The sequence below is a fragment of the Durio zibethinus genome, chromosome 21, assembly GCF_047325235.1.
Source record: "Durio zibethinus cultivar Kanyao isolate XHJ-2024 chromosome 21, ASM4732523v1, whole genome shotgun sequence".
In the NCBI taxonomy this organism is placed as follows: Eukaryota; Viridiplantae; Streptophyta; class Magnoliopsida; order Malvales; family Malvaceae; genus Durio; species Durio zibethinus.
The window spans coordinates 6512511-6634588 of NC_143182.1; the positions used below are offsets into that span (position 1 = coordinate 6512511).

At 34.3% G+C, this 122078-nt stretch overlaps 11 protein-coding genes, 3 long non-coding RNA genes and 4 pseudogenes across 40 annotated transcripts; 12 read left to right on the plus strand and 6 right to left on the minus strand.

Moving 5' to 3' along the window:
• Nucleotides 1–5263: 5263 nt before the first annotated feature.
• On the minus strand, nt 5264–10930 carry LOC111305215 (type I inositol polyphosphate 5-phosphatase 4-like). Of its 4 annotated transcripts, none has more exons than XM_022902532.2 (13): nt 9732–10930; nt 9546–9633; nt 9062–9130; nt 8813–8900; nt 8616–8720; nt 7889–8516; nt 7607–7800; nt 7354–7462; nt 7082–7230; nt 6621–6921; nt 6427–6515; nt 5978–6050; nt 5264–5887 (listed from the first exon to the last, which is right to left on the minus strand). In XM_022902532.2, the coding sequence occupies exons 1-10, from the start codon at nt 9759–9761 to the stop codon at nt 6696–6698; spliced, it is 1686 nt and encodes a 561-aa protein (XP_022758267.2). In that variant the 5' UTR covers nt 9762–10930; the 3' UTR covers nt 5264–5887; nt 5978–6050; nt 6427–6515; nt 6621–6695. The 4 variants fall into 4 exon arrangements, with proteins under 4 accessions (XP_022758267.2, XP_089606400.1, XP_089606401.1 ...); XM_089750275.1 differs by having other exon boundaries at nt 5325–5887; nt 6427–6518; nt 9732–10519; XM_089750274.1 differs by having other exon boundaries at nt 5264–6050; nt 9732–10519.
• A 2269-nt stretch (nt 10931–13199) lies between these two features.
• Nucleotides 13200–19538, minus strand: LOC111305216 (uncharacterized). Of its 12 annotated transcripts, XR_016331571.1 has the most exons (11): nt 19120–19538; nt 18912–19025; nt 18536–18814; nt 18323–18436; nt 17994–18054; nt 17842–17914; nt 17606–17707; nt 15964–16075; nt 15768–15838; nt 14808–14960; nt 13200–13773 (listed from the first exon to the last, which is right to left on the minus strand). XR_016331571.1 is itself a non-coding variant. In XM_089750872.1 (7 exons), the coding sequence occupies exons 1-6, from the start codon at nt 19186–19188 to the stop codon at nt 17856–17858; spliced, it is 696 nt and encodes a 231-aa protein (XP_089606998.1). In that variant the 5' UTR covers nt 19189–19538; the 3' UTR covers nt 17443–17707; nt 17842–17855. The 12 variants fall into 12 exon arrangements, 2 of the variants coding, with proteins under 2 accessions (XP_089606998.1, XP_022758268.2); XR_016331573.1 differs by lacking the exon at nt 15768–15838; XR_016331570.1 differs by having other exon boundaries at nt 14808–15845.
• A 156-nt stretch (nt 19539–19694) lies between these two features.
• LOC149512812 (serine/threonine-protein kinase 52-like) lies at nt 19695–23499 on the minus strand. The gene is made up of 6 exons (XM_089750871.1): nt 22820–23499; nt 21562–21683; nt 21121–21329; nt 20863–21037; nt 20542–20676; nt 19695–20151 (listed from the first exon to the last, which is right to left on the minus strand). Exons 1-6 carry the CDS (start codon nt 23142–23144, stop codon nt 19948–19950), a joined length of 1170 nt encoding a protein of 389 aa, XP_089606997.1. The 5' UTR covers nt 23145–23499; the 3' UTR covers nt 19695–19947.
• Nucleotides 23500–24379: 880 nt separating this feature from the next.
• On the minus strand, nt 24380–30795 carry LOC111306429 (methylcrotonoyl-CoA carboxylase subunit alpha, mitochondrial-like; annotated as a pseudogene). The gene is made up of 11 exons (XR_016331577.1): nt 29788–30795; nt 29580–29711; nt 29204–29339; nt 28873–28971; nt 28735–28794; nt 28045–28137; nt 27870–27962; nt 26992–27122; nt 26325–26665; nt 26123–26206; nt 24380–25037 (listed from the first exon to the last, which is right to left on the minus strand). The product of XR_016331577.1 is annotated as a methylcrotonoyl-CoA carboxylase subunit alpha, mitochondrial-like (transcript).
• Nucleotides 30796–35994: 5199 nt separating this feature from the next.
• LOC111305219 (protein NETWORKED 1D-like) lies at nt 35995–43624 on the plus strand. The gene is made up of 5 exons (XM_022902535.2): nt 35995–36182; nt 36498–36589; nt 36703–36980; nt 37381–41627; nt 42219–43624. Exons 3-5 carry the CDS (start codon nt 36878–36880, stop codon nt 43422–43424), a joined length of 5556 nt encoding a protein of 1851 aa, XP_022758270.2. The 5' UTR covers nt 35995–36182; nt 36498–36589; nt 36703–36877; the 3' UTR covers nt 43425–43624.
• A 275-nt stretch (nt 43625–43899) lies between these two features.
• LOC149512813 (uncharacterized) lies at nt 43900–44288 on the plus strand. Its single transcript, XR_016331315.1, has 2 exons — nt 43900–44039; nt 44137–44288. It is a non-coding gene; the product is annotated as an uncharacterized LOC149512813 (long non-coding RNA).
• Nucleotides 44289–45027: 739 nt separating this feature from the next.
• Nucleotides 45028–50343, minus strand: LOC111306097 (sulfate transporter 3.1-like). Its single transcript, XM_022904001.2, has 12 exons — nt 49843–50343; nt 49530–49737; nt 48774–48945; nt 48315–48380; nt 47610–47723; nt 46901–47017; nt 46536–46662; nt 46154–46440; nt 45852–46042; nt 45645–45730; nt 45479–45555; nt 45028–45372 (listed from the first exon to the last, which is right to left on the minus strand). Exons 1-12 carry the CDS (start codon nt 50180–50182, stop codon nt 45187–45189), a joined length of 1971 nt encoding a protein of 656 aa, XP_022759736.2. The 5' UTR covers nt 50183–50343; the 3' UTR covers nt 45028–45186.
• Nucleotides 50344–57280: 6937 nt separating this feature from the next.
• Nucleotides 57281–64074, plus strand: LOC111305220 (serine/threonine-protein kinase Nek2-like). 6 transcript variants are annotated; one of them, XM_022902541.2, is made up of 16 exons: nt 57288–57487; nt 57614–57670; nt 58233–58366; nt 58593–58659; nt 59058–59123; nt 59292–59338; nt 59463–59508; nt 59603–59683; nt 59770–59812; nt 59944–59993; nt 60080–60161; nt 60278–60327; nt 61269–61342; nt 61527–61578; nt 62080–62532; nt 63144–64074. In XM_022902541.2, exons 3-16 carry the CDS (start codon nt 58281–58283, stop codon nt 63774–63776), a joined length of 1830 nt encoding a protein of 609 aa, XP_022758276.2. In that variant the 5' UTR covers nt 57288–57487; nt 57614–57670; nt 58233–58280; the 3' UTR covers nt 63777–64074. The 6 variants fall into 6 exon arrangements, with proteins under 6 accessions (XP_022758275.2, XP_089607098.1, XP_089607100.1 ...); XM_022902540.2 differs by lacking the exon at nt 57614–57670 and having other exon boundaries at nt 57281–57487; XM_089750972.1 differs by lacking the exons at nt 57614–57670; nt 61527–61578 and adding an exon at nt 61891–61978 and having other exon boundaries at nt 57281–57487.
• A 41-nt stretch (nt 64075–64115) lies between these two features.
• Nucleotides 64116–65910, plus strand: LOC149512814 (uncharacterized; annotated as a pseudogene). The gene is made up of 2 exons (XR_016331732.1): nt 64116–64502; nt 64839–65910. The product of XR_016331732.1 is annotated as an uncharacterized LOC149512814 (transcript).
• Nucleotides 65911–65921: 11 nt separating this feature from the next.
• LOC111306430 (uncharacterized) lies at nt 65922–67652 on the plus strand. The gene is made up of 2 exons (XR_016331660.1): nt 65922–67006; nt 67158–67652. It is a non-coding gene; the product is annotated as an uncharacterized LOC111306430 (long non-coding RNA).
• A 1437-nt stretch (nt 67653–69089) lies between these two features.
• On the plus strand, nt 69090–73462 carry LOC111305222 (VAN3-binding protein-like). The gene is made up of 7 exons (XM_022902546.2): nt 69090–69650; nt 69789–69893; nt 71658–72090; nt 72321–72551; nt 72640–72689; nt 72803–72860; nt 72951–73462. The coding sequence occupies exons 1-7, from the start codon at nt 69285–69287 to the stop codon at nt 73193–73195; spliced, it is 1488 nt and encodes a 495-aa protein (XP_022758281.2). The 5' UTR covers nt 69090–69284; the 3' UTR covers nt 73196–73462.
• A 769-nt stretch (nt 73463–74231) lies between these two features.
• Nucleotides 74232–75672, minus strand: LOC111305221 (protein LIFEGUARD 2-like). Its single transcript, XM_022902545.2, has 4 exons — nt 75291–75672; nt 75088–75201; nt 74708–74865; nt 74232–74603 (listed from the first exon to the last, which is right to left on the minus strand). Exons 1-4 carry the CDS (start codon nt 75541–75543, stop codon nt 74397–74399), a joined length of 732 nt encoding a protein of 243 aa, XP_022758280.1. The 5' UTR covers nt 75544–75672; the 3' UTR covers nt 74232–74396.
• A 2339-nt stretch (nt 75673–78011) lies between these two features.
• LOC111306098 (chlorophyllase-1 pseudogene) lies at nt 78012–79155 on the plus strand (annotated as a pseudogene). The gene is made up of 2 exons (XR_016331564.1): nt 78012–78276; nt 78396–79155. The product of XR_016331564.1 is annotated as a chlorophyllase-1 pseudogene (transcript).
• Nucleotides 79156–80064: 909 nt separating this feature from the next.
• Nucleotides 80065–83686, plus strand: LOC111306431 (uncharacterized). Its single transcript, XM_022904301.2, has 8 exons — nt 80065–80696; nt 80826–80975; nt 81260–81418; nt 81544–81633; nt 81844–81954; nt 82050–82307; nt 82425–82771; nt 82875–83686. The coding sequence occupies exons 1-8, from the start codon at nt 80198–80200 to the stop codon at nt 83484–83486; spliced, it is 2226 nt and encodes a 741-aa protein (XP_022760036.2). The 5' UTR covers nt 80065–80197; the 3' UTR covers nt 83487–83686.
• A 2342-nt stretch (nt 83687–86028) lies between these two features.
• Nucleotides 86029–92573, plus strand: LOC111305223 (protein TIFY 4B-like). Of its 2 annotated transcripts, none has more exons than XR_016331345.1 (9): nt 86029–86418; nt 86553–86695; nt 86836–87005; nt 88874–88964; nt 89061–89223; nt 89546–89611; nt 91435–91492; nt 91583–91800; nt 92268–92573. XR_016331345.1 is itself a non-coding variant. In XM_022902548.2 (9 exons), the coding sequence occupies exons 1-9, from the start codon at nt 86301–86303 to the stop codon at nt 92279–92281; spliced, it is 1035 nt and encodes a 344-aa protein (XP_022758283.2). In that variant the 5' UTR covers nt 86029–86300; the 3' UTR covers nt 92282–92573. The 2 variants fall into 2 exon arrangements, 1 of the variants encoding a protein (XP_022758283.2); XM_022902548.2 differs by having other exon boundaries at nt 91589–91800.
• Nucleotides 92574–96539: 3966 nt separating this feature from the next.
• Nucleotides 96540–101914, plus strand: LOC149512815 (ETO1-like protein 1; annotated as a pseudogene). Its single transcript, XR_016331661.1, has 5 exons — nt 96540–96957; nt 97050–98761; nt 99214–99515; nt 100252–100572; nt 100664–101914. The product of XR_016331661.1 is annotated as an ETO1-like protein 1 (transcript).
• A 9201-nt stretch (nt 101915–111115) lies between these two features.
• Nucleotides 111116–114568, plus strand: LOC111306099 (heat stress transcription factor A-7a-like). Of its 3 annotated transcripts, none has more exons than XM_089750588.1 (4): nt 111138–111824; nt 112699–113568; nt 113683–113887; nt 114003–114568. In XM_089750588.1, the coding sequence occupies exons 1-2, from the start codon at nt 111519–111521 to the stop codon at nt 113479–113481; spliced, it is 1089 nt and encodes a 362-aa protein (XP_089606714.1). In that variant the 5' UTR covers nt 111138–111518; the 3' UTR covers nt 113482–113568; nt 113683–113887; nt 114003–114568. The 3 variants fall into 3 exon arrangements, with proteins under 3 accessions (XP_022759739.2, XP_089606714.1, XP_089606713.1); XM_089750587.1 differs by having other exon boundaries at nt 111139–111824; nt 112699–113887; nt 114003–114096; nt 114241–114568; XM_022904004.2 differs by having other exon boundaries at nt 111116–111824; nt 112699–113887.
• Nucleotides 114569–116785: 2217 nt separating this feature from the next.
• LOC149512816 (uncharacterized) lies at nt 116786–117843 on the plus strand. The gene is made up of 2 exons (XR_016331408.1): nt 116786–116896; nt 117390–117843. It is a non-coding gene; the product is annotated as an uncharacterized LOC149512816 (long non-coding RNA).
• Nucleotides 117844–122078: the final 4235 nt, after the last annotated feature.

The window sequence follows — 122078 nt, forward strand, 5'->3', positions numbered from 1 at the left end:
TTAACCTGGATGGATTTTTTAATCTAAGTTAGGCTCATATAACCCAAACATGAATGTACAGTACTGAAAATAAATGCAAAGAGGCTATTAAACGTCCATTAATTTGGCCTGTTTCTGCATTTAGTGAAAGCTACTTTGGCAATTTCCCATGCACACATGCCTTGCTGCAAGGCTTTCACGCGTAGCATGGTTATGCACATCCCACATGCGCCATCCGCCCATGGACTTAGATTTCTTGCAAAAAAGTTCAAATTTGCGTCAATTCATACAATATCGTACGGTCCCAAAAGAATTCCCCTTCTGCCTTCTCCCCCTCCCTCCAGACCCCAGTCCCTCTCTCGTAGGCTGACGTCACGTGTTCTTCACTTGCCAGAGCGAAAACCCCTGCAGCCCTCAACAGCATTCGTAAACAACCGGTACGGGATGGCTCAGAGAGGTGTGCTTTTGCCTTTGCATTTGCTTTCTGTCCCTCCAAGGCTGACGTCAGAGCCATGGAGAGAAAGAGAAAAAAAACCAATAAAAATTTGAAACGTTGCTACCCTCAAGGGTGTCAGGTTTTGGGAGGTGCCATCCGTTGGCCATGTCCAGCCAAACTTAAGATGATGTTCCATAATTTATCAAATTTACCTAAAAAAGAAATACTTATATTTGAAACTAAAAGAAAAACAGAGAAGAAGAAAATGACAATTTAATGAGAATAAAATACTTTGCTGGATCTCTCTCTCAAATGAATTTACAAAGTTTTGCAGTATTGTAAAGGATTTAATGGAAAACTGCAAATGATGCTATCTTTCTTAGCAGAATAATCGCTGAGGGTTGGTCTCCTAAGCAGGCAGTTAGACTCTAGCCTTGCATGTGGATCCTCCTGAACAGATAAAAAGGGTTAGCTTATTTTATCTATAAATTTAATCAAAGTTTTCGTCTGTTAATGGGAAGCATGATTAGGATAACATTGACTACATGAGACAAGTTTAAGGAATGGTCAAAACTCTTTCCAAATGGCCCAATTGTGTCCAAGCCATGTTCAGTATTGTCCAGATTCTTTTAATTTATCCTAGCCATCGTTTTCATTTTGGGAGGCAGAATGGTGAATCAAGTGAAAAAAAGTAAGCCCTCAAAGCATAAATTAGGGAAATGATGAAATGCGTATGCACCAAGTCTTGGTGTTTTATTAGGCTGTCTTGGAGAATTGCAGATATTTTAGTAAAGTGAAAGGAACCCATTGGAACAATCGGGTTTGTTCTTTGGCTATAGCCCAAAAATTGATGTAGAAGATTTGTATTCCAATTGCCAAAATCATTCATCTGTACTATCAGAAAGCTAGCAGACCAATAAGCAATTTTACACCTAATCCAACGCTGCAACAGGCAATCATTGAAATCACATTGTTGGAAGTAACCCAATTGTCGGCAAAATGAAGTGGTGGGGATACATGAGTCTCATATATCCAAAGCTGTTAAAAGGCAGAAAGAGCTCTCCATGGCACTTACTTTCAGTTACTGCCCTGTGCCTTGGATAGCTACTAGGCAGAAGACAAACATGCAGGAATATACGGGGAAGTAGATTCATGGAATTTTTAACTTACGCTATCCGTTTCAGATCAAACAATTCTGGCATACAGAGGACATTGGACAATCATATACGTTCATTTTGCCCCCAGTGACCTTTTGTTATAGCCTTTTTTTTTTTTTTCTTTTTCTTGAGAAAGTAATTGGATTCATCAGTTTTGGTTATTTTATGAAAAAGATATATATGTTCTGATGATAAAATAGGATGTACGTACTAAAGTAAAAAGCTTTGGCTTAGACCAATGACAATGAATCGTCTTTCTACTGAATCGAAGTTTTGTGGTTCACTCCAATCAAGTTCATCATTCATTAACATAGCAATCAAATCTTGCATGATTTTGGTCCGCATTTGTATGTAAGTTAATAGCTAAAATAATAAAAAATTTCTTAAACTTTATCATTTTATTTAAATAAGCACTTTAATTTATATTTAAATAAGTTTTTAATCTTTAATTGTATTTAAATAAACTCTTAATATAAATAAATCTTTTTTTAAGTAAGGATTTATATGAATACAAATAAAAAAATAATAATTTATTTTATTACAATAAAAATTTAGAAACTTATTTAAATAAAATTAAATAATTCAAATACTCCTTTAATATTTTAGGCTAAGATAATTCTCCCCCGAAAGAATGCTTGGATTTTTGCTTACTAGTGCCAGCTGCTATAGTTATTCACTGTTTTGCTAGAGAGAAATGAATAAATATATGTACTACGAAAAAAAAGAAAGGTCACATCTTGGTTTTAGTCCTTAATTATACATTAATTTGATCAAATTGAAGCTTTGAATCTTTATGAATAATTAGATGTATTTTAATCACTAACAAAATTAAAAATATATTGATAAAGTTATTTTTACTTACAGGTTATATTTCGAAAGATATCAAAAATATTTAAAAAATTTTATATAAAATCTATTTGAATTATCACGTCAACTTAATCAAAACTTTAACGAATTAAAATATATTAAAATAAATTATCATTTCATGAGAAAAAACATACACGGAGACACAATCCTGTTACCACAATTTTTTTTTAAATTACAAATGATAAATCTTTTTACAAAACCTATACAACCACACATTTTTATTATATAGTTTTCAAACTTCGGATATTTCATTTTGAATCAGGGGTTGTTAAAATATGTGTATTTCCATATAACATATCTTGTATATTATTATGTTTATTACAGTTGGCCTATTCCTTAGATGTAACATATGAATCTTATATTCGCTATTGTATTTTGCATATAAAGGGTTCTAACCCTAGAAATGAAATCAGATTTTCTGCTCTAAATTTTATCAACGACAGTCAACTAGTCTAGGATTAAGTGGGATTTTGGGAAGACGAGCCTTCCCCTTCTCTTTCTTCTCGGCCTCCTCTTTTCTTTTTGGCTTGTTCACACAATCACACTTGTCTTGGATTACCTTACTCACCCATGTCCTTTAAAGGCAGATTGTTTGCTTTGTTAAACCCCTCCATCCCCACTTAGATTTTCTGTCCCCTTTTTTAGCTGCTAAGTACATCAACCAAAGTTAAAGATTCAATTAAACTTGGATTATATTGTGCTTTAATTTTTGGACCAAAGGCAGGGAAAGGTATATATAATTGTAATTCCTTTTGTATCAAATCTGTTGGACTAAAGCTTTAGCAATACACAATTTGGATTGATCTTAACAAAGTGTAAATTACTCATTTAAGCAATATGACAAGCCTAAACAAGAATAATTGTCACTAAAAAATGATTATTTTAATCAAGTGAATTAAATTTGTGCATCCAAATCAGTTTTTTTTTTTTTTTCTGTAAAAAATTAAATTTTCCAATTGATGAGAAGAGTTTTAATTACAGTTTTGACAATGATGACAACCGAATGTTGTCTATTTCATATGATTCAACACTCATGGCTGTATATATATAGGATGTCACCCAAGTTCAAGCTGGAAATTCCCCGTTTGAAAGCAACAAATGCTATAATCGTAACCTAGTATAAGATAAAAAATCCAGGTTTGCAAATCCAAATACTTAAATTCTGGACAAGAAAAAGCCTTTTCCTAAATGCTTTCCCCCTGACAACTAGGGGCCCCCTTCCCATGTTTTTTTCCTTTACACCCAATCCAAACAGGGCCCTCCCTTATCTACCTTGAGAACGATTTTATTGATAGAAGTCTTAGTTTAGACTTTTTCTAATTTCTTGATCGGCTAGAAAGAATTAAAAAAAAAAAATTGATTAGAAGAGAAAATTAACATAATTATGAAAATTTTATTTAAATCACTAAAAAAAATCCAGATGGCACTTGGCAGAATTTTATTGGACATGGGTTCTCATTAGAACCCACTTAAATTGGTCCCATCCCATGAAACTCTGCCATATTTATTCACGCTCCTTTTATAACGCGTTGAGAACACGATAAAACAATTTTCCGGATTGGATCCACGCGCACTTAATGCGCGTGCGACAAACAAGAACAAAGAAGGCATTGTGGGCTAAGGAAACCAGCGAGAGAGTGACATATCTTTCGGACAAAACCCGTTGCCGTACGCGCGGGTTGTCTTGAGTTCTTTTTTTTTTTTTTTTCAACCGCTATTTGGTTAAAAATTCCTTCCATTTTTTTTTCCTTTTAACCATCTGATGTAACATATGCAGTTGATTTGTTGCAGTCCCGCAGTCTTAAGGGTATTTCATGCTCTGACATCAATGGAAAATTTACATTCCGATTCCTTGTGTTCCTTTTTTTTTTTTTTTTAATACACAAACAACAATGCAGCCTATTTTGGCAACTGTAATTTTGAGGAGCACTTAGGGTCAAATAGTTCAATTTGATCGAATTTAATCATAAAATGCACTTTTCAATGATGGAAAATATTTCGATCCCAATTTCATATGAACCCTAAATCACTTAACTAAAAAAATAGAGTAGTCAAATCCAACTCTTGATCATGAATCTTATTTTTGTTTTAAGGTAAAGAATGTTCTATTCATTTCTTCGCTTAATTGTTAATCTATCAACTTTCAAGGAAAAAAAAAGAACTTTAAAATCTATTAATGTTTCTTTACTGTGTAAAATGCTAATTGAATTGAAATCAGTAGAAATAAAAAATCTTTAACCAGTTGACTTCTGAATGGTACGTTGATGTCTTAATCTTACAGTGCAAGATCACTTGGAGTTCCAATAAAAAGGGAAAAACATACACGGGACATGACTTATAAATGCAAAAACAGTATTGCGAAAGAAAAGAAATTATTACACCTTCAGTTTCATAAATGTCTTGCTTCTGACAGTTCCCAAAGGTTTGGTTTGGTCTATAAGTTACACCCAACCCACCGCTGCACCAAATAATTGGCAGTAACAAGTAGGGCTACCAAAGCAGAGAGCACCACATTGCTTCAAGTTTGGTCTAAACTAAAATTTGCACTGACGGTTGAAGAAGGCTTTCAATGCCTGGTGATGACACTAGCTGAAGCAGATGTTATTGAAATTTGAAACCATAAACTCGCCCTTTTATTTTTCTTGAATAAGTAGGTTTCAGGCTTTATTGGGATTCATCTACCTTTTGGAAAAGGCATGGCCTCATGGATTCGATAAATAAATAACAGTAAAGTGATTGTTATTTAACTCTCCTTTCTCTTTGCTTTTCTTTTACCGTCATGCCACAGTTTGAGATGTAGTAAAAAAAAGAATAACGGTGGAGATAGTCAAACAAACTAGTTTCTCTTCATCAGTTAAATTAATAGCAGCAACAGAAAAAGAAGGATCACATAAATCAAAACTTCTTCTCTTTTATCCACTAGTAATGAGTATCCATCACATCTCCAGGCTTTTATCTTCCAAGACTAGTACAAAAAGGAAAAAAATGACAATTGATTCCATTATTTCTCTCCTTGTTTTTTTCCTTCCCAAAAAACAAAAAAACCTCTACTTTCAATTTCTGCTGTAATTTACAACAGGGGATTCTGAGAGATGCAAACCGGTAGAAGACTAGGAACAATGGAAATTCTACACTCCAAAACTGATCCCACCCGGCCAAATCTCATGTAGAGACTTGAGGGAGAGCTTTTTAACAAATATGATGGTAAAGCAATCCATTATTAACCTGTAAATTTTAAAGAAAATGCTCTAGCCATGTCAATCAGTAAAGGTTTCAATGGAATTTGGACAAGAACAAACTAATTTGTCTTGTAAATTATTGAAAAGTCATGGATGCCTTTTTTATGTTGGATTTTTCAATTTTGCAGTTAGGAATTTAATTTGTGGTGAGGAAATCGTATGCTGTGAACTTCTGAAGTTGGGAATTATTGACAATATACTATTTGCACCTGTTGCAACAGGAAAAGTTATGTAAAGAATTAGACAAATGAATTAGGATGAGAAATTACATCCAAAACTATCAAAAGTTAAGGACCAACCTTCTTTTGGACTGCGGGCAGCAGTATGTCTTTGTCGCCACCATAGGTATAGTTTACATAGGGCAGTACCCACCTGTAAAATGGCGGACCAATCAATAGATAAGAATAAAAAACAAAGCAGCAGATTTTCTCAAAGTTAAAAACACTTTTAACAGGGAAAGAAGACATGATTTATAGCAAAACTTTCAGAAAATATTCCAAGTACCATTTTCTACAGGAGAGAAAGATTTAAGTCTAAAAGGCCTGCATGTTTACTTGGTATATGAGATATTAATACATGGTAGGGAGACTTGAAATCTATAGGTACATTTAAAAAAAAAAAAATCGGCCAAAGAAGTCCTCATGACATTAATAGCGTATCCTTTTCTTCCTACTAACAAGACAAATTAGGACCGAGTTTACTTTATCTTTATATTTTATTCTGGCCACAAATGAAAAAGTAAAATTACCTGACTGATTGAGGAGAGAAAGCACGGTTGGAATCCTGGGGGAATTGCATTTTCTTCATGAAACCTTTTACTACGTCGTATAAGATATCCTGCTACCAGCCCAAGAGAACTAGCTTTAATTGTAAGGTTAGCGGGAATCAGTTAGCAACAGCAAAAGGATTTATTCATTTAATTCCCTTGTATAGATGAATTACCTTATACAACCATGTACTTAATATTGTGTCATTTTCCGGAAGTGTAGCACGGAATAAGTATTGTTAAAAATTCTCTCAAAAGAAACTGAGTTCGGTATATCCATGTGACTTTGGCAATAGCTCTTCAACCTCAATCCTGGCGCTGGAACAACTCATGCTTTTCCTGATTCGGCTACGGTTAATAGACTCAACCTCTGCTGAAAATACACTATATACAGGCCTATGGTCTGAGAACTTTGACTCTCCACGAACATAAGATAACTGATAGAGGCCGCTTCCGTACCACAGTATACGATCACACCTTCACAAATATCAGCTTGCTTACTTGCTTGTTTTATGATTATCAGATCGATGGTTCTTTATAAAAGCAAAATCATGTGACAATTTCTTCTCATGGACATAAATTACATAATTCTAATTTCCCCAATTACTTAAAAGTACTAGGTGAATAGAGAGACTACCATGCAGGAGTTCTTCGCTTCTCCTTTGGACGCCTATCCTCCCCAGCGTATCTGTCAGAATTATTTGAATACTTGTATGTAGGAGGGAAATATATTTTGCCTTCACTCCATCCCTCAAAAACACGGCCTCGCCTCTGCTCTATCCTAAGCTGGAAAACCATCAATTTTTCAGATAGAGCAATTCTCATAGGAATTAATCGCAGCATAAAGCACCATGAAAAATGAACATGACATAAATATAAAGAATCAATTGAAAAAGGATAAGAACATGCCTGGTCCTTCTCTAACAGTGCCTTCCAATTGCGCATCTCAACCAGAGCCCTTGCAGCACGGTAGGATAGAGCAATCCGATAATTCAAATCCCCAAGCCATATAATACGACTGTGCCAAGGCATTCAAAACTCTAGAATTTTACAACAAAGCTAAGACAAAATCTCTAACAAGACTGGAATTTCTGGGACAATAATGTGGTATCTTAATCTGCCACGCATTAAAAGAGTCAAAATTTAACATATAAAGGCTTACTCATGCTCTAGAATCGTTTGGGGAGAATTCTCGTTTCCCATACCATTAACCCTGGGAAACCTTGTCTTTCTAAGGATCTCCATAACATCAGAATTTCTTCGCAGCTCATCACCCTCCTTTTGCCCAGAGGTTAAATGACTACAGATGAAGCAAAAGCTGGTTTGATGCAAAGACATGCTAATAGAAATGGAACCCTGGAAAACCCAAGAAATGAGTATGCCTCCCTATTCCTAGTTCAACAAAATCTCTCAAATCAGAGAAGTTTAATAGGAAAAAATGTACCTTGTTTCCAAGATAACCCATCAACCCTCTGCCAACACAGGACACTTTCATGTTGCGAACATCATCTCTAAGATCGCTCTTCACCCATACTGTTAGAAATATTCCAACCATTTGCTTGCTGGCAACCAAACAGTACCTCGAATGCCCCACCTGTCTATCGCTTTCCTCCAAGGCAAAAGATCCACCATAGGACATTGGAGAATATTGCATATACGGAGTGTTACCTGGTGAATCCCCAGGTCCATTCTCATCATCAGAGGAACCCCATCTCAAATTAGGGTCATAATCACTTGGTCTATGCCCAAAGATAACACGATCACAAACACTGAAGCGGCGGTCCAGCCGGGGCTGTGTCATTGCCATGTCACTATCCATTCTCATGCTACGGCTCAAGGATTGAAATGATCGGCGGTGAAAGAAAGATGAAGCTTTCTGCCTTGTTGATCCTTCAAAGTCTGCATCCAGTTCTACAAGCGGATCAGGTATTGGTGAAGGTGTGTGGAAACCACCACTGGTGCCGGGAAGACTATTGAGAGTCTTCCTAATGAGAGCTAGCCATTTCCTGGCCGGTCCATTGTCTTCAGTGCCCAAAACATTACCAGCGTTTAAAGGAACAATTTCTTGAAACCTAAAAGGTCAAATTAAGGGATCCAAGAGGCTGATATCATAAATCTTGTTTGTTTAAAAGAATTGAAAAGTAGAAGAAATCTGGATTAGTTTGGCATACCCGAGAACATAAATGTCAGCAGGAGGAGAGGTATGAAGCCAATCTTCAAGACTCAAATAACTAGGAGGAGATTTTCCAGCCACATTCCATGTAGCTACAAAAATCCTGCGCCATATGGAAACAAAAAACGCACTCAAAACCAAATCCTATTGAGAAGCAACTTAACACCAGAAAGCAATTAAGAATACAACACATACCTATAATTATGCACATCTGTAAATTGGGAGCCATCAAGATCAATTTTACTTCGTCGAACACGATCAGAATACCTCTTGCTCAATCTCTCTAGCATCCATGTAACAAATTAGAAGTTTGTGGAGCAGAAAATTGGAATGATTGAAACAATATTAGCATTTTAATATTGGTTTAATTGAAATTTCTGAAGAGGTGAGATAAAAGAGAGGTGTGGTCCAAAGCAATCAATATAGTGGCGTCTGATTCTGAACCTGTTCTACTTTTCTTGATAGTGCATGCCTCCCCCTCTGAGAAGTTGTGCCTCCAATCTTCATCAACACCTGAAAAAGAAAAACCATAAAGTTGTTAAAGCTGCGCTCTCTCTCCCTGTCTCAGCAGAGTTTCAATTTCACAGATTCAAACACCATAAAAAACAAACAATATGAATTTCGGAAAGAGGAAGAAAACAACTACCAGATCTTGAACTCAAATGACAAGTATCAAACCCCCCCCGCAGAAATTAAAAACTTAAATACATTTTTGTATAAAACAAAGAGTAAAATCATAGAAATAGAATAATGCAAGTGTCAGTGCTTAGAAGAATCTAAAATCAAGACAGTTTTCACTTTCAAAACAAATCCTATCTTTGTTCTTGGTATATACAAGGCTAAAGATTCCAAATCCAAGAACCAAATTTATAATCTAAAACTCATGCAAGAAGACAGAGTCAGAAGATTTAAAAGCCAATCAAATCACCTCCATAATCAACATCATCAGCATGAAAGTCCTCAGCTTTACTCTTGATATTGAACCACTTCTTGACCAATGTCTTGGGCCATGAAAGCTTCATCAGGGAAACACACTTAACTTTATCAGCAACCTCATACTTAAAATAAGCTAACACAAGAACCAAATGAGTTTCTGGCTTGTCTCAAAAAACACCTTGCTCTTCTTGATGCTCCCATCTCTCATTGTTTCACAGCTTTCATATAGCCTATCCAGATTTGTAAGCAATAATTACGATTTGGTGAGTTGGTTCTTTTGGCTCAACTATGACTTGATAATCTCAAGTGTTTCGCCCTTTGATAAAACGTAAACAAAGACAAATAGAAAAGTACAAAAAAAAAAAAAAAGAATCTTGAAAACAAGGCTTTTCAGAAAAACAAGAGGGAAAGTTCAAGTTTTGTGATGAAAATAATGGGAGAAAAGTGGGCTAATTTTGAATGATAGCTGAAGAGAAGAGAAGGGTGATCCTCTGTTCCCTGAGGTAATTAAGAGAAAACAAGTGAGGGAACAAAGGAAGTTCCAGTTTTTCACCTGCATTATTATTTCATTTTTAACAAGGTGAAAACCAAAAATACCCAGTTGGGCACTTTCCTTTGTCTTTGGTCTTTCACTTATATTTCTTTTTCTGCTGGAGAAGTCTAAGAGAGAAACAGAGGGAAAAAGAGAAGAAAAAAACTGAAGGAGAATTGAAACGGAAACGCACAGAGAGGGACAACAACTGAAGCGTGGAAGTAAGACTAAGAGATTCTGAGGTTAGAACAAGACAATGTAGGACACATAACAGAGAGAGAGAAAGAAAGAGAAGAGAAAAGAGGTTTTTTTTTTTTTCGTTTCCTTTGAGTTGGCTCTATTGAAACAAAGAACCTCGTTCAGGGACAGGGCAAAGTATCAAATTTGAAGAGAATAAAGTGCAAGAGAGCTTGGGTTTCTTCCCTCACTCTATTGTATTCTATGGAGCCTTTTTTACCGCTAAATACAAGGCCAACTAAGGGCAAACGGGAAATGGAGATATCATCCACCCATGACCCACCCACATCCAACCCCTACTCGGATCTCTTAATTTTATTCATTGTTTGAAATTTCCAAGCCCTATAATCAAATTTATTTCAACACTTAAATCCTAAATTTTTACTCATTTGACCAAAGTATTACTCCACCTTAAGTCAAATTGAATTATTAGTATACTTGGTTTCTTGAGAAATATGTTAAAAGGGGAAACTTTTCTTTTGTTGAGGGTCAATACTGTTGCTGAAGCGTGGGTTTTTGGGCGCTCAGACATCTATCCATCTATTATAGGTGTAGAGTGTAGGATTAGGGGTTTTGATAGAAGGAATTTTTGTGCCAAGGAAGGCTGTGACCCCAATGTGTGCAAATTGTTGGGGTGTTTTTAACTTTAGAAGCATTGAATTTGAATCTCCTCAAAACCTTCATCTTTGTTGCTTTTTAGTAGTCAATGTGTTAAGCCTGCTATCCAATTTGGAAGGCTCTTTTGACTCGATCTAGACTTGTGTCCATCAGAAACAAAGCAGTCTAAATTTGGTGCTAATTTTTTAGTTTCTTGGTAATTTTCATGTGCCACAAAAGCATAAAATCACGTTTCAAGCATAGATTAATGCGAATTTTTGGTGCTTGGAAAGCTCCTTCTTCCGAAAATATATTACTTTGTTCACTTGTAAATAGGATCTTGTTAGGCCATTGAGGGGTCCCTAAAACCTAGTTCAACTTGCTCGATGATGACCCACGCGATCTCCTAGGGTTTTGTGTAACCATCTACTGTTAAGCTTAAACAAAAGTAAATTCTTGGTTTAAGGCTTCAAACGATTTCTTTAATTGACTAATCTTTAAAACACATGCTACATGTGGGAGACTGTGTCCGGTTCATTAAGCAAAGCCCTCCATTTTCCATTTCTCAAAGCTCTTAACAATCACTTTATCTAGAATTAAAGTAAGCAAAATACTCCGAAGGAACCCTTACCTTGTTCTCCCCAAATGGGAATCCCTTGACGAACACCCATACAAAAATCCACTAGTCTAAGGCTAATAGGGAAGCTTCCACCATCGACATTGTTGTAGCCATTTGATCCTAGTTATAAGTTGTCGAAAACTTGTCCAAGTCATAGTTGTCGAGTCTAAAGGCTCTACCCATTTTGCAATGCAGGGGTTAGAGAGTGAGAGTTAGTGTATTTTAGCTTTTCCATTTTGTTCATCATTGCTATCTAATCAAGCGGAAGACTATCATCCATTTTGTGAAGATTTGTCCTTTGTTTGTTTGCTTCACCTTTGAAGATGTTTTAGGAAACTATTTAAGTATCATGCTTGGAAACAATAATGTTAAACCAGACAAAAAATAGTTCATGAAACCAATTGGAGTTCGGGAAACTTGGCCGGTCCAATTACGATTTTATTCTTATCTTTTGAAATTGAAATACACATGCCAAAGTTTATTTAAATAGAATTGAATATTTAATTTAATTAATTTATATATAGTCATATATAATAAATTTCAATTAACCTACACTGAATTTTAGTTTTTTTTTTATCCTTTAACGTTATATCATACTGTACGAATACTGTGTACTATGATATTTACGAATACCTAAAATTAAATGGGCTAACTACTTTAGGAAAAAACATAAAGGATAATATTTAGGTAATAATTGTTTAAAGTACCCACAAAGAAAAAAAAAGGAAAAAAATAAAGATGCCTGGTGAGTGTAGAAACATAAAATCATAAATATGACGGGTGCAACCGTGGAAGCTCTCCATGGCAACATATCCCCACAATATATAGTACAGTTGATGTAAACAGGGAAAAAGCTGTATCGAAAATTAAAGCGCAATGGGCCCATCCAAATTTCTTACATTTTTTGGTGCTAGTTTCATTTATAAATATATTTTTAAAAAATTTGTTGATTCTTATTTTATAATCCAAATCTTAGGTTAAAACAATAGATGAATAAAGGTTAATTAATGTTTAATTTATTAAGAAAATGATATATTTTAATAAATAAATAAATAAAATATAACAAAAATTTTAATTTGATAAAAAAATAATTTAAAAATTTTTATCAAGAGTATATATATATATAAATGTAGTTCATTATTTATAATTTTAAAATTCATCCTTTTATATAGAGCATAAATATTGATATAGATTAGTAATACTACTTGTATTTTTCAAATTTTTTTTATTTAAGTGAGAGACTGTAGTTTTGAGAAATTCGTAAAATTGTTGGATTTTTAAGGACCACCGTTTGTTATTTACTAGTAATTGTTCGAATGCCCATATATGTATTTAATTATGAAAAATAAGCTAGAATCTCATCAATTCTTAAAAGAAACCATAGTTTTCCATTTTCTTTTAACCTGCCAAAAGGCTAGTAACTTGGTACAGCCCGTTTGACCATAAATATTCAAACCCACCACCACATGAAGATGCAATCACCGATCATTGAATGAATATCAAAAACATTTGTTTCTTTTTTTTTTTTTTTTTTGCCCAAACATTTCTTTAATCACTTAATTAAACTGCTATAAATGGAAATTTTTATTTAAAACTTTAGATATTAATTTATAATAATTTTAATTAAAAATCCAACACTAAGTGAACAGACCCTATTACCATTTACAATTGAGAACCCTTGAATCTTAACATGTTTATTATTGAATTATATCTCACAATCTTAATCAAATTGTCCTGGAAAATGAAAAGAAAAAAAATAATTAAAACAAAAGAAAATGGCCATCCTTGATAATTAAATGGGACATCATACATATAGCAAACAGAGCAGGCAGTCAAAGGGTAATCTTTAATTTGTACTTTAGCCAAAGCATCTTCTCTTGTAGAACCTTTAGATTTTTTTCTTCTTCTCTTCTTTTCTGTTTCTTTTGCTTTTTTTTTTTTTTTTTTCTTTCCAGCTTTTAAAAACTGGCCAATCTATTAATCCACCTCTCTTTTACACCACAATGTTTTTCGTAACCAATTTTTTTTTATTAAGATGGCCAATTTTGTACGAACCTGCTTTTTCACATATTTGAAGGGTAAGCTTTCTTCTTATCTCATTTTCTTTAACCAATTGCCGAAAGACAGTCGTATCTCCAAACCACCTCCATTTTTCTTTTGTTCGTTGTGTGTGTGTACTTGAAAACTTGGTTGGTGATGTTAGCTTCTGATGTTAGACTCTGTCTCTCATTTCCCCTGCAAGGTTTCATACGTATCAAATACGTAGAGTTCATAGTATACATCATCGTGATTTTGTATTGTTCATCTAATATTAGACATTCATCATATACGAAAATTAAAAACAATTGATGTTACAAAAGTAAATTTAAATAGTATATTGTATACTATCATTACAATTTCTTTCTTTTTCTTTTTTTTTTTTTTGAAGATTTTTTTAATGTACTTTTTTTAAAATAAATTTATGAATGATTTAAGATTTTAGTCATAAAACACAATTGTGATGTGATAATGAGGGACTCTTAGATTGGAGCATGGCATTCAAGGGGAAAAAGTGCATTTGATCAATTGACGAAAAGAGTATTAGTATGGAGCCCAGTCCATGTGGTTTCAGAAGGGTTCCTTCTTAGAAAGTAGAAACATTAAGATAAACTACAAGGGACGTGAACCATCCAATAATATTGCCAGCTCCTCTTTTTACATATGCTCATGATCTTTGAATATCAATTCAATTTCAGATGCGTTCACATGGAGGAATGTAAGGATCAGATATTTTTAGTGCCAAAACAAGCGAGCACAGAAGAGGCAAAAATGGGGATGTTTTGAATTGAAGATAAGAAAATAATGAAAGCTTTTATCGTACACCCATACCCACAAGGGAAAATGAAAGAAATTGACTTGTTTCATATTGATGTGAAGCTTTTCACTTGAAGAAGGTAAAGAAAAGGGTGGTTTCACCCAATACGTTGGGCCTCAGCTACCTTCATTGACCTTAGACTAAGATCTTGTCATTGTCTATCTTTCTTTCTTTCTTTTTTTTTTTTATCCCCTATTTCCCTAGCCTTCCCCAACCCTGAATTTGATGTTGCACCCATCAAATCAGGAGGGCCACCTCCGTATCATCGCTTTGTGAACCAAACCCCCTCCATCTGGCATTCATATAAGCTTCCTTCCAGTTTTTATATCATACATTTTTCCACGTTATTTTCGAGACTGTATAATTTAAAGAGTTCATGTGGATCAGCTCTTGAAAGGGTCTTTGATCAACTTACATAAATTTTGAAGAAGTCGCTATCTTGCAGAAGCGGTTTTCCTACCTTTGCCATACTGAATATGGATGTGGTATTTACATGCCAGCTGAGTCATTTGTGTTAAACTTTTGCCTCTTACCTCGTCATCAAGAGATCAAGATTTCATTGCACGACCTGCTAAACAATCAAAATGCTTCCTAAACAACCTCAACTCCACAAAAAACAAAGGAAAAACACCAGCTGGATCCCAGATGGATATCTTTTTCCCTATTCAATATGGGATTCTTATATATAGATGTCACTTCAAATTTGTTGCTAACATGTAATATTCAATTGCTAAATTTGGCCATCCGGCATGTGGCAACCTCTTTGACTTTTGATGCATTCAAGTACATAAGAAAGATTGGTGTTTAAACTTCAACGAAGTTTGTAAATCAAGTTAAGCAAAGATGTTGCAGAAAAGAGAAAACCCTGTTCAGTACTGATAAAATAAGTTGAAGCAAATGGTAGTAGAAACTCAAAAGCAGTATTTCCTAAGCAAATCCCTTGCCAAGGAAGGTTAATGGGACTTAAAAAACCATAAAATAACTATTGGTATCACATAGCTTTCATTGTTAACTGATCCTTGTATGTTCAAGGTAAAAAGCGCAACTGTAGTGATGTTCTAAACTAGTTACTCTTAATTGCCACTGGTAACTCCATTATTACTGAATACCAACTAAGTGTAACATCATTCTACCAGCCTATAAGCATTAATAATAACTAGAAAAGAACTCCAAGAAGCGACTTTCGATTTTCCATTAAAATGACTGATTTCAACTTCAACCAAACGCATGCCATTATAAGTATTCACCAAAATACATCAATGCTTTCCTGTAAATGTTTAAAAACTTTGGTTGAAGTTTGTTGCAGTCAACATTATTTTGATGCACCTTCAAAATCTATATTTACAAAGGTACATATAGAGGATTTTTCTTGTACCTTTGTCAAGGCTTCCCTTCATGAACAATTCATTTGCTGCAGTCAACATTATTTTGATGCTCCTTCAAAATCTAACAACTAACAACTCAAGAACTCAATCCATTTTTGTGAAAGGAATTTCCAAGTGATTCACAAAAGGCACTCAAATCCACAGTTGCTAACAAATGGTTGGTTAAAGAGAAATTGACTAGTTTACCTTTTCTTTGCATTGGTACAGGCCAAAATATGCAGCAGAATGGATGTTAAGATGTTGCTTTCGGCAGATTTCATCAAAGCAGCGATCAGAGCTTGTGATCATAATCTTTTAACTGCATCCCCAGGCAAAACCAATTAAAGTACTATCACCTAACTAAGACTACAAAAATGTTAATGTCCTAATTATGGAAAACCAAAATTGACCACAAAAAAGAAACTAAATTAAAACGCAAACAATATCATGTCATGAGATTGATTGATCGAAAACAGCAGAGGCAGCCGGCAGCTCAATCTGCAAACGGCTTTAAAGAAGAAGGAAAAAAAAAAACTAAATTGCGTGACAAAGTTATGAAACCAAGCACGTCCATAACCAAAATTATCTAAAATTTGTTCATAGCTTCATTACAGATTCCATTTCGGCTTATTCCAAAAGCATTGCCCATCTTTTGAAACCTGCCCAAACCCAACTTCTAGAAATGTGTATTATCCCAAGTTTAAATTTGATGTTTACATACACCAAGTACAAAGTTGTTAGGCCACTGCAATTCGATCCAAAATTGAAAACAGCCTTAATCTCAATCAAACTGCTATTAGCTTTCATTTTTGCCGCCCAATCTTACCGTAATTAATTGAATTATCCGATATGGCTCATAATTGGCCTATCAACCAAACTGTTGCAAAAACATGGCCAATTGAAATATGAGTTTGGGGGGATATCTCAAAAGTTTTCGGTTCCTCTTTCACATTGAAATAGCCCACCCTAATGAATTATTAAATAGAGCTTGAAAAGACAGCCTATTGTTCTAATGATGTTTAGGAACGATGATGACAGAAAGTGAAAGACATAAATGCTTTGGAAAGCAAAGTACTAACCAAGTGTTACAGATTCAAAGAAATCGCACTTCACATGTTTCCCGTGGGCTTATAAGACCGCAAATTTTTGCAAATCAAGTTTGAAGAATCTTATATGAAAAAATATGATTTGATTGCAAAATTATAAACTTAAGAAATCGTTGTAGAAAACTAGTAGACTAGTAGTTACAACCTGTTCCTTTTAATTTCACTTCAAGCTAGTAAAGTTTTATGCTAGGATGAGTTTATAATTGCAAATCCAAATGAAGTTTTACAACTCGATATACTAGGACCGGACCATTGGTAGGAATCAATGGCGATAGAGTCCAAAGCACCAAATTCCACCATTCGTGAGCTCATAATAGGAGCTAAACAATTTAGGCCCACGACCACGACTTCAAGGAAAGGAAATCCTTCAGGTCTACCAAAATCTGGCCAAAAAAGTTTCTTTATAAGAACATTTTAGTGTCATCTTGCTTATATATATATAAATAGATAGATAGAAAGATCCACCATTTTACAATTTCAGCCTTAGATCTCAGCAGACCGTGACAAATAGCTTGTTGATTAGAATAATTATGCCTTTTATCACTTGAACGCAATCACAGTTATCCAACACTAAGGCAAGCTAATTGGAATTCAGCATTCTGAATTGAAAGACTGGGTCCAACCTACATGATCCCAAGTAAAATAAATCATGTACTTGTACACCATTATTAGGTTCAATGCTCCAAACGTGTGCATTACAATTGCAATATACAGAAAATTCACAATATAAAGATTTTAACCACCTTTTTCCATTGCATTAATCAATCTCAACAGATTTCTCGTAGTTTATAATCCAATGAAGGAGGCTCATCCAACCATGGTGCGTTTTCGGCCCCTTTGTCGCACTGCAGTTCATTGTGAAACAACAAGAACACAAGATATGATGAGATTAGGGATGGCATAGAGTATGGCAGGGGTGATGGGCCTACTAAACTTCAAAAAGTAGAGCTAAAAGAATGGATCAGACAAAGTAGTATACCTTGAGCTAGCTTGTTAAACGTGGAAGACCACTGCTTTGATGATTTCTTGTATGCAGCAAGTATACGATCCATCTACGCATCAAGTGAAGCACCCGTAAGATGATATGCTTCTACTCTCATTTGAATTTAAAAAAGGAACGAGACAACATACTATGAATTTTACTTTCTAGGTAAACTCGAACAAATTCTCGCTCAAATGACCCCTTTAGGATCTGCTTTAAATTCCACAATTTGTTGGGATTTAATAACCAGTTGGGTTACAAATTAATCATGGTATGCAAGCCAAATCAAAATTGACAGATTATTGCCAATAAATGCTGATTCTCTAAGCTACTCCTTATTTTTGCATATAATGATTCCACACATAATGTCTTCATTGTCAAACACAAACATGAGACCAGAAGAAAATGGCAGTTTTGAGTTGGTGACACTAACATCAAAACTAAAGCCAAAAAAAAAAGAGAAAACTTTGTTTCTTACCACATTCCCACACGAAGAATGCATTGAAATCAAGGCTCGTTCCAGCACATATAAGTCAACAGCTTTGTCTTCTGGAAGAGTTGATGTAAAGCTAAGACCAAAATCAATAAGGACCTAAACAAAGAAAAAAGGAAAGGCAATTGAGATTACGAAAGCTAATTGACCTTAACTAATACAGACCAAAAGCAGATTAAGGAAAATATAACAACTGACAAGCTGACTAGTTCCATTTCTGATTAACATGTTTGACGTGGTGAGGTCACCGTGAACAAGTCCACCGTCGTGCAGTTTGCCAATTGCGTCGCCAATCTGAGTGGCGATATCATCTAAACGTTCTTGGACGACGCCTGTTAACCCGAATTCAAGGAAAACATCTTTAACGGAAGGACCTTCCACGTACTCAAACGTCAGAGTATGGAGCAAAGGGTCGACAGCGAAAAGAACCGGAGTCGAAACGCCAAGTCGCCGAGCCTTTGTCATGGACCTAGCTTCCTGCACGAAACAAAACAAAGCACAATTTCATTGATTTTTATAGAATAGGCAAGGGAAAAAAGGGAGAATTTTGGTTTGGGAAAAAGGAAAAACGAACCGCGTTTAAACGCTTGAGAGTGAGTTTAGAATCAAGAGAAGGATGCCTGTATTTCTTGGAGAAACGCTCTTTGACGATGGACCTTTTTCCCACAAACACTGACTCGAAAACTCTCTGAAAAAGGGAAAACATTCAATTTAAAAAGAAATTGGAACAGCCTTTTGTTTTTCTTATCTGATAAAAAAGAGTGGCTTTTTTTCTAACTTACAGCTTCAGCTCCTTGCTTAACCAGAGTGAGGGAGCCATTTTCAGAATCAGTCTTCGAGGCCATCTCCATCGTGAAGGATTATGGTAACGGAATCCACTCAACGGATTCTTCAGTTTCCTGAAAAGTTGGAATGGAGCTTTAGCGGGCGGCTCTAGGGATGGAATCAGAAATTTGATGTTTTTTAGGGTTCTGAATATGTTTATTGGGCCCCAATTGATGGATAATCCATTGTTATAACAACCCGATAAAGATGGGTTGGGCTCGCAGAACCCCAAAGAGAGGGAAAACACAAGCTAACGGAACCCCTTAGTTTTGGTTAAAAGGGATTCTTCTACTCTTACATTACCATTGATGGATTTTACCAAATAAATAAATAAATAAATAACAAGAAACCCAAAAGAAAATGTCGCTTTAATGAGAAAAATTAGCATTCTTTTGTTGATAATGAAACATTTAACTATCTATTTCAATGTTTTCTTCTTTTAGGTTTGCACAAAAAACTTCTCAATGACCATGTAGGATTCTGCAGAGCACACAGTTCTTGAGATGATTCTCACTGTCATAGGACAAAGCTATTGGAAGAAATGCAACCATTAAAGCTTTAACTTTTATTGGAGACCATAATTTTGCCATTCATGCCACTAAAAAGAATTATATCCACCCTTACATACTAGTATGTTGTAATGCATTGGATTGAGGAATAGAACCAAGGGTTCTACATGGACGTTAACGGGGCTACTTCAAGTGCATAATAGAAATCAATGTTTCACGTTCTCTCTCAACTAAACTTATGTACCACAAAATAAATGAATGAGCTAAAATTTATTATCATGGGCCACGGGGGGTGAAACAAAAACAGCCAGAAGCTTGGTCATCAGGTATCATGCCACCTCCCCTGCTTGTGTCTACTGCCTCTAGCAATCTCACCACCTCATCCATGTCAGGACGTCTTTCAGGGTGCGCATCCCAACATTTTCGCATGATGCTTGCCAATGAACTTGGGCAACATCTAGGAATTTCTGGGCGTAAATTCTGCAAAGAAAATTTTCAAACATCAGGCATTACAACCAAACGTATCAGAGGAAAGAGTACAGATTCAAGTGCAAACATCCGCTGATGTGCCTACAGATACACATTGAAGTCCCATTTTTTACAATATATGAATGTGGTGTTTCAATTTATCCAGATAATTATGATACAAAGGATCTAAAAGCTAATTGAAAGGCTGCAAGGTATAAATCTATTCAAAAACAAGAACCAGACTATTTAAGCTAACCAGCTGACTGATGAGGTATGCAAGAGTTAAAAGATATATGAAATTTTGAAATATCATAACTATCACCTATATGGAGGCCAAGCCAAAAGATTGATGCTTCGAGTTAGATTAGTAAAAAATGTAAGATTTGAATTTTTAACTCATACCTGTCGTACTACGGCTGATGAAACTTCAGCAAAACTAAGATCAGCATAAGGCATGTCACAGCAGTATATTTCCCATAAGCATATGCCAAAGCTGTAGACATCGCATTTCCTATTGTAAGGTTTCCCATCAAGGACCTACATAAACCATTGCGTTAGATTTTTATTCTACAGAAAAGGGAACAGATACCAAGAAAAAAAAAAAAAGGAGCTTCAGGAATTTAGGTGACCTAATTGTTGTAGCAGTTGAGCATAAAAATTTGTATCATTACAATAATTATGGGATAAAATTATACAGTCAATGGCTATCCAAGGAGTGGATACCTCTGGAGCCATGTAACCAAGAGTGCCTGTTTCCCCAGTCATGTCTCTTGGGTTTTGAGCTTCAACTCGAGCAACACCAAAATCAGCAATTTTCAAAGTTCGATGAGCATCTAGCAACATATTTTCAGTCTTGACATCACGGTGTACAATTTTTTTGGAGTGAAGATAACTCAAACTGTAAAAGTCAAACGAAAAATATCCATTATTTTTCCAAAGTGAAAACATTGGAAATCCTAATATACCTAAAAAATTACTCACCCTCTAGAAAGGTCCAAAGCAATTTGAATCACAACCTTGAAGGCAAGTTTTTTCCTCCTATTTCTGATCAAAAAATTCTTTAACGTCCCACCCGGAAGGTACTCAACAACAACACAACATGCTCTGGAAGGAAGAGAATTATTATTCTCACTTATTCCATCTTTGATCGGGATCTTAAGATTAGAAGTTCCCATTGAAGCTCCAATAAACTGAAAGAGGTTATTCATTCGTGATTTGAATATTGAAATTCAAAATATTTAAAGAATTATGTCACGGTATTGCAAGCACAACAACAGTTACAATATTAGTAGTTCAGGAAAAACTATAAGCAGAACAATCTTCCAATTCTTAACTGCAACCAATATAACATGTATAATTAAATCTCTTTCCCACATGAAAGGAGCAGTATGCCTAACCTAACTAAATATAAATTGGTTTTACCTTTGTTACATTTGGGTGGTCAAGCTTATGCCAAACAGCAACCTCTTGCTGGAATGATGCTCGAAGGGCAGCGGCTTCAGCAGCTGTGGCAATCCCTTCCTCACCCCAATCCAATACCTTCACTACAAAATTAAGAACACTTTGTAGTTAGGATATCAGCGAGTTGAATGTTTTCTTAAGAACTTAACTATTGCAGCTAAGCAGATGTTTTACAATCAAATAGTGGCAGAATATAGGCAGCATGTCAAATAGAGACCATGAGTTGACATTACTGATTACTCGCCCCTCAACACATGTTAGAATCAAACACCAGAAAGTAAACACAATCATCAGACTATGCATTAAGCACACCTTTGAAAACACATATTTGCATTCAAAACAACCCAATTTCAGATTCACTAAAGTTAATTCAGAAATTTAAGTAATGCCATCTAAAGAACTCTGTAAAGAGAGTGAATTTGGAGCCCCAAGGCAACTCTGCATAAGCTGTTTATACCAAGCAAACATAAAGCAACATGAGGCAGTTGTTATTGACAGAAAGTTTCATGGCAGAAGCAATATTCATTGAAATCAAGATTAAAACTTTATAATTTCAAAATGAAAAGAAAGAGGTCCTATGTCATTATCACTTGCACACAGAAAATGAGCAAGTTATCATACAGCTTCATTGGACAGTTGCAGTCAGTATACATCATTGATATGCTGCATCTAGACAAATGAAAATTTCATAGTCTATCAAAGCTTTCTCCTTTTTTTTTTTTTTGCTGATAGTGAAGTTCCAAAAACATTCGCCTTTCATTACATCCTCATTTAAAGAACAAAACGCTTGAGGATGTCTTTTGACAAAAGTTATACCTCAAAGCGATGTAAACTTGTGGTCAAGTTAGTAGAATTGATGCTAGTCATGAGACATCCAGTGACTCACCTCAAGTTTCAAGCATAAACCTCCTATTACACAATGTATTATGTCTTACACATATGATCCTAGGCTTAATATCAGAACCTAAAGACATGAAATTGCTATAATATTATCATCTTCTACTAGCAAATTCACTTTCCAGGGGCACGTTTGAACAACTTAGCAATTATCATTGAACCAAACAAGCAAGTCAAAAGCAATATATACTACATCTTTATATCAGTATATACAGTTGAATAGAGAAAAAAATTCTCATCTCGGGCAAAAATAGCAGTCCAAGGTGAACAAGATAAAAGGATGGATTTCTGAATTTTGGCAACATATTTATAAAAGTGATACCTGCAACATCTTGGCTATCATAAACGCCACGGTAAACGGTGCCATAAGTCCCATGAGCTATAACGTGTCTTATATCAAGTTTAGCCAAATCAATTTCCCACTCTTCCTTCTTTGTCATAGATGAAATATGGCTGTCCCTAGACCAAGCCCTGCTCAAGTGCTTATCCAGTTGCAAATCCCAGCTCTTGAAATCTATCTTATCTGCTCTTAGAAACGTGTCCTTAATGTTGCTAAGGTTTCCTACAGACCCCAAAGCCTTTTCCTCTGTCGGGGTTGTCTCTGATTTTGCTACAGCTTCAGCTCCCTCACTGTTGCTTGATGCCATTTTTTTACGAGGAAAAAATAAAAACCCACGAAATAAAAACAATGGAATTACCAAACCAAAGAAAATGGATCAACAAAACATTGGTTTTGAAGCAGAAAAAGAGAAAAAAAAGTTTTTTATAAAGTACAAAGGACAGAAGAAAATATGTTGATTATTTGGGAAAATTTTTTTTTTTTGGGGGTTTTGTGGAGGAGGAAAGAAGAAAGATTTTATTTTATAAATAAAAAATTTGAAAAGAAAGGTTTAAAAAAAAAGAATTGGAAGTAGGGCTTTGGTTTAGGGTTGTAGCCTGAATTGGCTTTAAGAGGGCACGACTGTTTCAAAATAAGAAATTGACAAGAACAAGGAAGGATATGCTGTTGTTTTCCTGTCCACATCAACGCATTTACCGGTATTTTAAGATCTTCTGGTGGATCACAGATGGGAATGCCGGTTTTCCTTAACGATTTTACCATATTGCCCCCCTTGCTTTTCCATCGGGCCATAATTTTTTACACCATTTAGTTGTGTTTTCCATTACAAATTCTTGTTCTTCATTTTTGGTCATTGTAGTCGTTAAGATATTTTATCATTTAGTTTTAAGTACTCTGCACAAAATGGAAATTCACTCTTGTTTTTATCTAGAGAATCTGAAATTCATTTTATTGCCCTTTCCAAATTTTACAGAAAATATCTATCAAGGTCTTACTTAATTTATCCCTCTATCCAAATTAAGGTAACCAAAATTAAGAATTTCCATAAGGGTTTTTGATCAAATATAGAAGTAAATAATAGTAGCAATCTAAAAGCACAAAACTTGAAAAAGCAGCAATCAAAGGATGGGCGCAAGGGGTGTTTTGGGTAAAGCTAGTGCAGACACAGTAGTAAATCCGAATTACTACTCGCTAAATTTGGACAGAGCTCCCATCTTTAGAAAAGAAAGGCCAATAAGATATTGACTATTTACAATTACGCCCTTTAGGAATCAGAAAAAAGGCAAAAAATTCTCCCATTGACAACGATGAACAGGAAAATGACTATTGTTTACGACAACCCAAAAAAAAAAAAAAATTACTGGCAGTGACCTTAAGTTGATTCTTCTGTGCCATCCATGATATATTGCATTGGGGCATTTTTTTTGTTTTGCACATTTTGTGAATAGCATTAGCATATTCCAGCATCAAGAATTTTATATTTTTCAAAAACAGTCTCACACTTGGATTTCAGTTCCCACTGGAAATTAGAAGAAACAACCCTTTAAAAACTCCTCCGACCAATTCAAAGAAGAATATTTGTACTGGTATTATTTTTTGTTTCAAAAGAAGGAAAATTATTTATAAAAGAAAAAAAAGTGAGGCGATTAGCACCTTTGACTTTTCTGTTCATTTGACCAAATATAAATAGAAATGGCGTGTCGTTGTCCTTTGGGGCGTCCTTCGAAGAAAAAATTGGATGATGCGTGACATTTGCGTTTGCCGCCCACAGAATATTAAAGAAACCAATTTTTATTTGAAATTCGTCGACAAACTTTGAATACGCCTTGGTTTCTTTAATGAAATGTCACAATCGGAATCCTCCGTGTTGGCCAAGCTAGCTGTGATTTATAGAAGAATATTTGAATTAGTAGCATGATGATGGCCATAAAACTATACAACACTCTCACGCTATGATTTTCTTTGCCAACATAATGGCTTCTTGACTACTCTCTTTATTCACAGTTCACACTTGAGAACGCCACAAAACTTTGAATACGCCTAATTTTTATTTTTTTTTGAGTGAAGGTATGTCTGTGGAGGTGAAGAAGCAGTACCGATGTGACCTGGGTTGTCTCCGGGGTTCTGTAGCCCAGTCACACTTGAACAAAAACCCTTGCTGACCTTGGATAGCAACCCTAGATGTAGACCAATACGCGCACTGTAACATATTGCTCAACCAACGTCAAATCAAATCATTAATTAATTCCTGATTTTTTTAAAAATAATTTCATTCATTTTATAGTTCATCATAATCTACTTCAATATGATTAAAAATAAGAAAGACACCATCATAAAATAAATACAAGGAGGCAAACAGTAAGATTCGAATGTCCAAAGTGGGAAATCAGATTATAGCATGAGCGCCACAAATCACTATTTATGAAGCAGGATTATGCAATCCCACGTTACATTATGTCATCAGATTGGCTCAAAGCCATCCCGTTCTCTCTCTACTTCCTTTTCTATGTTTGTCAGTGACACAGAAGCTTACTAAACTTATTTTCTCTACCAGACGACGATATTATCATGGAAACCGCACTTCAAGATGAATTCTAATCACTCCTGACCAAGGATACAATTGTCATTTAAGTCATGTTCTATTAAACAATCTTATATTTGAATCTTTTTCAACTCTATTTTCAACATTGCTACTGAATGCAAATCAAATTATCAATTAATCCACAATATAGCAGTTTGATAAATTCTAATGCATTGACACAATATTTCTGCTAACTTGTGCAACCAAGTAATAAATCTTCAGATGGTGTTGAATCTAACAGAAAGCATATTTAACATAGTGATGCCCTTATACATTTTTACATAGGGGGTTGAATGATTTAGCCAAAAACCACAGGTTAGTTCAAGTTTTCACACACACTCACCATTGGATTGAAACAGTAGAATTATGAGTACTAATATTCAATATACTTTTTCTAGAAAGAAAAAAATCAATTGATTAGTAATGTAGATGACTTAAATAAAAAATTCAAGGATGAAACAAGATTATTAGAGAAGGCCAAACAAAAGACTTCATCAGACAGTAAGTAAGATGGCCAAGTACATGAAATCAAACGAAAATGAATATATATAAAAATATATACCAATCAAATCTAAGCTATTCAAGCTCAAGATGCAGGAATTCTACATAAATTTAAGCTCAGACAGGTCACAATATTGTATGAAGAATTATATGCAGCGGAGTTAAAACTATCCATGTCAAGAGCTGAATTCAAAATGACTAACCTTGAGTCTTAAAAGAACACTACCATCTGAAACTTGTAGACCAGAGCTGACTTTAAGTCCTTGAACAAAACCACCAGATGTTGCCTTCACCACATGCCGTCAAATAAAGCAACTTTCAATATAAGTTGGGTCACTAAATGTGTATTTTAGTCTAAGCGAATAGCAAAAATGAAATAATATTGGAGCTATTGTTGGTACAAACCTCCATCTTCATTGCTTCTAGCACCAATACAGGTTCTCCTTTCTTCCACCTTTGCTCCATCCTCCACCAGAACCTTGACCACTAAACCAGCCATGGGTGCCACCACAGTCACCAAGTTTCAGTATAATTAGGCATATCTCAGAGGGACAATGATGAAGTCTTTTGCACCAAGTTTAGAACTAAAATTCCTAAACAAGACTCTATACATGAAACTTTGACAAGCAATCCTTCAATTTGACTAGTGCTGCAGCACAGTTTTCTACCCATACTACAAGCTTTGCAATCATAGGATCATAATGCATGCTAACAACATCTCATTGTTCGCTTCAGTCAAACCTGAACTGTTAAATAGAAAACGATCAAAATAAGGAGAAAGGGAGAGGAAAAAATGTGGAATGAAACACGCAGTCTTACAGGTGGTGGTATCCTTAATTTAGGACATATGGCTATGAGATATACCAATTATCCCATTTTCTCTACTCTTTCCAAGAGCAAAAATGGATGGCAAACATCAAAGGTTAATCAGCACAAAGACACTATCTAACAATCTGACACAACTCCTCCAGTGTGGCTTTTTTCCTATTAGGACCATTCTCGAATGCTTAGGTTGAGTTAATTTTTTTTATAGCCAAGAAACTTGATCTTACATACAGCATAGGAACCTCACCTGTTGATAAACTGGTACAGGATGATAAAGATGAAGAACTCCAGTTGCAGGAAGAAACAGTTCGGGAATATTTTCAGCATAGCCTCAGGCTTCAAAAGCATGGCCCGTCAAAATTATGAGTAATCACAAATCTGTCAAAATGGTAACCCTAAATAGACTTCATAAATATCCATTAATGGGGCTCCCGAACTCAAGTTTAATAAAAGAAGGAAAAATAAATTGAAATTTTCATTAGAGGTCTGCACATTTCATGGCACTAGAGAATATTTCAGCATTTGAAAGAACCTCATCGCTGTTCAAACATTTAAACACCCTGGCCAAGTAATGATAATCTAAATTGAGACAACCATTAAACTATTCATTGGATCAAGGAGCCCTTTTAACATCCACTAACAGCTCAGTCACTTTTTTTAAAGTGGGGGTGGGGAGGGAAGGAATAGAGAAACCATGAAACATTGATCTTCCCATATTTCCAAAATTAATAAATTTGAAGATATTAATAGCAACAACTTTCTTTTTAGGATATACTTCTAATAAATTTTGCACCATCGCTTATGATCATGTAAGCATTGAGGCCTCCTTATACTAATATTGAAGAATAATAGCAATTACTACTATCCCATTAGCAAAAAGGATAATAATTCTAACCCTACAGTATTTCCCCAGTCAATTCCTCAATGATTATGAAAAGAGACAGATGGCAAACATAAAAAAATGCACATGCACAGGCAGACATGCATCTTACAATTTCAAATAGAACATCACAGGAATAACAATTTCAAAAGTCAAAGAAAAAGAAGGAAGGACCAAGAGGAGCAAAATCATATACATAGCTCTATTCAGTGGGTAAAAGATTGACATGATAAGGGCACCTGCACCTGACTTATAGCAAGATGCTACCCATTTGCAACACGAATTTGCCACTCCACAATATCTAGACCAACAATCATCTCAGTCACAGGATGCTCAATCTACGAATGAATATGGATGCTCCGTTAGGGTCTCATGAAGCTTGAGAAATCAAGATAGAAAGAAAATGAGTGATCAAAGCACCTGAAGTTGAGTGTTCATCTCCATAAAGTAAAATCAAACAGTTGTAGTATCAACTATAAACTCCACAGAGCCAGCATTGTGATAGCCAACTGCCTTTACATACCACATGGACCAGACATCAGTATTTATCAGTTACAGCAGTTAAAAGTTAAGATAAGCAGGATGCCCAAAACCTTTTGCATCATGAAAAGCAAGAGAACATAAGCAGGAATGAGAGAAAAGTAATAAATATGAGATGCAAATTCATGAGAGAAGCTATCAATGTTTAGGGTTTTTCTCTCTCCATTAAGCCACAAAAACAACAGCAAAAATCATTCATTGTCAAACTGGCAGGTAAAGAATTAGATAATCAAACACCTTGCTATGTAGCTATTTTTTGGCCAGACCTTGCTATGTTTCATGTTCTTTTCTATTACAATAACAGGATAAGTTTCAATCAAATATAGCTCAATATTGTGATAAAGTTCAATGTATAAACTTTTCCTGTTTAAAAATTACTTGGAGGCAATAGCTCCTCCTTGGCCCTATCTTGCCTTTGATGATCATTTTAATCGCATAAAATTTTCATTAAACTCAGAAATGCTGGCATTACAAAAAAAATCAAATCAAACAGAAATAACAGTCATCTAATAACAACAGTTGCAAACTGCATATCAATAACTATAAGCAAATGATTTTGAAAGACATCACCTTAGTAGTAGCTATGGCAACCTGAACCAAGTGGCAGCGAAATTCATCAGTAACACATGACTACATTAATGGAGTTTTAGTCAAAATTCGTGTAGATCAACAATACGAAGAAATAAAAAGTGTAGAAAACAGTATTACAGCAGGAGCTTCTTCAATTATCTTCTGGTGTATCCTTTGGACACTGCAATCTCTCTCATATAAATGCAGTACATTGCCAAAGTTATCACCAAATATCGACTAACATCAAGCAGGAGAGAAGCCTTTGGTCAATACATAAAACCCAATAGAAAACAAAATTCATTACAGGCATTCCCTAATCCAGCTTATTAAATCTGCTAGCATTTCATACAGTTTCTAGAATACCTGACAAGATCAGGTCACTAGTTTTTCCAAATACGGAGCTTAATAATTAAGTACAACCAAATAAAAAGCCAGAAGTTAATCAGGTTATTAATAGCTCTAATACTACATGAACTTCAATGTTTCTATGTTGTATCCTGTATATCTCCAACAAAATTGTGTTTATGCCAAAAGATACAGCAGCTTCGTGTTGTGCTTCCAAAAAGGAGTCAACAAAATCATTCTGACTGTTCAATTCTCATGCCCTAAAAATATAAACATGGTAAGAACCTCATCTGAATAAAACTAAATTTCCTGCAGTTCTATTGTTCTATCAACATCCTTGACATCGTAAACTCAATGATTCTAAACAAATTAAGCACATGGAAGAGAAGCAATGATAAAAAAAATGTGCCCACAATTCACACTATTCCTTAAGTTCAAAAAGAAGAAGAAAAGTCAAACAACAATGAAATGAACGAGAAAGGGAAACAAAATGGGAACACCTTTCCTCCGCCTCCATGAGTCGGCTTTATTAAGATAGAGTATCCAATTGTATCAGCTTCCAACCTCATAATTTCATATCTCGTTCACTGCCATGATATCCTACCGCCGCACCCATTATTCTCTTCAAGGCACTAACAGGCCCAATATAAACATCATTAATAAGCAGAAATGTTTCCAAATAATGGCGCAGCCTACTATCAATAGTACCTTTTATCATCCATGTCTCGGATTGCTGGAGGACCAATAAATGTAAGCCCCTTATCCTCAACAAGTTGAGCAAACTCGGAGCCCTCCCATAAGAAACCATAATCAGGAAGGATAGCCAAAATTATACTCCGCATTCATCACATAAAACATCGATACTATTTATTAATAATAATAATAATTAGTAATTTGGATGACGTAAAATATCATGGAGTTCGAGCAGCTCACCAGTGCACCGGCGCGAATCGCCGCCTCGACAACGGAAGAGCTGTTTAAGAAACTGAGCCGAGCGGGTTAGACAAATGTGAACCGCCTCGTCGGACGTGGAGAGAATCTTTATCGGCGTCGCTGTAAAAGGCGATGGTCTGAATTCCTAGACGCTTCGCTGTCTTCATGATTCTGCACGCTAATTCCAGCCTCGGTTCGCCAATAGGTTTTCTCAATGTGCTGCTGCAGCCGCGTCGTTTTGAAGTGAGAAGTAGAAGAATAGAGTAGTCTTAGTTGGAGAAGAACGGGCGTTCGGGCGTGGAGAAACTTTCGACGGAGGATTGATGCATCGTTTCGAATTAGGAACTTGGCAAAATTAATGGTAGCGGACTGGAAGTAGAGAGCTTGAGCATAACAAATTGCGGATAAGTTACTATTATTTTGGATTTCAAGCGATTTTTTCAATTAAAAAAAAAAAAAAAAGTGCTCCAGTCCAAAAGACTCGGAATTGCGGGTTTAGCGGGGCCGTTACGGGGCGCTTTGTAATCCTGATCTTCCAAAATCCAAATCTAAGTTGGGCCCTTTGATTGATTCCTTTTTCTTTTTTTTCTTAGGAATGGACTGGGCCTCGTTTATTTTCTATGAATCTTTAAATGGTTATTGAATGGACCGTGTTTGTTGTATTTGCTTTTTCTTTTTCACATTTGTGATTGCTGAGAAGTGACAACCGCAAAACGAAATTCAAAGCTATATTGGTATGTTGAGAAGCCATTTTATTCTTTGCCTATGAACCTACGATAGACTTAAGTTATTATTTTTTCGTTGTTACGTTTTATTAAAATAATTAGATATTAAGAAATGTAATTTAGAATCAATTAATAGTTTGGGTTATTAAATGTTTATTTTTTCCTTAGTTTGGAGTCAGTCAATTCTACAAGTATTTAATGCCTATGAGAATGAGATGTTGCTTAATTGATTTAGGATGCCATGTGATGATAGTAGAAGTCAACCTTGCAAGTTGGCTAAACTTATTAATTAAATAAAAAATTTAAAATTTAATTCAATTAATTCATATAATTAAAAATATTGTTAAAAAATTATTGTAATATTTAAATTTAACATTTGTAATATTTTTTATAGTTAAATTTTAATCTATTTTATAAAAAGAAATAAAAAGTTTAATATTAACTGACTATTTTGTACGGACAATTTTAGCCAAAATGATGCAAGAGGAAATTGAGAATGACCATATGAAAAAAAAAAAAAAAAAAGAAATTGAGAATGACTAGCCTTTAGTTTATGCAACAAATTGGTAGACAAGTAGGTGTTGTCTTTAATATAGCTCTTATTTATTTAACTCTTTCTAATTCCAGTAAGTATCATTCATTACAGTCCTAATTAAAGCTATTAATTAAAGAAATAGTTTATTTACTGAATTGAAATGAAGTTCACTCATAAATATTAAACACAATCTCTTTACAAAAAGAGTAATGCTCGACTTTTGATTCACGGATTATTCATAAATGACATGACTATTATAAAAAAATAAATTTATATATTTTTATGATTAGCCTTTTACATTTTTCTTCCAAAAACATTACCTTAAATAGGAGACAGTGAGGCCCGATATTTAATCTACCGCAAGTCTTAAGTCTCTTTCCATGCAAGCCTGTCATTGAAGAGGTTTTGCAGTGAAAGCAACAAAGCGAATTTAATTTATCTCCCAACAGCCCATAAAAAGCCGCAAATAAAAAAAAAAAAAAAAAGTGACTGGAACTGATAAAGGGGGAGAGAGTGTTTTAACAACCATTCACATGCCATTGGAAAACTGTGATGGCAGTTGGGAGAGGTGGGCCACTTGCTTCTCCTTCCTTCACACTTGCTTAAACTTTACCTGACATTTACATAATAGCAATCATATACAATCCAAGCTTTTAGAATCTTTGATGTTGTGGGTGGGATGTGAGTCATGTGCGCTTGCTTCGCTTGTTGCTATACAATCCGCTGACAGTCTCCACAGTCTCCATTCCGAATTCAACAATTCGATTTTGCATTTTCAGCCTTGCAGCTTTGAAGGGCCCATGGCTATCAGCTTTTTTCTTTCACTGCTTTCTATGCAATTTGTATGGGTTTGCTGAGATCTTAAGTAAAAGAGGGGGTGGCCCTGGATGTGGTCAATTGGTCATATGCATAATGACAGTTTTTGAAGATGGCTAAATTTGTCTTTATAAGTCCCCTTACCCTGGCTGCAAAGCTCCAAGCAGAAGGAGGCTCCGGTCTGGCTTTTTTTTTTTTGCCATTGTCTAAACTAGATGACAAATAATACATTGGTCACTGTTCTCTTAACTAGTTAAACACTAACGTTAATAACCTGGCAACCGACCCTTTCATTTTTGGGCTTAAGTCCTTCAACCATCACGCAGTTTGTGTCATTTTTACATCTAAAATAATTAATAAATGATTCAATGACACTTTAATTGAATAAGTGATCTGAAAATATAAATATTATTACAAAAAATTAGATCAAGAAAATAAGCATCACCCAGTAATTTAGTTTAAGTTAGGTTATGATTCTATTCATCCTTTAAGTGATGGGATAGTGAGAAGGGAAATTTGTCAAGATTGCCCATTCTAACTTAATTAAAGCTTTACCCATGCACTGAACTCAATTTAATGATTTGCTCAAAAACATGATTACTTTTTCTGTATATTCATAGGAAACAAAATTAAAAAAAAAAAAAAAAACCGTGCAATTGAAGATAATAATTTGCCCGTTTGTCATGATATTATCCTGAGACAAAGATACGGTCAAACGATAAAAAGCTTATGAATTCATACTAAAGCTGAAAGCATCACAACAATGTGCAATTAGTACTATTGGTGGCATCTATTACTTTGGCAATCCATAGCCTTGGGAGAATCTTTGCTTTGCTTTTTTAAAATTTCTTATCTGTAAGCAACAGATGGTGCTGTAGTCCACAGGCAAAGTTCACACATGTCAAAAGTTAATTATGTCTGACTATCCACGTATGCTAATCGAGTATTATGGTTATGTGAAAGAAGCTTCCTCTTGCTGTACAATATTAATAACCCTTCCACATGTTTTTTTTTCAATTATACTTAATGAAAAAAAAAAATACTCTTAACAAAGATAAAAATTCAATCTCACTTGAAAATTATCTAATTTGTATTTGGGTTAAACGGTCTTATATCCAATACAAATATATTTAATTTTATGAAATATTTGAAGAAAGAATTCCATTTTAATTAAAATTTTAAAAAATCTAAAAATGAATATGCTCGTACCATTGAAAAACTAATACATGATTCAATCTTATACCAAATTTAGCAACATAGCTACAAAAAAAAAAAATAGTTAGGTAAAGTGTGGCCTGCTCAAAATTTGATTCATCCATTGGGACTATGACCCTATTCAATTTTCATTTATTTAATTAATTTCAAAGGAAGAGATAGAAGCAAAGTTGAAGCATTTACCAAAGATGACCATTTAAAAGCTTAGAAGTCACCTCAGCTTTCTATCCATCTTTGTTCATTGTTGAAAACCCCTTTTCATAAAATTTGTCACCTAACGATCAAAGCCATCTCGAACCTGCTAATTGACCTTATTTGGAGGTGGTTGAGGGCAAACTTTTCAACTAATTTTGATACTGATTTATGCAATACACATATTTTTATTTTGGTATAAAGAAAATAGCATTTTAAAATAATAAAATAAAAAAATACAAATTTTAAATTTATTGAACATTACATTATAATTACATAAATCAATTAAATATTTGAATATATGTTTCACCTCAAATTTCTTTGAATTCTTATCTTATCTTCCCATCAATAATTTTGGACTCAAGATGTTGTTTTAAGTAGAATGAAAGTCATAGAATTATTCTCTTTCCCCATAATTAGACTTTTGAAAGCAAGGAAAATATCACAAAGTTGCTAATTTCTCTCCTGTTACATAAAAATAAAAAAGTGCTAAGTGTAAATTTCTGTTTCTTTATTCTATATATGATTATACCTTTAATAAATATATTTACTATAAATCATACTAATAAACAGAAACGGAATATTTAGCAAATTGATTGATTTCTAGTAAATATAAACCAAATGTTTTCCCTTATTGTATGTTGGATGGATGAGATTAATTATTATTTAATTATGATTATTATTATTATTATTATTTAGGCATATGCACCAATTATAGCACATAATTTAGTAAAAAGACACCTTTTTCAGACGTCCAACTTGTCGTTATAATTGAGCCATCTTCGCCGTCCAACAATCCTTTTCCATAGAATAGAAGTGGATCAATATCACCGCCATATAAGGTGCTGAATGCTGAATCAGATCTGATTGCAACTTAAATATTTTTATTTTAGGTTTTAATAACGACTGCCTTAGTCACATTATATAAATAAATCATAATATGGTGGTAAAAATCAATATCGGTCAGCAACAAATTTCATCTTAATCTCCATACGTTTTCACTAATAATAATATATTGATTGGTCTTTTTTTTTTTCTTAGTTTATAAACTCTATAATGATAAATAATATCAAGTTAATAATAAGTGGAGTAAGCTCGTTTGTCATGCGGAGGCCACCTTTCATGTGTAAATGCAAAACCAAATTAATAAACAATGGTCCACGCGAACGGCGTTAAATATTTCAGATACACAAAAATAATAATAATAATAATAATAATTTCAAAGTTTTATTTTATTTTTGCTAGATAACATGAACCTTTATTAAATATAAAAAATAATCCTTCGTGCCTTCCTATTAATTGAATTTAAGATAAATGATCATAAAATCTGAAATTATATTCAAGCAAACTCTATCTTCATATATTTGACAAAAATAAAAATATTTATTCAATAACAAACATCAAATATTCCATCGTATTAGGGAGACGATTCCAGGAATAAAAAATAAAGAATTCGTAATTCATTCAAAACAAACAACCGAAAAAAACATATAGTATAGACTATTATACTATAAGAGTACTAATTTTGATTTTGAAATTATATTGTAATACACGTGGTTATAATTGTCCAAAGGAATTTGCTGTAGTCATGTCATGTGACATAAGACGACCGTCCTCGGCCACCGCCCAAAGAACGAAAGAAGTAGCCAAATCCGACCCACTTTACTTTTTCCAAAGAACGACACCTGTCATACTTGCCTAACATTCAAGATTCCCCTCTCCACCACTCTCCTCATGTACCAAAACCACCCTTTCACTTTTCCATTCTCAATGAAACCAACCTATCACCTTCTGAAACGACGAGTACCGTACTAACCGACGGCTAGTACAGAGGTTTATGGGCTTCAAAATTCTCCAAATTTCATGCATACAATTATTAGCCCATCTCCATGTGGCTCCACGTAAGTTCATCATCCTAAAACCCTTTGGATTTTTGCAAAGTATTAAAATAATTCAACATTATTTCAGATTTTATATTATTTTTAATTATTATGATTGAAATTATAATTTTAACTCTTGATTAAATTGGAGAAACGAAAACCAAACTGCAGCCGTTAGTCTTAATTTTAGTTAAAAAAATATTATTGTCTGTAATTTCAATTACTTTTATTTAGTGCACAGATTTCAACATACAATTTTTTTAATATGAATCATAAATGAGAATCCAATCAAATCAAAGAATCAAAGCGGTTTTGACTTATGGGGCTGCACTCGTTAAAGTCAAATGTAGATAAACACGAGGAACAGCATTTTTGAAACCTTAACTCATAAGGGCAACCTCGTCATTTCATCTCCCCTAAAACGCTGCTGCCTCTTTCATGCTTGTTACAGCACTTAAAGCGAATATTAATACGAATAAATACCGGAAAAGATTTTATTTATATTTTTAATTTGGTGGTTTACTTTTTTAATGGTTTTTGTCCTTAGCCCATATTTTTTTGTTTTCTTTTCCTCTTTGACAGCCTACTCAAATAGCACCAAAACCCTGCATACGAAGGCAACCAAAAACAGCTGGTAGAGAGACACAAAGAAACAAAATAAAGGAGAGTTGCACCAGAAAAAGATCACTCAGACTCAGTAATGGGTTGAGGCAAGAAAAGGGCAAAACCCAAGCATCCATTTTTTTTCAATAATAGTTGCTAATAATCAAAACCCAGAAACCGTACTTTCTTTTTTTTTTTTTTATGGTAAGCTTTTTTTTTATTATTATTCTACATTTCTGTTTGATGAATTTAATAGCTTTGCATATCAGTTTTTTTAGTTCATGATTTTTTTATTTTTCTTTTAATTTTGTAAGCCTTTGCAGGTGATTTAATTGTTGAATTATGCTTAAGTTCATAAAATTTGGCTAATTTTATGCTGATCAGATGGTTGTTGTTGATGATTTCTATGCTATGTTGTTGACTGTGAATATGCAATTTCTCTTAAAGCATTTTTTGTTTTGATTGATCAGATTCTTACTTTTTCAAACACCTGTTTTGTTGATGTGTTTCTTTGATCAGGTAACTTGTAACAGTTTTGGAGACAACAGTTACCGGTTACTAGTTGCTTTTTTACTTGCATATTTGGACCGTAATTGGATTATCTTGATCAGGTAATTTTTGTGTCTTTTCTGCTTGATCTTTTCAGGTTCCTGATCATGTGATCAAGTTGTGTTTTTCCATCATGTCAAAACTGAATTGTGCGGTTTTCGTTTGTTGATATCAGGAATTAAGCACGAGGACTGAGAGATTTGAACTTTCATATTATTTCTCAACATTAAAAGTGGCTAGTTTGTAGTTATAAAAAACTGGTTCTGGGCTGATCCATCACCTCCTTTTCGTAATTAAGAGTTGTAATCCGTGGTCAGAATCAGGAAGTGGTGGTATTGAGGACTAAAGTCATGGCAACTGTGAAGCATGCGGATTCTAAAGGCATGTACTCATGGTGGTGGAACAGCCACATAAGCCCTAAAAATTCAAAATGGCTCCAGGAGAATCTCACAGGTACCTGATGATTGCTACAAAATGCAAAATGCATCCATACTATTGCCATCTTGCAGCTAGTCTATTGTTAGAAGACGTAATGATATGATGAGCTATAAACAGTGGAATGACAACAGTTAAAATACCCATGGAACCTTGGTTTAGAAGCTTGATAAGTTATTTGATCCTGTATCGAGCCACAAGTCAAGTGTGTAATCATCTTTGCTTGGTGGCTTTCATTAATCAAACCAAGTTTGAAAGAGATAAATTGATTAATGAAACCAATGAGATCTTGCCTCGTTGTAATGAGATTGCACTTTTTTTTTGGTGTCATAATTTTGTGCAATTGTGCAGCATTCAAAATTTCATTCTCTCTGTATAACTGTATTTTGACACAGCAAAATATCTTCTGCTTGAACAGATATGGATACTAAAGTCAAGCAAATGATCAAGCTCATTGAAGAAGATGCTGATTCCTTTGCTAGGCGAGCAGAGATGTATTACAAGAAACGCCCAGAGTTAATGAAATTGGTAGAAGAGTTTTATCGAGCATACCGTGCATTGGCTGAAAGATATGATCATGCAACTGGGGTGCTTCGTCAGGCTCATCGGACCATGGCGGAAGCATTTCCAAGCCAAGTTCCCATGGTATTTCCAGATGACTCACCAGGAGGTTCTGCTACCGAGGTTGATCCCCGTACACCTGAGATGCCACAACCTGTACGTGCGTTATTGGAGCCTGATGAGCTGCAGAAGGATGCTGTGGGACTCTCTTCACATGCTATCAAGAGGAATGGAGCATTCACTGAAGAATCTGAATCTGCAGGGATCAGAAAGGGTCTGAAACAGTTCAATGATTTGTTTGGTTCTGAAGAAGCTACAAACCATGTCAAGTATGCAGAAGGAAGGGCAAGAAAAGGCCTCAACTTTCGTGATATAGAGGACAAAGAACAAAGTCCGCAAAACAATGGGGACCCCGATCTCAGGGTTCGAGTCCCATCTGAGTCCGAACGAGTGAGTAAAGCTGAGATGGAAATATTAACCTTGAAGAATGCTCTTGCTAAATTACAAGCTGAAAAAGAAGCTGGCCTACTTGAGTACCAGCAGAGTTTGGAGAGATTGTCTAATCTAGAGAGAGAAGTCTCTCGTGCACAAGAAGATTCCCAGGGGCTTAATGAACGAGCAAGTCAAGCTGAAACTGAAGTTCAGATTTTGAAGGATGCCCTCACCAAATTAGAGGCTGAAAGAGAAGCTAATCTTGTTCGACACCAGCAGTGCTTGGAGAAGATAAATAATCTTGAGAATAATATTTCTCTTGCTCAAAAGGATGTTGGAGAACTGAATGAGCGAGCTGTTAAAGCAGAAACCAAAGCTCAAGCATTAAAGCAGGATCTTGCCAGAGTAGAAGCTGAAAAGGAGGATGCTTTTGCTCAATACAAGCAGTGTTCAGAGACAATAAGCAATCTGGAAGAAAAATTATTGAATGCTGAAGAAAGTGCCAGAAGGATGCTTGAACGAGCAGAGAAAGCTGAAAGTGAACTTGAAACTTTAAAGCAAGTAGTTGTTGAGCTAACCAAAGATAAGGAAGCAGCTGCTCTTCAGTACCAGCAGTGCTTAGAGACAATATCTAGCCTGGAAAACAAACTTGCTTGTGCCCAGGAGGAGGCTCAAAGGCTCAACAGTGAGATAGATGATGGAGCTGCGAAGTTAAAAGGTGCTGAAGAAAGGTGTAGTCTGTTGGAGAGAACCAATCAGAGTCTGCATACTGAATTGGAGTCTTTGATGCAGAAGATGGGGAATCAAAGTCTAGAACTAACAGAGAAGCAGAAGGAGTTGGGGAGACTTTGGACCTCCATACAAGAGGAACGCTTGAGATTTATGGAGGCTGAAACAGCATTTCAAACTCTGCAGCATTTGCACTCTCAATCTCAGGAAGAACTCAGAACTCTGGCCTCGGAGCTTCAGAATAGGGCTCAAATTTTACAGGACACTGAAACTCGTAAACGGGGTTTAGAGGATGAACTACAGAGTGTCAAGGAGGAGAACATGGGCCTGAACGAACTCAATTTAAGTTCAGCAGTGTCCATTAAGAATTTGCAAGATGAGATCTTAAGCTTAAGGGAGACTATAGCAAAACTTGAAGCAGAAGTTGAACTTAGAGTGGACCAAAGAAATGCTCTTCAGCAAGAAATTTACTGTTTGAAAGAGGAACTCAATGACTTCAACAAGAGACACCAGGATATGACAGGGCAGCTGGAGTCTGTTTGCTTAAATCCAGAAAACTTTGCATCATCTGTGAAGGAATTGCAGGATGAGAACACAAAGCTAAAAGCTGTCTGCGAAAGAGACACAGATGAAAAGCTGGCCCTCCTAGAGAAGTTGAAAATCATGGAAAAACTTACTGAAAAAAATGCCTTTTTAGAGAATTCACTCTCAGATTTGAATGTCGAGCTAGAAGGTGTTCGGGGGAGAGTAAAGACATTGGAAGAATCCGGTCAATCTCTTTTAAGTGAGAAATCCACCCTTGCTGCAGAGAAGGACACACTCATTTCTCATTTACAGATTGCAACTGAGAATCTGGAGAAGCTTTCAGAGAAGAATAACTTTCTGGAGAATTCTCTTTTTGATGCAAATGCCGAACTTGAAGGATTCACGGTAAATTTACGTAGGTTAGAAAATTCCTACCTGTTGCTTGGTAATGAGAAGTCTGGCCTGATAACTCAGAGAGAAGGTTTGATTTCTCAGTTGGATGTCAGTCAGAAAAGGCTGGAAGATTTAGAAAAAAGATATCAGAGATTAGAAGAAAAATATGTGGGTCTGGAGAAAGAGAGAGAATCAACGCTTCGTGAAGTAGAAGAGCTGCAAAAGTCACTAGCGGTTGAAAAGCAAGAACATGCTAGTTTTGTGCAGTTGAATGAAACCCGAGTAACTGTTATGGAATCTCAGATCCATTTTCTACAAGGGGAAAGTCTGTGTAGGAAGAAAGAATTTGAAGAGGAACTGGACAAAGCCATGAATGCTCAGGTAGAAATTTTCATCTTGCAGAAATGTGCACAAGATCTGGAAGAGAAGAATTGGTTCCTATTGCATGAGTGTAGGAAACTCTTGGAAGCCTCCAAATTATCAGAAAAACTTATCTCTGAATTGGAGCTTGGAAATTCCGAAAAGCAGATGGAGATAAAATCCTTATTTGATCAAATTGCCATCCTGAGGATGGGGCTTTATCAGATGTTGAGGACTCTTGAGATTGATGGCCTCCATGGTTATGATGATAAGATCAAACAAGACCAATCAGTTCTTGACCATGTATTTGGGAGACTCCAAGAGACGCAAAATGCACTTCTAAAGTCTCTGGATGAAAATCAGCAATTTGTAATTGAGAATTCAGTTCTTATTGCACTGCTTGGGCAACTGAAACTAGAGGCAGAAAATCTTGCTACAGAGAAGAATTCACTGCACCAGGAGTTGAAGCTACAGTCGGAGCAGTTTTCAGAGCTGAAAAACAGAGCTGAAAAACTTGCGGATATGAATGAAGAACTGAGATCACAAGTGATAGAGAGAGGCCAAAGAGAAGAAGTTTTGCAGACTGAAATAGGAAGTGTTCGTGGGAAACTGTTAGTATTACAAAGGGAATATCAGAGTTCACTGGAAGAGAACTGCAAGGTGCTAGATGAGAAAAGGTCTTTGATGAAGGAAGTTTTGGACTTGGGCAAGGTGAAACATATTCTTGAAGAGGAAAACTGTGCTGTCTTTGCTGAAGCAATATCTCAAAGTAACATTTCTCTTATTTTCAAGGATATTATTGCTGATAATTTTGAGGAAATAAAGCATCTCAGTGACAATCTGGATAGACTCAAATGTGTCAATAATGATCTTGAGGGAAAAGTGAGGATAATGGAGAGAAAGTTTGAAGATATGCAAATGGAAAACTCACATCTCAAAGATTCAAAGAAAAACTTGGAGAATGAACTGGTATCAGTTAGATCTGTTGGTGATCAGTTAAATGATGAAATTGCAAAGGGAAAGGATCTATTGTGCAAGAAGGAGATTGCACTTTTGGAAGCAGAACAAATGCTCAGTGCAAGTCAAGAGGATAGAGCCCAATTGCATAAAGTTTTGGAGGATCTGAAGACTAAATATGAGGAGGTCAAGCTGATAGGAGAAGATCAAAGGAAGCAAATACTGAAACTATCTGGAGACTATGATAATCAAAGGAAGGAGACTGAAAGCATTCGTCAGGCTAATCAGAAATTTGAGGTTGAATTTACGAAACTGAATGAGGAACTTGAAGAAAGGAAGCATAAGGAGGAGAGTTTGAGTGTTGAACTACAAAAGGGAAGAAATGAGGTTGAACTTTGGGAAACGCAGGCTGCTGCATTATTTGGTGAGCTACAGATTTCTGCTATCCGTGAAGCATTGCTTGAACAGAAGGCTCATGAGCTCAGTAAGGAATGTGAAGTCCTTGAAAGTAGAAGTAATTCCAAAGCTATGGAGGTAGAAGAGCTGGAAAGAAGTGTTAGAATCTTGGAACATGAGAATGGAGGACTTAAAGCTCAGTTGGCAGCATATGTTCCAGCCGTCATTTCTCTCATGGACAGTGTAACATCTTTGGAGAGTCGAACTCTCTTGCATTCTAAACATCCCACAGATTACAATGAAGAAGTAAAGGTAATGTCTGTTGGTTTGCTTCTGACTTTATGTCTGCATTTTTGGTTTATATACACAAGCATTGATGTTGTTGCTTCCCATTCTTTTAAATTCAGTTGTATTTTAATTCACTTTCTAATTTTTGACTGCAAATTTATGTCCCTAGTTCTCCGAGTTTGCATCTGTATACATTTACTAGCACGATCTTTTTCGAAACTTCTTGTTTCCGATGAGAAAGTTATTTAGTATTTTTGTTCAATTAATGTTTGGCACTGTTACTTCTATGAGCTTTTAGGGGCCATATTAGCTTTTAGCCTGTTACCCTATAGTAAATTTCATGTGCTTTTCAGCTACTTGTTTTCTGATCTCTGTGATAATGGAATATGTGGTTTCTGGTTTTGTTTTACTTCTGCAACGCCTAGATATTGCATATAGTATTACCAAGATGTTTTGCAATACTAAAAGCATGCCAGAACTTTGTTAAGTATAAGCTAGTTCTGTTTGGATCTTAATAGGTTGGATATAAACAGGACCTTGTCAGTAAATTATCTTTATGGATCTTGGATGGTTATCAGCTGTGATTCTTTGACTTACAGTTACCTTTTTTTCCAGGATGTTAATCTGGGGACTGAATTGTCTGCTGAAAACCATCAACAAACAAGTGAAGATCGAATTGCCTCAGTTCCAGATGGTTTTTCTGACTTGAAGGGTATCCATATGAGAATTAAAGCTATTGAAAAGGCAGTGCTGGAAATGGAAAAGCTTGCAACGCTGGAAAACTTAAATCTCAATTCCAAACTAGAGACTGCTATGAGACAGATTGAAGAGTTAAGATTTGGAAGCAACTCACGTCGAGAAAGTGTTAGAGCAAAAAGGCGCGTGAATGCTAGAAAAGAAGGGGGGGAACTTGGCCATGGGCTCAGTAACAATGTCAAAATGCAGAGACCAACACCTGAAATCTCTGAAGAGGACAATGAGATGATGACAAAAGACATTATGCTTGATCAGATATCTGAGTGCTCATCCTATGGGTTAAGCAGGAGAGAAACTGCAGAGGTTGATGATCAGATGCTTGAGTTGTGGGAGGCCACCGAACATGATGGTAACATCGACTTGAAAGTCAGCAAGGCCCAGAAGATGGTCACTGCACCAACTGACTACCAACAGATTGGAACAGTGAAGGCACACAAGGGCAAAAATCTCTCTACAGAATCTCTTGTGAAGGAGTTGGGTGTAGATAATGAGTGCTCTAAGGGATCTACAGAACCCAACCAAGAAGGAAGCAAGAGGAAAATTTTAGAAAGACTTGATTCTGATGCACAAAAGTTGGCAAACCTTCAAATAACTGTGCAGGATTTGATGAGGAAGGTGGAGATAACTGAGACGAGCAAGAAGGGGAAAGGTATTGAATATGGTACAGTGAAAGAGCAACTAGAAGAAGCTGAGGAAACCATCCTGAAACTATTTGATGTGAATCGCAAATTGATGACACATGTTGAAGACGTTTCCTGGTCTCTTGATGGGAAATCAGCCTTAGAATCAGATGAGAGTGGGAGTGTTAGGAGGCGGAGAGTATCAGAACAAGCTCGAAGAGGGTCTGAAAAGATTGGGCGGTTGCAGTTGGAGGTGCAGAAAATACAGTTTCTATTACTGAAGCTTGATGACGAAAAGGAAAGCAAAGGACGGACCAGAATCATGGAACGTAAAACTAGAGTTTTATTGCGGGACTATCTTTATGGTGGGGTAAGAACCAGCCAACAGAAGAGGAAGAAAGCGCCCTTTTGCTCATGCGTGCAACCCCCAACTAAAGGAGATTGAGGCAATTACTTATCACCGGCACATAATCAGTGTAGTTTACTAGTAATGAGACTTTAGCTGCATTGTCCATAAATCTGCCTTCCTAGTTTTGTGTTTCACATATTTATTTTCTTATAGAGGCTTTCTTTTTAGTTTATAGATCCTGCTGTATATTTCAGGCACCATCTAATCCAAAGAAGCTGCACTTTTATAGCCTAAAAGTTCCCTTCTTTATACGTTTACCTTGGCATAAATATGGATTTCAACGGAAATTATTTTCTTCGAGGTCAATAAATGTTGTTTTCCAATTTGTTAATCATTTGCATATTGCATTGGGAGCGGCTTAAGATTTTTCACTCTCAGCTCGTTTGCAGGGAAATTTTGGATATACAATGCTCAGAACTGTGGCCAAGTTGCTACATTTGCTGTGATCAAAAGATGGTAAGTAGGTCAGCTGGGTGTTGGAGGAGGACACAAGACAATTATAGAACACTTGCTGTGATCAAAAGATGGTAAGTAGGTCAGCTGGGTTTTGGAGGAGGACACAAGACAATTATAGAACACCCGCAATTGAATTCCCAAACTGAATGGAGAGTCTCATTCCATATGAAATCTTCACATCCTCCATTCATTTAGGTTTGTTGTATTTTTCTTAGGGCAATTGCAACTTGTTTCTCAACACTGAGAAGCCTTCCCTCAATGTTGATAAGCCCTGATGGTGGCCTTGACGCAGGGTCTTCTCTCACAAGGGAAAAAATTTAATCAAAAGTCTTCCTCGCAACCATGAAGAAAAACTTGAACCCTTCTTCCTCATTTGATGCTATTGAAAGACCTGCCAGTTGGGACTCACTTCCAATGAGATCAAATAATAATAAAAAAAAGAAATTCTTTTTTCTCACTGTAATGCGAACAAATAAAATACCCAGAAAAAGAAAAATTTTTCCTTATTGCTCAAAATCAATTCCTACATTTCAGGTCTGCTTCAAAGAAATGGAAAAGTAATGCGATTATTCAACTGAAAATATGAAACTCAATTCAGCTTCAACCCGATAATTAACAATGCTAAAAGGTGGGCAGCAATTTATCTATGAAACACACAATTAAAGCTATCTTCAAATTGGAATGGGTAAAAGATTTTCTTTTTAAAAGAAGAAAGTTGGAACCTGGGGTTGTGGAGTTCTAGCGCCAGAAACTAATCCACCAATCGATGATTTCTTCGTTTTCCTATTTCGTGGCAGGAGTCATCAGAAAGCGTGGGAGAATAACAGAACTCTTCAACTGTTTTCTTTTGGAATTGGATAATGCAGGATTGCAGTTAATAGTTAAGGTTAACAAGGGCTAGTTTCAGAAGATGTTTGATACTCGAGGAACTCAAGGAAAAAAAATTCGAGCTCAAGTGAAAGCAGAGTAAACTGTACGGTCTCTCTACTTTCTTCACTCTTACCATTTTACTAGTTGCCCAAGCTTTCCCCCAGGAAAGATAATAACTGTGGCTTCAAATCCAATCTAAGCAAAATGGAATAAAGCATTAACGGCTTGAGTTGGAAAACTTGAGACGGTCAATTGATGAACGAAGTTAAGCGTTTAGTGAGTTTAAATGACACTTTCAAATGTGAGCTCCAGCTTTAAATTTAAGCATTTTAATCATTTCATGTTGATTCAGCGATGCCTGACATGCTTTGCATCTTGATTCTCAGATGCACAAGTGAGTATTAATACATACTTGGCCTGTAATTATAAATAAAAAAAAATTATGTTTCTACTGCATCAGAATATATTAAGCTTAAACATTGTTCCATGGCTGCGATTCTTCTTTGGTGGACTCTGGTTTGCATGTATGAAGCTTGTAATTGCAGGCTTCAACAGCTTCTCCTACTGTCAAATATATCCATTCTTGACCTATGATTTCTAGGAACTTGGATTTGTTGAGTTTCTTCATCACTTCAGCTCCAGGGTTGGCCAATACAAGCTACAAAAGCATAAAGATAAATTAGAATACGGTCACCTTTTTGCCAGTGCCTGGAGTTAGATATTGACCATTTTACACAATGCAAAGTAATTGTAGGAGGAAATACCTTGAGTCCCCTTCTGTCAGTAGTTTTCTTGACCTCTTCAAGCATGCTCATCCCACTTGTGTCAATGTTACCAACAGCTGTGAACCATAAATGTAATCCTTGTGAGATTCTGTAAATTTATTTTTTATGTTAGAAATAATATGCTGCAATTCTTTGAATCACTCACCACTCATGTCAAGTATAACATATTGTAAGCTGGTTTCGCCTGTGGATTTCAGCTTGTCTTCCTCTTCATCAATCCACCTGGAGATCCTGATAACATTAGCAATCTCAACAATCAGCGTCAGTTTGTTTTGATCCATTGACAATGTCTGATAACTTTGAAATTGATTTGGTACTGTTTACGGTAGTATTAAGCAATCAATTCTGGTACCTTTCTCTTAAGTAGCTTGAGTTAGCGAAGTAAATTGGAGCATCTATCTCAAGTATAAGAACCCCAGGAACATTTTTTGCAGCTGGATATTGCTCAACATTTCTATAGATGGTGGAATTTGGAATGTTTCCAAGAACAAAGGTCCTTGGTCTCGCAACAAACAGCAGCACTCTGAGCACAGAAATTGCAACCTGCATTTTACACAAATGATTAATTAGGTAAGGGGTTAGAGAATTTTGTGTATGGATGAACAAACTAAGTTTATTTCAGCTGTGTTTGGCTGATATATATGATGATCATACCGCTATGACTAAGCCAACCTCCACGCTTGCAAAAACGACACCAATATATGCACCCATACACACCAAAAAATCAAATTTATCGACCTTGAATAGATAAATTGCAGCTTCATAATCAATGAGGCCAAGCATTGCAGCAATTATAATTGCAGACAACACTACGAGGGGAGTGTAATAGAACAATGGTGTTAGGAACAGCAATGTTAACATAACTGCAACGGCCATGATGACATTCGACATTGCTGTTTTACATCCCGCATTGAAGTTAACAGCTGATCGCGAAAATGGCCCTGAAATATATCAACAGCAATGGCACAATTAGCAAATTACAAAAGCAGCAGCAAAAACTTCAAATTTTAATAATAGTGAAAGGGTAATTATTTACCTGTTGTGAGATAGCAAGAAAAGCAAGAACCAATAACATTCATGGACCCAATAGCTACCATTTCTTTGTTCCCATCAATATGGTAGTGCTTAAACATTGCAAAACTTCTCCCCACTGCTATTCCTTCCTGTATTCACAACAACCAACAACTTCAATCAGTCTATATTTTGCCATTTCCCATAAGCAAGCAAAAAGAATATAGATAATCCATGGCCCAAGCTATTGTTTATTTGTCCTTAGCAAATAAAAGATACATTTTCTTTCTTGTTGTCTTTTTCCTTTGAAAAGAGGTGATTTTGGCAATGGTAAGACACACATGGAACCAAAAATGTGTAGAGCTAGAGATAAGTTAGAAGGCAGCTTACAGCAAGGGCAATGATGCCCGTGATCATTCCAGTTTTCACAGCCGTTGTCATATATCGCGAGGTAAATATCAAATCCCCAAAAGACAGTGGATTCAACCCTTTCTTCAGGTTTCCTATCTGCCAATGTCACACCACCACCACCAAACTTGCAACAAATCAGAACTCTTCATCTTTCATGACACACACATATAAATATATGTATATAATAAGAAATATTTTGATCATATCATTAACCAATGCCAAGAAACAAAGGAATTTAAGTCAATCGATGGTCAACCGCCCCTATTAGCAAGAGGCATGCTGGGATTGAGATCTATCCAATAGAGCAGCAGGCTGCAGTGGTATTATTGGTGGGGCCGGGCACACTAAACAATTATTCGGATTGGCCCAAGACAAAACTTATCTAAAAGGCCGAAATACATTTACTATGGATCATGGCCTAACATGACCCAACTTGTTTTGCTACAGATCATCACAGCTGTTTTTTCAGATTTGATTTATTAAAAAAATGAAATCGTGCCCTAATAATTGAATCAAAACCAACATTCTTTACCAAAAGATGATTTGTTTATATGTATAGCTATAAATGGCCTTTTTAATCTACAAAAGCTACGTCGTTTTTTTATTAAGGTAGATTGAAGTTCAGAAGTTGAAGAAAAACAGTCATATTTTAATGAATAAAAAAAGAGGAAGAAACCAAAGCGCATACCACTTGAACTCCGTGTTTTTCGGCATGGGTGAGATAAACGAGGAGACTTCCAAGGACGACTGATGTCAAAGGTGCCATTGCTGATATCCAAAAGAATTTGGGTCGTCTCTTGCTCTATTTGTCGTCAAATACATACTATTAGATTATCTTAAAACATATTATATTATTAATTCTAGCAAGTAATTAATAAGAAATTAAAGAACATGCTCTTCCCATATAATAAAGCTCAAAAGACCATCCCTCTAAACTCACAAGTCAAATTCAAAGAAATGGACGCCAATAAAGATTGAAGTAGAGTCATATATATTTAACATGCATGTTTACTCTATACTTTCTTTTGCCACAAATATATGAAGTGGAAGCAGATTTGGAAGCTAAATGGAGACTCGTGATGCATACTTATACTAAGGAGTTTTAAAAGGGAAAAAAAAGTTACAAAACAAAGATTATTATACACAACAACCCAATAAGAGAAAATTTTGTTTGCTTAATTATATGTAAATTTTAGCCCTTTTCTTGGAAATTAAGTTCATTCCTTATTTGAAGTTATTTTACTTCCTGAAAACTAAAAGTTTGACACCTGACATCATTGGTGCGGAAAACGATAATCTGAATTATCTTATTAATTTAACCATGCTAATTATGATAAATTAATATATAATGATTAATAAAGATTAGATCTAATTGTCGGTTAGATGTACTTACAAAGAATCTGGTGATGAGGAGGAAGAAGAGGAAGCCGACGCCCAAAACACCACTCTCCCATCGCCACTGTCAAATATTACATATTAGGGCTGTCAGACAATTAAATTGACCAAAGAAAACTAAAGCATGCAAACTTTTCATGGTAGTAGCTTGCTAGTATAGAAGATATAAAGAAAATTTGATGAAACAAAATTTTGCTACTTAGATTCTTCATTATCTGTAGTATATAATATTATTAGTTGACGTATATAGAAAAATACTGTATACAAATTAATAATATTTTTACTTTCATTTTTTTTTCAATTAAGATACTCAATGTAGGATTTATAAGTGGATAATGTTATATCCGGACATTTAATTCAATAACTAATGCATATTTTTTTAATCTTCCATTCCAATATCTAAAAAAAAGAAAAAAAGTGAATATGGGTAGTGAAAAAAAAAAAAAAAAAAGAAGACCTCATGAGTTTGGGTGAAGACAGAGCGCAAGACCGAGATAATGTCGGTAGAATGAGTAAAGTGATCAAGTCCTAAAATTCCCTTAAGCTGTTGCAAGATCACTACAGTGGCTGCCCCTGCCATGAATCCTACTATAGTCGCATGCGAAAGAAAATCCACAATAAACCCTAGTCTGCAAGAACAACAAGGAAAGTAAATTTAATTTACCGAGAAGAAGATGATAATTTACTATACTGTAAAAAATGGTTTCTTAATTTCTTTCTTTTTTATTTGTTTCAGGGGATTTTTCTATTGTAAATTAATTTTATCATGTAGGGTTGTACCATTATCCGACAATAAGTGACAATTGTCCCTTTGAAAGCAAGGGTTCAATCGCGTTCTGTACAGATTCTCTGATATATTAGTTTGATCTATTTTTTAAATTAAGGGTATGGAAATATTAGGGTCACGATTTTTTTTTTTTTTATTGATCTAAACACATATCCGCCCAGACAGCAGCAAAGGACAATAATTCAGCAGCAAGAAGACAAAGTACAACATGTTCTGTTATACTTTTTTTCGTCAATTTTAAGAACCTAACCAAAAGTGACAAGTCTCTAACTCTTTTTTTTTTTTTTTTAACTCAAATAACTTCTTCATGAAGCGTAATTTCAATAATTTTTTTTAACGTAACACAGAACCAGAAAAAGGGAAAACGAGAGGAAGAGAATAATTATATGTATATATGGCTGAATCTCTACCAATCAATTGATGTACCTTAAGATGCCTAACGAAGCTTGCAGAAGTCCGGCGAAAAAAGTTGCTGTGAAAGCAAGGTGAAGGTAAAGCGTGGGATTCTCGGTAGCATTCACTTCCTGCCCCAACATAGAAGCTATGAGAAGTGATGCAACAGCAACAGTCCCGACTGCCAAATCTCTTGAGCTCCCCATCATCGCATAAACCAGTGGTGGAATAAAGCTTGAATCTTCATTTCCCAACAAATTAAAAAAACGAAGTTTATTAGTACCTTTTTCAACAACAACAAAAAAAAAGATAAATCTGATTAAGTTATTAATATTTTAGAACTTACACAGGCCGAGAATGGGTGGCAAGTTAGCAAGCTTGGCATAGCTTATACCCTGAGGGATTGCAAGACTGGCGATGGTGATCCCAGCAATGAGGTCAGCTTTCAAGAACTGTAAGCTGTAACGAGGAGCCCATTCAAAAATAGGCAAGAAATATTGCAGGCCTAGTATAAATTTCCGAGAGGGTGATTTGTTCTTGAATTGCCTAAGTGGGTCATCTGGAAAAAACGTCTCCTTGAGAGAATTCTCGAACGACTTTAAAAATGGTTGTGGCGGAGGAATCTCCACACGATGTGCACATTGATGATCATTAATGGAAGGGTACATATAATCAGCGTTGCCCATGAAAAAGTATGCTATATTTGGTTTAAGTTTAGCACAAGATTTGGAGACTAAATGCAGGGCAAAATCGCCTTTTTGTAGTGATTAACAGGCAAAGTTAGAGGTGTGGAGGAGAGGATAGAAGCGAGAGGAGATGGTGGTGCTGTTAGTGAGAGCGAGGGGATGGGAAACGGAATGACCCCGGCCTTATTATTTATAGAAGGGAGATGAGGTAAGGGATTCTTTAACTTCGTTGAGTGGTGGGTTATGGGACCCGCTTGAACATTGAGTCCCTCTCTAAGCATCTTTGGCTGCCCACCCGTTGCATTTTTTATTTTTTGTGTTAAGAGCAGATTGAGGGAAGACAAAATCCTGGAAGTTACGTTTATCTATTTTTCAAATGACTATATTTATGGGCGACGTGGCAGTCCGTGCAACGTGTTAAACTCTCATTGGAGTATCCCAAGAAATGAGTCTTTGATTGACACGAAACCCATGGCAGTTAATTTCTGGTGGTTAAGTTTTGTAAACTGGTCTTATATATGAATCAAGGGAAAAAGATTTCAAAATCACAAAAAAAGTACATTTTCTTGACCCAGTTTTTGTTCAGATTTTTTTTGTTAAAAAACCTAACACTACGCCTAACTCGATTGTTATTTCAGGAGGAAAGGATTTGAGTCAGCGGTTAATGTTTTGGCCGTATGATATTGAAAGTATTTTAACTAAAAATTGAACAACTCCGGGCGTTTTATCTTTGAAAATTTTATTGCTCGCCGGGAATTGTGTGCAGCACACGCCTAACTTTTTGTCGAATCAAATACAATAAAACTCCATTCGAATAAGAAACCATAACCAATTTGTTGGTCTTAAACAATATTGACCACTTCTTGACCAATTTGTTGATCTTAAAGTTAATGGTTAGCAACGCAAGGTAGCAGAAAGCGCAAGTATTTTGTTTTGTCTGATAGGAGATCAAACCCAACACAGCTTTGATTAATTTGACCTTAGCCCCTTGTAATTATAAGGGTAATGCAAAAGTGACGTGCCCATTGACAATTTTGGCTTTTATTTTTTTATTTTTTTGGTTGGGGATACTTTTGGGCAAGGGGAAGCCTGCTCCTGACCACGATGAAAGTTACCTTCCACGATTAAAAATAAAATAAAATTCTTGAATGGAATCTACATCAAGATCCCTCTCACAACCATGAGATCGTAACTGTCTTTCTCTTTCCAATTATCTTGGCTGGTTTAAAGTTGATTGCCTAATCAACAATTAATGGGCTCAATCATTGAATCAATAGTATTTTTTATTTATGCACTTTTATTGTATTGTTAACCCATGCAAGTGTGATATATTTCATTGCTAATCAAAGCTTTATGAATTGTTTGCTCAAGGGTGGAATTATTATTTATGACCATAAAATATAGGGTCAAAATCTTTTATGACGCAAAAGGCTCTCGTGATATTAGGAATAATTTATCGCTAACTATTACTGAAATAGGAGGTAAAATAAGCTCCTATAAATAGGAAGTTTGAAACCCCACTTTACATAAAATATAACACTGCATATCTAAACCTCAATCTGCTTATGGCCTTAAATTACCAGCGGGATATTAAATTGGTACAGCGCAATTTTCTTTTGCCAGCATATGTCAACAAAGTGAACGTGACAATCTATTTAGATCTTAAATTGAGATTGGGTCGGTGATTTGCTCGTCATTTTCTCAGCAAGGAGTTTCCTTAGTCATTTATGTTATGAACCATATATGCTTTTACCACTGTTTATGCACTTGTGTACGTATATAAAGGAAAAAATTCTGCTGATCTTGTTCAAAAAAAAAAAAAGCCCTTATAATCATGGAAACGACACTGAAAGACAGGCACACTTATCATGCTAGTTCATGGCCATTAATCTAAATCATGAGACATTGGAATTCATTTCATATGCACCCCCGATTCCAACAAATTAATAAGTCCATTTCTCTAATGCACGAAACTGCGCTGATGTCAACCCCAGTGCTTATAATATCTATTTCTGCTGTAGCATAATCGTAGTGGGGAACTTGGCCTTCTCCAATCTCACGGGAGTCTGATACAAAGAGGAGGGTGATACAAATTTCAACCATTATCGAAAATATAGCTTAATTAAATTTGACATAAGAATAATTATATTTAAACATAAAAATTAAATATGAAAGGAGTGCTTTTAGTTAGAAAATTACATAATAATTATATGTTTAAGAGCAAATTGATAAATGATTTTAAATCAAATCTAAAATTGATATGATTATCAATACAAATTTGATTCGTCAATTCAAATTCTTAAATTTTATCTTCAATGACGAATTTTCAAATGACGTTGTGATATATATCTTTACTATGTTTGATAAAAGTTTTTGAGCATTTGGAAGACACAATAATAATAATAACTCAAATGGGCTACATTTCCAGACGGCAATGGAGGTACGAGAATCCTCCTTTTAGAGGCCTCAAGTTTGGTGGCCACAGAAAATGTGTGCCTACACTGGCCAATGGTCCGCTTGTAACTCAACGACGAAACAAAATCTTTTGACTAAATTATGGCCTTAAGTCCTGTTACTGTTGGGACTAGGAACATTTAACACTATTTAGATGACCCGTCGGCCTAATAATTGAGTCAGCAGTAGATGCATTTGGAGTAGGACCCCATCCAAATTTACGTGGGAGCACTGTTATTTGCATCATAATCACTTAATTATTGAGTTTTAAGTAATGATTTTGAGTATCGGGAAAATCTTAATCAATGCAGAGGTCAATAAAAGGGATTATTAATTATCAATAGAATGGAGAAGGAAGCATGAGAGACGGGAAGAGAGTTGGTGAATGGTGACCAGTGACCACCACTACTGAAGGTTGAATTTTCTTTTCTGAGAGGTTCAAAGATTTGGGAAAAATGAATGGTGCTGAATATGCTGATATCATGTAAAAAGGTGAAGAGATTGAATAGGAGACAAAAAAAAAAAAAAAAACCTTAATCCCGAAGTTAGAAAGAATTTCAAGGTTCAATTCTGTTATCATAGCCGAGTAGACTCATGGAGAAGTTAAAGGCACCTAATATATGGCCCCAGAATGATGTATTTAATATATTTACTATAATTACTTGGTTTATGGTTAGAAAAAAGCAGTACTGAATGAGAAATCTTCAACAATCTGTTTCTCAAGTAACGTTCTACAAATAAAAGGATCATTTTTCTTTCTTAGAAGGCAGGATTATATGTTAACTACTTATCCAATGTGAAGCATAGCTTTAAAAGCTGAGATTCATCCCTTCCAGGCTCAAGCTTTACATATACGTTCTCACATGTTTCAACTAATTTCAAAACAATTACTAGCAAAACTCAATTATTTCTAATGTCCTGTATTCCTAAAAGCTTTATTTGTCTAACCAAAAATGGCGTTAATTAGACACTGATAATACATGTGAAATTTGATATAAGCTCAGTAGCTTCCAATATGAATGGCCTATAAAGTTACAGCAAGGTGAGGTGACCATCTATGGCCATGGATCATCAAGAATAATTCAGAATAAAGAAGAGAAGCATCTAACAAAAGGAAAAGAAGTACGCATAATAGAGCTGCAAAATGGAATTTGAAAACGAAAGTGAAAGAAACTACCACTTCTTCGCTGATACTACTATAGCTTGCCAGATCACATTTCACATGTTCCTGTTACTCCTTTTTCCCATCACACAAAGCGTGTTAGCTAGCACTTATCCATGCCCTTCAACCTTTTTCTTGCCTGCTACAAAGGTACCTAATTTCGTGTCCACCTCCAATAAAAACAAAATTTTTTTCCCAACTTCTCTCCCACATCCCTCTCTCCTGGTTTGCTTTGCTCGAGTCCCAATTAAGACCTAACCTCTTGCCATTTTCCAGGTGACCCAGATTCATGAATATATATAAGCTTATATAATAATAATAATTATTATTATTATGGAAATATGGACTGCAATGTTCCTGTGGTCCAAACATGAAAAATGGCTCCAAAGAAACCCATTCCACTAACAACACACGACAACTATAGCTGCTTTTATTATTATGTGATCTATAAATGAATCGTTTTGACCCTACCTCAAGCTATGATTATCACTTCTTTAGCATTTATGGGACGGTTAAATTACATCTGTCTACTTCAAGAGCAACCACCAATGGCTAAGCTATCATAGATGTAGCTTCAAGTTGGGAATTGGCAAATGGGCAGCCTTACTTTTCACGAATCATGATAGTGTAGACTGGCAACACATTCAGGCAATGAAATGAAAACAAATCCAAATGAACCCAACATGAAGTTGCAAGTTATTGTTTTCCTAATTAGTCAACGGACTAATGTTTCCTGTTATCCATGGATCAAATTCCTCGGAAAAAAGTTTCAAAATTTAACAGATCAGTCACCAATATTGTGCAGAATTTGTACTCAACAAAACGCAGGTAATTAAAAACATTCTTTTTTTTTTTTTAATGAACACTTGGTAAGATTTTCTTCAGTTTTTGATGAATTGTTGTCACGACATATGTTTGCCAAAGGCGCAAGGAGTATCGATACAGTAGATATTGGCATTAGAATGCGCCCTTCCTAATCTAAATGGCAATTCGATCCAAATTAACGAACCTCCTTTTCAAGATTCCCGTGGTTAAATCTATGTTGGGATGTCCCATATTTTTCTCTTGTCAATTTCCTTCTTAATTTTGATGACCCCTTCTTTCCAAAATTCATTATTGATCTGTCTCTCTCATACAGAAAGTTCTCAGCAACCTTCACCAAGTTTTATAATTGATGGCTCTCAAACAATTAGTCAAAAAAAAAAAAAAAAAGACTAGATGGAAAGTTCAATGAACAAAACATGTCGAATAATTACATGATTATGTCACGGGTCGAGACATAAGTTTCGAACTCACGTGGCTTCGGGATCCCGGCATTCATCCTTTCGGCGTCCCAGATCAGTCTTCCTGTCACGGTTCACACTCTTGTGAGGTATTATCCGCTCTGGTCCCCCTGACCTCACGGTTTTGTCCTACAAAAAGTACCTCACAAGGCGGAGATGGTGTGAACCCTTTTATACCCCAGTGATCTTCTTATTATATTCGATGTGGGATTCAGGACTCTCCCTTAGGTCCGTGACATTCTCCCGCAATCAACCTCGTGACGCCCTCGTCACGGAAGTCGGTCACCCTGCCTACCTTCCTCGAGGTGCTTGACGTGGATCGAACGGTTTAGGACTGGCTCTGATACCACTTGTCACGGGTCGAGACTTAAGCTCCGAACCAGCGCGGCTCTGGACCCGGGCATTCACCCTTCCGGCGTCCCAAATCAGCCTTCCTACCATGGTTCACACCCTTGTGAGGTATTGTCCGCTCTGGCCCCTTTGACCTTACAATTTTATCCTACAAAAGGTACCTCACAAGATGGTATGAACCCTTTTATACTCCAGTGACCTTTCTATTATGTTCGATGTGGGATTCAGGACTCCCCCTTAGATCCGTAACAATTACATGTTCAAAGCAGATACCAAAAACTTCCTGAAATACACATATATATCTGAATAATTTGTTTTCTGCTATAAGATTATGGGAAAAGCCAGAAATGGCGAAAAGATAATGGTCAATTAAATGCAAATGAAGATAAGACTAAAGGAAACGACATATTTGATGGATTTGTTCATGCAACTGAAAAGGGAATGTGGGGTGTTAAGAGATTTGTTATCCTCTAAAATCTAAACTAAATGTAGAAGAAACATTACCTTTTTGTTGCAGACAATCTATATATGCTATCTTAGACTACTGAAAAGTTGGTCTATTACTTATATAGCATTATCTCAAGCTTACCACTATTATTTATTTGAATTTCCCTTTTGATATGCACCACCATTATCACCATTCACCACTTTGATAATTTTCTTTTTTGATGGGATTCCAACAACATTTTTGGGTGAAGAGTATTTTACATAATAATTTCTTAACTTTGGATATACTATAATTTTTTTTTAATTAGATATGGAATTGCACTTTTAAGATTATCTAAGAGAATATTAGACACGAGTGAAGTTTAAAACATCATTGACCACGTTGCAAAAAAATAATTTTTTTTTTTATAATGGATTATCTAGGATGTCTTCACTCTTAACCATTACAGGGAAGTCAAGATTTATACAGCTCAAGCCCAAAATAGCAATTCCCGAAATTGAAAGTCCGAAGAAAGCCCACATTCTTTGTTGCAAGGCAATGTATAATCATAATCGAAAACCCTAATCCTCCAGCCCATTTCTTTGGCCCACTTCTAAAAGAGTCACATTGAGTTGGGTATCATTATCAAGAAAAATCATGCTGTTATGTGTTGATGACTTCATGTACCTAAGACTTTGACATTGCAGCTTTAATGGCTTTTAATAAAAAAAACCAAAATTTAAATAAAAAGGTGGGACTGCCTAGCCAATAAAATCTTAAATTTAGCAAAATTTTGAAATGACAAAATTCAGATGTTTTTTCTTGTGGCTTTCTTTTTTAAGAAGAGTCTCACATCTGGTAGATTGGTACCAAAGACACTTACTTTCAAACAATTTAAAGGTTGGAAACTCATTATCAAGCATATCAATCTAATTGAATTCAACTACCTCATTAGGCCTACGACGTCAAATTGGGGCTGCAACTCTTTTGAAAAAAAAATAATAATGCAAAATGGAATAAAATAAAAATATTTTATTAATATTTTTATAAAATATAAATTAAAATTATAGTATTGGTTTTTTAAAAATTTATAAAGGAAGAAAATCTGAAGGAGTCCAAATGAAATCTTTGTAAGGTGGGGAGTCGATGTACAGGTGGGGTAGCGAAATCATTCTCACCGTCAGATTATCTTCCGCAAAACCTTTGAAAACGCTGCCGTTTTACTGCGATAACATCATAAACAAGCCCAAGGATGACCGCGTCGCAGAGAATCCAAAACTCTACCTCTACCGCACCCGTGCACTTCTTTTGTTCCTTTTTCTTTCTTGTCGCTTCCCGGAATCACCCCTCTCTCCCTCCCAAAAGGAAAAAAAAAAAAAATCCTTATAAAAACAAAATTCCTTGAAAAAGCCATTTGACCTTTCTCTCTCTTCTAAAACTGTATTTTGAATTTTAAATTCTTCACCGTCACCTCGTTTTTTTTTTCTTTTCTTCCCCCACACAGTTCGTTCATTCGCCGCTCTTTCACTCTCTCTCTTTCTCTCTCTCTCTTTCTCTCTCTCTATATTTCTCCCAAATTTATAATAAAATAATGTAATAAGAAACAGGTTGCCGCTGCTTTAAATTAGGTAAGAATCTTCCACGTTCCATTCGAAATTCAATTTTATCCTATCAAAAAAAAAAAAAAAAACCTGGTTTAGTTTAAGTATAGTGAAATGAAGGATTTCTTTCTTTTTTTATATTTTGCTTCAAAGGAGTTCAAAAAGATCCCGCTTGTTCTCTTTCAGCTGCCATTTTTCTTTTCGCTTCAGGTAGCTTCTCGTTTCTTGTTTTTCTCCTTGGATTTTCGTCGTCAATGGAAATACACAGAAGAAACTTTCTTTTTAAATTTCTTAATTTTAGTTCTTATAAAGAAGTAGAATAGAGGAAAGTGATGCATTTTACTCAGGCCAGTACTTGACAGCTGCTTAAATTAAATGCCACAAGAAACGTTTCGTTTTTTTTCTTTTTTTTTTTTTCTGAAAATTTAAAGTTTGAAGTTACATGATTTTTGAACTTTTCCGGAATATATTAATTTTGGCTGAGGATTTTGTAGAAATTAAAATGTTTCGTTGAACTTTCCGGTTTGAAGGTCGAGTCCTAACTAATTCTCTTCATCCCATCGAAAACGGCAAAAAATATTGGCGTATTTAGAGCGGTATTGGTTTAGAAGTCATTATATCTGATTTTTACTGTAGATCTCTGCACGCTTTTCTTTTTCTTTTCTCGTTGGGAAGACATTATTTTCTTTTGTTTTAATGTTAGTGTTTTTTCTTGTTTACGGTTAAATTGATAACTGATTTTGTCCGGCAAATTTACTTGTTGCTATAACAGTAGAAAACTCTTTGACCCCGCCTCAACAGTGGGGCAGAATCCTTCAATATGGAGCAGTATGAAATTCTAGAGCAGATTGGTAAAGGGTCTTTTGGTTCTGCTCTTCTTGTGAGGCATAAACATGAAAAGAAGAAGTGAGTTTACTTGGAACCTCTATTTCACTCTCTATCTTCAAATTTCAATGCTCGCTTATGCTCCTGCCTCATTGGTTGCTTTGTATGTGACTAAATGAATGTATTGGATTGTGCTATATTTGTTTCATTGGTTGTTTGCATATTTAATCTTCAATTGTGTGTGGTGAGGTGGTTTCTTTTTTGTTTATTATGTTAAGAATTGCCCACGTTCTTCTTTTCCTTCTAGGTATGTCCTGAAAAAGATTCGCCTTGCTCGCCAGACTGATAGGGCTCGTAGATCTGCCCATCAAGAGGTCAGTTTTTTTTAATATTCTCTTTTTTAATTTTCTACTAACAACAATGTGAAGAGAACTTTGATGACACGTTTGACTTTCTCTCATAAATATATGCATAAATAATTTCTCTCAATTTGGAGAAACTAAAAAGATTGGAGCAATTTTTGAAATGAAAGAAATGCTTGGCTCATAGGTAATATTGTAAGTAAGAACATCTATGATGGCAGGTGTTTAGATATGGTTCTTTATGAGTATTTGGATACTTGACACTTAATTATATTTATATCTAAAGACATTCTTGTTCACCTTCCTTTTTCTCTTTTTCCATGAGTGGCATCATTTATACTCCAAAATTATGATCCACGTTTTAAGAAATAGTTCTGGTGTTAAAATGCTCTTTTGTTCCAATGATGCAGATGGAGCTTATTTCTCAGGTGAAGAATCCATTTATTGTGGAATACAAAGATTCTTGGGTAGAAAGGGTGAGAAGATAGTATGTTCTTTTTCATTTTATCCTGCCTCATGCTTTCTTGTTTCATATTTTTCATGATATGTTTCCTCTGTCAAAGCTGTATAATCTTCAATCATCACCATAGGCATTGATAATAAAGTTTGTCTACTGAATGTTGTATCTTGTTTTCATTTTGCAGGGTTGCTATGTTTGCATAATAATAGGATACTGTGAAGGAGGAGATATGTAAGTTATGTTTAATATTTAAGTGGGTGTTTTGAAATTGTTTGGCAAATGGCAATTGATTAAGGCATGATTTTTTATTTTGGGTATTTCTTACATCTGCACATTGATATTGCTCATTATACAGGGCAGAAGCTATAAAAAGAGCCAATGGTGTGCATTTCTCTGAGGAGGTAGTAAAACTTTTGGCCAACTTTGCAAGGACTTAGCTATCTACGATACTTTAAAATATAATTTCTGTTTTTCTACTTAATAAATTATACACAGAAACTTTGCAAGTGGCTAGTTCAACTCCTAATGGCACTTGATTACTTGCATGCCAACCATATTCTTCATCGTGATGTCAAGGTCAGTGGCTGTTCTTGGTAAAGATGGGAAATTTAATGTATGCAAATTTCGGGCTTACAGCATTCTAAATTATAATTTTGTTTCAGTGCTCAAATATATTCTTGACAAAAGATCAAGACATACGTTTAGGTAATCAGTCCTTTTGCACCTAATTTTCATGATCTACTTTGTTGCTCCGTTTACCATGTGTCAATTTCACCTCTGTGTCCATCATTCTGTATTTTAAACATGGTGAGTTGCTAAGATGTGCACCTATGCAGGTGACTTTGGTCTTGCTAAGATGTTGACTTCTGATGACCTTGCTTCATCTGTGAGTGTCAGACTGATGGTATGGTTTTTACAGTTTCATGATTTGCTTTATTTTAATACTATATTTCTTCTTGGCTCTAAATACAGGTTGTAGGAACTCCTAGTTATATGTGCCCTGAGTTGCTTGCTGATATACCTTATGGTTCTAAGTCAGATCTTTGGTCTTTAGGTACCTTGCAACTATTGAAATTTGAGGGAAATCTGAGTTTGATCACTGTTCTCTCCCCTCCTCCAATCCCTTCTGTATTCAGCACACATCTAATGTAATACATGTTTTCACTTCAGGATGCTGCCTGTATGAAATGACTGCTCACAAACCTGCATTTAAAGCTTTTGTAAGTTGCTTATCTGCTGTTAACTAAGAACTTCACTTTTTGTTGCTTGGCATTATCACATTCACAGTTTGTAGTAATGTGGAATTTGATGAATTGGTAATTGGAAACTATTCTTTCATTCAATAATACTTGAGGGACTGAATGATGAACCTCTAGTTATTGAGTCCTATGAAATATGAAGTGGTTGTGCTTAGCATTCCTGTTCTCTCTCCATCATCATCCCTCATTAAAGTACTTATGGTGCTGCTATTTAATAGTTCCCATTAAGAACTCAGGCTGGATAGAGTTTCTAAAAGTTAGTCAACCGGGAGAGTCACTAATAGGCTAGGAAAGGAGCCTGAAGTCAACCAGCGGGGAAGAAGCCGAAGGGGGAGAACTAGACTCGAATTCAACAAAGCAAGCCATGTCGTGTCGTAATGGATGCATTGAATTTGCTTTTTTAAGGATATCTTTATGGTTCTCTACTTTGTCCCCAAACGCTCAACGCTGGATGAACCTTTGAGCAAACTGCTGGGATAATGCTTCATAGATGGGGGAGGTAGAAAAGATGATTATTCCAATCTTTAGACTCACTTGCAATTTGTGTCTTAATTGAAAATTTTCTGAAGGATCATTGGCTTACCATTAAATTTGTCATCTGTGTCCACGTACGTTGAAGAAGCAAATTGATCTGCAATGATGGATTCACAGTGATATGGATTATCTCCTTACACTCATCATTAATTAGCTCCTGATCTTAACATCCCAGTGTTAACCTAAATGGCTAATCATGCTGTTAGATGATAGAATCACATTTAAAAGATAAATGCTTATTTCGTATGCTATTTGTAGAACCAGGGACAATCCCATATCCATGGATGTTACATATCCCTTTAATGGTCATCCATCCTTTTGCATTTAGTGAACCTAACAGTTATGTTCTGTTTCTGTCTTCTCATCAGGATATGCGGGCTCTGATTAACAAAATAAATAGATCTATAGTGTCTCCTCTACCAACCATGTATTCTGGTGCATTGTGAGCCTTCTGTCCTCTTTATGCGTATAAGTTTCACATTCTAAATACAATTTGACTTTTTTAAATAATGTGGAATCTCATCATTTGTGGAAAATATTTGAGATCATTATGGTTATCTCTATTGATGCATCCAACCTTTATTAATAACATTGGTTTCTGGTCCGTTTCTTTTCCCTTGCCTCAGTCGGGGACTCATAAAAAGCATGCTACGGAAGAATCCAGAACTTAGACCCAGTGTTTGTTTCTTTCCTTTTCTTCTTTAATCTTTTACTGCTTTTACAGACACAATCACGAGGAGATATCCTCAAGAGGAATAACTTGTCTTAGGAAAAAAATAATTATGTGGACTTGTTTACTATTTTACTTGGAGTAGGTCAAGTTATCAATAATTGAGACTAGGCTGACAGACCTTGGTTTTAAAGAAGTTAGTGATGTTGAGCTTTTCTTTGTATGCAAGCATCTAAGGAAAATTTAAAACACTTGCTTGAATCAACATTTGATTTAGAGAAGAATTGATATTCTCTTAAATTTTGAACTTGTGGCCTCAGAGTTGAGATGCAAAAGATGTCAAAATTGGCCCAAAAAAAAAAACAAGAAGAAAAATTTGCATGTTCTATATGTCAGACATCTTTTTGGGTACATTGGCTTTCTTGATTGAAATATGATTTTGCCAAATTTACGTCCTTCAACTTCTTTTTCTATAAACTAAAGCACCTCAATAAATGGAAATGATTCAGGCTTCAGAGTTGCTCACTCATCCACATCTTCAGCCATATGTCCTCAAAATTCATCTGAAATTGAATAGCCCTAGGTGCAACAGTTTCCCAAGTCGGTGGTCTGATTCCAACTTCGTAAAGAAAACTAGATTTGTGGAGCAAGATGATATTCTTACTGACATAAGAAGGCGGTCATTCAGCAATGACAGGGCTTTGAACCCCAGTGTATCTGAAACTGAACAAGACTCCTGTTCAATTCAAAGGGAGCGAGAAATTCCAAGTTACTTGTTTGAAAAATTCACAGAATATTCTGTCGGTATTGACAATGAAGAGATTACAATTGACAAGTCAACAGCCACAAAGTTTCCCACTGTTGCTAAGACCCCAAGATTGACGCCAGCAAAAGTGTCTGTCACTCCAAGGCGACATATAACCCCAGCAAAGATATCCCAGACTGCTCAAAAACATGATTTGGTGAGTTACATATTTGTCTATATCTGTATTAAATGGAGGAATTGTTCTTAATTTCTTTGGCGCATTGAGGGTAACAAAAAAAATATCATCTCTCTAGTTCCCTATTTTTCAAATTTCTAAGCGGTTGAGGGTGAGACTTTCATACTAGTCTGACTCCTCGATTAGTCACACTAGCGGGAAAAAGCTTATAATCCTATAATGTTGGCCTTCTCTAAGATATTCACATATTGGACAGCTTTTGGTTGCCACCTAATTACGAGGTCTAGCCTAGGTGTCCTCTACTTTTGTTTTATACATTTCATGTTTAACATGTATTTATTTCATCTTTCTCTTAATTTTAAATTTGTGATTAACTCCTGAGCTACCTCATGTTCTTCCTTTTATCTAGTAGGATTTTCTATGTGTATGTGTGTTTAAAATCTAATCGGAATTTTGAAAACTGAGAAATCATTAAGTTCTATGAAGACTGTAACTAAACATAAGTGCAAACCCCCTTGGCTACATTCTTCTGTGTTGGACTTGAATATGAAAATTTTCTATGAACTGAGAACTAATGTTTCAATGGTTGGTTTATTTTGGAAGATGGTGAGTTCTGCTCCTTATATGTGCAGGTTTCAGTATCACATACGCCTGCAAGTCAATCATCCTACCCATCACGCAGAGTATCTCTTCCATTGCCAACAAGGACTGCAGCCTTGGTGACCCCCTATAGAGCCAATGTTGGTATGCTTCGCAGCGTGGACTCCCCGGATGTTTCTGTTAATGCCCCACGAATTGACAAAATTGCAGAATTCCCTTTAGCTTCTTCTGATGATCCTCTTTTACCCATTCGTGGAACCTCATCAACATCCGCCAAGTGCTCTTCTTCATCAATTGACAGTGTTGACCGTTCTATAACGAAGGACAAGTGTACAGTCCAGATCCTGGACAAAGTTGTCACAACATTGAATGTAAGCGATCATAGTCTTGGGGTTGCACAAGATGGTAGCGAAGGCTCGGAACATAATCGTGCTGCTGTCTCCACTCATTCGTCTTCTGAGTCACGACAGCGGCGCTTCGACACCTCATCCTACCAGCAGCGAGCAGAAGCATTAGAAGGACTTCTCGAGTTCAGTGCACGTCTCTTACAACAACAAAGGTATGACGAGCTTGGGGTGCTGTTGAAGCCATTTGGACCTGAGAAAGTGTCTCCTAGGGAAACTGCCATCTGGTTGGCTAAGAGCTTCAAGGAGACCCAAGCCTAAGCTAAAATACTAATGCTTCGTCATTGGTGCCACTTGTACATAAATGACGCTGTCCCTTTCCGTTTTCCTGGTTTTAGAATTGGTATGTCTTCTTACTCGAAGACAGTATGGTGATTTGTGATGTGGATTTGGATCTTTGCATTAACCCCTCCAAAAGTGTGCTGTGTGTTTGAAATATGCAACTTGTGGGAAAGAGGAAACGAAAATTTTCTGGAATTGTATGCTTTGTATAATCAGTCCCTTGGTCACCCGGAAAAGAAAATAAAAAGAATTAAAAAGCATGTTAATATCCTTGAAATTATTTGTTGTTCAGCTATGATTATCCTTTGACTGGATAATATGCTACTATTAGTTTATACCAGAAAAAAAAAAATCAAAATCCTGAATTGGGAAAATAGTCGGGATTTTGGGCTTCAAGTTTTCCATTTAAAACGAGGATCCCACGTTGAAGTGTCGGCTTCTTCACTTGCGGCAAATAAAAGAAAGATGGAAGGATCGGAAGTTCTGGAACTATACGAAATTCAATACTCGGATGTCATGCTACTATCATCACTGTCATGTTCGCATCGCATAGAGAAAATGATAATGGAAAACCTCAGCCCAACTGGCCCACGTCTCCTCGCTATTACAAACGTTCCCGACGCTTCCCTTCTCCGATGGAAACTCCTCCCTCTCGCTCGCAAGCTGGCTCTCCTTACAACAGAAGATCGCAAACGTATTCTCAGAGTAATTTCAACGAACGTTTTCTTTGCTTTGCTTTTTTCAATCATAGTTGCCTTCAATTTCCCTCTTCAATTTCCCTCTTCGTTACCGTGTGACTTTCTTTTTGTTCCTTGTCTCATTCTTTATTTCCATGTCTTTGCAACATTTTAAACTTGATGATTGGGAGCTTTTAATAACGTACAAAACTTTTTTTTTCTCAATTCCAGAGCAAAAGTTTATTAAACACTTCCTTTCTCCTATAAACCGTTCAATTATATGTCTTTTTTTTCTTGCAGTCCTTTTAATGTTGTTTATTGTTTTTTTCATTGTTCTTGTTTTCTTTGTTTAAGTTATGTTTAGGAGCACAACTTGGGGAGTGTTTAAGACTGGAATGTCTCCTCTTTCGCGATGCAGCTCAAATACGCTCAAGGTCTGAAAACCGTTGAAGCTAAACCAAGTCATAGGATTGGTAGCCATTTGAATTTGGAAAATGAAAATATGGGTAGAATCAGTGGTTTTGAAGATGATGGGTTTGATGATCTTGAGAATATGTTCAAGGCCCTAGGCTTTTGCATGATGGAGCTAAGGCTCTATCTTGCTTGAATATGTGATTGGGTCAATGGAGGCAATGAGCTTGAGCAAAGCTTACTGGAATTATGTGCAGCAAAAAGGCGCTCTATACATTATCATTCAATGGTAGATAAGCCTTGTTCTTAGAGAAGCTGGTCCAAGGAAGGGATCAAGTAAAAGAAATGCTAATAATAATCATGCAAGAAGCGGGCAGAAGTTATCGAAAGTCACTAACTTGGACACAAATGGTAATGAAGTTAGGTAATGTGAAATTCATCCCAACCTATGGCAACAGTGGCATTATGACTATGGTAACTTCACTGTTCTAACTCATCCCATGTTTCTTCTTTCCTCGCTACAAACAACAGCAAACAGTGAATTTTCCACTTCTATTAATCAAGAATTTTATTCACCAAGTGGGCATTCATACTTGCAGAATTTTCACCCTAACAAGAATAAAGTCCTCACGGTGAAGTCCTCCTCTGAAAGTTTCGTTGTTCAGGTTGGGGAATCAGAGGATATCTTATCCAAAGGCAAGCCACGGTAAACCCTTCACTGTGTGTGCAGACCAGCAGGGTTGGAAAATTTAAGCAGAGAAACTTTTGTTGTGTTTTTGCAGACAGCATGGAATAAAATTTTGTCAATCTCAGATTATGCTATGGAACATTACGACCCAGGTTGTCAGCCTTTGGAGCAAGCTAAGGAAAATAACTTTGCTGATCAGGACCAAAATGCACTAACTCAAGAAATTCAAAAAGTACTTCCACCACTTTCAGCATGATTGAACGATGAGATGACATTTGCAGAATTCTCACATGAAATTACCAGGCAGTATTATGGTGGCAGTGGTTTACAATCTAATAAATGGTTAGCTTATTTGATGCCTTTTCTCCGTGGAAACATAGGATGTTCAAGTTGGTTGGGCTTAAATTTCGTACTTTTACTCACATTCTGATGCATTTACTCTTGTTGTTCCCTCACAAATAATATGAGCCAAATGCAGTAATTCGCTCCCACTATATATGCTTCCTTCTGGCATTGACTTTCTAGCCCACATGTATTTTCTTTTCTATCATAGAAACACAGTTCTTGATTTGCTGTAGTGAATTAATGTTTTGGTTTTGCACTCTGGAATAGTGTCAATTAATATTGGTTTTATGCTCACACCATTCAGTTCATGTACAATTGTTAGCTATCTGTTAGATTAAGGCCACAATGGAATTACTAGGTCAGAAATATAGGATACAGTTAAAAGCATTAAGGGAAGGTTTTTGGCATTTTTAAGTGCTGAATCTTAGCATCCACTAGCATTTAAAAATAACCATTTCCGATCTGTTTAAATTGTTATCTTTCCTTCAATTATTGTAATTTCCTTTCAATCTTATGCTCATTTTTGTTAAATTATAGATTGTTAGTGGAGGTCCTTCACCTTCCGGGGAGACCTTTAGCAGTTGGAATTTGAAACTTTTAAGGTTTGAACCTTGGGAATGAGGAATGAGTTGTGAAATGGAAATGGATTACCTTTTATTATGTAGCTAAAGGCATTGTGGGTCTTTTATATTTTTAGAAGCTAAATTTGAATTTGATGATAAAACAACATTGTCATTGGTACTTCAAGCATGATGATTCAGTATTTTCAGTATGTATGAGAATTGGTTAGATTTCATTCAATTGGATAATGCACCTAAATTCTATGCGCCATGTGACTTTATGGTGGTGCTGTACTTGCTCATTTGCATATCATTTGTACTAAGTGCCAGCTTTGTTTCACTTGTTCAGCCTCAAAAATATCAGGTAGCAACATACTATCGGGCAGGAATTAGCAAAATTTGCTGAATCTGGCTGAAGGACAGCGAAAACCCGGACAGTAGGTGTTGGGACAGTTTGGAAGCGACGGTGGATTTAGCACAGTGAATGAATGAAATACAAAATATGTAATGGTTGCTATTATCTAATGGGTAAGTATTACTACCTCATGCAGATAGACTAACCTCAAATAGAATGTGACATCTCTCTCTCTCTCTCTCTCTCTCTGCTTTTGGACAGTGAAAAACTGGTTGTTCGTGGTTAAATGAGTTGTTTCTATTTACTTATTAATTCAATGAACAGATATGAGTGGAAGAGATTGGGCATTCTGAACCTAGGTGGAAGTTAATCTTAACGCCAAATCCAGGTGCAGGAATAAACAGGGAGCCTGTGTGCTTCTGCTTATTGGCTTTCGCTAGCTATAGAGTTGGACTTGTGTTAAACCTGTTGTTTGCTGGGTGCTGCAGTTTAATTGTATGATCCTGTAAGTTAAATTCTTGTGGTCCCTGGCTTTGGCTTGTATCCTCCTAAGCTAATGCCTGAAAGTGAAGAGTAAAGTAAATTACTTGATATCTCTTTTTGATTTCAAATGTTAAAGCTTGATGTTGCTTTACCTCATGTATTCACTTTAGCAAGAAGATCGAGAATTAAAGTTGGTGAGGGCAAAGTTTAGTTGATCTAAACTCTGTGGGTTTACCATCATTAAAGTAGTGTACTTGACAAAGAACTTGAATCCATAAAGTTTAAGAGAAACAAGTTTCATTTCAAGGAGAATTATTGATTGACCCTTTTTTGTTATACAGTAACTCGCGAGACAAAAGCATCTTGAATTTTATTTTTTTTTTTGAAATCCAACTTTTCTAAACCAGTTATTTCTTACTAATAGCACATTCATCGTTCATGGACACCCTTTTTGAAATAAATAATAAATGCTTGAATGAAATGTAAATTGGAAAAGAAATAATAAAATTATAACATATAAAAGGGACTCGTTCAAAATGTTTGATGCAAAGGGAAAAGGAAAGCAGGCATTGATCATTGAGAAAACGAAGCAAAGGGAATAAAGGGTGTGGTCTCGTTGGTCAGTGGTCACGTAGCAAGAAACAAAAGACTACAAAAAGAGAAAGCTGTTCCTCTCTTTGCTCAGAAAACAAAAACAAAAGAAAAAGGGGAAATATATGCCTTTGCAAGGAAACGAAGAAGAGTAGATGAGATCAAAAGAGGGATGATGACGTATCCAGGCACGCGCATTTTAGCACTGGCCTTTCTCCTGAGTCTTGAGTAGGCAGCTTTGTATTGTACCCAAAACTGTAGTAAAAAAAACAAAAAGAAGTGGTTCAAGGCTTGAATTTTGTCGTTTCATCGGGACATCTCAAAGCCCTGTCGGCCTTGGACATTAACAAGACCTTAGACAGCCATGGAACACGATCACTTCGGTCACCTCCAACGTTACTGGCCCTCCCCTGCCATTTCACGCAACATTGTCAGCCCTCAACTGCTTTGCATACGTTACACAATCTTGCTAGTATTTTCGTTTTGATTAGATTGTAGATGATGGATTACAATTAATCACCAGGCTGGTTTGAAACCCCTCCTACTCCTACATCACAATGTGGCCAGGGAATACATAATTTTTTGTTACTTATAAGCCTCTTCCGCAATGGGTAGATTTTTGTTACTCATAAGCTTCTTACAAGCTGGATCCTCCTCTTTCCTGAAAAACCCAATAACGGCTTTGACAATAACCCACGTATCCAAAGATTATTGTCCCGTCATAGCAACTTTCATCATTTTTACCCTTCGCTTCGCTTTTGCCACCAGGGACCGATGGATGACTGCTTTCTAGTCACATGCATCCTCCATTATTTTTGAACTAGGCAGTATCTTTAGGTCCTTCTTTTTGGAACTAGGCAGCCGTCTGGTTAAAACATTCAAAAAACTTCTATAATACATATAGATGAAATCACTCAATGACACGTGTCAGTAGATTGATATATCAGCATTCGTCTCCACCTCTACTTCTTTAGTCTCGACCGTAGCTGAACCACTTTGCCATAATTCAAATTGTATGGTAACATGAGTGGGGGGAATGCCAGTTGGTAGACAATGATTGATTTGGGTAATCACATTTTTGTCTTATTATTATATGTAGTTTTCAATTTTATTTTTTTATCCATTAATTTACTTGAAGCATTCTAGTATTGGTTGATTAGTGAATTTTATAGTATGACTGAATTTGACAAAAACTTTATGTAATAAGAAAAGGTGGTCCACTTACCAAGGGTAAGTGGCACCCAATACCCAAAAGCAAGCCAAAAACCTTCCTATCTATATAAATAAAACCCCCATAAATCATTCCATTGTTTTTCTCTTCTTTAAAGCTTGAAAACCAAAACCACAGCTCAATTCCGGCACTTTCAACTTTACTTCATGGAAGAGGCAAGTCCAAGGACGCGTCGTCGTCCGGAGCACATTTCCCAACTTTCCCTCTCTAGAACGCAGCTGCCAGAGAGCCCTAGAGGTCCAATGGAGTTCCTCTCGAGGTCATGGAGTGTTTCAGCTCTCGAAGTGTCCAAAGCCCTTGCTCCTCCTCCTCCTCCTCATCATCATCATCATTCAGTCAGTAGTAGTACGGCTGCCAAGTCTGCTAGCAGCTCTTCTTGCACTACCACTTCTATACCTGAAGATATAAATGGCGAGACTGAGGAGCTTGACAAGGCTGCTGTTGTTGCCAGTCAGTTCTCTTTCACTTCTGCTACTTCACAGCTCGTTCTTGAACGCATCATGTCACAATCGGTAAGTACTTCACGTAAGGGAAAAACAAAAAGAAAGTGCTTAACATTAGTTTCTTTCTATGTTCAAATAAGTGTTAGAAACGGAGGGTCTTTTCTTCTGCGTACATTGGTGATTGTTTTTACTGGTTTATATTTGTAGGAGGTGTCACCGTTAACATCAGGGAGGCTCTCACACAGCAGCGGACCTTTGATTAATGATAGCCCTCCAGTTTCTCCATCTGAGGAATTCGACGACGTCGTTAAGGTCGGTCTTGTATTCACGTTCCCTCTCCTTTTCTGTTGTATATATTTATATATAATATAATTGGTACTATAAGGTACTATTTTATATATTAGTGACCTTTTCGGTGGAAGAAAAGAAAAGAAAGAGAAAGAGCAAGGAAATGTTGAACAATACATTGAAGACATGCAGGAGACCAATATCTCAGCTTTCTCTGTCTCTGCTCTGCTACCCACACCATCACTTGTCCCTTTTTAATGCTAGTGATCTTGGATTTAGTATAAAATGGAATAGAGAATACAGAGCGGGAACTTTTGTCTTGTTCCAATAAAACCTTTTTATTTCCCTAACGATCTTCCAAGATATGTCTTATCTGCTAAAGGTGCCCGTTTTCTGGCCTTAAAAAGTACCTGCCAGCCTATTTTATCAAATTAAACAATGTGATTTCCAGCTGTTGGGCTAAGCATTAGCTTCGAACTGGTTTTTATGGCCCAAATTTGAACTTTGGGTTGAGATTGTAAATTTTTTTCTTTTACGGAAAAACTTCTCTTTTGAATGATGAAGTACGTATATTGGAGTGATAAGCTGATTTGAACAAGTTGTGGATTAAATAATATTTTGAAATTTGCTTAAATTTTTAAGACACCAGGGTACGGTGAACGAAAGGGTTGAGTACAGAAGTGGGAAATGATGCTTTCTTTCAGTTGGAAATGTCATAGTGACTCATGTCATTTATATCTGTTTACTTTTCTGTTTTTGGTCATTCAATCTTCCTTCAAAACTCAAAACATTTAGGGCTGAAGTAAACAATCTCTCACGCTTCCCTTCACCTGAAAGTAACACAGTAAACACCAACTACTTTAGCTTTCAGGTCACATCTGCAGGAGGAGCACATTTTCCAGTTCGTTGATTCTGCTCCACCATCTATGAGGCTGACGTATAAAAACCAGAAACTTTTCATTTTGCTCATAACTTTCTCAAGACAACAATCAATGACACCTGGTCTTAATCAACTGTTCATTAAGTCAAGACTACTTTCAGCATACCCTTATAAATTAATTCTACTATGATAACATATCCCTGTTTTTGATTTCCTACTATCTGTCTGTTTTTGATTTCCTACTATCTGTTTTGCAGCTTGGTGAATGGTACATATAAAAGTTTAGACTTTTTATTCACTAATTAATAAGCATAAATTAAGTAATTGCCTCACTCTTATTAAGGATATAAATGATATATTAGTATTCACAAGTTATTCAGATTCGATTAAAAAAAATTTAAATTTGGTTCAATTATTATCGAGTCGAACTCGAGTAACTCGACTCATCGATCGAGTCGAATTCGAATATTTTTTATACTCGATTCGAGTAACTTACGAGTCTAATAGAATTTTTATATTTAAATATATATTTATTATTTTAATTAATAAAATATCTCGAATTCGAGTTTGAATTCGAGTATAAATAATCGAACTCTTATCGAATATACGAATCGAATTTACTTTTATATATTAATTGAACGAGTTCGAATAGCTCGATTTCAATCATGAATCGAGCTCGAACTAAAAAAATAAAATTCGATCGAGTTCGAACTGAATTGCGAGTTGGGAGTCGAATTCGAACTCAAATTTTTTGCTATATCGACTCAATTCGATTACACCCATACTCCTGACCCATTGTTGATTATAATTAAGTTTCCTTCGTTGTTGCATTTACATACTTGTAGAACTGCAAATCCATATTCAAAAGGCGTACTAAAAAATTGGCTTCGTAATCACAATTCGTGCAGTATTTCCGTACCCACAACTCCATACAACCTTTATTCAATGGTAGCCGCGCAAGTGCTGGTAATGGAGTTAATACACCCAGCGGGGCTAAGACAGTGGGAAGATGGTTAAAAGATAGAAAAGAGAAAAAGAAAGAAGAAACTAGAGCTCACAATGCACAGCTTCACGCTGCTATCTCAGTTGCTGCAGTTGCCTCGGCCATAGCAGCCATTGCAGCTGCCACTGTGGCTTCTTCTTCCACATTGGGAAAAAATGAACAGTCGACGAAGACCAACATGGCTGTGGCGTCAGCAGCAACATTAGTAGCTGCGCAATGCGTGGAGGCTGCAGAAGCTATGGGAGCTGAACGTGACCATCTTGCTTCAGTTGTGAGCTCTGCTGTTAATGTTCGTTCACATGATGATATCCTGACTCTTACAGCTGCTGCAGCTACAGGTAAAGATTTCTAGCTGGCACCAGTCCAGGATCTTATCATATCGTTTCTGCATATACTTCTACGCCTTCAATTTTCGATTTTCATTCTATCTGTAGTATATTCTTAGGAGATAATCGTGCTTGTATAAGCATATACTTATAATTTATTGTAAGGAATTATCTCCATCGAACTTTCATTTGTATCCAAGATGAAAAAAACGAAAGATGATAATGGAGTTTCTTCTTTGCAGCTCTGCGTGGGGCAGCAACCCTAAAGGCAAGAGCACTAAAGGAAGTATGGAACATTGCACCAGTCCTTCCAGCTGAGAAAACAATCAGTGCTGGATTCTGTGCTAATGGCAATAATGGCCATTCAAACCGCAACTATAGTGGAGAACTTGCCCCTGGAGAGGATTTCCTTGCTGCCTGTAGTCAAGAGCTCCTTGCTAAGGGTAGTGAACTTCTCAAAAGAACTCGGAAAGGTATTAAGTCTGTTCATTTTTTTGCATAATTACACATTTTCTAGAGTATGAATACAAATCATATAGTTTAAAATTTGTCTATATGCAGGTGACCTTCACTGGAAAGTTGTATCTGTTTATATGAAAAAGACAGGCCAGGTAGCTATTGCTTTAGTCCAACACATCAGGAATGTTACCATTATATATGACCTGAATTTTATCCCACACAATTACACTAACATCATAAACATCTATGTTTTTAACTTTTGAAGGTGATTTTGAAGATGAAGAGCAAGCATGTCGCTGGGACATTCACCAAAAAGAAAAAGAGTAAGTTACGGTAGTACCATGACACTGTTGTCAATGTTGATGTAAGAAATTGTGGATTGCCTTAGAAATATATAATTTTTGGGGTTTCAGATGTGGTTTTGGAGGTGTGCAAGGACATGCCAGCATGGCCAGGGAGACATCTATTCGATAGTGGAGAGCAGCGTCTTTACTTTGGATTGAAAACTGAAACAAGAGGGATCGTCGAGTTTGAGTGCAGGAGTCAGAGAGAATACGATATGTGGACTCGAGGTGTCTCAAGGCTTCTGTCAATCGTCGCTGAAAGAAAGCACAAGAAACAAAACTCAACTACCTGGTCCCTTGGCGGCAATAATTAGCTCATCCGCTGCCAGACTTTAACTCGATTGCTTCTAGGGGCTCAATGCAAGCAATTGGACGGTCCATTCAGAGCGAGGCAAATATCTAATTCCCTCATGCATACTGAACATTTTTAGCTGGTGCAATCAAAATTCTGTGACTGACTAATTTTTGTATGGGGGAGAGGGTATATAACTAGTAGTTATTGATCTATCATAACAGTCGAACATGTTTAAGAATTAAGATTGGGCTATTTGCATGCTTTATTATAGGTATATTTTGCTTCAGCTCGTTGTTACCCATTTTAAATCGTTTCTATACAAAAGAATTAGTAAATTTCAAATAAGAAACAGCAAGGTTACCGAAAACTCAAAATTGTCCACAACTCACACGCACGGTCCCAATGAAAGAAATCATGGGAACAATAAAGAGCTTGATAGAGAAAGAAAATAGCTCCTACATTAAAAAACCATCCAACCCAAAAAAAGAAATGCAGATGACATGGTCATATTATCATCGAATAATAGAGGCTTGAAAGCCATAAATACAGTCAATATCAATTGAATCATTTCAATCACTATCTATTTCCTTCGTTTGCCTTGCACGTTTATTTCATAGGATAGATAATAGATTGTGATGAAGAGGAACGAAAAGACGAGTGAGCAATGCCAAACCACCGGCTAAGCCAAGAGTAGCAGTAGCGTATAAGGTTTTAAGGCAGAAAATCCTAGACTGGAAAAACCCTAATTAATATGAATAAAAATAAACTAACCACATTTTTATTTAATTAGATATTGCAGATCAACCTACATTTACACAAGGAAAATAAAGTCTGAAAGCGACCGTACCTGCTGCACTTTCCTCTCCATCGTCACTCGTTCCAAATGTGAATGATAGATATTCAAGGAAAACAACTGTAAACCCCATTCTCTTACAGTCAAAACAGAAACTGATCGAAAGCATGAACATTAAATTTAGATGTTCTAGATCCCTTGTAGTCATCACCACTGAATAGAAGGAAAGATTTTCCAGGAGGTGAGATAATGCACAGGGACATACGCAAGCAGAACAAAATCTTCCATTCAATCAACCATGATATGATTTCAGAGTGACAACACAGATTTTGGCCTTTTTTACAAGAAAAGAAAAATAAAAGGAAAAAGATGATAACAACAAGGTTTAGGTATTAATAAGAATTTCTTATAGGCAATGTGATCCCCTTTAACCATCTACAGCTCTAAAAACAGTAAGCAGTGAGAGGAAGAGATTAATTATGTCCAAATACAGAGATACAGCAGCCCAAATGTATTCATCATAAGAGTAGCGCTTGATCAAGTTGTCTGTGTCATATATGATATAGCCGCAGAATATGATGGAGGCCAAGCACCCATAAATCATCACTGATAATCTACCCAACGGGAAGAGAATCTGCACCCAATAAGACAAACATATTCCAGCAATGAGAAATCAATAATATGGAGATATATGAGGAAAAAAAAAACAGCTAAATAAACATGGCGAGATCGAAATACCTGGATCAGAGCAAAAACCATAAGAACAAGCACAGCACCAAACAAGAAAGGGCCAAGGAAGTTGAAATCATGGCCTCTCCTTGCAGCCCAGAAGGTGTACAGGGTGAGAGCCACAACCACCACAGCCGTCAGTATCACGGACTCCAAAATAACTTTCCCTGTTCACACACAAAATGCACGTAAATTTGGCTAATAGAATGCCACAATCAGTAGCATCTAGGTACAATATAAATGAAGCTAGAAAATTCTGTGAATATATATTTATTTTCACTTTGCATGGTTCAAGTTCTAGGGTTCTATCAAATAACTGCAAAAATAATCAATAAAAGTACCTTGCCCAAATTATAATTAAAAAAAAAAATTCAAAATCAATATCTTACCGCTGGTAAAAGCGCACGTTAATCCAACTGCAAACGCCAGAGAAACGGTAAAGACTCCAAGAAGAAGATAGTTCACTGGATGCCTCTGGTGATAGTAATACAATGGACAAAGAGCTGCAAATAGCAAACCGATTTTCTTTTTAGTCAACATTTAAGTCGCAAATTGCACACACCAAAAAAAATAAGAAAAAGAAGAAACGCACTAATGAAAGGCGTGATGATTAGGACTATGTAAAGAGCCAAGCCTGCCCCAGTGCTAACGAAGAAATGAGAAATCGGTCGGACAGCAACCACCATGGCGGCCACCGCGATTGTAGCCAACAATTGAAGGGCAACGATTGAGTAAATTTTCCGAATAAAAGCCCACCTCATCTCCGGCGGCTCTAACATCATTGGATACAAAGGCCTGGCTCCGGCCTCCGGGTCATTTTTGCGGTACGGCTGATTCCACATCATCCTACAAAATTCAAGAACTGAGAGTGGAAGGAATGGAGTTGGATTTTAGGATTTGAATTTTCTTGGGGAGAGGGGCTTGATTTTCAGTTGAGAAATGGAGGAAATTTAGGGGAAATTATAAAAGCTGCGGTTTTGGGTGATGCGAAAGTTCTTGATGGTTCTCGGAACTGCGTCCAACAACGGTGAAGGTTGAACGTGATGTTGACACGTGGAAGAATATCTAAAATTGAGCAAACGTGGATGGCTCGGAAATATTCTGGACTACCGAGAGGGCCTTTTTGTTTTGTTTTTTTTTTTATTATTTATTATTGTTGCCAAAGAAGGATGCAAATATGCAAAAAAAAAAAAAAAAAAGTGATCAACCAAAGTGGAAAAGCATATACTTTTGAGTATGGTTCCTTGCAAGCAATTGTTCTTTTCCTATAAAAAGTTTTCTAGCAAAGTTTTTTTTTAAGTTATATATTTTACTTAATTTAGTTATTATCCACCATGTGAAGATTAAATTAAAATTTTAAAAGGCAAGTTCGTGGTATTAAAAACATTAGGTAATGGTTTATGACCAACCAAAATAAAAAGATTGACATACTCTTAAAAATAATTAATAAGTTTTAGTAAATATTATAACATTTAGATGGTACTCTTAATTTAAATATCCACATGATTTCATTTTTTAAGTATTCACGTGACGTTGAATCGATCAAAATATATTGTTAATAGTTTTGTTGGTTTAATAAAATGATAAAAATAAAAATAAAAATAAGTTATAATTGAGATGGGTAAAAATTAAATTTTAATAATTTAAATTAAAATATTAAAATTTTAATAGTATTGGTACTGTTGGCAAAAGCATTTAAAATTTGGGCCCCACCCGTACTTAATTTAGCATCGTATATATGTAACTGAAATCTGACGCGTGAAGATTGCATTTCCACTCGGAGTTGTCCACCAATTAATATCTTTTTTTCCTTATTCGCTAAGCATTGATTAAATGCTTCTACGAAAATTTTGCTATTGACATTGTTTGACATTATTTATTCTGCCACTGACATTGTTTGACATATTTTGTTAGGAATATTTTATGATTCGAAAGATAAAATACATATTACCAATAAAGATAAATGTGAATAATTAAGGTTTAGAGTTTTAATATAAAATATTTAAATTTAAATTTTTATAATTTTTTATAAATAAATTATTTATAAATTTAAAAAATTTTAAAAAATTTATAAATCTCACATATAAATTAACAGTTTATTTTAATTTTGAAAATAAAATAATTTTTTTTTACCCTTAAACTTTATTCGAATAAAAAAATAGATATTTTATCTTAATAAATGAGTCCTCAACCAGATAGAAATAATCTGATCATTTCCAAGAAGACGGCACCAGCATTTCTCATATCAGAGAGCTTAATATTCCTTCGTTATTAATGAGAGGTATTGAAAAGGTAGTAAGTATAAGAGTTGAGTTAAAATTTAAATACTTAGTTTTTAATTGATTTTTACTAGATATAATATTAAAATTTTAAATAAATTTACTGTTTCATAATTTTTAATATTTAAAATAGAAAAATCGTAAAAAAATATAAAAAGTAAGGAAAATTAAATGTTTAAAAAAATAAATTTTAAAACATTCAAAAAAAAATGAAAGGAAAAATAACAAAATTTGTAAAATGCCCGATCTTTCTATTCAACACATCTATACGGTGGAAAAGCAATGGGTTTAAAAGGCCCATTTGCAATTTTAGATGTGTCATTATCTTACTAGTTATTTTTTTTGGGCCGTTTGTTTAAACCACAGGCGATATCCTATTGGACTTGCGTTTTCTTTCCCTGCGATTGTGGGTTGATTTATATGCCTAGTCTTTATCTGGATTTGCTCCTGTGAAATGTTACACCAGTCTTTTGCAATGCAATCTTCCATGCAAGAATAACAAAATTCTGCGTGGTCAAGAAGCTGATGATCAGTTTCCTTTCGATGGTGAGATTATCTTTTTAAATAAATTTTCTCTTACTTTTCATTATTTCATTATCTAAAGGGGTTATAATTTTGTTTCTTTTATAAAAGGAGCAAAAATTATTGGGAGATGGATATCAGAAAGGACAAGGAGAGGAAGATTGAAATTAGCCAAGAGATGCTTAAAAATCTTTCGAAAGATAAAAAAAATATATACACCAAATCTCCCATTCTCTCTAAATTAACAGTAATAACAAAAAGACAGAAAGAAAGAAAACATATGGCAACTTGTATACGTAAAGAGGAAAAGGTAGTGACAATTTTGATCCGTCGACGTTACTTTCATGGACTCATCACACGTTTTTATGCGGATGCGCATTCACCTCTAAGAATGGCCACCATTGTCGCAAACGGAGAGTAAAAGTCATTTTACCGAATAAAAATCTTTGCCCATTCACATAATAAACATGGAGCTACCTCCATCAATTTTCGTATCCCACACAGCGATAAAGAGTATGGCACAGCTGTTGGGAACTAAGCCTGTTTTATCAAACAGTACTGCCAGTTTTTATCCGGGGAAAATATCATCCAACAAGCATCTCAGTGGATTCATCAAGCCCTTACTCGCCTCCTAAGCCACTGCAGATTTTCACACCATCCGAGCACGGCATCTACCCCGTCATCTTGTTCTTCCATGGCTTCTACCTCTATAACTACTTCTACACTGACCTCCTTCGGCACATATCTTCTCATGGATTCATAATTGTAGCTCCTCAGGTACTTGATAAATTAATTAAATATTCCTTCTATACAGTTTTTGTCTTTGATCTCTTGTTATTTACTTTTTCAAATCTCTTGTCGTACTCTAGTTAATACTAACTGATTTGATTTTTCAGTTATTCAATATTATGCCTCCTAGTGAACCGGACGAGGTTGAATCTGCAGCAAAAGTGGCAGATTGGTTACCATCGGGCCTGCCATCCGTACTCCCTGGAAATGTTGAAGCAAACCTAGTGAAGCTTGCTCTTGTAGGCCACAGCAGAGGTGGGAAAACAGCATTTACACTAGCACTTGGACTTGCCAATACTAACCAAAACTTCTCTGTTCTAGTCGGTATTGACCCTGTTGCCGGCAATTCATTTTGCCAAATTAATCCCAAAATCCTGACCTATATCCCTTGTTCTTTCAATATATCAATCCCGGTCACCGTCATTGGTACCGGCCTAGGTCCTGAGTCCAAGGGCTGCATGCCGATGCCACCTTGTGCGCCTAAAGGAGTGAACCACGAGGAGTTTTTCAACGAGTGCAAGCCTCCATGCGCTCATTTTGTTGCCACAAACTATGGCCACATGGATGTGTTAGATGATGATCCATCGGGACTTGTTGGGAGATTTTCTGATTGTATGTGCGTAAATGGTAAAGGTCCTAGAGATCCCATGAGGAGATGCGTTGGTGGTATCGTTGTTGCATTTCTGAATAATTATTTTGAAGGAGAGAAAGTGGATTTCATGACCATCGCGAATGAACCTTATGTTTCTCCTGTGAAGCTTGATCAAGTTAAGTTCAATATTGAAGGCTGTGACTAAAAAGATCTTTTTTTTTTTTATTGGTTAGTGGTTGCAATCACAAATAAAAATGTCCATTACACACTTCATACATATCATAAATTATATCAATAGAGGAAAACAATAAAAAAAACAAACTAATTAAATAAACCAACATAAAATTAAATTAAACTTAAATGCAGGGAAACTTGAATTTGGGACTTAAAAAGTTTGAACTTCTCCACTGTCGAGACAAAACCTCATTTGTGACTAAAAAAGATCGATAAGCATTGTTTTTTGCTTTTTGACCTAATGACACAGAAATTTTAAAAAAGATATTAGTACTTTGGTTCAAATCAAGTCACCTCTCCTTCTTTTCATGCAATAAGGCATTATTTTTCTTTGAACCAAAAAAAGAAAAAATGATCTTTAAGCACTTAAGATTGTTCAATAAGTAAAGAACTTGGGAAAATATCAAGAATCGAAGAAAATTAACCATGGCAGGCCAAGTAACCTTGCATACGTAAAAAGAAATATAAAGGGGAAAATCAGGGAGGCCCACTGCCCATGGTCGTTGCTGCCTGCCCCATTCAAACCTCCGTCTCGGCTTCCTACATGTTTATGGCAAAATTAAATTTGAGTGCTTTTTCTGCGCAGAAGCAATCTGTTACAGGAAAAGAATTTAAAATGTCTGATAAAGTAGCATTACTCAGGGCCAGGGCTGGATTCTATATATTTCTAACAAAGAGAAGTTGATTTTGCTTTACAATTATTGCTTTCTTTACCGTACGTAATACCTTGCTTGTAAGTTGTAACATAGAAAATTAGACAAAGGCAACTTAATTTTGGCTAATGACATCTTCATTATCAGTAGTGTGCTTATTTCTAGGGAATAAGGGGATTTTCCTAATGTTTAAACATAACCCATTATTCAGTAAGCAAATAGTCTCCGAATTATTCCTTTCTTGCAATTGGAATGACCGCCAACATTCTTTTCTTTCGCTCTTGCATTTATCCCGTTTTTCCTAATTATTTTAATAGGTAGCAGTATTCTTTCCTGATAAGAGCATCAGTTTATAGGTTATGGAAATGATTTTAATGTACGTTTGTCAGTACTTCAGCTTCCACTCGGAAGAGGAAGTGGAAGAAAATAAATGGATTCTACAATTAGCATGGAAAAAGAACTGTTCAGGAGTGCCATGAAAGGTGAGTGGAATGTTGTTCTAAAGATATACAAGACCCATCCAGAGGTTCGTGTGGCCGAGATCATCAGATCAGGGGACACGGCATTGCACATTGCCGTCTCCAATGTCCAAGAAGACATTGTAGAAGAGCTGGTAGATTTGATTTCCATGCAGACTGAATACAAGAAGTCTCTGAAAATCAGAAACGACCAGGGGAATACTCCTCTGCACATTGCAGCTTCGCTAGGGAATGTGAAGATGTGCAAATGCATTGCGCAAGCAGACTCATCGTTATTGAAAGTTCATAACAATGATGGAGAAACCCCTCTATTCGTGGCCGCTCACCATGGCAAAAAGAATGCTTTCCTTTGCCTTCACTCTTACTGCCGAAAAGAAGAAGGCTATTCTTATTGCAGAAGGAAGGATGGTGAAAATGTTCTTCACTGTGCCATCTCTGGAGACTATTTTGGTAAGAAATCTCTGTTACTTTTTTAAGACTTAGCATAGTTGTTTCTATTGTAGAATTAGAAATGAGCTAATTGTATTAATTCAGTTCAGTTCCTCTAGTTTCTTTCCTAACGATTGTTTTGCTTCACAGATTTGGCATTTCAAATCGTTCATCTTTATAAAGATCTTATCAACAATGTAAACGAGAATGGAATATCACCCCTCCATCTCCTTGCTAGCAAGCCTACTGCCTTCAGAAGTGGTAGCCATATTGGTGGTTGCAGTCAGCTCATTTACTATTGTTAGTGCTACAGACGACTTTCATGATATGAAATAGTCATATTTTTCATGGTCAAAAGCGTAATAAATTCATTGTTTCATTTGCATTCAATTGCTCTTATTTTCTGATTTTTTTTTGTTTTCTTTTTTCCTTGATCTTCAAAATTGTCTTTTAACACACTTTTCTACCTAAGAAATGAAGCTTTAATTAACTCTTCAAGTTTTTCGGATGATATATTGCTACTAATTAGACAAAAAATGTAATTAACTGTCAGCCTTGTTGTAAAAATGGATTTTATTTGGTAGGTATATTTGTGGATCAGCTTAAGGTGGAATCATCTTTTCAACAATCTTCAAGCGATTTTCAATCCAAGAAGTTTAGGGAAAAGATGAAAGTTAGTTGTCCAGACAATTATCAAACATGCATGCACTTGTTTCACTTGCTAAAGCAGCTGGTTCAAGTAGGTATGTTAACGAATCATTTTTCTCTTTACTGGAGTAGGTTGATTTTATTTCAGTATTAATTCTAATTTTATCCTTTTGCAAAATATGTTTTTTTAACAATTTTTCAATTATATCACATTTTCCAGTGACAAAACGTTCACATAACAAAAGACAACGAGGAGATGCAATTGAAAATCCTGAAGAGCCTAATGTTACCTCTGAGGTAGGATCAAAAGGTGAGCAAGCCCATATTCTGCTCTTTTCCTCGTGGATCTTTGGAAGAGCATTCATTCGGTTCTCTTAGTCATTACTGGAAGAGAGCAAATACACAATGAATCTGATGCAAAAAAAAAAAGACGGGCATAATCTTTTACTTTTAATTTCAAAAGTTTATCCCTACACCTGCAGGCATCTCATGGAAGTAATCTCGTTTTTAATTTGTACAGGAGACAAAATACCCCATAGAGATGGATATCAATTCTTTCCTCCCAATTATGGCACCTTGATTGATTTTGTCAAGCTGTTATCGAAGGCAATGTTAGTTATACTAGGACTGGGTAAGTCTCTGGATCATCAGCTAGATCGGATTTGGGTCTTTCACTGGCTCATAATATCTCCTTGATATATCATTATAATGTTGTCTGTTTATAAGGATCAAGAAGAATAAGGAAGCTAAGGGAGAAGAAAGAGAAGCATACTTGGGCTGTCCAGCTCATGAATGTACTTCTAGAACATGCTTCTCTGTACCAGTATGAAGACAATGGCTGTAGGCCTCAGCTATCATTATATGATGCCGATGAGACAAAGCCGTATGAATTCACTGAAGGTGCTGATGTTAAAATGCCTACCTCTAGCGATGAGTCAGACACAGCTAAACAAAATGATCAAAGTAAGGAAAAAACTTTCGAAGGTAATTGATCTCTAGCTTCCCTCCAACACATTCATACACAAATCTAAAATATTACTTATAAAGTAATTTAGACTACATTGCCCGTGGGACTGCAAAAATTCACGGACTAGCATGCAGGAGAGAAGGAGAAAACCAAAGACTTGACAAAAAGAGAGACACCCATATTAATTGCAGCAAAGAGCGGAATCACTGAAATGGTGGAGCAAATCCTATATCTTTTTCCGGTGGCAATCCATGACATGAACTCAGACAAGAAGAACATAGTCTTGTTGGCGGTGGAGAACAGGCAACCGCACGTTTACAAGTTCTTGCTAAAGAAAAATATCATGAAAGATAGCGCCTTCCGAGCGGTGGATCAGAATGGAAATAGTGCATTGCACCTAGCCGCAATGCTAGGGGATCATAAGCCTTGGCTCATCCCTGGGGCTGCTTTACAAATGCAATGGGAAATCAAGTGGTATAAGGTATAAATATGATCACATAAACTTAGCATTTGGTAATAAAAATTATATCTAATTTATTGTATTACCAATGACACCATGAGCATTCTTTGTTAAATGAATGCAGTTTGTGAAGACCTCCATGCCGGTCCACTTCTTCGCTCGTTACAACAAGGACACCAAGACCCCAAAGGACATATTCACCGAGAGACACAAAGACCTCGTCGAAAAGGGTGGTGAATGGCTAACCAACACTTCCGAGTCATGCTCCGTCGTGGCTGCATTGATCGCAACCGTGGCCTTCGCCACATCAACAGCAGTTCCAGGCGGGGTCGAGTCAGAAAGTGGTAAACCCACTTTCGAAAACCATCCAGCGTTCGACGTCTTCGCATTCTCATCTCTAATTGCTCTCTGCTTCTCCGTCACTGCCCTAGTGATGTTCTTATCGATACTAACGTCCCGGTACCAAGAGAAAGATTTCGGCAAGGATTTGCCAAGAAAGCTTTTGCTTGGGTTAACGACGCTGTTTGTGTCAATAGCTTCGGTGTTGGTGTCTTTTTGCTCGGGCCATTTCTTTATTTTGAAAGACAAGTTGAAATACGCTGCGTTTCCAGTGTATGCGGTGACTTGCCTGCCCATCACGCTTTTTGCCATGGCGCAGTTTCCGCTTTACCTTGATCTTGCTTGGGCTCTCTTCAAGAAGGTGCCCCAGCGTAGCTACAAAGCTATTCATCTCTAGCCTCTTTCTTTTCTTTTCATTTATATATTTGCTTCTTTTCTTGCTCTTTTGCTCCTTTCTATTATCAGTTGAATATGTTCCTAGTGACTAGATACATGATGCATGATGTTGTTGGAATATTGCTATAAGCAGTTTTTTTTTTTTTAATAAATGAGTTAATTTGATTTACATAAATTAGAGATTTATAATCATTTTATGACATAACAAACAGTGTGTTTTATAAGTGATCTGTAGTTCAGTATGATGGATCAATTTTTTGTTTTTCATTTCTTTACCAGCTCTTGAATCGGTAGCTCAAAGTTTCAAGTGCCAAACATCCCAAAACAAACAGAAAGCAGTTCGACATGGATCATCTATGTATATATAAAGTAAAGAAATTCAACTTAAATATAAAATTTAGAATATCTAAGATTTAATTGATGGTGAATAGTACAACTAGACCAAATTAAAGTAATTGTTATTGTTCATCATGCTGCACGGTTTGGCATAGCAAGAGTTTGCATTAACTCTTGCTGTACTCTTTTTCAACTAGACCCGCGAGGGTCTAATGGAGTTTTCCTTTTTTTATTTTTTAAAATTGTGCAATTATTTGTTTTTATTTAAAATGATAAAAGCTTAATATAATAAACAAACAAATATGAAAGTAATAAAAAATTTTAAATTAATACATAAATAAATATATTATTTATATGCATAATTAATTGCATAAAATACAAACATAAGAATAAAAATATATACTTATATAAATAAATACATAAACAACCCAATAGATAATTTTCAAATAATTGAATAAATAAATAATGGAATATTAATCAATTTAATTATTGAATAAAATAATTAGATAAATGAAAAATACATGCATCATTAATTGCATAAATAAATCTTAAATAATTAAGTGAGCAAATATACTTTGTTAAGTTTCAATACGTGTAAATATTATTATCAAATTTTAACAAAAGTGTTATTTGATATTTTATTATCATTTTTAGTAATTTTAATAATTTTTAGTAATTTATAATTAAAAGTTTTATTTGATAAATTATTATTATTTTAATAAATTTAATTATTTATTAACTTTACAAGTATCAAATATATATCAAAAAATTTAGTTTAATATATTTAATGATACTTTGTGTTTAATGTCATTTTAATTTAAATATTTTGAACCTAATTTTATATCTATTAAATAAATAAATAATCGTAAATAAATAACTTCATAAAGATAATATCTATATAAATAACTAAATAAAAAAATTAATAAAATAAGTAAAAAGGCATTAATAGGTAAGAGTAAGCAATCTGTATGTTTGAATATGAAAAATTAAAATTTAATTTAATTTATCACTTTTAAAAAATAATTAAATTAATCTATTTATTTTAATAATTCAACCAACATAAAATAATCGATTTAATTGAAAAAAATTTCTTCACTTTTTTGTCACCAATTTAAAAAAAATAATTTTACAATAAAATTTTATTTAATAAAACTCATTATAATTTTACCACTAATATTTGATATTTTTAAAAATAAAAATAAAAAATTATATTTCTTTGCATTATATAACATTTTAAAATTTTATTAAAAAAAATATTAATTCAATCAATTCATTTATTAATTTTTTAAAATTAATTAAATTAATCAATTAAATCAATTAATTTAATTAATAATTATCAAAACCCATCTAAGCAAACCAATTTAATTAAATTTAGTCAATTTCAAACGATCAAATCAGTTGAAAACTATCTTTTCATCGGCCAAAAAATATAAGCTGAAACCTAATTATACTCACTATAAGGCAAGGTTGTCTAGGAAACGGTGGGCAAAAGCGGGTCTCGAAGTAATGGGGAGAGAAAGCAGACGAAGCCCACAGAAAAAGCGAAACGTGGCAGTCTCATTTAGAGGAAAGTGGGCCAGTGACTCTAGGTCCCTAGCAGCTAGTGCTACCTGCCGGAGCTTAAGGATGGTTAACATGCAGCGTGGTCCTCTTGTTTGGTTCCGGGTAGTGAAAGGCACGTGGGTTGTTTGACAAGTGGCGACAGAGGGCTGAACATTCCCCCGCTATATCATAGCTCTTGGATCCCTCCACTTTATCATCCGTACCACGATTTGGCTGCCCCATCACGTGATTCAACTTCCCCGTCGCTTCATTTGCCGTCCCCCTTCCCGCAGTTCCACTTTATTTTATCTCTTTTCAATTCAATCTGTCTATGCCCCCTGCCGTCTCTTTTCAATTCTATCAACCTTCTCTTCTACGTTGTTAATATTTTTAATTAATTTAATAAATAAATAAAGAATACTACCAATAATGCTCTACAGTTTTAACTTCGTAATTAAAAAATTTGGATGGAACAACAGCCATGATTCTTTTACCTATCGGCCCCGGACAAATCCACAATCGACATATCCTGCTTTAACCTTTTTTTAAGTGTTTTCCTTACAAAATGTAGTGGGTTAATATGGTAATTTGATGAAAGCGAGCGATTACATAGCGTCCCGGGTGGCAATAACATTATATAATGGAGAAAAATGAAAATAATAAATAAATTAGAAAAGGTTTAGGAAAAATGCTGAGACGCCGCGACCTAACCTTCTCTGAAATTCACGCACACTGTCTCTCTTACTCAGTTACTCACTCAATCTACACCGCCGAAGCACTTTCTTATTTACGAAATTAGTAATCATAGATATCTGTGGGGTGTAATAAAAATCCCATACTTACCCCTTTCTCCCGTCGATCGATCTCGCTGCGACTTGGAGAAGAAACTGAGAAATTTCCAAAGGCAGCAGATTACTTAAACCGGAAATTGGACGTCATGTCGCTGGGAGAAACGGTACCCCGGTCACCTTTAGACAAGCCCCTCAACCAACTCACTGAGGATGACATTTCTCAGGTCACTCGCGAAGATTGCCGCCGTTACCTCAAAGAAAAAGGTTTCTCTCTGCATTTTTTTTTGGTGTATGTTTTCTTTTCTTTTCTTTGTTTTTTTATTTTTTTTTATGTAAAAGTGCTTGCATGTTTTGGTTCTAATTTTTTAACTTTTTTTTTTCTTGTTCTTTGCTTGTAGGGATGCGGAGACCATCGTGGAACAAATCGCAAGCGATTCAGCAGGTAATCTCGCTGAAAACTCTTCTCGAAACGACATCGGATTGGGACGCCGTCGAAGCTTGCAAGAAACTTTACACTCCTTGCCCCGAAAACCCTCCTCGTGTGCGTGGAAAATTTTCAATAAATAAATCTTTTGATTTTATTTTTCTTTATTAAAGGCATGAAAAGTACCAGTTGTAGACATTCTTTTAGAAACTTCTGTTTTTTATTCAAACTAGTTGCATTAAATAAAATATTTGCAGGTCGCTTCTGATTCAACCGTTCTGCCGAACGAAACGACACATCATGACGGGATCTCTGTTCCAGTCAGCAAATATGTTCCTTCTCCCCGTCTAGATCCCTCGAAATCCGATTTTTCAGGAGACAACGCGGGTCGAACTGTCATCTCTGGAGATGACTCTGTTTCTCCAAGGTTTTTTTTTTTTTTTAAATTAATTTAGCTCTCTATTTTTTCCATTTTCTAAATAACCCCAGTTGTGTAATGGAACGAAAGCATTTGAGCTAAGTTCAATGCGTGTGAGGATTCTCCTATTCTTTAGGAATTTTGATCCAATATATTGTTGTTTAAGCTTGTTCGTTATTGATGGTTGCTATGGTTAGTCACGGTTTAAAATCAACGTTTCTATTCGAATGGAATCTAAATTTGCACATGTGCCCGAATATCTGTGTGATTATCTGTCATTTCTAAGGTCGAATGTGTGCTTGCAATTATTACCAAATCTTTTGGTCAACAATGACGGCATGCTAATCATAAGTTGTCTTTTGCCTTTTTCCTTGTATTAGACTTGCAATCTGGATTATCCTCTAGGGTTAATTCACCTAGTTATGCTCTAACCGTTAATTGGTGGATAATCGGATGGTGCCGGATCAGTATACTTGTGTTATGGGATACGTGGGAGGATTTGGTGATTACCTTAACTGTTGATTATTTAGTTTGTCGGAGTCATAGGAGAGTAACTCTATTAGAGTCTTGATACTATAATTGTCCTAATAGAGTAATTCAATAATTCATTGGTCTTGTTATTAAAATGGAAGGACATTGAAGGTCGGTATAAAAGAAATGTGGAGTAAGTTCCAAACGAGGGTTTTCTGTTAGTTAGAATGCTTGACTGCCGTCTCGTATGCGAATAAGATAACTAAGTTGGGATTAAAATTTTTCAGTTTTTATTAATGCCTCATTTCTGTTTCAGGCTAGCTTCCATTTGACTGCTTCAAAATTTATGGTCCTGCTTCTTGATGAGAAAACCAAATGTGGCTCCTATAAATAAATGAAGAGCTCATGATGGAGAAAGTAGGTGATGGAAATTTTGGAAAAGGAGAAAATTGGCTTTTATGAAGAATGTTTAGTTAACAATTTGATTAACTGAAATGTAAAGTAAGAAAGAAAGATACGATTTACATTCCAATGCAGGTTATGTGGTATAATACAGCACTTGGATTGGTGATTAGCTATTTGCTCTTGTCAGATGTGGGTTTGTTATCGATGTTCCTATGTGATCAATACCAACTGTAGAGGAACTAGATATTTCTTTCAGGAATATTCAAGTATGAAGTAGTTGAAATCTTGTAGTTCTGTAGTAAAATTTCTGGCTGTCTTAGATCCTCAGTTTATACCTTGTATCGCTATTGGTTAGAGTTTCATGTAGGTATGTAAGTGCAATTAAAATGTATGCTCTTCCCTGAATATTTCTACATATCTTTCACCATTTTAGCATGTAAAAACTATATACTTAATCAAAGCTTTACCTCCTAGTTCTGCATTTAACATTTCATTGGTAGTGATGATTTTACGGTCATTTATTTGTATACATAAAAATTCTTTAAAATTTTTTACCACCTCTCAAGTATCAAGATACCAGTTGATCAAATGAGTTTAGACTTTTAGCATTACACAGAGAAGGTGGTGGCTGTGAATGTTTTCTTCGTCACCTTTTGTAGTGAAGGCTTTTGAGGAGACTACACTTATTGCTTTGCTGGTTGAATTCCAGTACTTCTTTACTCTGATAACCAGCCTCATTTCATATTAGATTTTCTAATTAAAATCTTGTATCTTATTAGTTTGTTTCAGATTGTGTGGTTTTAAAAAAATGTAGTCATAGTTCATTGAAGTGCGACTAACTTACGAACAAGTTAGATCAACTTGATTTTGAGTGAAAATTTTGGGTCTCAATGTGGACTGATCTTGAGCATGTCTTCTAAGGAAGATATCATATTACTGATTTTCCCATGGTTGATAGTACTGATTGAAGTTCTAAGACTGAACAATTCTCAACTGTCCAGAACTGCAGATTTAGCAAAAGAGCCAGCAGGACAAATGACAATTTTTTACTGTGGGAAAGTGAATGTCTATGATGATATGCCTGGTTGTAAGGTCATATACCTTCCTATTTTCTTCATAGTTCAGATATCATATGGAGTATCACACTATAAAAAAGTGTTATCATATTGATTTACAATGGTTTTGCAGGCGGAAACAATCTTGCAGATTGCTGCAAGCCCAGTCTCATTGCCTTGGGAAACTCTAGCTGATCAGAGGACCACACCATGGTCCATTCCATGCCATTTACAGACTGCAGGTGTCAAAATAAGCCCATGCTCGCCAATGGTTATATTGCCATCACTGCAAACAGGTACGCTTTTAGGTTAGGTTAGGTGTTTCTAACTTTCACTTCATTTTTACATTAGATAGAGTCTCTTTCCTTCTCTGTTAAGTCCATTTGTAGTTTGCGTGAACCAGAGCGGTCAAAAGGAGACATAAGCAGAATTTAATCAGAACTTAAGTCTTTTGCTTGGATGAACCTGTTTTAGTTCATAATGAACCATGTTATATTCTAGTAATATCTATGAATGGTAAATGTACTGTCTTGATTTCAAAATGGGTATGATAAAGTGACTGGATAGCAGGATAATTCTCCACTGATTATTGATTTGCCACTTTCATTTTGTTTGCAGTAAAGGCGGCAGAAAACTGTCAGTTTCCTCGAGAAGAGAGCAATGTATCTCTTGAAGACAGCCATGGTATATGCTTCCTTCTAATCATCTCATAAAGTCTCTCCAGGTCCTTTAATGTTTAGGAGTGATGATGCATGCATATTAAATACTCTTCCTATATCTGCTTTACATCTGTGCTTAGCACCTCTCCTTGATTAATGTTTCAAGATGATGGATGTGCCCCTTGTCATCTTTTGGCCACAAATACTCATTAAGGTGTCTCCATTAAATCATAAATTTAAATAATTGAACTACAACGGGTGCAACTGCGATGCCGATCCTTGATTTAATGAATTATGATTGGAACTTACTTCTCCCTTGCCAGTAGTTCTCATGCTCATTATCACTTTTTCGTCTTTACTTCTTATCATCTCCATAATGAAGTTAATATAGCAGCGTGAGCCTCCAGGTGCCCCAATCACCTCCTTCTGCTGCCTTTTTTCCCTATTTTTTGCTGTATCAAATCCTTTCTGCTGGTTGTAACCTAGAACAACATTTTTGGTTAATCTTCTTTTTCTTGTTATATTGATTGCACATTAAGTGAAATAAATGAAACTTCAACTGACTTTGATCATGGGTAAGAAACAGAGGGGGATCCAAAGCATGAAGTAGAATGTCTATGGACACACCAAAAATTAAAAAATAAGAAAATTTAAAGAAAAAATTTCCCCTGGACTCAATTTTTCACTGGACACCTTTCTCATTGACAAAATTGTTTAATCCATCGACCTTTTTTTATATATTATAAGTGTACATCTCAAAAAAAATCATGCTTCCGCCACTGGTAAGAACTGGTGTTCTAATAAACTTGGTCCTGGAACAGATATGACGGCATCCAAACATGGTTTATTTGCTGGAATAACATATATCCTTCTTTACTTTAACAAATGAGAACTGCAGTTATAGATCCTCCATCTCTCCCTACCCCCTATCCCCTACGCCTCCCCACTGCCTCTTTCCTCCACGCCAACAATAAAAAGAGAAAGGAAAAAGGCTAGAAAAAGTTTGTCTATACAATTTATTAGAAATTACTTTTAAATTGCTTGTCTGCTTGATTAGACAATTCTGGTATTTGACGTACAGGTTTTTTAGGTTCACGGCCTTTATGATTATTGGGTAAAATACACAATTAGTCATGGTGTTTCTTAGGTGTTGCAGTTCCAGGATGGACTAACTGACCTTGATTCTGAACCATGACATGACAACTGTGATGGACCCTTGATAAAAATATCAAGAGATGTGTGCCTAATCTGAGAACTAACGTAGTGAAGAAAAAAAAAAATCATCATTTAGCAATTAGCATGCATTTTAAACTTTCTGTTGGTTTAGCTGGGTAAAGCCATTTGCGACATGAACCGTAGGTTTATTACAGATTGGACTTGGTAATATCACATTCTAATACAAATTGGCCAAACTGCAGAAGCAGAGTTTTCCTTTCTTGTGCTTTTTCTTCATTTGAAAACATATTTTTAGGCTCATGTTGAGACCTTTTTTATTCCAAAAGGGCAATAGGGTTACAAGTTTTTTTTTTAAAATTTTTGGATGCTCGTTTTATATCTGTTTGTGTGTAAACATTAATGTGATAAAACTGATACACCATAAAGCTAATTTTCATGGCATGAATAAAAGGATATGTGGTTTCTAGTTATTAAGGTAATTGATTGATCTAATGATTGATGAATGAAAAGAAACCAATATATGATCACAAAAATATACAAGATGATGGTGTCTTTGATGCAATGATGATATCAACTTTCTTTCTGCCTTTATTTGCTTTAAATATTCTTTTACGTTTTCTTTTTTTTTTTCTTTGCTAAGCAAATATATTCTTTAATGTAACTTGCTTCCAGATGGTCCTACTACCAGAAAAGCATTGGTGCAAAGATATCTTGAGAAGAGGAAAGACAGGTATCTTTCATGGAAAATATGTCATACATTAGAATCAAATAAGCGAACAATCTAGTTTGCTTTGCTGTTTGTTTCTCATACCCCTGTTAGGTGAAGGTATAAGAACAAGAGAAAGTTGGCATCGTCTTCATCTCCTACCTTGGACATCTACTTAAATCAAGTGGGAGATAAGTTCTCAAATGAGCAGTTGAAACAAAGTAAACCTCATTCTTCTCCCCGAGCACAAGAACCTTACACGCCTCTTCAGTGCAGCTCCATTGAAAATTTTCCAAAGATTGCCATTCTCACTACTCATTCTGATGCCAAAGGTGAAATGATTTATCTCTTTCATACCTTGCTTGTCTTTATGTGATATTGGGGTTTAAAACTAGGAAATCCAGGACAAATTTGATATGATTATTAATGTTCTCCATACACATTTTAGAAGTGCATGTACCCAGCCCAAATTTCATCATCGTACTGCCTATGTTACTATCTAGCCGAAGTATGTTAGATAGTTACCTATCATGATTTTTTGTTTTGGTTCTTACAGCAGGAAACAAAGCCTGCTTGTGGCATCTCTTATCGGAACAGTTTTCCTCGGGCTTTTATCATGAGTCTTAAATTAGTTCCACTAGTTCAGCCGTGTATAAACTTTCCCGTTAGTTCCAACATATTTCAACTGCCTGAACTAATGATTAGCAGAAATGCAACATATTTATACTGTCAACTGGCCCAATTTAAAGGACTGCTGTTACTAGGGCAAAGTAAATGAGATGTGATTGCCTTATTGCAGATGCATTCAAATGAGCTTGGATCAGCCATGAATTTGGTGGCTAGGGACTAAGCACGGAGCCCTTATCAAATATCCGGGTTAACCATGTTGACATGGATGGAGTGCTCACGGTGTAGTTTTCCTTGTAAGAGTTGGTAGCATAATATTTAACCTGTTGTATTCGTTATGGCCATTATCACTAAGCTAAATGAGGAATGCAGTTCAGCGTTGCTGATCTATATTTTTCTCTGTACGGTTTCATTGAGTGATTTGCAGTAAGCTATATGACCATATGGCAATTGAAAGAGAAGAGTTAACTTCTGTTTTCCCATGGTCATTTTAAGCACTAAGGCTTTTCTAGCTAGTAGCAATCCTTGTTATGATTTTTTTGTCTTAAAAATCATATGATTGAGCAAAAGTTTATTATTATGGGTCATTTCCTGACAAGGCAAAAAATAATCTATCAAGCTCAAGATGGGAGCTATACGTAGGGTTGATAGTCCGATTCAAGTTCAACGGGTTTTGATTTGATTCGATCTCATAAGATCGATTTTTTTTTTTTAAAATCGAATTTCAAATCAAATCAAGTATTATGAAAAAAAAATCGATGTCGAGTCGGATTTGGGATTTGAGTTTTAGATAAATTCGATATGATTCGATTTGATATTATATTAAATTTTATTTTTTAAATTATTTTTAAATTTTTTATTTATAAATAATTATATAATTATATATTAAAAAATAATATTTTATATTTTAAAAATAATATTTTTATTAATTTTAGGTCAGATCGGATATGATTTATGTAATATTGAGTTTTGGGTCAGATTTGGATATTAAAAAATATAAAAAATTAGATCGGATATGGATACAAGTTTTGTACTTATAAAATTGAATCGGGTTCGAAACATAAAAACTCGTCTCGATTCGATTCGTTGTTAATTTTAACTATACAGTCAAATATCGGGTAGGACGGTTTTAAAGCTGACAAAATTATCTAATTCGACTAGTTTGGATCCTATTAAATTTGATTTGAGCATAATGTATCTTCCCTTTTCATTGTAAATTTTAAATTAAATAAAAACAAAAAGTATAATGCAAATTATTAAAAGAAACGATTTGTGTTAATTTAAAAATGTTTTAATTATTTGAATAATTTGAAATCTACCTAATATTCATAGTATTACTCGTGTTGTTGGGGCGGGGGGGGGATATAATTTTTTTTTTGTCATCTCTATTCATTATTTTTTTTAATAAAATTGATTTAATTAAAAAAAAGATGAAATATAAAAAGCGAACAGAGTGGATATTTTAATTGGTTTTTTTTTATAAATTTGTTCAATAAAAAACTGAATGCAGAAAACAAAATGATCTAAAAAAAAAATTAAAAATGAGATAAAAAAACTCATAATGATGTCATATGACACTTCATATTGAGTTTAAAATATTAATTTATTAAATTAAAATAAAAATATTTTTATTAATGTAATATATATAGATATAAAATTAAATAAATAATAAAATATAAAATTTTATATATACATTAAATAATTCCAATAAAACATTCTAAATATATTTTTTATCTGATCTCATTTTTCTTTAAAAAATTCAAAGATATGTTATTTTAAAACAAAATGACAAATTATGTACTTAACCCTTTCAAAGTAAAATATTATAAAAATATATAAATATATATTTTTTAAAAATTTAAACAGAAAAAAAGATTAAAAAGAAAAAAATAATTTGATACATGACATACATTTGGTATCGATATTGACGAGACAAAAAAATTTAAAAATTTAAAAATATTTATTAAATATAAAATAAAATAAAATAACAAAAACTCGATATACATTAAGTATCAAATAGATCGCATAAAAAATTTAAATTTTGAAAAAATAAAAATAAAAATAATTGATGTAAAATGAATCCCATTTTAAAAAGTAAAATTTAGAAAAATATTTATTAAATATTAAAAAATTAACCCAAAAAAATCATACGTGACTTGAAATTTGATAATATACTGTTTATCTATGCGTCACCAAAATTTAAATATAGGGTTTCATCTTCAAAATGAACTAAATTTAAAATGACCCAACTCGAATATGAACTTACCTATCAAACCGCCACCCAATCTGATTTTGACAAAATTTATCATGTTTTGTTTGACAATATTACAAATGCTTGCTGTCGGTTTATGGGGGTCGTTAATAGTGTATATTCTTTTTTGGATGACGGCCACGAGGCCACGACCCACCATCATGCACTAACGTGATAAATAATTTATCCACGATGTCCCCACCACGAAGCCCCAGCCCACCTCAAAGCTTACTATGAATTTGAACCATAGCTTCCATTTCCTCCTCCCTCCTATTTATTCTCTGCCTTCATGTGCTTGAAAAAACAAAAGTGGGTCCGCTTTTGATTTGTGATGAACATAATTTTCCCTTCAACTAGTTCATATTGCACTATGATTTGATTAAAGCTAAGCTACCTGAGAGCTACCTAAGTCGGGCTCTGCTATTTTTTATTCTTTCCTTTTGAAATTAGTTACATGATATCCCCGAGTCCACTATCTCTATCTCATAACAAAAAGAGGCAAGAAGAGCGTTCTCCAAAATATGGAGCGGCGGCAAGGGATAGAAATTTGGTTGCCCTGTTCGGGCAAGGGCTATTGGCATGTGATCGTGGCCAAAGGGCTTGTCTTATCAATATATGCTTTGGTTTGAAATATGATACTTACGTGACAGAGTAATGCTTTGTAGTCACAAAGAATATCCAGCCACACCAAACCTAAGTACTACACTTGCTTATTCATCAATATATGATAGAGAAAACATCATTTTCAACAGTGGTAGTATTTAATTTGGTGTGAGGCCTAGAATAGACTACTGCTATTATTTTGATGATAATATACTAAATATTTGCTATTGAAAACCGTGCTTTAAACTTACCATGCTTTTGTTCAATTAATCAAATTATTAGTCTTTGTTTTTTTTTGTAAAGAAAAAGAAATTACTCTTTCTTTCTATCTGGATTGTGGTGAATGGGATGGGATGTAGGTTGGCTTCGGAGACCTAAATTAGTTTTGGTTTCACCATTTGTGAAGTCATTTCGCATGGTATTTTCTTTTCCCCCCTGGAATTTGAAGGCCCCTAAATACCGCCGCTTAGTGGTGAAAAAAATAATTTAAAATTAGTGTTTGGTTTAGTTAAGATTGATTTTTTTTATTTAATTCAAAACAAGTTGAAATATTAAATTTAGATTAAATTTTGAATTAGAATATAAAATATTAAATTATATATTTTTATTAATTTTTTTATATATTTTATTTTTTTATAAAATAAAAAATCATTTTATATATCTATTTAAATATATTAAAATTTTTATTAAAATAATATATATAAAATTTAAAAATAAATGAATCAAATCAAATTAATAAAATTTAATTTAGATCAAATTAATTAAAAAAGTCGATTTGAATTTAAATCAAATTTTAAAAATTTATAATATTATATATTATTTAAAAATATTAAATTAAATGCGATCGTTATTATTTTTATATTTATTAATATTATTATTATTATGTATTTGTAAAAGTCAGAGGAGAATGTGCATTTCCTTGTTTTTTTATATTTTATTTTTTTCGGAAGGCTAACTGGTTAAGCTCTAAAAGGCCAAGGGAAAGTCTTGGATGTAATCCACTCACACCCCTTCGCCACACGGCGCTGACCATGTGGTTCCAATTGGACTTCGTATCATGAATCAATCAGCAAAAATCCAAACTCCATGTTTCAACTCTCAATATATTTATTTTAGAAGGCATATAAAATCAAAATAAGACATCCATCTTTTTAATATTTTATCCAACAAACATCTCAATGGACTAAATATGTAATAAAAACTAGTATCCACAAGTTCACAAGAGACAAATATAAAATCTTTTTAACTGATGGAGCATTGGTGCTCTTGCGTCTTAATGGCTTTTTGACTTGTATTAGTGCATCTGTAACAAAAAGAACAATATCATTTTTTTGCTTCCAGTATGAGCAATATATACAGGAAGTTCTCCTTTTTCATAAGTATATACTTGATCTCCACTTACATATTACGATAATAATTCAATCCGCCACCAATGAGTTTTGTGAAGGAACCCATTCGGGCAAACATGACAATCTTCTCTACCACGATGTCGTTTCACCCACCAAATTGTCATCGATGCATCACATCTTTTTTTAATTAATTTTTTTATCACCGTCACGCACTCATCTCTCTCGTTGTTTTATATATATATATATTTAAGTTCCATCAACGATCCTTCTGGTCCTAAAGTGAGTGAGAAAAGAAAAAGGCAAAATCAATTAAACTTTCCCTTTTAACAAACAAAAGAAACGTTACAAAAACCATAGAAAAGTGGAAGCTCAGGTATTTCTTTTCCCTTTTGGGTTCCCCATTCGAACTTTGATCTCCCTCTGCCAACACCTCAGCTCAGCTTTTCTTCAAAATTTCAAAACCCAAAATCGAACTCTCTCTCTCTCTCTCTCTCTCTTTTTCTCTAATAAGAGTGTGTTTGTTAAGGTACTTTGGCTTTATTGTGAAAGGCTATAATGTGGGTTTGGTTACCTTTCAATGCTGTCAGTCCTCAGTCTTGGCAAGTTGAAAGAGGGAAGCTTTCCAAATTCTCTTCTCCACACACCACCTCCTCACCCATGTAAGGTTTTCTTTTCATTTTCTGAGTTTCTACTTTTTTATTTGCTTTTTTTTTTCTAATGAATTGAGATTTTTTTGGTATAATTGTTGTAGAGAATCATTTATCAAGGTTCCTGAGCCAGCGATAGTGCCATTCTTGAAACCCGTTGACTACGTAGAGGTTTTAGCTCAAATTCATGAAGAACTCGAGTCATGTTCTCTGCAAGAGAGGTCGAATCTTTATTTATTATAATTTCAGATCTTTAGTGGACTTGGAGAAACCAAATTGATGCGGAGAAGCCTCCGCTCTGCTTGGCAGAAGTCTGGCACTGTCCTTGGGAGGCTTGTATTTGGGGCATGGTTAAAGTATGAGAAGCAAGGGGAAGAACTTATTGCTGACTTGCTTGCAACTTGCAATAAATGTGCACTAGAGTTTGGGCCAATTGATGTTGTTTCTCAGCTTGCAATCGATGGGAATGGGAGTTCCCAGGAGATTGTTGTGATGAATGGGAATAAGAGCCTGAAAAACGTGAACTTTAGGATTGGAGATATTAAAATAGTTTGTGATAGGCAGAAAATTGCTTCTCTTTCAGCCCCATTTCATGCTATGCTTAATGGGTACTTCACTGAATCAGTTTGTGAGTACATAGATTTATCTGAAAACAATATCTCCCCATTGGGTATGAGGACAATTGGTGAGTTCAGCATGGCAGGCAGTTTGAGTGAAGTCCCCCCTGATCTTTTGTTGGAAATATTAGTTGTTGCAAACAAGTTTTGTTGTGAAAGACTGAAAGATGCTTGTGATAGGAAACTCGCATCTTTGGTTTGCACCAAAGATGATGCTGTGGAGCTCATGGAATATGCCATTGAAGAGAATTCCCCTGTCCTTGCTGCATCATGTTTGCAAGTTTTTCTACTATAACTGCCTTCCTGTTTTAATGATGAACGAGTGGTTGAAATATTTAGCCATGCCAATAGACAACAGAGATCAATCATGGTTGTAGAGGCCTCATTTTCACTGTATTGCTTGTTAAGTGAAGTAGCTATGAACCTTGATCCCCAATCTGATAAAACTGTTTGTTTCCTAGAACAATTGATTGAATCTGCTGAAACTGACCGGCAGAGACTGTTAGCCTTTCATCAGTTGGGATGTGTAAGGCTTCCGAGGAAAGAGTATGATGACGCTGAAAGTCTTTTTGAAGCAGTTGTAAGTTTAGGTCACGTTTATTCTATTGCAGGTTTGGCTAGACTGGGTTTCATTAAGGGTCATAAACTTTGGTCTTATGAGAAGCTCAGCTCTGTGATTTCTTCTGTTAACCCACTAGGATGGATGTATTAGGAAAGGTCATTATATTGTGAAGGTGAGAAGAGGTGGGAAGACCTCGTGAAAGCAACTGAACTGGACCCAACTCTTACCTACCCGACATGTGTTGGGCAGCTTCCCTAACGATGAAACAGAATGTTCAAGCTGCTTTTGCTGAGATCAACCAAGTACTTGGGTTTAAACTTGCATTAAAATGCTTGGAACTTCGATTTTGTCTTTATTTAGCTAGTGAGGATTACAAAGCAACCATTTGTGATGTTCAAGCAATTCTAACACTCGCCCCAGATTACAGAATGTTTGAGGGAAGGGTGGCAGCATCCCAGCTCCGTACCCTTGTACATAAGCATGTTGAAAACTGGACAACAGCAGATTGTTGGATGCAGTTGTATGATAGGTGTTCTTCTGTTGATGATATTGGATCTCTCTCTGTAATCCACCAAATGCTTGAATCTGACAGGGATAAAGGTGTTTTATACTTCCGACAATCATTACTTCTCCTCAGGTATGCACAGACTTCCTAACTTTATGGACCTTGTGACGTAAGTTCTTTTAGTTTTAACTGTCAACCTGCTGCCTTTTTCCCCTTTAAAGAAACCAAGCCTTATTTTTTTCTAATTCAGTTAAGTCTCTGTAATAAGTGCTTATCTTATGTAATGTCAGAACCTTGTAGTGTTTACTACTTGCTGACTAATTTCAGAAGAGATGCAATGACATAAGGATCAGCTCTCATCTCTCATTTATAGCATCCATTTTCTTCCCCATCTACCCCACTACCATGTATGCTTTTCCCTCCTTTTCTGTAGCTGTAGCATTCATTGCTTTTTGTCCATTGCCAAGTCACCACTCCACCCCAACCTCATCTTCGTTTTTTGGCCTACCCCCAAGATTTAGTTTGAATTGCGATGTGATCATGCTTATATGACTCACAATAATTTTGTTCCTTGACATGATCAGGTTGAATTGTCCTGATGCGGCTATGCGAAGTTTAGATTTAGCTCGTCAACATGCATCCAGTGAACATGAACGCCTGGTTTATGAGGGATGGATACTTTATGATACTGGTCACTGTGAAGAAGGGCTTCAAAAAGCAGAAGAGACTATCAAAATTAAGAGATCCTTTGAGGCCTTCTTCCTTAAAGCTTGTGCATTGGCTGACTCTAGTCTCGGTTTATCTTGTTCTTCAACAGTTATTTCACTGCTTGAAAATGCCCTGAAATGCCCCTCAGATAATCTGCAGAAAGGTCAGATAAGGTTCCGTTTGCCCTACCTTTTTCATTAGAAAATCTTCTGTCATACAGTTTCTTCCAGAGTGTACAACATTACTTTCATAAATATTTTGCCATAAAGCAACAAATTTTTAGTTTCTCCCCATCAAGTAGTTACATCTTTGCCAAAAAATCAGGTTGTAATTGTTGCAATGAATTGATGAGATTGGTAATACGTCTACTCTCCTATGTACTTTGGGCTATTTAAATTTCATTGATTTATTTTATTTATTTTTTATTTCAGAGTCTTAGTTTGGGTTGTACTGTGATAACTCTGTAACGCAACATTCGAAGAACATGAAGAGTCTCCTATTTGTACTATTGCAGGCTGATTCCAAGTTATGCTGGATATAATTTTTGGTGATACAATGAATAATGCAATTGCTCTAGATCGGTCATAATCAGATTCAGTCTTCAATTATTCCCAAAAGTGCCAATATTGGAAAATGCAAGAAGATTCTAAATGACACAATTTGAAACTGGTCAAATCCTAGGCTACTGTTTACTATTTTTGCGTTAAAATATAGTGAGGCAAGCATCATTGCTAATTTCTCCCAGTTTTTTCTAGGAACTACTTCTTTTGAATCGATTTTGTTTGACTTAATGTGCGAAATGGCTACCAAATTCTGAACTTGTGTTTCATCATGTTGCATGATTTTAATTTTGGTGTTAAAAGACAGGCGTAGGCAGGGCATTTGGGTTTTCAGCATGTCTGATCTTGGTTGAGCTCCTTTTTCTCAGGCTCTTAACAATCTTGGAAGTGTGTATGTTGACTGCGGGAAATTAGACTCAGCAGCCGATTGCTACATTAATGCCCTTAAAATCCAACACACGAGAGCCCATCAAGGCCTTGCACGCGTCCATTTTCTCAGAAATGACACGGCTGCAGCATACGAGGAGATGACTAAACTGATCGAAAAGGAAAAAAATAATGCATCCGCTTATGAGAAGAGATCTGAGTACTGCGACCCTAACCAGACAAAGGCAGATCTGGAGATGGTCACTCGAATAGATCCACTCCGGGTGTTTCCTTACCGATATCGAGCTGCAGGTCAGAATATTTTTTTCCCCTTGTTAAAATATTTTTACTAAAAAATTTTATTTTAGCTGATACTAAAGGCTGTGTTGCTTGTGTTGAACCGTGTTAATGGATAGTTCCAAGGTGAAGGAAGCTATTGCCGAATTATCTTGGGCTATTGCATTTAAAGCAGATCTTCACCTTCTACATCTGCGGGCGGCCTTCCATGAGCATGTTGGTGATGTTTTGGGTGCCCTCCGAGATTGTCGAGCGGCTCTCTCTGTAGACCCAAACCATCAAGAAGTTTTGGAACTACATAGCGGTTTAAGTAGCCATGAACCCTAAATCTCTTTTTTGTTTTTTTTTTTTTGGGTTAAAAATGTTAAAGAAAAAAAAAAAGAAATTATAACTTATAAAATGGTAATACCCAAAAAAAGCAGGGAGGGGGTGGGGAAGGATTTAACATCCATGTTCCCTTGCAAGTATTTTGGTAAGCAAATTTGTTCAATTCCAAATTACTCTTCCCCCATCAAGCTGAAACCCGCTTGTTCCGGGTCTGAATTTTTCAACAGCCGTCTGGTTTTGGGGGCGGCGATGTAGACGGCACATAGCTAAGTCACCAGTCTCTAGAGAGAGCCTGGCCTTGGGCAACATACACAAAGGATTAAACCTACTAAACTAACAAATGCCAAGGCATTTTTGAAAAGTGATGGCGTTAGAAAAGATGGTATCAAAATATTTACTCATATACTTAATAGAAAGCAAATAGATCAGCAAGCAATCCGCCTCTGCAGTAGCCGTCAAATAATTCTAGCAGCAATTGAAAGTCGAATATACGATGTCTGCTTGCCACCTATTAATTTTTTTTTTTAATTAAGCCGCAAGGGATTGAACTCTAACTGAATTAAGGATCTAATATTCTAGTTAATGAATATTTGGCTTAGTGGTAAGAAAGAGACTTTAAAATTTTGAAATTTTAAGTTTAAATTTCATTGTATGTAAGTTTGATTGTTAATTATATTATGGTTTATTAATCGATTATTCAGTAATCTAACTTAATTATAATATAATAATTGATTATATGAATATAATATTTAATAAATTATAACTTCAAAAGAAATCTAACATTTTACTAACAAATCACACTTATAATCACTTATTCAAATAGAACTAAAAATAAAAAGCAGTACATATTCATAGAACTAAAAATAAATTTCATATACTTTTTTAACATTGATAGATTTTTTTTTTTTTATAGAAAAAAGCTTTTGAGCTACTTCAACTCTATGATGTAACTTTATTCCTTTCATACATTTATTTTGTTTATTTCAATTTAACCATAATATGTAATTAAGAAATATTATTTTTAATTTTTTTAATTCTATGACTTTATGATAGATCTGTTCATAGATGAAACCGAATTCAAAATGAATCTAAACAAGATACTAATAAATTTCAAACTTGTTAAAGTTCAATTGAACTCAAAATTTAAATTTCATTTGCTGTCTAGGTCCAGTCTGTTTTTATTTTTTATTTTTTAAAAAAAGCTATCTAAATCTGCTTAGAATCATTTATATTTTAATTTTTTTCAAAAAAAAAATAAATTTTATAATAAATATTAAATATGATAAAATAAATAATGGATAAAATAAAAACCTAAAAATGATTTTATTAATTTAATTTGATGTTTGAATGGAATATATATAAACATAGAGCATTAATGTATATATATATATATATATATGTATATATAATTTAATTATCTATTTATTTTTATAAAATATAATTATAAATATATATTGATATATAACTACCAGTTCTGGACCCTAAATATATGTCTAAAGCCCAATTAATTTTTATTTGTGATTTCAATTTAAGTTCAACTTCATTTAATTAGCTTTTAATTTATTTTTTAGCCCTACCAAAATGAATTTTTTAATTCGTACAACTAATCCTATTTTTATACAAGTCTACTCTACATGTGACGAGAAATTTAGCTTAGTCAATTTAGGTTGGATTTGGATGTCATTAGAGTCACGTTTCAGTATGATTATTAGTAAGACGTTTGAGTAACAAATTGTGATGCGATTATGGTAAAAAATTCGTATTGGATTCTCATTTCACACCAGATACTATCTCTTTCAGTGAAAGTTTTTTTGTCCACTGCAGTTTTTTTTTTTTTCAATATTATCTTAACCTTTTCAATTCTTCATCCTCTTTTACCCTTAAAATTATAATAATAGATAAATATATTTTTACACTTATATATCTGTATTTGTGGATAAATATATTATTATTAATTTTTAACAAATTTATAAATTGATAAAAAATAATTTTATTAATTTTTAATTATTTGTTAAATTTATAAATATCAAATATATTATAAAATTTATTAATACAATTTTAATTTAATGTTTTTAATAATAATTTTTTTATTTTTATTATATTTCACCTCTTTATTATCGATGTTTAGTTAATCTTCAAAATATTATTCTTGAAATTTAATAAAAGATAATAACTTTAGATTAAAAATTCAGATATATGATTGAAATCAACATTGAATTCACTTATGCTTTCATTGTACGAGAGAAATAAATAAAAGCTTAAAGATTCAATTTGCAGATCATTAGTTTCGTCAAAAACAACAACAACAAGCAGCCTCTAGTTACAACATCTTTACACCACTCAACACTAGCATGCATGACACACTTTACTAAGCCTATACCCTTCATCCTCATTTTCAACCATACAATCCTCTAACCTCACCTCTAAAATCTTTTTTCATACTTTTCCAATATAAACCTCTTCCAACATCCATACCAACATCCTCACAACCAACACAATACTTCACCTTTATATCAAACCAACCAAAACAATCTTCCTTTGGCACAACTGAAAAATGGATTCATAGATTTCGAGAAAAACAACCAGTTGATCCAAAATATAAAAGAGTTGCAAAACAACCACTTTTTCAACCTTCAAAATCAAAACCAAGCTCAAGTTCTACACCAAAACCCTACACCCCAACAAGACCAAAAACCTGTACAACTCATGATCTCCCCCACACAAACCCTTCCAAAAATACTTCATCAAATGGCCTAAGACAATCTTCCTCAATTTTTCCTTGAAGATATTTTTTCTTATACCTTTGAGACTGAATCCTAGATAGAAACTGTCAAATTAAATGATTCAATTGATTCAAATGATACCGATGATTCAGATGAGGAAACACTTCCCCAGATCTTCATGATAGAACCAACAGTTGAAGTTTCAGATGATACTCCAGAAGTCCACAACCTTGATGTAATGGACACTGAACAACACTCTCCTCCACAACAATCACAAGTTTCTCTTTCAACATCAAAGTTTTTAGTTTTTTTCATTGATGATATTCCTTATTTAAAATGGCCCTCAAGGTTTCAAGAGTTCTTAGCATGGGGACTAGTTGAATTAAACTCGCATCCCAATGTTACGATGAACATAGTATTGATCATATTTGTTTTCAGGCAAGTTAGAACTCTAAAAAACTTTTGGGACAACATTGGTGAATACAAACAACTCCGATTTCTTTAATGTTCAACCATCACAGAAGCTATATCTCAATTTGTAGTAATCTTTTATGGATAAAAAACTCACAGATTGAAAAAAATCATAGAATAATTCTTTAAGCTAAAATGTTATTCCATCCATCCAAAAGACCTTGATAGACACTATCAATAATTCTTTCAGTATTTTTACATACTTGGTGGATTTGATGATATCAACTTAAAGCAATTTTTTTTCAACTCTATTTCAAAAGAACTTGCATAGCAAATAAGGACACGACTGAACCTTAGATCTCTTGATGTTAGAACTATGACCCTTAGAGATATTTACAAAATGATGTTGAAAGCTCTTGACAAAATTTGCAAAAAGCACAGATACATCAAAACCTTGGTGAACAACTTCAAGAAGTTAGAGAAACCACGCTCCTACTCCTCTTCAGGCTTTCAGATGAAATGTTCTTCTAAAAATCTCACATATTTTTGCAACAATAAGAAAAAGAAGCACTTTAGAAGATTTAGACCTTTCAAACCTTCAATTTTCTTCAGATCTAGAAATAAGAAGCTGTTCAGATATGCCGACAAGCCCAAAAGATTCCAAAGATTCAAGTTTGCAAGAAAGAAGAAAGATCCAAATATCAAAAGTTTAAAATATATTTTTGTGAAAAATCAAGATATTTCGTAAAGAATTACCCAAAGTCAGACAAAAGATCAGTCAAGATGATCCAAGACATTGCTAATATCTCTAGTATCAATCTTTCTGATGATGATTTAGAATCATTTTTTTCCCTTGATGATGAGCAGCATGAAAGATCTAAAAGAAGAAGATTGAGAACTAAAATTACTGGTAGTTGATAAATCCATAAAAGTAAAACTCTCTTTTGACTTTTCCTATCCAACTTCAATAATCAAGAATTAGAAATATATTTTCTTATCGTTATCTTGGCAAGCTTTCAGCTCTGATACCATTTCTATACATAGCAACAGGTAGTAGTGCCAAGGTTCTGGCAACTGATGGCTTCAGTTCCTGGCTCTCGAGGTGGTAGAGTCGTAACAATATTATCTGATACTATTTTTCAACAATGTACAGATCGGTTAACTTATCAAGGTAATACCAAATATAAGCATTTCATAGATCAAACATATAATCAAAGTATTCTAGTCGGTGTTCAAGACTCTGATGCCCTCTTAACTTAACGTCGAGTTGGTGGCCTGACTTTTATGGAGATGTCTTTCACTATGTAACTTACTATTAGATTGATCTTGGTTCAGTATAACTTTTTTTTGGTTGAAAAAAATGATCAATTATCTGTTTAACACTTAACAAAATTTTTTGATACAGAAGATCCATAATATTATGACAACTGCAGAGCATACTCAACTTGTATCATTGTAAACTATGGAATAGCTTGAAGAAAACATGAAGCTAAAGCTTTAACTATGAAAGAAAGAAGAAAGAATTACCAAAAGAGAAGAGAGGTTTTTAGCTAAATATATTTTTATAAAAAAAAGATTTTTTACAAGGAAAATTAAAACTTATGATCGATTTTCTTATGATTCTTTCTTGAAAAATGAGCATATATTTATACAAGAAAAAAGTAAATCAATAGTAACCTAAAAGGACAAAGCTAGGACAAAGCATGATTTTAACTTTTCAAGTGACTTGACATAAAGTTAAAGTAAGATGATTCATCATTATAACTCATCAGTAATTTTAGTTCTCAATTTTTTTTTCTAGATCTTCTTTTAGTTTGCTTTGTCATCTTTTTTTTGTACTTAAAAAATCTTTCTCTTTTAAGTTAAAGTTCTTATATGAAGTAGATTATATCCTAAAAAAAAAAAAAATCCAACAAATAGTTATTCCCCTTATAAATCCTTATACAGTTTTATCAAACTTTTCTCTTTCTTTTACTAGATTTTTAAAAACTCTTTTAAAACTAAAATACCAAGCTCCAAAAGAGTATGTTCAAGCCATAAATTTTGATCAATGTATTCTTTCAGTAAGACCTCAAGAGCACTTTGTTACTCTTCAGATCCCAAAAGAATTTTTTCAACAGTGGTCAAAACAATGATATACTCATATCCATTTTGATGCTGTCATAATAGCCTTAACCTTATACGATAAAAATGGTATTCTTGTATGTATCAGAATGATCTTGTTGGACACAAGATTCAAAGAATACAAGTATGCAGTCCTTGGTATAGTTGAGATAATACTTAATGCAGAAACTGTCTTCTTCACAAAATTTTTAAATTATAATGTCTTTTCATGATCTAACACTGTTAGATGCTTTAAAAGTTCAAGTCCAAATCATAGACACAGAGATGAAAGAACTTCAAGCAATCTTTCACTATCATATGACATATAAAATTTAAGATTATGCCATTAACGTACCTGTTTCACACTGTGGTGATACTATCTTTGTCAAAATGGAAGCAATAGATATGACTCCTAAACATGTTCACATTTCAAAATAAATCTCAAATGAATAACTTGCCACCTTTCTTCAAAAGATATGGGCAACAAGTTATCAAAAGATTTGAAAGCAAGATGAACCAATTCAACACTTTGATACAACCTACAAGATAAATCATGATGGTACTGTCACAATTGAGTTTGATCATAGCAAAAAAAATGATGTTCCTCCTCCAACAATCTTTCTAACACAATTCATGATGCAAAGATGTCAAGCTGATCTCCTTGATGTTTCAGTCAAACACTTTCAATCTAATGAAAATCTTATATATGCATATAGATTTTCATAAAGACATTGTTATAGGAACATAAATTACAAATGCAAAGAATGCTAGATAGATGTATACAAAAGCTTCTTGGATGATGATGATGATGATATTCCAAATAAGTAAAAGAAAAAAAAATCTTTTGAGCAAAAGCTCAAAGAAAGATATAAGAATAGAGACCCTGAAGTTGATATCCTTGGTGAACCCCCAAGAAAGTTTGATTACTATGTCATCTATCTTAAGAAATAAAAATAGCTCCCTTAAACTTACCCAAACCAAACCACAGAAAAATTAGATTCCACTCAAGATTCCACCAAACCTTTACCTCAAATTTCGAAGATTACAACTTTTCAAGTGACTTGACATAAAGCTAAAATAAGATGACTCATCACCATGACTCATCATTTATTTGACATAAAGTAAAGATGACTCATGACATAAAGTTGTTATGACTTGTCTAAAGGTAGACTAGACATAAATGTGATTTAACTTGATATAAAGTTGATGAAGACTTGACATAAAATTATCTTGATGTTGAGGCATCATTATCAATTTTTGGAGTCTTTTAGAGAAACTAAAAATTATCACACGTAATTATATATAATTAGACTGAAACAGATAATCTTTTACCTTGGAGCACCATGAGTGACTTTTTGACATGAGCATCATTATTCTAGGAAGTTTTCAAGGTACTGGAGAACGAGACAATCATCTACCCACTGGAATAATTTTTATTCAAAATCATTAGGATTGGAATCACAATATTGGAATAAGTGATTATAGACCCTGTGTTCAAATCTTACTTTAAGTATAGAGAGATATTTTTCATTCTGCCAGTAAGGGTTTATTGGAAGTTTAGCTAGTTTTAAAGGAATGTGAAGATCAAAATTAACAAGTCTTTGGGATAAATCACTCCACCAAGTGTCGTAAGATTGTTCAGGGGTCCAATGTGCCAGGTGATTGTGTAATTTTTGGACGTATTTTGGAAGGTACTACCATCATGATTCTTTCTTGAAAAAAGGTAATTCTGTAGGGATTAGAATGTTGTTGATTTTGCAGAGTCTTTTCCCTTCTTATGCCTCTAATATCTATTATTGGCTTACAGTTCTATTCCCCACTGTTTTTATACCAATTTTATCTTTACATATTTTTTAAAAATTTCTAACTCATTCAACTTTTAAGTATTAAACTCAACGTTTAATTTGTTGATCCATATAATTATTTTTAAAATATAATATTTAATAAATTTGTGATTTAAATTTTAATATTTATAATTATTTTTTAATTCTTAAATTGTAATATTTTTATATAAAAAACTTTGAAATATTGAGAAGAAAGTGAAGTCATAGGCAACCTCTGCTATGAAATGATATTTCTACAAACTAAACATGATAGTACATATTCACTTACTATTCTCTTAAATCTATTCCATTAAGTGATCCAAATTTGCCTTTGAACGTGAGGAGGCAATCAAAAGATAAATATAAAACAAAAAACTATGTAGTTCTTCTCCTGATATGCTTATTATTTAGATTTGTTGATAGATTTAATAATTTATATATGACACAAAAAATAATATTAAAAAATATAAAATAAAATAATTTAAAATTTATATAAATTTAATAAAAATAAAAAATATATTTTATATTTAATGTATCAATTTGAATTTAATAAATAATTTTTTATATTTTATATTTTTTTAATACAATACAAAACATGAAATATCATATTTACGAACGAAGAATATTGTCCTTTTTTATATTTAACTACTAAAGCCTAAAAGTAAAGACCTCGAGGCTTGTGTAACTGGGAAGCGGAAAACAAAAACAATTCTCCTACCGACAGTCCTGCGTTCCATAGGAGCTACCTATTAGAATCTGCCACATAATTCTAAATCGGATTATCATCAACTTAAATTTTGCTTTTTCAGATCCATTAGTCAGCATTTGCAACTTCTCTTCATCCGACCAGAAGGGACTTAGACGCAAATAAAATAAAATGTATTATGAAGAAGTTGCTAGCTATAATTCGCTGGACAATAATTTTTTGCTCGATATAAAATTAGCATTTGAATTACACCCAAAAAATTTTAAAAAATAAAGTTATTAATCTCTATACCTATATTATCTTACAAAATGTTATGTTTTTATCCATAACAATCTAGAAAGTTCGACATAAAAAATAAATATTTGAAGTGCCACGATCCTTAGTTGGCATGAGCGAGGTTCATCTGTGCGGTCTTTTCGGATATACCAATAAGATTATATAATTAATCTCGAAACTCATAAAATAATGAAATATTGGTCTTGGTTTTTGCCTTAAAAAAGGAAGAGTTACCCACTTGTTTTGCTGGTGAGAGACCACTTGTCGCCTTGCTCATAGTCGAGGAACATGACACGTGTCATGTTTGTACTGACCACCGTGTCCAGCGTATCTTGTCTTCACATATTTAAGCCTGTCACTATCTCTTTCTCGTATTGTTCCTACCTCGTAAAAGTAATACTGTCAAGCAAATTTTTTGCGCAACAAGAACAATATGTATATCTATTTTTAATAATTACTAAGATTCAACACATATTAATGCACTAATGAATAACCCCATGTTATATTCATTTACTGATTAAAATAATAAATGTAAATTTTGACGTATTTATTAATAATTGTGTGATTTATTTATAAATTTTAAATTTTAATAATTATAATCTACCGTATATCTATTTTTAATTTTAAAGATTTTTTGATTGAAATGGTTTATTTTTAAATTCATTTATGATTGAAACGGTTTCTCTAAATGATAATATTTTTTTATTTTTTTTTCTTTATTTTTAATGTTGTAATTTGTTATATATCTATATAAATTCATTTGCATGCAAGTTTATATTATTATTAATTAATAATTTTTATTTTAAATTATACTGTATATCTATGAATTTGGTTTTAATAAATTTATGCTATTTATGAATTCAATTAATTATGAATAAATATATTTTATATTCTGTATCATTTAAAGTTTAAGGTTGGATTCATATGATCATATCTATTATTAAGTAATATAAAAATCATAAATCTTATCCAAATTCCCTAAATTAAACTATTTATGAATTTAACCATCCATGAACATATATAAAATTCATAAAACCAATTAATTATAGGTGAATGTACTTAACTATTTGTGAATTTAAATATTTATAAATCTATGATATTCATGAACTCAATTAATTATAGATGACTATAATTGGTGTTTTGTATCATTTAAATTTTAAATATAGATTTTTATTTACTATTAAATAGTATAAATAATTATGAATCAAATCAAAATTATATAAATTTAACTATTCATAAAATTACATATTCATGAACTTAATTAATTATGAATGATTACTTAAATTTTAATGTTTAAATTTAATATATCTATTAAATAATATAAGTAAGGATTAATAAAACTAAGACATTAAAAAAAAAAAATGCCCCCAGTGATGCAGGGAAAACAATCTAATTCAATGCTAAAAAAAGAAAAAAGTTGTAAGGAGTGTAAAAAGTAAATCCTTCCAGAACCTGGATATAACTAATTTGACCTTTGCTCTGTTTGTTTTTAAAGAAATAATCACCGCAACCACATATTTTCCCACAATTTCTTTAGTCAATAGTATAAATATATTTTTTCAACTTGGGATATAGATAAAATATTTATAGAGACCAAAAAGAGCAAGGAAAAGTGAAAGTTGAATTCCATTAATTATCGTTTCATTTACCAATGATATTAGTTACACCCTACCAACCAACACACATCCATACACAGAAGAAAAAAAAAAACCTATATTTTCCTTTAAATCAAAAAGGTCCAAATCAGTAGAATCTTCCATAATTTGTGAGATTTTTTCAATTGAATGGGGCCCAATTATAATTTGGAAATGGGATCAATTGTTCATTTCAACCAATTAAAATTTAGATTAGGATTACGTAGGAATCCATGGGTCCCACACACATACCTCCATCACTCCCTCCTTACCCTTTAAGTTCCAGAACTTTCTAAGGACCACACACGATGTCTCTTTGCCTCGCCCAATGAAGAAAGAGCTACACACCTGCAAAATACAAAAAAAAAAAAAAAGGTTTCTTTATTTATTTTTAAATAGAAAAGTTTTTTCTTATTATAATTATAATTTCACTAAAACAAAAATATAACATAAAATCAATAAAATAACTATTTCCATTTTAGAGCTCCAGAACTTTCTAAATGAATTTTATAATATATTATATCTGTAGTTGATCCCTTTACACACTGCTTTCGTGGCTTCTTTATGTGCGGGCCTGACAAATATAACAAATTCTACTATAACGGCAGATAACTAACCTTCCCAAAGAAGAAAACACCCCAGCACAAAAAAAAAAAATAAAACTTTCCGTTCAGTTTCTATTTATAATGGTGCTGATTCTCTTTGGATTCAGCCTCAATTTTGTTTTCCTTTATTACTAGATTTTTTACATATTTGAAACTTTAGCTTGGAGTGAATGAAGCGTGCCCTGATTTGAAATTCCTCGTTTCCTTCCTTTTCTGCATTTGATCAAAACAAATCTTCAGCAATAAACTTAGGACTAGGAACCGTCAAAGAAAGAAATTGAATTAAATAAAGAATCAAATTAAATCATTTTCGTATCCTAGAAGAGAAAATCTAGCAGAGTTTTTGAACCATGAATCCATATTTTCCGGTGAAGGAAGAGTACCCGAGTTCCAGTTATTCACAGTCCGACGACGTCCCGTCAGTGGTGATGGCGCCGCCGCAACCGATGGAGGGTCTCCATGATTCAGGGCCTCCACCATTCCTTGCTAAGACCTTTGACATGGTGGATGACCCTAGTACTAACCACATAATTTCTTGGAGCAGAGGAGGCAGCAGCTTTGTTGTATGGGATCCTCACTCTTTCTCCACTAATCTCCTCCCTAGATATTTCAAGCACAATAATTTCTCTAGTTTTGTTAGGCAACTCAATACTTATGTAAGTGTTCTTATCCCTTAATTTCTGTTTCCCGTTTTTATTTTTCTTCAAATATTACAACATTTCATAAAGAAGAAGATACGGGTGCTTTAAAATTCTGGTTATGATTTTGGGTAAAATGTATTTTTTGATGTTCTTCTGGGTTTCTTTTAATTTCCCCTGTTTCAGCTTTTTCTCATTATTTTCTTTGCAAGTTTACTCCATAACTGCTCTGGGATGAAAGTCTATATTCAGTTCAAGTTTAGGAGCAATAATTGGTTGTTTACTTGTTTTATATTGGTTTTCGCAAATTGTCAATTATCTTATATCTCTGTGTTCATTGGATGCTAAGGATTTCCTCTTATTGTATATTGAGAAATGCCCTCATAAGTCATAACGTATTTTTTGATTGATGCTTGAGATAATTCTTGGAAGTTCTGGAATCTCACATGACTTACAGATAAAAAGCTGATAAATCCATTCAAGTTTTTTTTTATTCCGTTTTGGTAGGATGTTCTTTGAAGCACTTTTCAGGGTTTTCCTCTCCATTATTTTCTGCATTTTAACTTTTGAGCAATCAGTAGGTAGAAGCTTGGTCTCACTTGGTTTTTTATTGTTGTTTTTTCACCCCAGTGGTTCTATCTGGAAGTAGGACCTTAATTATTTTTGGGCGGCAAGGCTCAGCAATAAAATATTACTTATTCAGTATTTTGTCTGCATACTCTATGGTCAAGTGCTTGAGTTGTTTAATTAGTCTGTCTCCGTCATCAATGAAATTAAAAATAAATTATTAGTCTGTCTCAAGTTTTTGGTTGGTTATTGTGTGATTTCATTTAGCCTGAAATTTTGATAGTTGATAAATGCTACTGATTATGGAATTTTCAATTTCCTGTAGGGGTTTAGAAAGATTGATCCAGACAAATGGGAGTTTGCCAACGAGGGGTTTCTCAGGGGCCAGAAGCATCTTCTGAAGAGCATTAGGAGAAGAAAGACCGCATCTCAGACCCCACCATCTCAACAAGCTCTTGGTCCTTGTGTTGAAGTCGGGAGGTTTGGCCTAGATGGAGAAGTTGATCGTTTGAGGCGTGACAAGCAGGTTCTAATGATGGAATTGGTGAAACTAAGACAGCAGCAACAGAACACTCGAGCCTATCTTCAGGCAATGGAAGAAAGGCTGCAAGGCATAGAAAAGAAGCAGCAGCAAATGATGTCTTTCTTGGCTAGAGCAATGCAGAATCCAGCTTTTCTCCAGCAGCTAATGCAACAAAAGGAGAAAAGAAAGGAGATTGAAGAAGCCATGTCTAAGAAAAGGAGGCGGCCAATTGATCGACGACCTGGTGCTGTGGATGTAGGTGAATCAAGCCGAGGGAGCGAGGGAACGGATCCTGTTAAAACTGAACCTTTAGAATTTGGAGATAATGGATACCAAGTAACAGAGTTGGAAGCACTTGCACTGGAAATGCAAGGTTTTGGTAGGTCAAGAAGGGAACAAGAGGAAACACATGAGCTCGAACATGGAGAGAATCATGACAAAGAACTTGATGAAGGATTTTGGGAAGAACTATTGAATGAGAGATTTGAAGGAGAGTTAGATATACCAGAAACTGAAGCAGGAGAAGATGAAGATGTCAATGTATTGGCTGACCGGTTGGGTTATTTGGTTTCAAGTCCAAAGTAGAGAAAGTGAACATCTAGATTCTATAGCATAGCTACTTGTGAGAACCAGTTCGGCATTCCCTCGGTGACAATTTCTCTTCGGGGGAAGGTCTTACACCCAGCACGTTTTGTAGCTTTAGTTTAATATTTCTGCAAATGGGCTCTCAAAAAAGGGATAGGCCATGATCTTCACATTGTTTTGATACTTTCTTGTTATTGGCAGGATAGGGGGAACTACATACCAAGAACTGTATTCGAGGAAAATGCTCTCTCTCTTGTTACCGGTGTTTCTAACCCTGTTTTCTTCATCTACCATTCCATTTTTTTTCCCTTTTGTATATCCTTTGCCTCTTATCTTTCTCTATCCTTGGTTAGGTTGCAGCTGTAGATCAGAATCCGTGGTAGTCACCGTCATGACTTGTTTCGAGGTTCTTGCTTCTTTTTTTTGCATCCCTAAATAACCCATTGTACCATGCACAATGCATTTAATTCACTTATTGGCTGCCATTTTGTAATCCTTTTCTTGGCCTTAAATGAGTGTAGATTGTTCTGAAGCTGTTGAAAATCGACAAGATGTAGCTGCAAGTTGCAAGAAAGCACAACTAAAGATGTTTCTATTGGATCCAATGATCACTTGGTAGCTTCTAACTTTTTTGTCGGTTTAGTTTTTTCCTGTATTTAAGTTTGTCTCTCTCTTTCTTGTGAGACAGTAGTAAATATTAAAGAGCCGTGTGGTCGGTGATAATGAACAATCATGAAGTATCACATTTGTACCATGTAGAGATATTTTCACGGCCGTGGCAATTGGATTCTCATTGGTCGCTTTCAAATCTTTCACCAATTGCAGAGCTCTCAACTGGTTATGTACCAATCTGCAAAACCAAACAAATGGTTTCGTTGCTTGTTTTTTGATGATTTTGCTTTCATTGTTGTCCTCCAGATGATGAATTCAAGAATTCCCTGATAAGCACTAGAGATTTTTTTTTCATCTTTTGTTTGCTGTCTATTTCTTCTGAAGTTGAGATTTGCAGAGTGAACTGGACGGGCTTGGTTTCATCGGAGGCTATGAACATGATTGTGTACTAAAAAATAACATTCATAGTTGTCAATTTTTCTCTTTCTGTGGTTGAAATTGCATAGATACGCATATGTCCGTTACGAGAAAGATTTTGATGTAATTTATTTGGTGAAATTCATAAAATTTCCTAAAAAAATAATTAAATCAAAATGAAAATTAATAGATTAAAAAATCTTATTAGATAGATTAAGTGTACAAAATTTGAAAAAAAAATAAATTTTGATATATTTTTTAAATAAATATTTTTAATAAAATTTTTGATAAAATATTTATTATTGAATAATTAATTAACAAATTTAAATTATAATAGACATTTTTAATTTTTTTTTTACATATTATTAATTTTTATCTTGGCCGTATTTTGAATTTTGTATTAAAATTTTTCTTAAATTATTTTTTAAAAAAATTATAAATTTAATTTAGAAAATTTTATCCAAGTTTTATTTATTGGTTTCGGTTATCATGACAATATCCGTTGAAAACTCTTTAACTTTTTAGTAATTGGAAAATCCAAAGTTGGAATATGAAGAAAAAAAATTTACTTCTAGCAATACAGGAAAAAGATTTTAGTGAAAATTTTTAATTGAAGTTATTGAAAATTTTTTTTATTAAAAATAATTAAAAAAATTATCTTTTATCTTGCAATAAACGATGCTTTAATAAAAGATAAAAAGCAAGTAGGTAATAACATTGACTGTGAAACAACATTGCCATGATTTTCACTTTGATCCTTCAAGGTTTATAGTGATTTGTCCTCGTAATTTCTTTTGAAAATGATTTTCGGATACCCACAACTTGAATGACAATATTTTTTGAGGTCAACTTTCATTACTTTCCAATCATGGAATGACCACTAATACAATTATTTGAAGAAAAAATATATTTTTGACATGGACCAATATTCACACGATAAAATACAATTTTTGATAATTTTAAAGTAGATATGATAATTTATATTTTTACATTATATTTGAAAGGTATGATGATATAAATTATTAAAATATAAATATGACATGAATTATAAAATATATTTAAATTTTAAATATGAACACGATACGAATTATAAAATATGTTTAAATCTTAAATATGAACATAATACATTTAATATACGTGTTATATACGGTATAACATGATTAATATGTATATAATTAATTCGTTTAAATATGACATGAATAAACATAAATAATATGAATATACAAAAATAAATATGACTAACACAGATATACACGAATAAATATGATTAATATGAATATATATAAAAATATGATTAAAATAATAAACAATTATAAACTATATATTATTTACAACTTAATAAATTTGACATATTAATAATATAAAAAATACTGACATATTAAAAAAATAAAAAATTTAATACTTATTTAATATGTATTTAATATATATTTAAATTTTAATTTATATTACATAATTATATTGATTTTTATTATTAAATTCAAAATGATAAATTATTAAAAATTAAAAAATAAAATAATAATATATAGACTAATATTAATATTTATATTTATATTATTAATATAAAAAAATAATTTTATAATAATTATTAAATGAGTATCACAATTAAATATTTAAAATAAATTTTATATGATATTAAATAGCTAATTAAATATTATAATTAAAAGATTTAATTAAAATAATTTTTTATATGTTTGTATTAAATTAAAATAAATATAAAAAATATGTTAAACGTATTAAATATATTAAATGTATATTCGTATGATAAAATTAAATTAAACGTATTATTCGTATGGTATCACATGTTTAAATTAATCAATACATATATGATACGAATTGTATCATATCAAAATTTATGTCGACATGAATATACATGAAACATATTTTTTAAAAACATATATATAATTTTTTTTTGTATCGTTTTCACATTGTATCACTATGTTATATTTAAAGTTGTTAGGTCTACTTTAAAGTAAAAAAAAAAAAAAAAATCTTGTATGAATATGCAAATTATATTAAATAGTTGAAATTAAAATTTCTATTAAGCATATGAAATATTGAAGATAAAAGTATTCAAATTCAGCTTTATTCATTGCACTAACTACTTGATATCGACTTGAGCATTTTATTAAAAAAAAATTGTCATAATGATTGGGGGTTAATAAAATACTCTTTTGGCCCAATATCAAGTAAACTAGCACGGCCCATGTAAAATGGGCTTGAGTTTGGACCCTAAACTTCTAAAAACCCAGATAGAAACAACCATCTGAAATTATCGGAAATGCCTAAAATTCTGCTTTCTCATTTCAAATGCTAGCTGTCGGAGAAAGGAAAGATATTCCCTTTGAAATTGTATCAAACTTTTCAAACATGATTTCGCCAAATTAGGGTGAGTAATGCTTTCTCTAAGCTTTTCCGATTCCTGTTCCTTTAACCTTTTATCGAAATGTTTTTGTTTGCCTGTAAAATATATGCTACACGGCGTAGATCCATGAACTTTGAAATTCACGTCACTTTCAATAGTTGAAGCCTACTGGTTTAGATTAATTTCTTTTTTTTTAATTACTGCTGATTAAGTCAATGTGATATAATTTAATTTCATGAGGTCTTGATCACGTCTCTCGTTTAGGGTAATGCTAAAAAATCCGAGTGTCAATTTGATCATGTTGTTCCTTTTTTTTAATACTCGATATCAGTCACGATTGGATTATTTTAATTGTGTTTGGCTATTAATGTAGCTTAAAATAACCGATTTAAAGATGCCTAAAAAATGTAAAATTAAGATTAAGAAATCATTTGTAGGCTGTGGCTTTATTGAATAAAGTCATGGTCATTTTGTTAAATGGATACTGCTTGTTGTTGAAGTTGCTTTAATCATGCAGGAACAGGTTGATTTTGTTAGATTTTCGTTTACAGCTTCTTGTTTCACTTGGCGTTATTCTCAACAGACCACCATCCATGGAGGTTGTATTTTACTTAAGCATTTTGTTTATGAATGCAGGACAATAACTGTTTGTACATGTTAGATAAGAATCTGTCTGCTTAGGTATTTGTAGTGGAGGTTAATGTTTTATTGACAAGTTGGGTAATACCTTCAGAATGAAGCATGGGAACTCAGTTGTAGGACCCATAGAAAGTCCTGCAAGTTAAAAGGTAAACTGTTATTTCTCGAAACAAGTAAAATGATGAGAAATACTTATGATTAGATAGCAATGTGCAACTTGCCGACCATGTAATCATTTATCAATTACATAGGAAAAGGTAAAGACTAAATAACACGGTTTTTCCTACCAGTTCACATTCTTATTAAACATGATGACAATTAAGTTGAGTCAATATTTAAATGATTCTAATCTTGTCAATGACATTGTTTTGATGAGAGTCTGTTGTATTTGTCTCATAATTTAAAAAATTGGGTGGCAATATGGCCGACATGATATTAACAGATGCTTGGGAAGTACGTTTCACTTCTTTATAATAAGACATTGTCTAATGAAGACGGAAGTGGTGTTTAAAGGGATGGGGTCCAGCCAATTGATTAACCTCCTCTATATCTGGTTAGATTGTTAAGTTAGAAATATTGCATTGGTAACAGACTGAAAGTACTTGAAGTGTTGTAAGCCAAGAAGGTATTGAATGGATAAGATCGTATGATATGATTATTCTTATGATTTACTAAGGGATCAACGCATAATTATACAATCTGAGACAATATGATGTTCCATAAAATCATTAAATAGAGCATATGCCATTAAATTTTTGGAAAACAGCCTATGATGTGTGTTATTTGCTGGAAGAAAAAACAAAATATAGCTGAACTTTGTATGAGTGATCATAATGAGATAGATTTTAAGAAATTAGTTTATTTCAGTTTACACAAGGCTAGTTGTATAATTTAAATAATCACGTTTAATTGTGGAGAATAATGAACCAAAATAAAAAAAAAAAAATGAAGTGATGAGAGGTTTGTTGATGCATGAGTTACTAGAAATAATGTCAAGGTAAGTTGCCTTAGCGTCGGGAATGGTTGAACATATACCATTGTAGCTGATCAGATCTACAAAGTCATTTAATGGGGTAATCATGTATAAGTGGAGAAAATGTTTGAGAGTTGACACGATATCTGGTTTTGGCTAAACTAGCTATAGGTGAAAAGGGGAGGCCAAAAATGAGTTGGCAAAATGAACGACCAGATTAGTGCATGTGTTGAAAAAATGAGTTGTTCTCGGCCAAACAGATAGAAGAAGAAAGAATTAGAAGTTTCCTTTGACACACTTCTGACTGGTATTTTTTCTTTTGTGTTTCATGGAATTTAATTTTGAAACACATTTCACTTTCAATGCATGTGTGATATTTTCTTTCCCTTTTCATTTTTTTTTTGAAAACATAATTTTTGAGAGAAAATAAAGATAAGAGAGAAGAAGTGTGCTTCACAGAAATGGCTATTCTTTGACTGTTTTGAGCATAAGATATGTAAGAGGTTGCAGATCGTATCCCTGTAAAATATGTTTTTTTCATCTATGGAAGTCGATTTAGTACTTTAATTGTTTAACAATTGTCCTAACGATTTTGTATTTGTTCGATAAATTTAAAAATGAAATAAAAAATAATAAAATTGTCATTAATCTTTTTTGGTTAGGTACAATTGGTCACTTATTAAAATTTATCATTTTAATAAGATTTTAAAATTAATTAAAATTTATTAAAACGATAATTTTATAGTCTACAAAATAATCTGAGTTTGAGAGTCGGTTATACGTGAAAAATGATTAGCACCCTCACAGTACCCGTTTAGAAATGATACCACTTAACTACGTGTTATCCTATAATTTTAATAAAAATAGTCTTATTTTTTGTGTTTGAAAAATAATTTTCTTGATTTTTTCATTTATTAGAAATTTTTTTTTTAGTGCTCGAATTTTATTTGAGAAAAATAAATTAGAACTCTTTTATCGAAATAATTCTTAAAATGTTTTAGTACATTGGTAACATTAGAAAATATTTTCTCACATAGAGATTGCTTAAGCATCACTTTTTGGAATACTTTATAATTTTATCCTTGAGGGTTCAAATTTACTTTTCGTAAAAAAATTGTCATGCATGCAATGCAAAATATTACTATATTGATGCAAACATTTTATTCTCTTTTATAGAAATTTTTATTAATTGTTTTATTTAATATTTTATTTTTAATTTAATTTTTTGAAGAAAAAAAAGAGAAAATTTTTATTATATTTAAGTTTTTCTATAAATATTTTAATACACTGGTAATATTAAAAAAAAATCTTATCACCTATGGATTTTTTAAAGCATCTTTACTCTGAATATTTTTAGAATCCTATTATTAGATAAATTTTTTTTCATTTTTATTACTTTATTTTATTTTTTTTATAAATTAGTTAATTTTATTATTATTAATAGAAAAGAAAATCTTTATTATATTGAAATTTTTTTTATAAATACTCAAATACACTGGTAGTATTAAAAAAAATCTTCTCACCTAGAGATTTCGTAGTTATCATTACTCGGAATACCTTTGAATCTCATCGTCGGATAAAAAAATTTTTTTCTTACATTTTTTTATTAATTTTGTATTATTTTTATTTAATTATAACATTTTTTTACCAATTATTTTATAAGGTTTATTCAAAATTATCAAAAAATTTTATTATATTTTACATCATTTAATTTTATTAATTATTATTATAAAATAATAAAAATTTTATTCAGGTAAATTTTAACATTTTAACATGCATAAATATTAAGAATAATAATTAAAATAATAAAAATAATATATAAAAAATAAAAAAAAAATTTACTTGAATCGAATCGATCAACTGGCGGTTTGGTTCGGCGTTCGATCTGATTCGATTCGGTCTAGCGTTAGCATCTGAATTTATCGGAGTAGGTAAATCACTACCGTCCATTTCTGTCAAAATCAATGCCTTACCAGAAAAGGTTATTTTCACCACGTACGGGCTCTCCCAATTTGATGTCCATTTTTTTCGATTGTCATGTTGATTTGGAAAGATGTATTTCAACATTAAGTCTCTTTCCTTAAAGCGACGAGGGTAAATTTTTTTATCATGTGCTCTCATCATTCTCTTTTGATATAATTGACTATGACAAAATGCTGTAAGTCTTTTCTCTTTAATAAGGTTCAATTGTTCGTAGCGATTCTGAACCCATTCTGCTTTCTCTAATTCTACCTCAATCAGAACTCTCAACGAGAAAATTTTCACTTCGACCGGTAACACAGTTTCCATTCTATATACCAAAGAGAACGAGTTAGCCCCAGTAGATGTTTGGATTGATGTTATATAGGCATGCAAAGCAAAATGATAACTTCTCATGTCAATTTTTGTAAGTATCAGTTGCTTTCTCCAAGATTCTTTTGATATTTTTGTTCACAGCCTCCACAGTCCCATTCATTTTCGGACGATACGGTGTAAAATTATGATGATAGATCTTGAACTGAGTGCATATTTCATTCATCATTTTGTTGTTTAAATTTTTGGTATTATTAGAAATAATTATCTTTGGAAGCCCATATCTGCATATTATCTCCCTTTTTAAGAATTTACATACTACAGATCGGGTCACACTAGCATACAATGAGATTTCTACCACTTGGTGAAGTAATCAATTATTACAAAAATGAATCTATGTCCATTCGAAGCTTTTGGAGTGATTGGACCAATGACATCCATGCCTCATAGAGAGAATGACCATGAAGGAGCCAGAACGTGCAATGTTGATGGTGGAGCGTGAATCTTGTCAGCATAAATCTGACACTTATGGCATCTCCTAGCATAATCAATACAGTCGCCCTCCATTGTCAACCAATAATAGTCAGCTTTTATGATTTGTCTAGCCATTATATGAGTATTTACATGTGTCCTACAGACTTCATCATGTACTTCTTCAATAATATTTTTTGCTTCAGTTGCATTTACACATCTTAAAAGTACTTGATCTTGACCCTTTTTGTAGAAAACATCTCCATCAAAGAAAAAACTCATAGCCAACCTTTTGATAGTCCTTTTATCATTTTTTGTCGCATGCTCCGGGTATTACTGACTATTAATATATTGCATAATATCATGATATCATGACCTCCCATCAACTTCTTCTTCGACACCTGAACAATGTGTTGGTACATCCTTCACATCCAACTTGATGGATTAGATCTTAATATTTGCATCTATTCTGATCATTGCAACTAAAGTAACTAGTGCATCAGCAATTTGGTTTTTCTCTCTGGGCAGATGCTCAAATTAAATTTCTTTAAATTGCTTGACCAACTCAAATATGTATTTATGGTATCGATTCAACTTGAAATCTCTCATCTCTTATTCACCTCGTAACTGATAAATGACTAGAGCTGAATCTCCAAACACGTCTAACACTTTAATCTTCTTTTCAATTGCTGCTTGCAGACCCATAACACAAGCCTCATATTCAGTCACATTATTTATGCAATTGAAATTTAACCTGACTGTGATGGGGTAATAGTGCCTATCAGGAGATATCAAAATTACCTCAATACCATGGCCTAAAGCATTAGCAGC

Coding starts and splice junctions, on each gene's coding strand:
- LOC111305221 (XM_022902545.2), bottom strand. CDS start 75,543: ATGATGTGGAATCAGCCGTACCGCAAAAATGACCCGGAGGCCGGAGCC. Junction 75,202..75,290: donor AATCATCACGCCTTTCATTA/GTGCGTTTCTTC, acceptor TGCTATTTGCAG/CTCTTTGTCCATTGTATTAC. Junction 74,866..75,087: donor AACGTGCGCTTTTACCAGCG/GTAAGATATTGA, acceptor GTGTGTGAACAG/GGAAAGTTATTTTGGAGTCC.
- LOC149512812 (XM_089750871.1), bottom strand. CDS start 23,144: ATGGCATCAAGCAACAGTGAGGGAGCTGAAGCTGTAGCAAAATCAGAG. Junction 21,684..22,819: donor TGATAGCCAAGATGTTGCAG/GTATCACTTTTA, acceptor TTAATTTTGTAG/TGAAGGTATTGGATTGGGGT. Junction 20,152..20,541: donor CATCAGCCGTAGTACGACAG/GTATGAGTTAAA, acceptor TTTTCTTTGCAG/AATTTACGCCCAGAAATTCC.
- LOC111305219 (XM_022902535.2), top strand. CDS start 36,878: ATGGCAACTGTGAAGCATGCGGATTCTAAAGGCATGTACTCATGGTGG. Junction 36,981..37,380: donor GCTCCAGGAGAATCTCACAG/GTACCTGATGAT, acceptor CTGCTTGAACAG/ATATGGATACTAAAGTCAAG. Junction 41,628..42,218: donor ATTACAATGAAGAAGTAAAG/GTAATGTCTGTT, acceptor CTTTTTTTCCAG/GATGTTAATCTGGGGACTGA.
- LOC111306097 (XM_022904001.2), bottom strand. CDS start 50,182: ATGGGCAACGCTGATTATATGTACCCTTCCATTAATGATCATCAATGT. Junction 48,381..48,773: donor TCTTCACCCAAACTCATGAG/GTCTTCTTTTTT, acceptor AATATTTGACAG/TGGCGATGGGAGAGTGGTGT. Junction 45,373..45,478: donor CTGACAGAAGGGGACTCAAG/GTATTTCCTCCT, acceptor ATGCTTTTGTAG/CTTGTATTGGCCAACCCTGG.
- LOC111305220 (XM_089750972.1), top strand. CDS start 58,281: ATGGAGCAGTATGAAATTCTAGAGCAGATTGGTAAAGGGTCTTTTGGT. Junction 59,124..59,291: donor AAGATTCTTGGGTAGAAAGG/GTGAGAAGATAG, acceptor TTCATTTTGCAG/GGTTGCTATGTTTGCATAAT. Junction 59,509..59,602: donor GTGTGCATTTCTCTGAGGAG/GTAGTAAAACTT, acceptor AATTATACACAG/AAACTTTGCAAGTGGCTAGT.
- LOC111305215 (XM_022902532.2), bottom strand. CDS start 9,761: ATGAGAGATGGGAGCATCAAGAAGAGCAAG. Junction 9,634..9,731: donor GGAGCATCAAGAAGAGCAAG/GTGTTTTTTGAG, acceptor TCCCTGATGAAG/CTTTCATGGCCCAAGACATT. Junction 9,131..9,545: donor TGATGATGTTGATTATGGAG/GTGATTTGATTG, acceptor TTTCTTTTTCAG/GTGTTGATGAAGATTGGAGG.
- LOC111305223 (XM_022902548.2), top strand. CDS start 86,301: ATGTCGCTGGGAGAAACGGTACCCCGGTCACCTTTAGACAAGCCCCTC. Junction 88,965..89,060: donor ATGATATGCCTGGTTGTAAG/GTCATATACCTT, acceptor ATGGTTTTGCAG/GCGGAAACAATCTTGCAGAT. Junction 89,224..89,545: donor ATTGCCATCACTGCAAACAG/GTACGCTTTTAG, acceptor TTTTGTTTGCAG/TAAAGGCGGCAGAAAACTGT.
- LOC111305216 (XM_089750872.1), bottom strand. CDS start 19,188: ATGGAGATGGCCTCGAAGACTGATTCTGAAAATGGCTCCCTCACTCTG. Junction 18,437..18,535: donor GAAATGGAACTAGTCAGCTT/GTCAGTTGTTAT, acceptor TTCTTTGTTTAG/GTCCTTATTGATTTTGGTCT. Junction 18,055..18,322: donor ATTCTTCGTGTGGGAATGTG/GTAAGAAACAAA, acceptor AATTTAAAGCAG/ATCCTAAAGGGGTCATTTGA.
- LOC111305222 (XM_022902546.2), top strand. CDS start 69,285: ATGGAAGAGGCAAGTCCAAGGACGCGTCGTCGTCCGGAGCACATTTCC. Junction 72,091..72,320: donor TACAGCTGCTGCAGCTACAG/GTAAAGATTTCT, acceptor TCTTCTTTGCAG/CTCTGCGTGGGGCAGCAACC. Junction 72,690..72,802: donor ATATGAAAAAGACAGGCCAG/GTAGCTATTGCT, acceptor TAACTTTTGAAG/GTGATTTTGAAGATGAAGAG.
- LOC111306099 (XM_022904004.2), top strand. CDS start 111,519: ATGAATCCATATTTTCCGGTGAAGGAAGAGTACCCGAGTTCCAGTTAT. Junction 111,825..112,698: donor TTAGGCAACTCAATACTTAT/GTAAGTGTTCTT, acceptor AATTTCCTGTAG/GGGTTTAGAAAGATTGATCC.
- LOC111306431 (XM_022904301.2), top strand. CDS start 80,198: ATGGATTCTACAATTAGCATGGAAAAAGAACTGTTCAGGAGTGCCATG. Junction 81,419..81,543: donor AAAGCAGCTGGTTCAAGTAG/GTATGTTAACGA, acceptor CACATTTTCCAG/TGACAAAACGTTCACATAAC. Junction 81,955..82,049: donor GTTAGTTATACTAGGACTGG/GTAAGTCTCTGG, acceptor TCTGTTTATAAG/GATCAAGAAGAATAAGGAAG.